This window comes from Canis aureus, chromosome 8 (assembly GCF_053574225.1).
Source record: "Canis aureus isolate CA01 chromosome 8, VMU_Caureus_v.1.0, whole genome shotgun sequence".
NCBI classification, from domain to species: Eukaryota; Metazoa; Chordata; class Mammalia; order Carnivora; family Canidae; genus Canis; species Canis aureus.
The window spans coordinates 40,711,062-40,824,953 of NC_135618.1; the positions used below are offsets into that span (position 1 = coordinate 40,711,062).

Genomic DNA, 113,892 nt, shown 5'->3' on the forward strand with positions numbered 1-113,892 from the left:
CCTTCCTCCAGCGCCAGGTGGACTTGGGAGGGAGGAGGGGCTCCAGAGGTAGGCCTGAGCCTGCAGACCCATGGCGGGGCCCACAGGCTTCTCCTTCCACCCAGCTCTCCTCTCCCTCCTGCCTCAACCCTCTGTCCTGTGTAGTCCTAACCCTGTCAGGAAGAAGCCAAATAATATAAATGCCTTGCAGGAGGGAAAGGGCCAGGCCTGCTGTGAGCACGCATGCACACACACACATACACACACGCACTACCCTTTCAGATGAATCACACAGAGCCTACATATAGAGAAGAGAAAGGGAACTAGTGAGCATTATGCCTCCTCTGGGCCAGGAAGGTGCCAAGGGATTTGCATGCACTGTCTCATTCAACCCTAAAAAGAATCCTGTGAGATTTCAAAGATGAAGAAAAGGAGCTTCTGAGAGCTTAAGGAACTTAGCCAGTGGGACACCCAGTAGGTAAAAGCCATACAGCTGAGCACAGGGCCCCAGAAGCTGGGCCTGCAGAAGCAGCTGAACAGAGTGGGGCGTGTGCTGTTTCTGCTCACCACCTGGCATTGCCTCCTCACTCCCACTTTCTCCATGCAGTTCTAGGGGTGTTGGCCCTGTACTGGGGCAAGTTCCTGAGCCAGTTCCAGTCCGTTCAGCATCTGGGATGAGCAGGCACCCAAGAAACTGAGGGGCTTGCTGGAGCCCCAGGGAGAGGCAAGCTGGGAATTCTCAGGCTTCCAGAAGCACTGGCAGGGAAAGCAGAGTAACACAGAGGACATTGCGCCAGGCGAGGAAGCCAGCGTCCTGGTGCCGTTGCTGAGCACTGGACCAGCCCAGCTCATGCGGTTATAGGAGCTGTTGAGTAACGGGTCTTTGAACCCAGGTCTGACTGCAGAACTCTCGCTTCCCTGCCCAGGCTGTTCCCATAGAGGATCTGGTCCTTTAGGGGCTGGGTCTCCCCTCTCCCAGAATCCTGGGGTGGGGCAGTGTTGGACGCTCTGGGCCTCCTCCTAAACCAGCTCCATCGCTTAGTTTGACCTTCAGAGTTGGCATCTGCTTGCAGGAATCTGTCTCTCTCCTCCTGGAATTCAGCCTCCAGATGTCAGATCCAAGGCGGCAGCAGAGGCTGCACATGGCTCCCCCCCACCCCGAGTGAATCAGCTGCATTCCAAAGGTGCAAACACAGACGCCACACCCTCGGCAGCCCCGGGGCTGCAGACTTCCTCCCCAGGCCCCCACTCCCGCGCCCCTCCCCTTCTCTGCCTCTTCCCAGCCAGACCAGGCGCTGGGCTTCCTTTCCAGAGACATTCTCCTGGAATTGCAACAGAGAGAAAAAGAAAGCCACTGGGGCCAAGAGATACTCTGCTCTGCTGCCTCTCTCTCTCTCCCTCCCCCTCTCTCTCGGGCAGGGAGCGTGGACCCCAGCCCAGACGTCCCCCAGGCTGGTCGCAGCATATCGGGGTCCATCCATTCAGCAGGTACTGCAGCACCTACAATGGGAGGAACAAGATGCTGACGAGCCCTGCTGTCCTGGAGCTCGGCCCAGGGAGAGTCGACACAATTGGGTCCATCCCCGGAGGGTGGAAAGAGCCATAAAGGAAAGAAGGACTGAGACAGCCGACCGGTGACAGAGGAGGGGTACTGGGTCAGGGCCTCTCTCCGGGATGACTCACAAGCTGAGCCTGGAATCTCCGCCACTGAGCACTTGTCAGCCATCACTTCACCAGAACTAGGGCAGTGCCTGGGGAACCCCAACCACGCAGTAAGTTCTCGAGGCCATTCCCTCAGGCTTCCTATCAGAACGAATGCAGGCAAGTCTGCCTGATATTGTTTGAATAAGAACTTTGTGAAGACAGAATTCACATTCCATACAATTACCATTTTAAAGTACACAATTCAACGGTTTCCAGGGTCTCCATCTCGTTGTGTAAGACTCAATTTAGATCACTTTCAACACCCCAAAAGGATGCCCGGCACCCGTTAGCATTTACTGTCCATCACCGGCGTCCCTGGCAGCTACTCCTTGCTTTCTGCCTCCATGGATTTGCCTATTCTGGATGTTTCATATCAAGGGCATCATGCGGTATGTGGCCTTCTGTGTCTGGCTTCTTGCACTCAGCACATTTTCAAGGCTTATGCAAGCTGTAAGGTGTCAGTGCTTTGTTCCTTTTTATGGCTGATGATACTTCGCCATGTGGATGGACCACATTGTATTTACCTTTTCATCAGCTGATGGATATTTGGGTTATTTCCACCTTTTGGCCATTATAACACTGCCGTGAATGCTCCTGTACAAGTTTTTGTATGGACCTATGTTTTCATTTCTCTTGGGTAGATACATAGGACTGGAATTGCTGGATCAAATGGTATCTCTAGGGCCCCTGGGTGGCTCAGTTGGTGAAGTGCCTGCCTTCGGTTCAGGTCATGATCTGGGGGTCCTGGGATAGAGCCCCATATCCTGCCTCCCCTTCCTTGCTCAGCAGGGGGTCTGCTTCTCCCTCTGCCTCTCCTGCCTACTCATCATGTGACCTCATGAGCACACTCTAATAAATAAATAAGTAAATAAATAAATAAATAAATAAATAAACAAAAATAAATAAATAAAATCTTAAAAAAAAAAAAAGATTGCCAGGGCTGCTCTCACAAATTTATTAAAAAACAAAACAAACAAAAAAACCCAAAACAAAACCACATGGTATCTCTATGTTGAATTGCTGCCAGATTGTTTCAAAGTGGCTGCACCATTTGACATTGCTCCAGCGTGTGCAAGGGCTCTAATTCCTCCCTATCCTCCCCAATACTTATTATTGTTCCTCTTTCTTTTGCTCTAGCCATCCTGGTGGGTGGAAGGTGGTATCTCACTCTGGGTTTGACTTGCAATTCCCTAGTCAAGCCTGCCCTGTGGCTCACAGTGCCTCTTGTACCCCCGTCCTTCTATGCCCACACCATCCCTACCCCTGAGGATCCCAGGCCCTCCACACCCCACGTCGGGTCCTGCTGTGATCCACTTCCTCTTTCACAAGGGCCAAATCTACATCTAGACCAATTCAGTCAATGTCTGCCACTTGAGGCCTTCAGGTACAAGAACAGTGGGAAGGTGAGATGGGGGTTCTGGACTGTGCCCCCAGGGCAGAGAGGGAGGAAAAGGGGTCTCTGGGAAGTTCCTATACATCTCTATCTGTGCCCCCACTAAAATGTAAGTTCTGTGAAGGCAGAGCTTCATCTGTTCACTCACTGCCACATCCGTAGTAGTAGGCATGCCAGAAATACTTGCTGAGTGAAGGAATGAACAGAAGATGGGGAAAGAAAACTGAGGTGGGGGGTTAGTGGTTAGCTCTGGCTGCTTTGAAATGAAATGCTTTCCACTGGAATCCCACTTCTGCTCTTTCATAGCTGTGTGCCCTTGGGTGAATCACTTGGCTTCTCTGGGCCTTCCTTTCCTCACCACAAAATGGGCCAAACAGTGACAATATGCCTCATAAGGGGGCAGCCCCAGTGGCTCAGCGGTTTAGCGCCGCCCTCAGCCCAGGGTGTGATCCTGGAGATCCAGGATCGAGTCCCACATCAGGCTCCCTGCATGGAGCCTGCTTCTCCCTCTGCCTGTGTCTCTGCTTCTCTCTCTCCTCTCTGTATATTCTCATGAATAAATAAATAAAATCCTTTAAAATAATATGCCTCATAGGGTGGTTTTGAGAATTAAATGTGACAATATAGATCAGGCAATATTAGGTGCCAAGGACTCTTAGAGATGAGGTCATGCATGTAATGTCAATCTTCACAAGAGCCTGATGAGACAGGATGATTATTACCAGCTTCAGTGTCATAGATGAGGAAACGGGAACTCCAAGGGCTCAAGTAATCTGTGGGGTCATAAGGCTGGTTAGGGAAAAACCAGGATCTGAACCAAGAACTCAACTCTTGTCAGGGGCACAGACCTGGCTGCATGGCCCCTAACATAGATGGAGGAATGCTGGGCTATCCCTGAGCAGGGGACAGATGAACTGGTCCAGAGCGGCACCTGCCCATTCAGCAGATGCTCCTAGGCACAGTGTTAGGCTCTCAGCAAAGGGGGCCAGTCCAGAGACCCTTGATGCAGGACTGGCGTGAGAGATGCTGCCAAAGCAGAAGTTGAACATGCAAAAGAGGGGCACCAGGCTGGCTCTGTCCATACAGCATGCAACTCTTGATCTCAGGGTCATGAATTCAAGCCCCACATTGAGCATGGAGCCTACGCAATTCAGGTCAGTGGTCGTGAAGATGAAAGGGTACTAATCATTTTATCAATAAGGGAGAGCATAAGCAGGTTCCTGGCAGGGAAGCCTGGCTACCAACAAGACTCCCTTAAACATGGCAGGCGCTCTTTCCTCCATCAGAATATGTAGCTTTGGGAAGGAGCCATATAGAACCCACGCCAGCTGGACCACATTGGGTGACAGGTGTGACCAGATTTCCCTCAAATCAAAGGGTTTATGCAGGAAGAGCCCCAGTGGCTTAGCGTAGGGAAGACATCAAGTTAGTCTCTAGAAAAACCACCCTGGAGGCTGAGTAGAAATACTGGGGAGAGGGATGGGCATTCCCCTCACTTTTGCCTCTTCAACTGAGGATGCACTTGGTCTTTTTTTTTTTTTTAAGATTTTTAAAATTTATTTATTCATGAGAGAGACAGAGAGAGAGAGGCAGAGACCCAGGCAGAGGGAGAAGCAGGCTCCATTCATGGAGCCCGATGTGGGACTCGATCCCGGGTCTCCAGGATCAGGCCCTGGGCTGAAGGCGGCCCTAAACCGCTGAGCCACCAGGGCTGCCCAGAAGCACTTGGTCTAAGGATGGAGACTTAAGGAACACCTGCCTTCAGAGGCCACAGGCACACAGGAAGACGGTATAGACCCTAAAGGGCTTTGGAGGTGCAGAACCATGGGCTGCTGGAGAAGCAGTGGAGAGGTGTCTATGCAAAGTGCTTTAGGGGCAGCTCAAGACAGGACAAGGAGCTCAGAAGTAAGCAGGTGATGTAGGGCAGACTGCTCTTCTGGGAAGCTTGGCAGGGGAGGGCTGGGGACAGGCCTATCACTTGAGACTCCATCATTTATTTTAAACAGGGGAGAAGCTCAGCTGATGACAGCGCTCCAAAGGAGACTGGAATGCGTTTAAATTCAGTCATGGAAAACCATTACACACACCAGGCTCTGGTCTGCTAGAAAGCTCCGGAAGGGGTTTCTCGTGGCTGCCTGGCTGGGGGGTCCAGGACAGAGGTTTTCCAGGTTGAGTTAGAGGACCACATGCATCACAACCATTTGGGAGCTTGTTAAACACACAGACCCCTGGGCTCTGCCCCAGACTTACGGGGTCAGCATATCGAGTTTAAAGGGGCTGCTGGGGCTCCAAGACTCAGAATGTTGCCAGAGAGGCAATGAGTCCGCAGGGAGGGAGGGACCAGCTCAATATGAAACAATGTACAGAAGGTGACTGTTCACCAGCCCTGGCCCACATGGGTTACTTGAGGGGTAAGTCTCAACTCTCATCTCCTTCTGGCATGCTACCCACCTAAGTCTCACGACCTAACTCCCTCTGCCTGGGCACCCCCACACTCAGAGCCCACCTGGTCAGTGGCCACAGCTCCAGTGGCCCCCTTGGTTCAAGGCCAGGACTCATGCATCCTATGGACTCAGCTCCAAGACCAAAGACCCAGACCTCATGAGGAGGAAGCCCCTGGCTGGATGACCCTGCCAGGGGTCCCAAGGTGCCTCTGGGCCCACCTACAGCAGTCCTGCCCTAAGGAAGGACTGACTTGATTTGGCCTAGATGCAAAAGCCTGGGGACAAAGCCAAAGTACTGTGCAGCACAGAAGAAAACAGCAGAAATAGAAGGTGTCTCTGTCCCCTTTGGTCATCATCCACAGAGTATGTGGAGGCGGGGAGGGGTCCCCAAAACAAAAGTATATCCCCTCTGCTGGGGCGAATCAGCTCTCTGAGGCACAGGGCTTGGGAGCCCAACCACTTGCACTTGGATCCCATCTCCTGCTACCTGACAACCATGTGCTCTCAAGCAAATCACTTAATCTGAGCCTCTTTGTCATCTTTTTTTTTTTTTTTTCTCATCTTTGAAATGCACCTGACAGTAAGCACCCCTGTGGTCCCCTTATCATCAGGACCTCGGACTGGTGACCTAAGGCTTGAACACAAAGCTGCGTCCCACTCCTAACCTCAGGGCTACGTTTCATGCCCCAGCCCAAAAGCCAAAACTGGAAGCCGTGTTAGGCAGAAGGGGTAAATTGCCTAAGATCCGCCATCCCTGCCCCTATTAGAGAAACCCACAGGCCTTCTTGGGATCAGAGGCACAGGCAGGTCTTCAGAGGAGCATAAAAACATTTCCCCGGCCCCACAGCAGAGAAGCAGTCAGCATAGCCAGCAGAACCTGGACTGGCAACCCTGAGGTCCTTTCCCACCCGTCTGGGCAGTGGTCAGAGAACCCGGGTGCTGGTGCAGACTTGGGTGGATTTCGTGTGTATGTTTTAATTGCTCCAGGCTCACGGGGATGTTTGAGTGATTCTGCTAGTCCTGCAGTCCCTGGCGGGTACACACACAGCCTGCCTGGCTGGCACCGCCTTTGTTACTGCTTGGGAGCATTCAGCCATAAGGGGCTCCCCCCTCCCCCCACTCCCAGAAGCAGCAGGCTCTGGGCCTTCCACCCTCCCTCCCTGAAGCCACTTGTACCTGCTCCAGAGCCTGGAGGGGTGACAAGTGCTTCCCAGACAATAAGAGACTCCCAGGAGAACAGACATCCTCAGAGCCTCCTGCTACACCCTTGTTCAGTGCACTGATTTAAGGCTCGGTTTCAGGGCCCCCATCTCTGGGTATGCATTACAGCAAGCTGGCTTTTAGGCCCATTAGGGGCATAAAGGGCCTTGCCTGCCCATCCTTCATTTCAGGAGGTCAGTCACCCCATGCCTTTCCCTTTAGGAAAGGAACTGAGGCCCGGGGTACAGGACCTGTCTTGGGCAAGATCACCCCACCCTGGGTCTCCTGGGTGTGTTTCAGGCAATGACATCAATCTCCTCCGGGCTCCAATGCTGTGTGACTTTGGGCAAGTTATTTAACCTCTCAGACAATGGTACTGTCCAGGCCAGGCTTGTCTGGAGCACTGATGGAAATTACACGCTCTTACACCTGACCCATTACTATCATTATTCCATCCTTCTCATCCTCTCCTCCCCCCACTCCAGCCAGGGCCCTGGGGCCCCTCAAATCTGCAGGCACAGGCCGGGGCCCCCCGCCCCCCACTCCCCGGCTTCTCCTCAGGGACCCTCCCAGGCCTCTTCCCTGCTTTTGTCCTCGCTTTCACGCTCAGACACGCGGGCCGTGCTACGGCTTCGCCGCGCCGGCCCAGTCGCCCTGGGACGACAGCCCTCTGAGGGCAGAGCTTCTGCAGCACCGTCCCCGCGGCTTGCGGGCGCTGGAGGGCACCAAGGGGCACGATGCAGGGAGCACGGCCCGGGGCCCCACGCCGTCCTCTGGGCAGCCAGCCGGAGCCGAGGCTGGAGGGGCGCCGCGCGCGGGGTGGGGCGGCTGGCGGCAGGACGCGGGCTCCGGGGGGCGGCGCCGGGGACAAAGAGTGGCCCTACCTGTGCGGGGGCGCGGGCACCACCCCCACCGCGGGTCCGGCGCGCGCCCGCGAGGTCACGTCCCGGGCGCGCCGGCCGGAAGGAGGCCCCCGCGCGGGGCGGGGCGGGGCGCGCGGGGCGCGCGGGGCGGGGCTTCCGCGGGCGACCACGCCCCTAGGACGCGGGGCCGCCTCGCACTTCCGCTCGCAGGGGTCGGCTCATTCATATTTATGAGGCGGGCGAGGGGCGGGCCCGGGCTCCCGCGGCGCCCCGCCCCCGGGCCGAGGATCCCTCCCCGGCGGAGGCTCCGGCCCCAGTGGGGCGCCCCCGGCTTCCGCCTCCGGGAGGGAGTTTCCACTTGGTCACAACTCAAAAATGTGTCGCTCCCGCTCCTCCGCCCCCTCGTCTCTGCCCTGGGCTGGGGGTCTCCTCCCTCGGAAGGCGAGGGGGCGGGGTCAGGGGAGGGGCGGCTCCTCCTTCCCGGGCAGGTCCACTAGGAGGGGTCGACCCTTCCCCTTCTCCATTCCTCCAATTTAGCGCTTGTAATAACTTCATTTTTTTTTTAATAACTTCATTTTTATTTATTTTTAATTTTTTAAAGATTTTATTTATTCGTGAGAGACACAGAGAGAGAGGGAGGCAGAGACATAGAGAGAGAAGCAGGCTCCATGCAGGGAGCCGGATGGGGGACTCGATCCCAGGATCCCAGGACACCGGATCACGCCCTGGGCTGAAGGCAGACAGACGCTTAACCGCTGAGCCCCCCAGGCGTCCCTAATCCTCATTTGTATTTATTATTTATTATTATTATTATTTTTAATCCTCATTTTTAAAGCAAAATAATAGTTCTACTTTATTGAGCGCTTACTCTGTGCCAGGTACTGTGGCACTGTGCCTCTTTTTTTTTTTTTTTTGGCACTGTGCCTTTTATATGAACTACCTTCTTTCAATCCTCTCAAGGGTCCAACTGAAGTTAAATACATTTATCGTGCCCAGAACTCGGAAAAGTTGAGTGACTTACCCACTATCACACTGCTGGCCCTGAGCTTTTTCGCAAAGGTTGGTACTGATGGGTTGTGGGAGGGGGCAGGAGCTAGCCCCCCCAGCGCATTTAGGAAATGAGCTTACCTAAGGCCCTCCTGGCTGACTGGGGGTGGCTGAGGGGTGTATCTGAACTCCCCATTGGAGAGAGAAGCAACCATTGGAAACCAAAGCATGATGGCAGGACAGGCTACAATTTGCCAGACCCGGTACAAAATGAAAAGGTGAGACCCTGTGTTCCAAAATCATTAAGAATTCCAAGAGGGTGACAGCAGAACATCCAACCAAGCACCCGCTCTGCTTAAGTACCAGGCTTGTGGGCCTGCACAGGTGAATGTCCATGAAGTTGCCTGACAAAGCAGTCAGGGGCTCTTCTTCTAGGTGCTGAAAAGCCAGCAGGGACACCCCCACCCCCAGTGTCACCTCACCCATGCCTGCCCCCCAGCCCAGGAGCCTCACCTCCATGCTAGCATCCAGAATGCTCCAAGAGCTGAGCATTTCAGGCCCTCTAGAACTGGATTCCTGGGGGTTATATGAGTCCTGTGAAGAGAGTGTGTCCTAAACCTGAATGACCCAGCTGGCCCTGTGGCTGTGCCTCCTGGACATTCTCAGCCCGGGCCACGTGGACAGGTGGGCTGGCTCATACTTGCCAGACCCAGCACAGGACTCAGTTCTGACTCGAAGCCCTCTTTTCTCACTGGAGCAGGGTGTGAGGAGCAGCCAGGGCTGTTTCCCAGAATAAACACCCCACCCATAGTCAGCCCCAGCCCTGCAGGCACAGCAAGCCAGCGCCAACGGGAGAGCTCACCAGGCCAGAGCTCAAGGTTAATAAGTCACCCTGATCTCACTCCCTCCATCACTCCATCCTTGTTCTTGGGCCCTGGCTCACAGTGGGCTGTAGGCTTCGTTTATAACAATAGCTACTATTTGTTGCATTCTTTCTCCCCACCAGACTTCAGGAAGGCCTCATGTGCCCTCTGCACTGAGGCTCACACAACCCCATAATAGGCATGAGGATCACCATTTCACAGATAGGGATAATAAAGCCCAGGGAAATTTCATGGCTTAGCTAAGATCAAGGGCTAGAGTTTAGAGTTTGCTGCTATCCATCCATCCCGGTTCCTGTTGTCTCCTACATCTACAATGTAGGTTATAGGGCTCACTTCTTTATGCCATCTTGTATTATTTACTTTCAGCTCCTTGAATAGATTAAAGGCTCTGGAAAAACAGGAACTGTGCTTTTACCTCTGAGTTTCTCTGGACCCAGCATTGTGCGCTAATTGAAGAGTCCTTTACTAAGTATCTATGTTGTGCAGGACACCCTCTTTGCAGTGTGCACATCTGTGAATGAGGGAGTTGCGTCCCCTCTGGGTACTGATAGGTGAGGGGTCCCCACCAGACTGGGAGATCTTTTCTTTCTTTCTTTCTTTCTTTCTTTCTTTCTTTCTTTCTTTCTTTCTTTCTTTCTTCTTTTTTTTTCTTTTTTTTAAGATTTTACTTATTTATTCAATCCCGATGTGGGACTCGATCCCTAAACTGGGATCACTCTCTGAGCCAACAGCAGATGCTCAACCACTGAGCCACCCAGGCGTCCCCAGACTGGGAGATCTTAAAGACATGGGTAGGGTTGCCTAGCCTAGTGCACATAGTAGGCCCTGAATAAATGTTGATGAATAAACACACAATAAGAGCTTAATAAGCATCTGTTGAATAAATTGGAACCTATGGGATATTTAATAAATTTTTATTGTTGAAGGTTTAGGAGACCAGATTCAGCCTCCCAAATATATCTGTCAGCAATTATCTTAGCTCAGGCTGCTATAACAAAATACCACAGATTGGGTAGCTCAAACAACCCACATTAATTCTCACAGCTCTGGAGGCTGAAGTCCAAGATCAAAGTGCTGGCAGATTAAGTTCCTGGTGAGGACTCTCTTCCTTGCTTGCAGATGGCTGCCTTCTTGCTGTGTCCTCAGGTGGCCAGGGGGGGCAGGGGAAGCTCTGATCTCTCTTCCTCTTCTTATAAGGGCATAGATCCCACCATGGAGACCCCACCCTTATGACCTCTATTAAACATAATTACCTACCAAAGGCCCCATCTACAAATAGTATCACATTGTGGAGGGTGGTTAGGGCTTCAAGTTATGAATTTGCGGGGACACAAATATAGAAGAAATATTTCTGAAGCATTTACTATGTGACAGGCTCTGCAGGGGGTGTGACAAAAAAAATGACCTTGTATCCTACTCTTTGGGGAACTTACAGTCTAGTAGGGGAGGCAGTTTGTAACACAAGGGAGGGGAGCAGGTACGGTGTCAAAGGTTGGGTGCTCAGAGTAAGGACTCTTTGAGGGAGGAAAGCCAGGGGAATGGTAGGGAGGAGGACATCTCTCCTTATACACCTTTCACTAAGGAGGAAGCCAAGCCTGGCCTGACTGCTATAGGAGGTGCTGTGTCTCAGAAAAGCACAACCCAGAAAAACCCCTTCAGAGCCTGGCCCTCTCCAATGTCCTATACCCCCCACTCCATAAGTTACCTGACGCCTTAGGGAGATAGTGGTTTATAACACAAGTTTTGGTATCAGATCAACCAAAACTGAAATCTGAATGATGCCTCCCACTAGCTTCTAAGACCTTGGCCAAGTTCCTTCTCTGAGCCTCAGTTTCCTTCTCTGTAAAATGGGGGAAATAATAGGACTCACTCTCAGGGTTATTGTAAATATAATGAAAGTAAATCATCTGGGGGTGCCTGGCTGGCTCAGTTGGTGGAGCATGTGACTCTTGATCTCCAGGTGGTGAGTTCAAGCCTCACGTTGGGCATGGAGCATACTTAAAAGAAAAGAAAAGAAAAAAAAAGAAAAAAAAAAAGACAAGACAAAAATAACTGGTCCAGCTGAGAATTGGGGGTTTCTGGTTGGGTCAACTCCACCAAGATTATATAGTTCTTCACTCTTGCTGGATTTGCAAAAGCCAAATTTAAGAGTTTATCTGCAGCTAAGGGGACTCCATCTGGGTCCTAGAATTGTGGATACCAGGTAGTGATGGCTAATATGTGTTAAGGATGTACCTTGTTGGGGCACCTGGGTGGCTCAGTGTTTGAGTGGTATCTCAACCTTTGGCTTGGGGTCGTGATCCCAGGTTTCTGGGCCAGAGCCCCACATCAGGTTCTCCACAGGGAGCCTGCTTCTCCCTCTCCCTGTGTCTCTGCCTCTCATGAATACATAACATTATTAAAAAAAAAAAAAAAAGAAAAAGAATGTATCTCATTTGGGGCGCTCGGGTGGCTCAATGGGTTAAGTCTCTGAGTTTGGCTCAGGTCATGATATCTGCCTCCTGGGATCAAGCCCCCACTAGCCCCCCTCTGGGCTCCCTACTCAGCAGGGAGTCTCCTTCTCCCTCTCCCTCTGCCCTTCCCCCTGCTTGTGCTGCCTCTCTCTCTCTCAAAAAAAAAAAAAAAAAAAAAAATAGGGCAGCCCCGGTGGCGCAGCAGTTTGGCGCTGCCTGCAGCCTAGGGCGTGATCCTGGAGATCCTGGATCGAGTCCCGCGTCGGGCTCTCTGCATGGAGCCTGCTTCTCCCTTTGCCTGTGTCTCTGCCTCACTCTCTCTCTGTGTCTCTATGAGTAAATAAATAAAATTCTTTAAAATATATATATATATTTTTTTTGTTTGTTTGTTTGTTTTTTTATATATATATATTTTTTAATGCATCTCATTTAATCTTCATAACAACCTTAGAAAGGTAGTATTAATTATCATCCTGAAGTCAGAATCCCAACTCAGAGTCCTCACTGGGAGCAACCTGCCTGTCTGTGAAAACAAGTGGGTGTAGAAAAACAATGAGAAAGGCTCTCCAGCTGTAAAGGTTTCTTACGGTCAAGTGCCCCTGGGAGCTCGGAGATCGTTGGATCTCCAACGATCCAATCCTGGAGATGGAGGTGCCACCGGACTGATTTTAGGACCCCTGAGGGCAAGGACAGCTGAGGTTGTTCACCTTTGTCTCCACTGTCGCACAGCGCCTGGCACCCTGCAGGCACGCCATAAGCGTTATTAACAGATGAAGAAATAGCCCCCTGTGCACCTATTTTTTCTTTCTTACCTTTTTTCAATATACCTAGATTCCCGGGGGGCCTGAGCCGGACCTGGCGAGCTTGAAGTACACTGAGCCTCCAGCTGCAGGGCCCCCGCAGCAGCCTGAATCGCCGCGATCCCGGGCGCCGGGAGGGGGCGCTCTGCGGCCCTCAGCCTCTTCCCCTCCCCACGCACCCGGAGGACTGGGAGAGTCGGCCCTTAACAGCCCCCTCCTGGAAGGTGCTGGGTCCCAAAGCTGGCCTGCCCCAGGCCCATCTGCCGGCTAATATTTAACCAGGTCTCACTCCACATTACCCACACGAGGGAAATCGGGGTGGGGTGGGGGCAGAGGAGGTCACCTCCAAATCGCTACTTTCGGGGCCTATAGGCCTTTCATGTATCACCCAACAGTTCATAAGCACCTATTCTGCGTCTGTTCCTGTAAGTCATGAAAACCTATTATGTGTGCATTCATGCAACCATCATAAGCTCCATCTATGTATCCATTTGCCCAAAATATCATAAGCATTTACTGTGTGTCCATGTAAGAGCAGGAACTCTGTGTCCATTTATGCAACAGCCAGGAGCACCTACTATATGTACATTCGCTTAACATGTAAGGAGCACCTACCCTGTATCCATCAGTGCAAAATGTCTTGAGCACCTACTAGGTGCAAAGCGCGGTGCCAGGAGCTGAGGATGCTGCATGATCAAGACCCGCCGGCTTCAGGCGCTGGCTGGGGACAGCGGCAGCAGATGCACCCGGAGTCAGATGCCTCACCTACCAGAGGATGCTCTTCCTCTCCTGCACTCCTCGAGGCCAACTGTGAACCAAGATCTGCCACCTGACCGCAGAGCGGCGAGAAGGTAACTGGGCAGGGGCTCCAGCTTGGCCCAAACGAGACACACCAGAACGCGAGTCTGGTTCAACGTCGGGAGGGAAAAGACAGCTTAGGGGGGTGCGGGGCTTTCGCCCTCGCCGGCACCCACTCCTTCCACGTCCTAACGGCGGGCGCCGCGCAGGGGCGCGGAGGGAGCGCGGAGGGTCGGGGCGCGATCGAGGATCCCCAGCGCTCGGGCTGGGGACGCAGGTAGTCCCAACCGCTAGGACCAAGACTAGGGCCGAGCGGAAGCCCGGACCGCTCCCGGCCGGACTTCGTCCTGCCCGTCCCGAGGGCACGGGGGGTGGGGGGGCGGGGGGACCAGCCCGGCTTGGGACGCGAGGGAGGGGCTCCCGTCCGGGCTCGAACCCCGGCTTGAGCCTCCCCGAATCCCGAGCCGGGGCCTCTGCCCGCCGGGCGCTGCCCGCGCGTTCCTGGAACTGGGCTGGGCGGAGAAATCAGGGCCTGCGGAGAGGCATTCCTGCCGCCCTCCCCGCCGCCCGGGGCCGCGGGGGGCCTGGCCAAGGTGACCCCGCGGGGGGGAGGCGAGGGGCCCCCCGCCCCCTCGGCCGCAGCGACCTCCTCCATCTTCCCCGTCTCCGGGGCTCTTCCTCTGGGCCCGCCCGCCCCCTCCCCGGGCTTCCCCGAGGGCGGGACATCCCTCCCCCGCGCCCCCGCCCCCCCCGCCCCCCAGGCCACCTCCGGGCCGTGTCCCAGCGCTGCCCTCGGGCCGGGGGCGGGGCCGCGCGGGGGTGGGGGGCGCGGGGATGGGGCCGCGGGGGACGCCCGCCGCTCGCCGCGGCCCCGCCGCCCTCGCTGCCTCCCTTCCCCCGGCCCCGCGCCGGCTCCCGGCCGCCCCCTCCCCCGACGCGCACGCCCCGCCTGGCAGCTGGCGCCCCGGGCCTGGGGCCGCCGCGGCGAGAGGGGTTTGCAGGGAGGGCGGGCGCGAGGGAGCCAGCGGGGGAGGGAGGAGGGAGCGAGGCCGCCCCCCGCGCCCCTCCTCCTCCCCCTCCTCCGAGGCTCGCCCGGCCCTCCTCCCGCCGCCTCCCTCCTCCCTCCTCCTCCCTCTCCAAGACATCCCCGCACGGCCCGGCCGCCGCGGCCACCTTCCCTGCCGGAGCTGCAGATGTGGCGGAGCGGCCGGGCGCCGGGCGGCCGAGCCAGGGGAGCCCGCGCCGCGTGAGCCTCGCGCCCCGGCGCCCGCCCGCCCCGGCCCCCCCCCGCTCGCGCCCCCGCCGCCCCCCGACCGCCGGAGCCCGCAGCCCGGAGCCCGCCGCCCCCGCCGCCGAGGTAGGAAGCTCCGGGGCGTCGCGCCGTGGGGCCGGGACCCGGCTGGCGGGGCGCGGGGGCGCGGGGGGCGCGGGGGGCCCGGGCCCCGAGGGTCGCCTCCGCCGCCCGCGTCCGCGCCTCGCCTCGCCCCGGGCCATTGTGAGCCCTCGCCGGGGCCCCCGCGCTCGCTCCCTCGCTCGCTGGGCTCGCGCGCTCCCTCCCTCGCCGGCTCCCGGCCCCGTCCCCTCCGCGTCTCCGTCTTTCTCCTCCCTCCTTCCCTCCCTCCGTCCGGAGGCCGGGCCGAGCCGCGGCCGGGCCCGGGGCGGGAGCAAACTTCGGCAGGGAAGTTGGGCGGCCGCGGAGGGGGCGCGCTGCGGGCCGGGGGGGCCCTGGAGCCTGGGCACGAAGTTGTCTGGGGCGCCGGGCAGCCGCCCCTTCCCACGGCTGCGCCGGGCTGTTTCCAGGACGGGGTTTGGAAGGTGTCTCCTCCCTCGTCCGGGAAAGTCTCCCCCCTGCTGCCCCGGGCTAGCCCGGGCCCTTCCTGGGCCGGGGGGAGGGAGGGGAGGCGTCCCTGGGGGTCGGGACCGGGGGTGCTGCGGGGTCAGGACCCGGAGCCGGAGGCCGGGCTGGCACTTGTCTGTCCACTGCTGTCTGCGTGGAAGCAGAAGAACCCGGCCAAGTGAAGGGGGCAGGGGACCCGGCGGCCCGCAGGAGGGTCTGGAGGAGTGGGGGAGGGGTGAGGCAGGTGCATCCCGAGGGAGGGAGATGCCGGCACCCCGCTTCCCGCAGGCCCCCTGGAACGGGGCTGGAATCTAGGCTGGCACCTGGAGGCCCTGGCACACTGCCCTGGCGGGTCAGGTCCTCGGGCCACAGCAGGGCAGCATGCTGCCCGTCTGCCTGTCCAGGAGGGCCCGCCTGGCCTGGCCCCCCGGGGCAGTGATGGTGGCAGGGATCCTGGCCCTGCCCTGGGGCCTGGGAAGCGGGAAGGGATCCTGGGAGGAGCCCTGGGCCCCCAGCCATCACAGCCCAGGATCTTGGCTCTAAAGGGAACGCTTGACACTGAGGGGGCAGCCAGGCGAGCCGGGGACCTGGCCAAGGCCTGGGCTCTCGTGGCTCTCGGTCTAGGCCAGGGCCAGGGCCTGAGCTGTGGGCTTTCGAGGCAGCCTTCCTGAGGGTCTTCCAGCCCCGAGGGAAGCTGGGGCCGAGCCGATGCTAGAGACCCGCAGGAGACACCCTGCCCCCCCAGGGGCTTCCTCAGTTCCCAAGCTCAGGGAAGGAGAAACTGGCCGCTTCCTTCTGCCCACCCACCCAGCCCTCTCCAAGCCCCACTCCCGGTGCCACAGCGCCACAGCTGTTCCAGCCCAGCCCACACATCCCTCCCCGTGACCTCGGAGCCTTCCCCCTCTGCTCCTCCTTCTCCCCTCTGGGCCTGGGCTGGGCCTCCCAGCTGGCCCTGGCCCACTCTGGGGGAGGGGCTGCACCTGGGGAGCTCTTCCGAGGACACCTCTTCCAAGCTCCAGCCCTGCCCGTTTTACAGCCCACCTCCAGTTCTCCTTGGCCCTGTCTGCAAGCAGCCAAGAATGAGGCAGTGCCAGGGCGTTGGGGCACAGTGTATGGGGGTTGGGGACCCCTTGGAAGCAGCCCTGTTTTCCGTAGCTCCTTACCCTCCCCCTCCTTTCCGGAGCTGCCATTAGCGCTGACCCTCTGACCCCCAGAGCCTGCCCGCCCTTCTCTGTCTGTGACCTTTGACCTTTGGTGTTAAATCCCTCCAGCTGGGGCTCTACGGCCCCTGAGTGACCCTGGCCTAGGTCCCCTGGGGGGCCTCTCCCTTCTCCTGGCTCTCTACACAGGGACACCTGCCAGTCCCTCCCTCACTGATGGGGAGGGGGTGCCCCAGGAAGCCAGACAGTGAGTCACCCCACTTCCAGGCACCACTGCTTTTAGAGTCCGTGGCTTTGGGGGATTCACAAGAGCCAGGCCACAGCCTGGAGGGTAACTGGGAAAAGCCCCTGGCCTGGGAATCTGATGTCTTAGATTTGAGTTTGAGCCAGGCCACCAACTCCCAGGGGTCCTTGGGCCGGCTCCCCACCCCTCCATCACCCCACCCCTTCCTGGGTCTCAGTTTCCTCTTCCATAAAACCAAGAGGTCAGACAAGGTGAGCTTTCCGAGCTGGAGTCCGTGAGAAGACTTGTTGTGGGGGGGATGCTGAGAAGTGGGGTCAGGCCAACAAATCCAACTCTCAATTATCCGTGGGTGGAGCCAGTATGAATAACTGGATGCCACAGACATCCCAAAACCTCATTTCAAACAATCGTGTGAACCGCGTCCCCCCAAAGCTTTTGTTGTTTCTAAAAAGCCAGCTGCGAATGGGTAGCCACAGCCATGTCTTGTGCCTGGGCTCCCCTTGCTGGGAGTGCCCTCGGAGGGCAGACTGGCCTGCGGGAACACAAAGCCCTGCCAGGGCCCCTCCTGGGGGCCTGGGCCAGCACCCCTCTCACCCCACCTTGCAGCCCCCACCCCCCCTTCCCTGGCCTGGCCTTGGCCCCAGGCGGTGGGAGTGTCTCCTGCCACCTAATCCTCCCGGGGTCTGAACTGCGGTACAGGAGGAAGAATGTGTTTTCCTGACAACATTTTCCCATGTGCATTTTCATCCACCCTGACTTGCCTGGAATCCCACTTGGGTGAGGGGGTGGGGACGGGTGCTGGGCAGAGTTGGGGGCAATCCCAGGATGAGGGAGGGTGGCGACGGCTGTGCCTGGGGGACCAGATGTTGGGGCTGGAGCCTGCAGTTGAGCTCTTTGGGAGGCGTCGGGGTGGGGCCCTGGTGCTGGGAGGCGCCCTGGGGTTTGGTGGGGGAGATGGCTGCTCCTGGCTCTCCCCTCGGGCACCGGATGACCCCCCCAGGTTATGTACCAGGGGAGTCTGTGGAAGCCCCTCACCCAAGCAGGGAGTTCGGCTTGTAATGGAGAGGCCCGAGCTGGGTGAAATAGGGGGGAGAAGGTCTTTTCGGGGTTGCAGAGAAGCCTCCCTCTATTCAGGATTATTATTGTCGTTTTATATTTCACACAGATGACCGAGGCCAGGGGGTGACTGGCGGAAGGTGCCGGCTGGTCCCCCCTTCACCCAGAGTTGGGGAGGATCCCTGGCTGGTGAGGTCAGGGCAGCCAGAAAGGTGTGTGGCCCAGACGTGTGCCGGGATGGCACCTCTCTGAGATGGGATCTGCACATCTGCCCCAGTGGCTTCTAAGGTGGCCTACTCAGCGCCACCCTGGTGCATTCAGGTGTGGCTGGGGGCGGGGATGCGGCATCGTGCACCTCCGGTAGGACCTCTGGCGCTTTGCTGACCAGCCAGGGTTGAAGCTTTGCTGCTGGGAAAGGAAAGGATGTACTGTGGGGGTTTCTGTGTAGGGGCGCAGCCTGAAGCACAGAGACCCTGGTCTCTCTCCTGCCTCCGGCTCAGCCCTGGAAACCCCTGCTGTCTCTCCAACTAATAAAAATGCCAGCTTAGGCCCCTAGGAAGGCAGGGATAGGGTGCCAACGTTGGTCAGGGGATGGAACAGCCTGGGGAACACCCTGATTTTTTCGACTCCCCGAAAAAATCAGCACACTGCCTTAAGTGGCCCAGGGAATTTTGCAGGTGTTGACATCTGTCACCTGAAATTGTCACATCAGCCCTGTGAGGAAGATCCATTGATCACTGTTGACAAATGAAGAAACTAAAGCCTGAGGATGAGGCAGGACCAGTGGGCATCTGGGCCCAAGTTCCTGGGTGTGCTCTGGCTGGGGGGCTGGGGGGTGCTCTCTGGTGGCCAGTTTCCCACCTGGTTTAAGAAGGGATCCTGCTCTTGAGGGGAACCCAAGGTGGCCCTAGCAGCTGTGTACACAGGGCCCCCAAGCCTCCACCCTTTCTGGTACTGATCCTTCTGGCCTTGGCTCCAGACTGCTCCACGGGGAGGTGAGGCCTGGCCCAGGTCTGCGGGGGTCCCTGGCCCTTCTTCTCATTGCAGCTGTGGTGCTGTGGGACCCTCCCAGGGGAACTCTGGGGGCCTCTACGGAGCCTGACCTGCCATCCTGGCCAGGACGCTTCTCTCCACACTCCCTCAGGCCTCAGGCCGTGCAGGGCAGAGGCCTGGAGCTCTGGCCTTCCTCTCCTCCTCTCCCTCCCAGATGGGATGGAGGGTTCTGGTGAACTCATGGTCAGGCTGGGAGGAGCCTGGGGGGCACAGAGATATGAAGTGATTCCAGTTTTGGGGGGGGGGGACTTTCTATCTGCTCCAGATGCCCCTGGTGGGGATTGGGCAGAGGGATTGAGAATCTTCTAGAGCTGTGACTGGGGGTCGGGGGAGAGGCTGGGGCTTCCTCAGGCCCTTTGTCTTCGAGGCCTGAGAAGCCAGGTAGTACCCGCCACAGGAAGGGCCCCGCTATGGAGCGTGCGACATGTGTGTGCACACGTACTCCTGCCTTGGCAGATGGCTGCCCGGGGAGGGGACTGACCCACCCCTGGGCCCCCTCCTCCAGTCACAGCCAAGGGCGGGTGGGAGGCTTCAGAGGCCCCAGGAGGCTGCAGACCTGCCTGAGTCAGCCCTGGGAAAGCAGTCCTGCCCAGCTGACAGAGGGTTGCGTCTCCTTTACACAGACGCACTCACAGGCTAGTGCCCCCTGGGACCCTAGAAGTAAGGAGGCGGCTGGTGGGGGCAAGCGGGGGGTGGGGGTGGCGGCGACACTGAAGCTTGGAGACTCAAGGGCTCGGCCTGGGGTCACTTGGGGTCAGGGAGGGACAGAGAGGGACCGGAGCCTAAGACAGTCTGGCCCTGGCCCCTGAAATGTCAGTTCAACCTGGGAATCCCCTCAGCTCCACTGTTGCCAGCCCTGCATCCACCGCAGGCACCCCCTCCACCCCAGGCCCTGCATCCACCTCAGGCCCCCCCATCCACCACAGGCCCTGTATCCATCCCAGGCCCGGCATCCACTGCAGGCCCCCCATCCACCGCAGGCCCTGCGTCCACCCCAAGCCCCCCATCCACCCCAGGCCCCCATCTGCACAGGTACCATATCCACCTCAGGCCCCCCCATCCACCCCAGGCCCCCCATCCACCCCAGGCCCCCCCATCTGCCCCAGGCCCCCCATCAGCCCCAGGCCCCCCATCAGCCCCAGGCCCCCCATCCACCACAGGCCCCCCATCCGCCCCAGGCCCCCCATCCACCCCAGGCCCCCCCATCCACCACAGGCCCTACATGCACTGCAGGGGCAGGGGGGCAGGATGCCCTGACACTGGGCCCTGACGTGGGGGCAGCTGCGTCTGGGGAAGCCTCTCTCTCTCCCTTCGCCCCATCGTCCAGCTGGATCTGGCTGGCAAGTTCCGGCCTGCCTGAGCCCTTTCTCCCCTGGGCCGCTGCCTCCTGCATCCAGAGCCCCCAGCCCCCAGCCCCACACTTTCAGGCTGACTGACCCTGAGCTGTGATATCTCTGCCCCTGGGCTGTGGGGCCCTCCATTGTCCTGCCTGTTCTAAAGCTCTGCCTGCAGCCTGCCCCCCAGCACCCGCCCGCCCCCCCCCCCCCCCCAGCACGGCTGGCTGTTTGCCTGCCAGCCCCACCCTCCTCCAGGCAGGGACCGCAGCACCACCTTAGGACACCTAGTGGTCACCCTGCTTGGTCCTTTGGACCATGGGCCCCAAGGGCCTGAAGCAGGCCGGGCCTGGCAGGGCCCTACCCAGTGGCTGTTTCCTTTTGGCTTTGGAGATTGCCCCCAGCTTCTAGATTTGCTTTGCTGCAGAATTGGAGAAGGAGGGGAGGGGCACGGGAGGGGCACGGGAAGGGGGGCAAGGAGAAAGGGCTGCAGGCAGGGGATAGTGGGGGGCTGGGGGTGGAGTCCAGAGTTCCTGGGCCTGGCTGCTGGCTCTTCTGGGGTGGGCTCTGCGCCACGCTGGGTGGGCATGGCAGGACAGAAGCTGGGGGAACTGGGCCCTGCCAGTCATCCCATCTGAACCAGGGCAACAGTGGCCACCTCGTCCTCGTCCAGGTCTCCTCCTGGGTCCTTTGCAGGGGAAGAGACCTCTGTGTCAAGGCCCAGGCCCTGCCTCTCACCTTGACCTTGGGCAAGCCACTTCTTTCTTTGGGCCTCAGCCCCTCCATACCTACCCACCTCACCTGGCTACTGGGTACCACAAATGGATTTATTCATTCAAGCAACACACACTGAGTGCCAGGTGTTCAGGAAAAGCAGAGAGGGCAGGTGCGATGGTGCTGTTTAGGGAGCGGTTAGGGTTCTCAAGCTCCAGGCTACTTTAGGCCAGTGCTTCCCTTTCCCGGGTGGGGAAACTGAGGCCCAGAGCTTGGCCCACATCAGATTGTGGTGGGCCAGGTTTCTGACTCGGAGCCCCCAGCACTTTGCATCACTGCACAGATCCTGCTAGTGGGAGGAGTTAGCACAGCGTGGGGCCGTGGGAAATAGTGCGTGGTCTGCTCCATGAGGCCTTCACCTGCTCCAGGACTCCCTTCTTGGAGTGAGGCTCTAAATGCCAGGTGCAGGGGTAAGTGCCAGGGCCAAAGACGGGTGTGGGGGCAGTGCGCATGGCACTCTGTGTGTAGGGCTGGGCACCCAAGGTACGTTCAGGAGCTGGTGACATGATGGTACAAGTGAGGACTTGGACCCGGGATGAGTGTGGCAGGCAGCACAGGCCCCTGCAGGGCTGGGAACACTGTCCTCGGCAGCCTGGGGACAGAAGCAGGTCCTCTGCTCGGCTGTCAGGCCCTGGAAGAACAGCCCACGCGTGGCTGCAAGAGGTCTGAGGCCCGGGAGGGTGAATCAGGGAAGACCTGCTGCGGGAAGGGGTAGGAGGGGAATGGCAGATGGAGGAGAATATGGGAATGTGGAAGGTTGTGCAGCGGGACCTGGCACCCATGAGTGAGCATCGGGCTCATGGGAGAAGGAGGATCCTGAGAAAGGAGGTGCCGCAGGGGAGCGCTTGAGGCCTGGAGCCTGTGGGCTGGAAAGGGAGAGGGTGCTTTCTGTGTAGAGCACTCCATGGCTCCCCAGTGCCCTCCAGGCCCTGGCCCAGCCTCTCTCTTGGGCCGCAGTCCAGGCCTCTACAGCATTGGGCCCAGAAAGAGTGTGGGCCTTAGAACCTGGTAGTGAACCCCAGACGTGCTACTTACAAAGCTCTGTGACCTTGGGGGTGACTGAACCTCTCTCAGCCTCCATCTCCCCCTCTGGAAAATGGAGAGGCTAGCACCTAATTTGCAGGGCTGTGAGGATGGATGGAGATGGTGAGCCCGAGGCAGACTGGCCTGTCTGGCCTGCAGAGCAAGTTAGGATCTAATGCCCCAGCACTTCACCCCATGTCTCCCTGCTTAGGAGCAGCCCCTCCCAGCCCTCCTGCTCTTGTTCCCCACCGAGGTCTGGGCGCCTTTCATCCTCATTCATCTGTGGGCCCCCAGGACGGAGTGGGGTGGAGGGCCTGCTGCTGGAATGCATAACTGAGCGATGGGGTAAATGAGGCGGAGGGAGGGAAGGGCCAAAGTCCAGAGCCCGCCTTGCCAGCCTCTGCTCAGAGTTGGCAGGTGCTGTCCAGGGCCTGCTGCTTGTCCCAGGGGCAGTGGGAGGGCTGGGCCGTGGCAAAAGCCCCCAGGACCCAGGAGGTACTCACAGGGTTGTCTTAGAGCCGGACTTGGTTGGGAAAGTGCAGTTTTCCTTCCCTTTGGGGCCCGGGCCTCATCCCTGCTGCTCCTCGTAACTGCTGGGTCCCAGAGCCTGATGCTGGTCACATGCTGTGTCCTGTGTGTATGCTGTTGGGGCACAGGTGTGACACACATGCATGTGCCCGTATGTCGGGCTGCTGTGAGTGCCCGCCTGCGTCCTGTGGGATACTGGCCATTGCCTGTGGCGGCCCCAGAGAGTTCTGGCACAGTGCCCAGCCCTGACTGTCCACCATGAGTGGCAGTGCTGCCTAGCAGGGCCCGGCCTGCTCCCGCCGAGGCCTCAGTGGGTGTGTGTCCCTGTCTGGCTCCCCACAGCCCTGCGCCAGCTCCTCCCGGGGATCTGGGCAGCCTGGGCCTGGCCCTTCCCTTCCCAGTCCGAGGGCGGGCGTGGGGGCTGCTTGGCGGGCTCGCCTCTGGCTAAGGCCCAGGTGCAGGCAGTGCTCAGAGCCCCACGCACCACCTCTCCCCCTGCACCCCCAAGAAGGCTGGGCAGACAGGAAAATACCAGACATAGTTGTGCAAAGGTGGCTGCAGGCAGGCAGGCAGCAGGGGGTGGAGGCCCTTGAGATGGGGGCCTGGAAGCCACCGGCCTGAGGGAGGCTTCTGTGCCAGGCTGGCCCTGCAGCCGGACAGACATGCACATCTGTGTGAGTGTGCATGTGTGGGCCGGGCCCATGAGTGAGTCGCTCCTCCCTACCTCACTGTCCCCCGCCCCAGCCTGGTGGCATTGGTGAAGCCAGGACTGGTGAGGGGGTGGGCACAGGGGCGGGGAAGCCAGCCTTGAGCCTCCCAGCTTCAGCACTGCTGAAGTATCTGGGTGACCTGGGGAGGCCAAGGGATTGCATGGGGCACCACCCCCCCACGGCCAGGAACCAGAACTCTCAGTCTACTAGTTGCCAGCATCTCCTGCATGCCAGGCACTGGCCCGCCTCTCCCTGCAGGATGTCCTGGGTCCCCACCTTGCCGGTGAGCTGACACCTGACACCTTATGTGGTACCTGTTTGTGACTAAGGCTCACCGGGGCCACAGGGACCCATCTGAGGCCCCACAGCCATGGGCCAGAGAGCAGGGGACTGGGAGCAGCTAGCCTGGCCCTGGCAGCGCTATCTAAACATGCCCGAGTGAGATTTGGCACCCACTGCTATTCAGGTGCTGCCCGGCTGAGGGCTTTCCTGAGGCCCCCACAGCTGAGCGCAGAGAGCTTGGCTCTGGCTGGGTCACCTGGGGTGCTGGCGCTCCCACCTGGGTGGGGTCTGCCCTCCCACGGGAATCTGGGGAGGCCCCCCAGGGCTGGCTGAGGGCCCATCTGGGATGGGGGAGGGAGGGGCCTGCCTGCTGAGAGGTTCCCAGGAAGGCGAACCCCTCGGGCTTCCAGGGCTTCCAGGAAATGCGGCCTGCCCTGGCCCCTCTCCTCTCTCCTGGGACCCGCTGGGGCTGGGCGAGGCCTCAGGATAAGCCCCTCCCCTGGGTCAGGGAGGAGGCCTGCTCCTCCCAGGGCTGCTCGGGCCTCCAGGGCCCCCCTCCTTCTCTTCGAGCAGTTGGGCCCTGGAAGGTGGCTTGGGTCAGCTGTGGCCACTGCACAGGACAGCTGATGCCTGAGGCTCTCTGAGGGGCACAAGCTTGTTTAGTTGTACCTTAAAATGAAGGCCGGGCACGCTCAGGTGACGGTGAGACTGTGTTGTCTGTGGACACGGGAGGCCAGTCACCCCACAGAGCTGTCCTCACAGCTCCAGACTAGCCAAGGCTGGACGGTTCAGTGATGGTGACAGTTAATTCAACAAGGGTGACCAGGACCTACTACGTGCCCAGCATTGTTTCAGTTGCTGAATATGACATAATAATGGGAAACATTAAGAAATCACTGGATGTGTGCGTCACTAGCCAAAACCCAAGGAGGGGTTCTCATTACTATTACCATCATCCCATTTTCGAGGTGAGGACAGTGAGGCAGGGAGGTGACTTGCCCTGTCACTTGGGCAGGAAGTAGCAGAGTGGAGCTGGAGACCCAGGTGGTCTGACCCGCACTTGGGCCTGCCCGCTCAGGGGGGTGGGGGGTGCTGAGAGGGTGAGGTCTCCCCTGCCCCAGCCCCTGCCGCTGGGCTGCCAGGAGGGTGGAGCCCTTGGCCAGAGCAGGGAGGGAGCCGCAGCAGTTCCCAGGAATGTGGGGCCGTTTGCTTTGGCAGCATATCTGCCCTCGGCTCTCCAAGCCTCCCTGTGGCCCCCCCCCACCGGCCATAGCTCGCCCCTCCAGCGCCCACCCACCGCCTGCCACCCCTCCTAGGCTCTGTACCTAACTCCCACAAACCCCTGGGAAGGGATGGGGTGCTAGGCGGGAGGGCTTTTGCCCTCCCTTCCGCACACATCCATGGGCACAGATGGTCTGGTGAACCTGGCTTCTGGACTCACCTGGGCTTGTGATCTAGGTCTGCCGCAGACAAGCTGCGTGACCCTGGACAGGTCACTTAACCTCCCTGAGCTGCAGTGATTACATCTGTAAGATGGGGGGCCCGGCACCTGCCTTCACAGGTGCTCGCTCTTCCCCTGGCTGTCAGCAACTGGCTGTTGGTCCTGTTGTGGGGTGATGTGCGCCCAGGGCTTCCAGTGGGCTTGCTGCCCGCCCGGCCCTCGGTGTCCCCAGCTTTGGGAAGTGCATGTTGATAGCCATGATCCCAAAGCAGCACAGGGGAGGCTGGGGATTTGCTTCCCTGCTCCGTGTGGGATCAGGAAGGCCACTGGGCTTCGAGAGGTGCATCCTGAGCCGTTGTCCCAGGGTCCTAGGCCAAAAGGGCCACGGCTGACCGAGAAAGGGCAGTTTGGGGACTACGGGGCAATCAGGGGTGTCCCTCCCCCCCCTTACAGGGCGCTGGCCTGCCTCTGGGGGTGGGTATGCCCAGGCGCCCCCTCTGCGCTCCGCAGAGCGGAGTCCAGCCCGCCGCGAGCCTGGTGAGCCCAAGCCTCAGTTTCCCCATGTGTACAGCCGTGGCAAGGGCGGGCTGCGCTCCCAGGAGGGCCCCGGGCAGCGGCGCCCCGACACCCCGACTCGGTGCGCACCGCGGGTGGGCTCCCAGGTGGGCGGGGCGGGGGCGCTCGTGGCGGCCGCACAATAGCGGCCATTGTCTGGGCCGGCGGCGGGGCGGCGGGGGGTGCGGCCCACCCTCGGGGTGACCCCCGCCCCCGGGAGGCCGCGGCCCGCCGGTGGTCCCCGCGCCGCCCCGCTTCCTCCCGCTCCCCGGGCTCTAATTAGTTCCTTTCGCAGCTGGAGCGGTGGCTGGCGACCACCTCGGCGCCGCCTCCGGCCCGCCCCCCCCCACCCCCCCTCCCGCCCGCCCCCCCCACCCCCCCGCGCCCCACGCCTGCCCCCCGCGCCCGCCCTCCGGGTCCCCCGCCCCGCCCCCCCGCCCCCCGCCTGGGCGCTGGCCCCCGGCCGCCTCCCGAGGGGGCCCCGCTGCGCCGCCAAGACCCGGACGGTGCCACCCTGGCGGTCGCCCGCCCCGCTCCTCGGCCCCAGAACAAAGAGCAGAGCCCCAGTTCAGAACCCGCGTCTACAGGCTGGGGGAGGGGGGAGGGGGGAGTGGAAGGAGCCACCTCGAGGTCCGCCAAGGTCAGGACAGGGGAGGTCACAGGGGGTCTTCCCCTTGCTGTGGGGCCACCTCTGGGAGGACGCCTGGGTGGGGCCGGCCTGGGGTTGGGGATGCTGAGAGCTGTGCGCCTTTGGGGTGGCTTTCCCGGGAGTGGGGGGCGGGCTGGGCCTCTGGACTGGGTTCTGGCTTCCATCCCAATGAAGCTCTGCCTCCCTGGGCAGAACCTAGTGACAGGAAGTGTGTGTGTGGGGGCTCTCTGGGGACTGGGCCTGCTGGTTAAGGGGGGTGCCGCAGTCCCCACTCCCACCTGGGCACTGTGCCTGCCCCACCCTGGTTAACACACTCCTTTTTTGCGGGGCCTCCCTAATTGTGGGTGGATGCAGGTCTCCTGCACATCTCCAGAACAAGATAACCAGGGTCTAGGGCTCCTCCCTGGACCCCTTCTGGCTTAGGGCAGAAGGGCAGATGCCAAAAAGGCTGTTACCTGGGCAGGGCTGCCAATCACAGGGTCAGTTTGAATTCCCAGTCCCCAAACCATCTTGCTACATGGTCCCCTCCTCTGGAAGGTCCGGTTGGGGGTGGGGGATGGAGGCTGTGGGGAGGCCTGTGGCCCTAGGCCAGCTGAAGGACCAGGCCACCAGCCCTTCCTGGCTCCTGAATTCTTAATCAGCATAAATATTTACTTCCTTCCTCCCCTTCCAGGCTCCCAGCACAGAGGAGCTTCAGGGAGGTTGGACTGGGCCTGTGTCTAAAAATAAACAGGTAGAGGGATAGGCAGACAGACAGACATAAGGGGAGGGGGGTCAGGCGGAGGGCAGCTCTCTGTCCAGCCAGAGGGAGAGTGGAAGGGCCCAAGGTCCATCCATCACTGTCACCCACCCACCTGCCCACCTTGGGTCTGGAGCTCCTAAAGGACCAGGTGGCAGCCTGATGGGCATCTCTGGCCCATGCATGGCCTGGGGGGCAAATCCAAACGGATCTGACTGCTCCTACCTAATGCAGTTTAACTGGGGCAAGTCGGGTCACAGATGGGGTCCCACGACCAAGTGTAGCTGCCCCTCCTTGGGCTCCGAGAGTTGCCATGTAGCTGGTAGGGTCTTGGAATGTCCTAGAAGCAGAGGGTCCTAATTTAGGTAGGGGACTGCCTTGTTGTGTCCCCGTGTGCTTGGAGGGTCTTGGCAGAAGTAGAGCTTTTCAGGGGAGATGGATGAGCCAGGACCTGGCACCAGAGAAAACTGTTTAAAGTTGCTGAGGTACGTGGCCGGGAAAAAAGATGAGTGGGGCCATAAAGGCTGTCCTGCTCCTTCCAGCTCCGTGAAGCAGCTCTGCACACGGGTGGGCATCTCTGGTTCCCACGGGGGGAGAGAGAGGTGTGCGTGTGTGCACACAGCTGAAATGTGTGGTCATGTACCATGTGGCGGTTACAGGATGTTCTATATTAAGTTATGAAAATGTGGAAAGAATGGTCAATGACGTGGAGTGTCTCATAGTTTTGGCTTGTTTAGCGGATAGATTTTTGGGGTATAATCACCCCAATTAGCAAACACAAGGATACACTTTGACCACATGTGGAAGGATTGCCCCTGGAAAAACTTTTTGAGTTTGGAATACAGCGTTGACCTTGCTTGCTCTCGTGTCATTTGTATGTGAAGAAAATCACACCATTGAGAAGTTCTAAGGGATGGTGAAAATACCAGTGTGAGAACTTCTAATAAAAGAGTATCATCACCACTAAAAAAAAAATGATGTATGGTATATATTTTATTAACCACCCAGCAGAGCTGGTTCACTTCCCTCCAACCCTGTCCCTGGCTGGCCTGGCTGCGCCACAGTCCCCAGCTGCCCCCTGGTGGCGGCTCAGAGCCCTCTGGCTCCGTGGGCCTATCAGCACCTCTCTTCAGCACCTCTCTTCAGCACAAGGGCACCTGTCTGCACCCCCATCCCTTGGGCCAGGCTCTGCACACCTTGCCTGAGACAGGCTCTCAGCTGCCTTCCCTTGGAGGTGACCACAGCTGCCCGGGAGCCCCGACACCAGCAGCACTTGTGATCAGTAGCTGAGAACCACTAGTGGCTTCCTTGGAGGACACCTGCTCTTGGCCTGGTTCTGGGCCCTCAGGCTCAAGCTGGGCATGTGATTCTGGGCACCACTTTCCACTCGGTCAGAAATGACCTTTGGGACTTCACTGACCAGCTCCAGGGAGGTCTGGCCTTCAATTGGTAGCTCTACCACTTCTTAGCTCTGTGACCTGAGGCAGTGTCTCTAAAAATCAGTTTTCATGGCAAAATGGACCCTCTGAGCTTTGCCTCCAGAACTGACTTGAGGGTAATGGAGATGGAAGCTCTCAGTAGGTGGCTGGCACTCATGCGACCTGGGGCCAGAGCCACTTGGAAGGTCCCCCTTCCCAGGGAGACAGCCTTCAGGCTGCTATACATCCACACCTCCCTCCCCTGGCGGCTTCAGGGGCTGCAGCAGGAGAAGCCTGAGGTCACGGTGTCACAGCACAGCTCCTGTCCTCCCCCAGGTTCCTGCCTGAATACCAGCTTGGGAACTCCCCACTGCCTGCAGCCACCTCCAACGCAGCCCCCCATCACCATGCACTCCTTGGACGAGCCGCTCGACCTGAAGCTGAGCATCACCAAGCTCCGGGCGGCGAGAGAAAAGCGGGAGAGGACGCTGAGTGTGGTCCGGCATCGAGCTCTGCACAGGGAGCTCGGCCTGGTGGATGACAGCCCCACGCCGGGCTCCCCAGGCTCTCCGCCCTCAGGTACAGCACCCCTGGTGGGGCTGGGGCTCCCAGGCCCCGATGGAGCCATGGCAATGGGAAGAACATCTGGGGTGTATCCCCCAGGATTTAACCAGGCCCTTCACGGCTTTCACCTTAGAGCTCTGTCCCTTTATTCTCCATCTCTGGAGGGGACATTGTCCCTGGGGGGAGGCAGCTGCCCAGTTCATGAAGCTGGCACAGCAGAGCCAGGATTCAAACCAGGCCTCTGAGAGGACATAGAGGAGCTAGTAAGGGGGAGCAGGCGGCTCACAAGCAGTGACAAAGGCCCTGTGACCCACCTCCTGGGCTTCAAGGCAGCATAGCCGGTCAGTCAGGTCCGGGGAGAGGGGACCAAGCCCAGCAAGTGCTTCTCAGGGGGTGCTTGGGGCTCAGGACATCTGCTCTGCTTCCTTGGACCCTGAAAACCAGACCTCTATGTCTGAGCTAGAGGGCTCTGGAAGCAGCCTGGTCCAAACCCCTCATGTTACACAGGGAGCAGTGAGGGCAGGAAGGGGCCCAGGAAGAGTCAGAAAGGTCCCTACCTGCCAGTGTGACAGCGAGCCAGGAGCCTGGCTTCCAATTCCTGCTCACTGGGTACTTTCCACTTCTGGTCTTAACCAACGGCTGATCTCTCATGGTGGCAAAAGTCACATTGGTCAGCTGTGCAGGTGGCTGCTCAGATGCTTGGGGTCCCAGGGTGGTTTGGAGTGTGGCTGGGGTCTGCTCCCAGGGTCATGGGAGGGTGGTTCAGAGGACTCAGCTCCAGCGTCCCTGAATAGTGCTTCTCCCTTAGGCTTCCTGCTGAACCCCAAGTTCCCTGAGAAGGTCGAGGGACGCTTTTCGGCAGCGCCTCTGGTGGACCTCAGCTTGTCACCGCCATCTGGGCTGGATTCTCCCAATGGCAGCAGCTCGCTGTCCCCCGAGCGCCAGGGCAATGGGGACCTGCCTGCAGTGCCCAGTGCCCCGGTAAGGAGGGCGTGCGGGTTCTGGAAGAGGTGGATTGGTTTTCTGGAAAGGACCACAAACTAGGTGGCTTAGGACAACAGAAAGGTATTATTCCATCAGTCCTGGGAGCTGAAGCCTGAAGCAAGGTTGTGCTCTGTCCCAAGGTTCTGGGCAAGATTATTCCCTCACTTCTTTCCAGCTTCTGTTGGCTCTCAGTGTTCCCTGACTTGTAGCTGTGTCACTTGAACCTCTGCCTCTGGTGTCACCTGCCTTCTTCCCTCTCTTGTGTGTCTCTGAGTTCAAATCTCCCTTTCTCTTATGAAGACATCCATCACTGGATTTAGTGCCCCCCAATCCAGTATGACCAGGGGTGGGGGGCAGAGGGAGAGGGAGAGAGAGAATCTTAAGCAGGATCTAGGCCCAGGGTGGAGCAGAAGCCGGGTTTGATCTCCCTACCCTGCCATCATGCCCTGAGCTGAAATCAAGGGTCAGACTCTTAACCGATGGAGCCACCCAGGTGCCCCGAGTATGACTTCTTAACTTGACTGCATCTGCAAAGACCCTATTTCCAACTAAGGTCACACCCACAGGTACAGGGACATATGACCCTGGGGGCCGACTCAACCTGCCACAGAAGGAGACACAGGGGGTCTGGGTGCGCTGGCCCGGGTGGGAGCACTGACAGCTCTGCCCTTCCCGTCTTCCCCAGGACTTCCAGCCACTGCGCTATCTGGATGGCGTCCCAAGTTCCTTCCAGTTCTTCCTGCCTCTGGGCTCCGGAGGGGCCCTGCACCTGCCTGCTTCCTCCTTCCTCACCGCCCCCAAGGACAAGTGCCTCTCGCCAGAGCTACCCCTGCCCAAACAGCTGGTGTGTCGCTGGGCCAAGGTGAGTGGGGGGGCGGAGGCTGGGGCTGGGGCCGAGGCCAGGGCCAGGGCGGCCCCATGTAGACCCAGAACTCTCCCCGGCCCCACAGTGTAACCAGCTCTTTGAGCTCCTGCAAGACCTGGTGGATCACGTCAACGATTACCACGTCAAGCCTGAGAAGGATGCAGGGTACTGCTGTCACTGGGAGGGCTGTGCCCGCCATGGCCGAGGCTTCAACGCCAGGTGAGGGAGGGTGAGAGGGGGGCGGGGGGAAGGGGCTCAGGTGTCGGGCGAGCTGAGCCAAGCTCCCCTGTGCCCTCCCTGGAGCAGGTACAAGATGCTCATCCATATCCGCACACACACCAATGAGAAGCCGCACCGGTGCCCCACCTGCAGCAAGAGCTTCTCACGCCTGGAAAATCTGAAGATCCACAACCGGTCGCACACAGGTGAGGAGCTGGGCTGGAGGGCGGGGGCTGGGCGGCTGGGCATCCTGCGCATCCAAGGAGGCGGCGGAGGGGAGGGGGGCAGTCTCATTGCTTAGCAGTCCTATTCCAAGTGCCACCCCTGGCTGAAGCCTCTCCTGTGGGTGCGACCCTCGACATCCACCCCTGGAGCACTCAGCATGTCGTGTGATCGTCCAAGTGCTGTCACCTGGGAGGCAGTGTGTGCTTGCTCCTCACCGGGCTCCAGCACACCGTGGGGCAGGCACTGGTGAACAGAGCCACACACCTAATTTTAAATTTACTAATCGCAAAAAAAAATTTTTTTAATTAAAAAAAATTCTAATTGCCACATTAAAAAAAAAAGGATAAAGGGATAGGTGAAATGAATTGTAATGAAATATTTTCTTGAATCCGATATATTAAAAAAAACTTATCAATGAGACGCTGGAATTAATTTTGTACAAAGTTGTGGAGTCACAACCCGGTGCGTATTTTTCCCCTTGCTCACAGCCCATCTCCGTTTGGGCCAGCCGCATTTCAAAGGCTCAGGGCCGCGAGTGGCCATTTCATGGACCCAGAGGTGTTCTGCTGAGCCAGGACCAAATACAGCACAGGGCGCCGTCTCGCGGGGGTGACCTGGGCCGCCTCCCAGTGGGTCTTCCCGGGAGTACACACGCAGATTTGTGGGACCACTGGTTGAAGTGGTCATGTCATCCGCAAATTAAAGCACAGGACGGAGGCCGGGGGCACACAGGGCTGGCTTCTGTGGCTGCGCCCCGCCGTCCCCACCTGGGATCAGATCTCGTGCCGGGTGCTGGGGACACCGTCCCCCACATCAGACAGTCCGCGCTCTCGGGGAGGTCTCGGTGTCAGGTGGGGGGCCTGGGGCTGCCCGACGTGTGGGTGGGGGTTAGGACACTGGGCTGGGGAGAGGCCCCTCATGCCGCCGCGCCCCGCAGGTGAGAAGCCCTACGTCTGCCCCTACGAGGGCTGCAACAAGCGCTACTCCAACTCCAGCGACCGCTTCAAGCATACGCGCACCCACTACGTGGACAAGCCCTACTACTGCAAGATGCCCGGCTGCCACAAGCGCTACACGGACCCCAGCTCGCTGCGCAAGCACATCAAGGCCCACGGCCACTTCGTGTCTCACGAGCAGCAAGAGCTCCTGCAACTGCGCCCGCCCCCCAAACCACCGCTGCCCACCCCTGATGGCAACCCCTATGTCAGCGGAGCCCAGATCATCATCCCCAACCCCGCTGCCCTTTTCGGAGGCCCGGGCCTGCCCGGCCTGCCCCTCCCCCTGGCCCCTGGCCCCCTTGACCTCAGTGCCCTGGCCTGTGGCAACGGTGGGGGCGGTGGGGGTGCAGGGGGCATGGGTCCCGGGCTGCCGGGCCCCGTCTTGCCCCTCAATCTGGCCAAGAACCCGCTGCTGCCCTCACCCTTTGGGGCTGGTGGACTGGGCCTGCCTGTGGTCTCCCTCCTCGCTGGCTCCGCTGGCGGCAAGGCTGAGGGGGAGAAGGGGCGTGGGGCAGTGCCCGCCAGGTCTCTGGGCATGGAGGGCCGCAAGACCCCCCTTGAGAGGACGGAGAGCAGCCGCTCCCGGCCAAGCCCCGACGGACTGTCCCTGCTGCCCGGCACCGTGCTGGACCTGTCCACGGGCGTCAACTCCGCGGCCAGCAGCCCAGAGGCGCTCACTCCTGGCTGGGTGGTCATCCCGCCAGGCTCCGTGCTGCTCAAGCCGGCCGTGGTGAACTGACCGCCCAGCGGACAGCTACCTGCGGCCCTGCCCCTGACGAACGGAAAGTCTTCTGCGAAATAGCAATAATGTCCTCCTGCCCCCGGGGCCTGGGTGGCTGTGTCCCCCCCGCCCCCCCGTGGACCCAGCCCCAGACAAAGCTGGGCAGCAAGGATGGTGCTAGAAGGTCATTGGTGGTGTCCCAGGCTCCGGAGGGGGAACTGGCCCTGCCAGCCAGGGAGGGCTGTGCTCCCGGGTGCTGAGGCCTTGCTCACCTCTGGCCCTCCCCCTGCCCTGCCCCCCGCCTCGGTCCCCCAGGCTGCCCACCCTGGTGCCTCCCTCATTCAGTCGCCAGCCTGGGTCAGTGACCCTCCCTCCCTGCCTTGCCCACCTGCTAGACCTGTCCCCGTCCTGCCTGGCCTCTCTGGGCCCCTGCTCTGGGGGCTTCTTGGACCCCTTTCCCTCTGGCCCACTCTCCAGAGGGAGAGCAAGACAGACGCAGGCAAAGCCACAGAAAGAAGCCACCATATCCCTATGACAAGGTGCCTCCAACCTCAGAGAGGGAGGCCCGCTCTGCCAGCTGCCCCTCACCACTAGCCCGTCCAAAACCAGCCAGCACTACCTGAGGGTCGGCCCCTTCTCTGGGCTGGGTGCTCTCCAAAGCGAGGGGATTGCTGACCACTCCCCTGCCCCTTCCCTGCTGGGCCTCCTCCCTCTGCTTTCAGGGAGCCCTGAGTGAGGAGGCTAGACGCCAGGACCCTGGGCCCTCATTCGGCTCAGGGAATGGTGGGGCAGGGCCTGGCCTGGGACTCTGGAGGCTCACAGGGTTTCACGGAGGTGGGAGGCTGGCTGGGGACAATCCCAGGCTGGGGCACAGCTCCCATTCTGGGGGTGCCAAGTCACAGCCGGCACATGGGGGAAGGTAGGGCTCCAGGTCAGTGCTGGGCTTGCGAGCTTTCCAGAGGCCACGAACTGAAAACCCTGGGCTTGGGGGTGGTGAAGCCATGGGAGGGCCCCTCTGTTGGGAAGGGAGAAGAGGAAGGAACCCAGGGTTTACGACATGGCTGTTTCCTTTGGCTTTTCCCAACTGAGCCTCTGTTCTAGAGGTGTCCCCACCCCCTACAGGGCATGGGCCGGAATAAGCTAAGGATGCTGGTGCTCCACTGCCCCATCCTGCCAGGCCCGGGGGGCCTCAGCATAGGCACACCCCCACCCTTGCTGTTCCCTCTGGAGGTGGCCTGGCGGTCAGGACTTTTGGCTCCACAGCCACATGACCAAGCACTCCATTTCCCCTGCTGTAGAACAGGGAGCTGCAGGCTAGCAGTGGTGGCGGCAGCAGCCCAGCAGTTCCAGGGTCTCCCAGCTGCTCCTCTGAGCAGCTCTGCAGACTCCACCCTTTCCTGGACCGCCCTTCTGTCCTAGAGGGGTCACCCTGACCGGCCTGCCCTGATAGGGCCTGGCAGTGCTGGCTCTGCCCCTTGAAGGGGCTGTGAGTGAAGCAGGAGGGAGCTGGTCTCCTTTCTTCGGGCCCCCCAGGACCCAGGCCTTAAGTCCCCAGTTGGGGGTGAGGGCTTTGAGACTCAAGCCCAGGGAGCAGAGGAACAGGGCACTGAAAGGTGACATTAGCTCAGCATGTGACTCGGTGACAGACCAGGCTCGAGAGGGCTGGTGTACGTGTTGTTGTTGTGGGTTTGTTGTTGCACATTCCAGGATATCAGTATTTTAACAGGTTCTAAGTGCCTTTCTATCGTAGCTTATGTTTTTCCTCCTCTTGGCTCCATTGCTGTTAGCATAGAGTTTAAAAAAAAAAAAGAGATAAGCTAATGACTATAACAATATATTCCTCCATGTGAGAGGAAGTTTATAAAGAAACAATAAAAGTGAGTTGCAAAGATGGTTTCTGTCTTGGCTGTGCCATGAGCGGAGCCACCCTTCTTGAGAACGCTGACTGCCCCGTGCCTGGTTTGGGTCAGCACGGGCCCTGTTCTGGGGCTTCCTTCCAACCCTGTGGATGCCACAACGGCCAGACCTGCTCCTGGGAGCTGGGAGGGAGCAGGTCCTGAGGGCACTGAGATGGAAGATTCTGGATGAAGCATCATGGGTCCGGGTCCTGATCCTGCCACCACCTGCTGTGACTTCGGTGAGCATCTCACTTCTGGGGGAGACACAACTCCCTGGCCTCAGTCCAACCAGAGTCTGGCAAAGGCTTCTCTTTCCCGGCGTCACTGGAACATTCCACCCAGATTCCAGAGATGCTGGACTGAAACACAGCTCAAGGAGAGGTGGCCTGTGACAGAGCCAGGGGCCCAGGGCTCTGTACCCAGAGGGAAGGGCAAGGGCAAGTCTGAGGATGGTGATGCTGGAGGGGCCTGGAGCTGGCACCCTGACAACAGAAGTGGCCACGTCTGGTACACGACAGCTCAACGGGCAGGGCTGGACTGGCTGGCTTCTGGCCAACCTCACCCACCCCAGCCCTGCAGGGTGTCAAAGGCATGTTAACAGGGATATAGTGTTGCTGCCTCCCCTCCCCACTGGCCGGAAGAGCAGCCTGCCTTCTGGAATCTGGATATGTGCATTGAAAAATGCGGAAAAGACATTTATTACCAAACTATAAATTAGAGGAGGTGGATGGGGTACAGTAGGAGGAGCTGAGTGGTCACGTTTTGGGCATCTGCTCCTTCTCTCTGTCCTCCTGGGCCTGGATCCTGAGCTCCTCCTGCAGGCGCTCCCAAGCTCGGACCACCTGGGGAGGGAGTTAGAACCGGGTAGGGCAGTGAGCGAGTGGGATGGGCCTCTGTCCTTTCCGGTTCCCGCAGAGCAGTGGGCATATCTGAGCTAACAGCTTGGGAAACACAAGTGCTGCCTCTGCCGGTGCGCAGCATTCCCCAGGCGACCAGGCCCAGGCACACCCTGCCGTCTGCCGGCTAGTGGTCCTGTTCCCTCACAGCCATGGCTGCTAGGAGGGCCACTCCACAGGGTGACAGAGGGCCCAGGCCAATTCAGCCCAATCGGCCAGGCCCTGTGGAGCTGAGATAGCCAGAGGGAATGGCAGTCGAGGAGGGCCTGCCTGAGGCTGGGGCATCAGGGAAGGACCTGGGGCCTTCCTGCCTGTCAGGCTCTGAACTGCCTGGAAATAAGGGACCCCCAGTAAGAACAGGCCCTTGGCTTAACCTCCTCCCAACCTCAAGAGCACTTACCTTGGATTGCAGGTAGAAGGAGCCACCCACGGATTTATCGTTCACCTTGAACAGGTGTTCGTAATTCTGGGGGGGCGGGGAGAGACACGGTGAGAGGGTGTGCGGTCTCTGGGTTACAGAGGCAGGGGAAGCTAGGAAATGACAAAGAAGGAAAGCCAAAGGGTTCAACCCTGCTGCCCCACGTGCCCTGCTATGCAACCCCAGAAGCCACCTGTCACTGCTAGGGGACAGAAAGGTGGACAGGTACCCACGGAGGGAAGGAACTCTGCCTTGGCCACTGCCTGCCTTGGGCCTAAAAACAAAGGAGAGACAGCAGCTCCCACAACGAGGGCGTCCACACTGGCTGCAGCCACAGCCTCCATATCTGCCCCTTTCCCTGGGCCACCTTCACTCTTCCTGATTCTGGTGGCCTGACCCTGCAGCCCCTGATCTGGTCTGCCGAGGCAAGGCCTGTCTCAGAACCAGTCTCACCTTTTGGATCTCCTCCGGGCTCAGCTTGGAGACATTGAGAATCTGCTGGGCCTCTTGGAGGCTGAGGCCAGACAGGTTGGAGGCAGCTGCAGACTGGTGTCCAGCACGTCCTCGAGCATCAGCTGCTGCCCGGCTGGCTGTGTGGACACATGGGTGAGTGCTCAACCTTTAGCAGCCCAGGGGTTCCCCTGGGCATTCCAAGTGGGCAGCTCAGCCTGCCAGGTGGCAGGGGAAAAGACACATGCAGGGACAGGGTGCATCCCTTCTCCAGGAGCGGTTGTATTTGGGGGAGTGGGTGGGGAGTATATGAAGTGAGGACAGATTTACCCCACTGGGACAGTGGGCAAGGGGTATGGTTCCAACCTAGAGCACGAGAGGTCCCTGTCCCACGTCTCTCCCTTATCCCTCATCCCAAGTGACAGCATGTTGGGGAGCTTTAGGCCATAATGGGAAGCAGAGTGAAGCTGCAGGTGGGAAGAGGCAGTAATAGCTCAGTTGAGACCTGGCTGCCCACCAGTTACCTAGGCCACCAAAGCAGGTAGCTCAGGTGACCTCTTCCCTTTCAGTGACCTTAGATTCAGTAGCCATTAAACTTTTTCTTAAAGGGTCAAAGAGTAAATATTCTAGGCTTTGCAAGCCAATTAAAGTCTGTGTTGCAATTACTGGACTGCCCTGTAAGCAGCCAGAGGGTATGGCTGTGTTCCAATAAAACTTTATTTACAAAAATAGGTAGCCAGGTGAACAAGCTTGCCAACTCCTACCTCAATGTTCAGGTCAACCAGGTTTCCCTTTTATGAGAATGCCCTAAAATCCCACAATGTCCTCCCGCACTGGGAAATGCCAGGTAGCCAGAACCCCAGCCTGCAGAGGGGTTCCCTGCATTCACCATAGGGCCACAATGAGGGGCCACAGATAGGAGGAAAATGTGACCTGGGCAGGAACTCCCAGGGCTCAGGCTTACCTGCAAACTCCTGCCGCAGGGCCCGGGCAAAGGCTCTGCCCACCACCTGCACCCCCATCACAATGATCTGGGCCAGGTATTTGGCCTGTGGGCAAAGCAGGTACCTGGTTAGCAGGTTACATTCTCCAGAGACAGGACCCTGGAAGTGGCTGCTGAATGTAAGGTCTCTGAGGTTGTGAAGCACAGAGCAGCAGCCACAGGCAACTTCTTCCAAAGTACCCTGATAAAAAGCCTCTGCTTTGGGTGGCTTCAGGTGCTCACTGGATAGACGGCTGGGGGGTGAACCTGAGGGAGTCTCCAGAGGCAGATGGGACCCCCCTGATCTTCAGACAGGAGGACAGGGACTAAGGCAATGGGGCTGCAGGGCACAGAGACTTCAGAAAAGCAACACTAGGGCACAGAGCAGAGCCAGGGGGCTCATCCCAGACCCACCACAGATTCATCGCTGCCAGGCCAGGCCTTCCATGCTTCTGGGATGGGCAGTTCCAATCTCTGTTCAACCAGTAGGAGACTCCGGGAGCCTGGTGCTACCTCCCTTCTCCCAAGACTATTCACCACTCTTCCAAACAACAGAACAAAAGAGAAAAACACTCCACCTTCAAGCAGCCAAGAGCCCACTAGGGAGGTACTTAGCCAAAGATACCGAGGACCAACTGGTGAGGGAGAGCAGGACTGGTCACCAGTTCCTCCACTGGTTCAAACACATGCAGCGTCAGCTAAGCTTGCTCAGCGCTCAGCCTACAAGGACACACAGGAGCCAGCTGTGCCCGCAGAGCTCCTGCACACTGCCTATTTCTACTGGGCTGGATTTTGAGGGCAGGGAGAATCACAATGGGAATATTGGGGCTTTCAAGGCAGAGGGACCGGGGTGAGCCCAACAGGAGAAAACGTAAAGGTTGTCCTTTACGTAAAGGGAGCAGGCAAGAGCATAGGGAACTTTTAAAGTCGTTCGAGACAAGACGAAAAAGGTGGCTGAGATGGGAAACCACCCAGACTTGATTGAGGACAGAGATTACATACAGACAGCACACTGGGAAATGGCCAGGTGTGGGAGACAGTGCAACACGGGTGTGCAGAGGTCCCGGAGCGCCCCCACTGCAGGTCGACACCACTCACGGGGGCACACCCCATGGTTCCCCTTCCTCTTCTCTGCACTTGTCTGCAGTCACATGTTCTGCGAGTCAACAAGTATCACCTCATCCTGGGTGCCAGTCACTGTGCCATTTAATCCAAAAACTCGACACGAGGACCAGAGGTTTAGTGGTCAGCCTGAGGACACGGCCAGGACCCCAAATCGGTGCTGTTAGCCATGGCCTCCACAGGCCGCCCACCACACACAGAGTCCTGCAGGGAGGGCAACTGAGCAACCTGACCAGGATCAAGGACCCAACCCAGAGGCCAAAGAAGAGCTCATCAGATTCCAGGGGGATCTGGACTCCAGAACTGCCCTTGTTTGGCTTCCAATGAACCTGCCCTTATGGGCGGGGTGAGATGGTAGTTCTGGGACGTTAGTAGTAAAAAATAAATGGAAGCGGTTTGGATTTCACAAGTAAGTTGAAATTTCATAAGCCCTGTATTTCACACCAGAAAGCAGAGCTCAGCAAAGGCTCCAGTGATCAAAGGGAGGGGGTGGTGCTGCAGACAGCTGCAGTGCAGGTGTCAAGACAAATAACGGATGCACTGCAGGTTGGGAAGTTGCCCAACTTCTCCCTCCGTGCCCAAAGCCCCTCTGAAGCGGGACAGGACAGTTCCCTGATGGACTTCTGGTCCCGTCTGAGTTACAAAGAGGCTGACAGGCCAGTAGGTGACTTCACAGGGTTCCCTCGGCCTACACACCCCTCGGGCCTCAGACCATACCTTTACCTGTTGCCATACACCCCAGTGCAACCTCACTTCTCTGCTCTGAGCAGTGGCTGTTGCTCAACAATGAACGTTAAGGACTGAGACTGTAACTGGGCAGCTTCCCCAGCTGGCGCTGCTGGCTTCAACCACAGTGGCCCCATCGTTCCTGCTGCCAGAGCTCCATGGCTGCAGAACAGGCTGGGGTAGCCTGCAGTTTCAGAGGCTACCCTGGCTGGCCAAGGGAGCAGCCTGGCTGGCCCACCAAGGCCACGAATGTTCCTGTGGGAGGCTTCTCCAGGGGATGAAGTGTGGTGTGTGGTCATACAGGCAAGCTCTGGGATCACCTGTGTGCAAATCCCAGCTGCATGCCCTGCACAAGCTCTTATGTTCCCTCGGCCTGTTTCCTCACCTGTGAAATGTGGTCAAAAACAGCACTGTCAGATGGATGTGATGAGACAATGTAAAGTGCCTGACACAGAGTCTGATGATACAGTAGCTACTCAATAAATGTCGCTTTAGGGATCCCTGGGTGGCGCAGCAGTTTGGCGCCTGCCTTTGGCCCAGGGCGCGATCCTGGAGATCCGGTATCGAATCCCACGTCAGGCTCCCGGTGCATGGAGCCTGCTTCTCCCTCTGCCTGTGTCTCTGCCTCTCTCTCTCTCACTGTGTGCCTATCATGAATAAATAAAAATTAAAAAAAAAAATTAAAAAAAAAATAAATGTCGCTTTACATTTATTACACTGATTTCACAAAACCGGACAATGGTCAGATACTATGGAGTAGCAAAGCCTTTCCCAATAAGGCAACTCATTTGATATAGCCACTGATTCCTCAGGGGAGAAGGCTGCAAAAAGCCAGGCTCCGTGCCAAGAGCACTGAGAAGCGGTGTGGAAGAGGAGGGAGAGGACTGCTTTGGAGCTTAAACCTGGACTCCCAGCTTGTCTTCGCTAGCTGTGTGGCCCTGCATAAATTACTCAACCTCTCTGAACCTGTTTTCTTATCTGCAAAACGGAGAGAATCATACCTTCCTTACAGGAGGGCTGCAAGGTCCTCAGAAGGCAATCCACATAAACCCAACCAGTCAGTGGCAGGTTCAAAGCAGCCCAACAGCTGCCTTTGCTTCTGGACTAGACCCTGCTTGGTGCTGGACGGTCCAGACATCAGGCAGTATGGCCAAGCTTCTCATCCATCTATTCAGTACCCAGTGCCAGCTGTGGGTCAGCCAGATCATTGTTCTGCCAGTTACAAGAGGAGATGATGGCAGCCACTGGCTGAGGTCTCTCCTAGAAAGTCCCCAAACATCCCATAGTCCACTGACTGACACTTGGGCCTGAAGACCCTGGACAAGAACAGTCAGCTGACATGGCATCCAACTCAGGCCAAGCTGCCAGTCGAGGAGCAGAGGTCAGAGACACAGGTCGCCGAGCCTGGGAGCCACTGTGGATGACACATCTGCTTTCTCATCTGAGGAACGACATAGCCCAATGCAGAACCACAGCTCTGCAGCTGGGACAGAAGACCACAGGCAAGCGTTGGGGGACACGGAGGAATGTGGCGCATCTCAGGTGAGGTGCATTACGAAGGGAACCTGGTTTTCAGACAGCTCGGATGTGCAATGTTCCCTTCAAAGCTTAGTTCTCAGCCCCTGGGCTGCTGGGCAGACACTGCCACTGAGACTCACCCCCTTCTTGAGGATGTTCACCCCAAAGCCCCTGCAAACAGCTGCTGGCATCACGACTAGGTGGGAGGGCAGTCAGGACCACAGTAAACCTGGCGCCCCCGCCTATGGCTGGCATGGCAGCCCAATCGATCGTATTTGAATGAATGTGACACTTAACCAGGCCATCATCAGCAAAACTATGTCCCCAGACAGGGTTTCCAAATGCCTACCGCTCCCTCTGCTGGAGGACTCAGGCCATCCTCCAATACACACAACTCCGCGGCCAGGGCCTGCAAATTCAGCCCACTTCTCAGCTGGGCAATCTCACCTTGGACAGCTACAACGGCTCTGGTTTTCTCTCCCCTCACCTCTCGGCCCTGCAGCCACACCATCTACTTCTAGATCAGCTCTTACTTCTTTTACCCCCATGTCTCCCAACACACACACACCATACAAGTCACTCAAGTATTCAGTGATTTTAGGGTATTCACATACCTCTGTAAACACACTAAAAAGTACAGAATATTACTAGTCCTGGAACATTTTCATCACCCCCCCAAAAAAAACCCCCAATACCCATTAACCTTGACTACATCGTCCCTACTACTCTGATACTCCATCAAAACCCAACATCCTTCAAGACTTAACAGGAGGGATGCCTGGGTGGCTGCCTTTGGCCCAGGGCGTGACCCCAGGGTCCTGAGATCGAGTTCCACATTGGGCTCCCTGCATGGAGCCTGCTTCTCCCGCTGCCTGTGTGTCTGCCTCTCTTTGCGTCGCTCATGAATAAATAAAATCTTAAAAAAAAAAAAAAAGACAACACAATACTCCCATATTCCCTCTAAGCCAAACCTTCCCAGAGCACTATCTGTTCTGTCCTATTTTACAGACTTGCCTGATTCCTCCTTTAGGATACAGACTGGTCCAGAGCAACATTTTACGTGGCTCTTGAGGGGGGCTCAGAGTTACAGGCAGGAATGCGTGAGCAGGCCGCGGTCCAAGGGTTGGGCATGACCCGGCTCAACACCCGCCTCTGGCACGGCTGGATGAAACGACCCTGGAGGAATCCAACTCTGAGATTCAGGCTCCTACTCTGTGAAATGGGGACCATGGCCCTATGCATTTCACAAGCATTAAATGAGAGAATCCACGTGAGGCTTCCAGTGCAAGGGCCTGGGGGCCTTGCAAGCTCTTGTGTTATCCTTCTTATTGGTTAATAAGGGGCTCCCCAAACCGGCTGCCTCCGAGGACAGAGCTCAGGATGCTGCGTGTTTAAAGGGTCCCCAGGGGACTCGTCTCCGCCAGCGTGGCCCGGGTCTGCGGACTGGCTGCGGGTGCCACAGGAAACGCGGAGACGCTCAGCTTTCGGGGTCGCGGGGCCCGCTCGAGTCCCAGGCCAGCCACTTCCTTGGCAAAGTCTCGGCGCCCGTTTCGTCCGTTTCCAAAGGGCGACACCGCCAACGGGCCGCGCGGCCGCGCAGGGCTCCCGGGCTGGACCCGACCTCCGGCGCGGCAGGGGGCACGCGGCGGCCGCCTGTGCTGGGCATTTTCCGGCCAGCCAGGCCCGCGCCGCCTTCTGGGCGAGAGGCCTCCGTGGCCCCGGGCCGCCGGCCCCCGCCGCGGTCCTCCCGGTGCGACGCTCCCGGCCCCGGCCCCGGCCCCGGCCCCAGCCCGGCCTCCCTCACCGCCCGGCAGCGCCCGCTCGTGCCTCACCATGCTGGCCGCTCCGCCTCAGGGTTGCGGGGTCCGGCTTCCTGGCCCCGCGGCCCCAGCTCAAAGGCGGCCGGCAGGTCAGAGGTCAAGGGAGAGAGAGCGCGTGCGTGACGCCGCGCTGGGCATGCGCGTTGCTCCCTCCGGGGGGGCGGGACGGGACCCGTGACGTCACGGCGGTAGGCGGAGCCGCGCTCAGGTGATGGGCGGTCCTAGGACCCGCGGTGGCCCTCGCGTTCGCCCTGCTGCGCGACGTGCCCCAGGATAGACACATCTGTCAAATGAGGGGCAAGCAACCTCTTCCCTGGATTTTGCCAAGATATTTGGTACTAAAGGACATGAAGTAAACATACAACACCCCACGAAGAGGAGGATGCCAAAGGCTCACAAATATGTAAGAAAACAGGAAACCTGGGATCCCTGGGTGGCGCAGCGGTTTGGCACCTGCCTTTGGCCCAGGGCGCGATCCTGGAGACCCGGGATCGAATCCCACGTCGGGCTCCCGGTGCATGGAGCCGGCTTCTCCCTCTGCCTGTGTCTCTGCCTCTCTCTCTCTCTCTCTCTGTGTGACTATCATAGATAAATAAAAATTAAAAAAAAAAAAAAAGAAAACAGGAAACCTCAAAACGGGCTTCCTTCTAGTTTCCTTCTATCTGGGAAAGAGATCTCTCTCTCTCCCCCTTCAAGTGCTTGCTCGATGTCACCTTCCCAAGGAGGCTCACCCCAACCTGCTACCAATGCTGCAACTTGCCCCGCATTCTTTTGTGCTTTAGTAACCCTTTGGGATAAAGTTCACACACCATCCGGTTCACTAAAGTGCATAATTCAGTCAGCGCTTCTTAGTGTATCCACAGAGTTGTGCAACCATCACCACCAGAACACCAGAACATTTTCATCACCGCCCCCCAAACTCCCTTCGCATCAGCACTGGCCACCGCCCCCCCAGGCCCTGACCACTAAGCTTGGGCCCGTCTATGGTTTGTCCCCTGTGAACAGCTCTTGGAAGTGGAATCATCCTGTCTGTGGCTTCTGTGTCTGGCTCTCAGTCCCCTCTATTTTTACCCCCAAAGTTCTTACTCATCGCCTTCTGCCATATTATAGAATTCATTTATTTTATGTGCGCTGCTTATAATCTGTTCTTTCCCCCAGAAGGTGGATCCCTGGTGGGCAGGACTTTCCTCTTTTCTCCACTCTTGGATGGGTGGCCGGCACGTGGGAGGCACTCAGCACACCATCACTGAATGAACATAAATTGGGCTGCCCTGGATTGTTTTGGACCACCGCCCTCTCCTCCAACTCTCCAAATTTTCTTCCCTCAGTGCAGTGGCTGCCCTTCCTTTTGTCTGAAGTGTTCTCTCAGCTCTGTGGCTCAGTTGCCTTCAGGTCTTGCCTCTCTTGACTTTGCACACCCTGCTCTCCCTGCATCTCCGCAGCTCCCTTTCACATAATTTTTTTGTGTGTGTGAATTAAGCAATCTCTATGCCCAACTCACTACCCTGAGGTCAAGAGTTGCACGCTCTACCAACTGAACCAGCCAGGTGCCCCTATTTTGTCTTCCTTACAGGTCTCCTTACAGTTTGCTTCTTTGCACACAGTCTGGCTGGCCTGCACAGGAAGACTCTAACAAGTACCTTGAGAGGCCCGTTCATCACCATCCAGAGCAGTATCCATGTGCTAGATGAGTGAACTAACTTGTAGCAGCTGAAAAGGCTTCAAGAACAAAGTGAGGCCCGGGGCAAGGGGGAACCCAGAGCCAAAATGCCCTCACACATACTCCTGTCCCCTTCCCCTTCCAGTCAGCCAAGAGACCACAGCAGCACAAGAGGTGGCCAGTTTAAAAAGTTTAATTGCTGAAAACATCCAGGGTATATTCAGGCCAGTACCTGAGGGGTTCACCCCCCCCTTAATTGGGCCATCAGCTCTGTAATGCTCCCTTTCTCCTGGTTTCAAACCTGAGGAAGAAGGCAGCTGGTCCCTGGCCCCTGAGACTGGTGCTGCTCCAAATGGCCTGGCAGGGGGCCAGCCCCCAAGGCTCTTGACTAGAGGTGGAACAGCAGGCAAGACGGCATGGCACATAATGACTGAAGGTGCTGGGCAAAGTCAGCTCAGGCTGGGACCAGCCCAGGAATGTGCTACAGACCCCCCACTCCCTTCCCACCCCACTCCCATGCCCCTGGCTCCACATGCTAGCAGGCAGCTGAGGAAAAGCAGCCAGTCCCATAGAAAGCAGAGGTGCAGACAATCCACAGGAGTTGCAGCAGGGCCCAGAGGCCATAGAAGTGCCCAAGGCCCAAAGGAAGCCAGGGCTTTTGGGACAAGGTGTGCCAAGGCCAAGGGCCATCTTCCAGTTGAAGGGTGACATGTGAGGTGTGCGGGGGGGGGGGGGCACACCAGGTGCTTCTAAGAGGTGGCAGCGGCAGGTGAGGCTAGAGGTAGCTGGTGAGCTGGTGGGCAGGCTAGTCCTGCGGAGATAAACCAAAGGGGAGGGGTTTAGAGGTGGAAAAAGGAGGGTGGTGCCTGCTGCAGGGTGAGGGAGGGAGGGAGGACGGAGGTGCCAGGGCCCTCTCATCCACTCACCCACTCGTCCTCGTCCACACCTTCAAAGGAGTCCTGGGGGAGCGGATCCTCCCGGTTCCCCAGCTTTGCCACCATAGCATTTAGCAGCTAGGAGAGTAGACAGGAGAAGTGGTAAGAAGGAAACAGAATAGGACTTCTAACCCCAGGAACACAGGACCCTATACTTCAAATCCCATCCATCAAGGTTGTGAAAAAAGCCATTTTCATCAGAGCCATGACAAAGTGGATGCTTTTCACAGAAAAGCCATCTCAGCAGAGCTAGAGGCAGGCTGACTCGCAGCACTGGAGTCCCAGGGCAGCCGTCTCTGCACACTGCCTCAGACGCTCAAATATGTGCCAGGGTCCCAAAGGCACTTGGCTCTGTTTGGATTGAGCCAGGCCGGAGGAAGCTTCTTCTGCCCTTCCCTGGCTTCCTGCATCCTGTACCCCATGGGTCAGCTTCAGGGCTCTGGAAGATCTCCCCAACGAGCTGCCAAACCGAGAGAAGTGGGACACCGGCTCATGCCCCAGCCTGGGTTGTACTAGAGAACTGAAGGCAATCACCAGGTGCAGCCAGGACCCCGTGCATGCCCACATTGGCCAACCCTCTCCTGGGCCTACCTCTTCCTTTTTTTGCTGGTCTGACTTCTCTTCCAGGTAGATTGCTGAGGATGGGACCCGTCGGGCAGGGGCTTCACGGGGAGCCTGGCTCACTGGGGCGGGCAGGCACAGGGATCAGACATCAGAGACCCCTCCTGCCACAAGGACTCCTCCCAACCCTTTGGCACCATTCCCTAGGGAATCCTGTGGCAGAGACCCCAGAGGAACAATAACAGCTATTCCACCTTCTGTTCACAAGGTCTGCTGTGGGCACCAGGCAGTGTGCACATGCACACATGTTCATGTTGCAGTGGGAAATGTGGAAACACAGACCCTGGACCCTGCCCTCAAAAGGCTCCAAGTCTGAGCCTGGAAATGGAAGCACCCCACTCTCAGGAGTGCTGGAGGTTTCTGTGTGCCAGCAGGGACAGAGGGATCCTGGACTTGGCTCCCTGCCCTTTTCCCCCATCCCCACCCACCGCCCTGCTTCCTACTCACCACCCGCCAGGTCCTTGTCCTACCTGGGCTCATGCCAGGGGGCTGCAGGCTGATAAGCCGGGGCTGCCCATTAGCACCTCCCAGCCAGGCCTTGGCACTGAGCACTGGCTCCCAGCTCACAGTTGTGTCTGGGAACACATCATCTTGGAAGAACTCTTTCTGTAGGGAGAGGAAGGGGCTACCCTGCAGCACCTGTCACAGGCCCAGGGCACACCAGCATCCCTTGGGAAGGGGGTAAGGAAAGACCCAGGACCCCGGTCTGGGGTTTCTGCCAGTTTTAGAATCTTAGCAAAGTAGCTGTATCCGTTACTGGCCCAAAGAGCAGTGAAACAGGACAGTTTGGTGATAGGGCCAAAGCCCCTGATAGAGGCTGAGAAGGGAGATCCAGTGTTGGGGTGCTGGACCCCTAACCTCACCCTGACTCGGGGAAGCCGAAAAGCGACAGGCTCCAGGGAGGTCTGGCGAAGCCGCAGGCACCGGGCAAACTCTACTTCCCGCACGTCACACTCTGTCTTGGGCAGGAGGATGAAGCCCTGAGGAAGCAGGGGACTCTGAGCTGACACCTGGGCCCTCACGGAGTGCCAACGCCCCTACTGAGGACCCCCGGAATGATGGCCTGTCCCTGAACGGTGGTGTGCTGGCGGAGGCCCAACAACTAGCTCTCTGGAGGAAAAATGCTCTGATCTATAGCCCTGATTAGCCTCTTTCTATGGTGTAAAAACCCCCACCATGTCGATCTCACACCACCAACACAGCTTGTTCAATGCAGAGTTGGGAGGACGTGTGGGAGTACATATGACACCTCTACTGATGGCTCCCACACGTACAAAAAAGCCGGACAGCACAAATAGCAGTAAAATCGGCTAAAATAAGTAAGCAATACACTGAATGTTTACTGCCCTGGCTTTTAATATAATTTATTTGTAGGTTCCCATAACTTAAGATTTTATGGTTTAATTTCTAATAATGGTGGAGTTTAACAACCAGCTCCTGAGAGCTGCCGGGCACACCCTGGCCCAGTGACCTGCTGACCCCACAGGCCTCTGCACTTCCCTATCTGACCGGGAGAGGGCGGGGGAGCCCTGTGTCCCACAGATAGGGGAGGACCCGGAGGCCCACAGGCTCACCTTGTGGGGGTCTGTCGAGGTGAAGCTATTGCACTCCAGGAAGAAAGGAGCCTCAGGGAGCAGCTCGTACAGGAACACACGGGTGTCACCCTGGGTTGGGGGTTGGTGAGAGTGAGGCAGCCAGCTAAAGCTGCCTTCCTCTCCACCTCTCCCCCACCCACCACCCCTGCTTGCACCCCAGCCCACCTTGCCCGTGAGTAGCACCAGGCTGGTGTCAGGGTCATAGCTGGGAAGCAGGGTCGAGGGAGCCACGTCCAGCCCCAGCACTGCCAAAGGACCACCGGCCAGGGCCTCGGCGGGGTATAGGAGCAGCTGGCGCTCACTTCGGCTGCAAGGAGACCCAGGGAGCAGAAGCAGGTCCTTAGAGCTGCAGGGGCCTAGGTCAGGGCAAGGACTCCACTCCAGCAAGCATCCTGACCTTGTCAGGCCAGGGGTCCTGCAGAGTGCCTCTGTCCATTCTCTTTCCTTTTTTTTTTTTTTTTTTTAAGATTTTATTTATTCATAGAGACACAGAGAGAGAGAGAGAGAGAGAGAGAGAGAGAGAGAGAGAGAGGCAGAGACACAGGCAGGGGGAGAAGCAGGCTCCATGCAGGGAGCCCGACATGGGACTCGATCCAGGGTTTCCAGGATCACGCCCTCGGCTGCAGGCGGCGCTAAACCGCTGCGCCACCGGGGCTGCCCCATTCTCTTTCCTGATCCAGCTCTCAGAACCACTGGCCTGGTGTCATGCAACAGTGGCCTAACCTGCTGACCTCATAGCAGACTACTGCTCCCCCTGCTGCCCTCCGACCCTCCTCAGCACAGTCTAACACCAGCACTGGTCTCGTGGCCACCACACTCTGCTTCTCATCCTTTGCCCTAGCCATGTGGTCAGCTTCCTGGCCTTTCCATCTAGACTTAAATGCCCTCTTCTCTGGGTTTCTGGTTATTAGTTTCTTTGTGACTCAGTTCAGATGACATCTCCCTTAGGAAGCCCTCTGTGATCCCTCCTCCAAAGTGCCAAATACTCATCCCTGGGACCTCTCCAGTAGGCTTGGTTGTTTCACATTCTTTACTTGGTCCCCACCAGGCATGGGCTCCAGGCAGCAGGGAGTGGCTCTTATCCCTCTGGGTCCCCAGTTGACTCATTCTTCCTCCCCACCTCCCTCCTTCCCTCCCATCCACCCACCCACTCATCCATCATCCACCCACCCATCCACCCATTCATTCATTCATCCATCCATCCATCCATCCATCCATCCATCCATCCATCCATCCTACTAGTGAGTAGGAGGAATAGCTTCTGATGCCTTAGAGATGTATATGTGCCCAGGGAAGCAGCACACAATTAGCTGCTTAAGTCTCAGGATGGGGATGGTGGTCCCAGAGTCCTTACCTGTCAAAACCAGACACCAGCAGACACTGACCATCACACACCCAGACCACACGGGCTCCGCGGGCGCCCTCAGGCCCTGGGCCTTCCTGTGGGGATACAGCACATGAGGCCCAACAGCAGTTCCTCAGGCAGTTCTGAAGGTTGCATCCAGTGCATCTCGCTCACCTGCAGGGGCTCGGGGCCACCCCGGGGCTCATAGACCCGCAAGTACCCATCCTTGCAGACAGTGGCCAGATGCTGTCCGCTGGGACTCCAGGCCAGGCTAAAAATCTGGAGGCAGGTGCAGACAAAGATGTGAGAGGTAGCCTCTAGGCCTCTGGGTGGGTCCTTGCCCCCACAGATGTCCTACCTGGTCCCGGTGGCCCTGAAGCCTCAGCTGCTCGGCTCTAGCCTGCAGGTCCCAGATCCGAATGGTAAGGTCATAGGAAGAGGAGGCCAGCAGGTCGGCTGCCAGTGGATGGAAGCGCAGAGAGTAGATCTTCTCTGTGTGACCTTGGGGTGAGGTATGGAATAATGCTGAGCCCCTCAGGAGTCACCACCTGTCTCCCAGCCCCCACCCTGGGCCCAACTGACCTGTGAGCACAGCCTCAGGTGTCGTAAGCACTTCCTGCAGGCCCTCTGGGGGCACCCGCCATAGTCGGATCCTGGCATCCTCCCCGCCTGCAGGGAGTGCAGGCTCATCTCTGCTGTGCCCAAGACCTCCAGGCTCCCCCTACCCTCCTTCAGATCCCTGGACCCTCCCTTGAACCTAGTGCCCAGCTTCCTTACCCACAGCAAGACGGTAGGGGTCAAAGGGGTCCCAAGCCAGATCAGTCACAGCTGCCCCATTCTGCAGTGTGGGCAGTGCTGTGTCGGGCAGGCGGCCAGGCTTCTGCAGCTGTGGGAGGTATCCCCACCCAGAGGCCCATCAGTAACAGGCCGGAGAGCTCAGTCCCCAGGGGCTGCAGGGCAAGCAACATGCCTGGGCCCCCACCCTCTGCAGCTGATGCTCCACTGCTGGGTGGCTCAAGCTCTCTGCTTTGGCCATCTTGTGCTTTGAGCCCCAAGTGCCCACTGTAAGGTCCCAGAAAGCAAGGGGGGCAGCGTGGAGTGGTGGAAAGAGCTCAGGCTTGGGGCCCAGGCAATTTGGGTTCGAATCCCAGCTCCACCACTTACACAGCTGTGTGACCCAACAGGTCACAAACCTCTCTGTGCCTCACTGTGCTCTTCCATCTGTAAAATGGGGATAAGATGGTATCCCTGCGGGACAGCTGACAGGACTAAAGGGGATGCTCAGAGAGTGTGAGCCAGTGTGGATACCCAATGCTCTTAGCTTCCTACAGGGCCTAGAGGGGGGCACTGTGGTGGGTGGTGTCCCTCACCTCAAGCACAGCCACCTGCCCACCACTGCTGAGCAAAGGCACGGCCACACGCAGCCGGTTGGCACAGAATCCATCACTCTCGCCAGGCGTGGTGAGGTTGAGCCCCTTGAGATTGGTGATGTGGCTGTCTCGGTGCAAGACAGTGCCCTGAGCATGGCGGAACTTGGAACTGGGACCTGGCAGGCGGCAGGGACAGAGGCCCATGAGGATGCCCTGCCTGCCTGCCCGCACACCTGCAGGGGGCACGGCCTATGTCCCAGCCTCTGCCAACACAACTCGTGCCCTGGGAACAAGGCTTGAGAGCCCAGGACTCGAGAGAACATCCAGGCTGCCCTCTTCCTTGACACTCGTTTCATCCCACAAGGACAGGTGACCCCACCAGGAGGGGAGGAGGATGTAGACAGGGTTAGCTCCTGCCCTGACACACTTACCCAGCAGACTCTGTAGGGACCTCTGGCTGGGGCTGGTGCCGATGCCACTGGTGCTAGAGAGTGAGGGCCCCAGGCTGGAGGGCGTGGAGGGCGAGGCAAGAGAGCTGAGTGGGGAGGAGAAGCCCTCCTGGGGAGAAGCATACTGGGTCAGCCAGTAGGCCCCCGGAAGTGTTGGCCAAACCAAGAGCAAGACAGGGCCCCTCCTCCCGGGCTGTGGGACACCATGGGGGCATGAAGCCCACTGTGGGGTGCCAGGTGCCAACACCAACGCCGACGAGGGCCGGAGGTAGCACAGGGCAAGCTAAGCTTCAGACTGTGGGGAAAGAGGGTGGCAGCTGCCAGCTTTAAGCTCTGTAGAAGGACAGGCCCAGTGCGGCTAAGATCTGCCTGCATTTCAAGAGAAGCCAAAAATCTGGATTTTTCTGTGAAAGTCTTGCTTTTCATGTGGTTGCTCAATTTAGAGAAGAGTGCGAAGTTCTTTATTTATGCTTCACGAGTTCCTCTCTGTTGCGCTTAACAGCTAAAAAAGGCTCAAAGACCAGCAGGCGTGCACACACACTTGCCAGCTTTGACTCAGGGCACCACTGCGGCCGCGTGATGGGGAGGACAGGCAGACAGCCCAAGCACTCACGCTGGGGTCCGTGTCACCCACAGGTGTCTCTGCAGGCTGGGCTGCATCCAGGGAGGGCTCCATGGGGGGCACCAGGCAGGAAGTGAAGCTGGGGTGGGGCCGGTGAGCTGGGTGGAGGCTAACCTTCTGCACCTGTGGGAAGAGGCTGGCATTTGAGGGAGGGAGGAGGTAAGGGATGGGGGGACACGGGGCAGCTGAGTTAGCAGAGAGCTGGACTGCAAAGCCGTGCATGGGGCTGTTGGAGGCCAGGAGGGGCCAGCCAGGCCGTAGCCCTACCTGCTGGTTGCTCCCAGCCCACCAGGCATGGGGGTCGGAGGCGGGCACGCAGCCTGCAGTGTCTGGGAACAGGTCCTCGTGGAACTCCACAGCCTGGTGGCAGATAGGTACGTGGCCCGTGAGGTCCAGGCCTCCCAGGCCCTCCGAGGCCCTCACCCTGGGCCCCCTCACCTTGCGAGGCACGTGGTAGCTGACAGGCACGATGGCTGTGTTGCTCAACTGCAAGACGCGGAGCACCTCACAGTTCATGATAGCCAGCGCCCGCCGGGGTACAAGAGCTGCCCCCCGCAGCACGCTTTCCAGGAGGCACTGGGTCACTGTGGGGGACACCGCAGAAAGGCAGTCAGCGAGGCTGGGAGGGCGGAGGGGGAGGGCGGAGGAGAACAGGGCTCACCTGGGCTCAGTGCTGGCTGCTGGGGCAACACCTCATAGCAGGACAACCGACTCTCACCCTGAAACAAGTCCAGCCTGAGTGCTGTTCGCTGCTCACACCCTGATGGCCCGGCGCATGCTCCGGGTCTAACACCAGCTCCTACCGCCTGTGCTCTGGACTGCGTCCTTGGTGGACTTCACATGCATGCAGTAAGGACAGGGCACATTGAGGATTTATAAAGTGCCTGCTGTGTGCTGACACTGCTTGATTGCTGGCCCTATCCACAAAGCTGACATTCGTGGGACTTATAGTCATGCCCACCTGAAGGCCACTCAGCCTTCCAGGGGTGGAGCATGGGTAGCACTACTTTGGCTTCTCTCTGGGGGCAGATGGCATCCCGGCATCCCACCATCCCATCTCCCAGCTGGCTGGCCAGGTCAGACTGGGATGGACCTGGCAAGTGAGGGCGCCACCCTGGGGGGCTGATGTGGACAGCCACTCCAGCTTCTTGCTCACCTTTCCTGCCAGGATCAGGAGCCCGGAGTCTGGGTCCAGCAGGAGCATCAGAGACCTGAGTGGGAGAGGGCTAGTTGGTGGGATGGGCAGCTGGAAGCTGTCAGCCTCATGACTCCAACCAGGGGCTCGAGCCAAGCACCACACTGGCCAGGAGTGGCTGTACCCAGCCTGTCTGCTGGGACCCTCCACCTTCTCTCCCTGTGCTACCAACACACTGACGCCCAGCACACCCCCATGTCCCAGCCTTTCTTGCCCTGGGTCCTCCATCCGCTCACCTGCTTTGCTCCAGGACCTGCATGCGTCCTGGGCATAGGTGAGCTGGCCCCTCTTTCTACACCTCAGTCCTGAGCTCCATCCCAGGCTCAGCAGCTCCAGAAACACCCTACGTACGCTCTGTCCCTGGTCCCACCTTGGCCAGCCACGGTACCAGGCCAGAGTTACCTGGGAAGATGAGTGGGCATGCCAGAACCAGGGACTCCCTCTAGCCCTGCCCAATGTAGTCATCCTGGTTTGGGGACACCCCCTCAGATACCCCCAGGCTCCTGATGAAATCTTAGAGACTCAGAACCCCCCTCAGGATGACTTCAAGCCTCTGAGCCCAAGCCTAAGGCAGGGGCTTAGACCAGGGCCTCCTTCACCACAGTGCTCCCCTGCCCTCCCCATTCTCCGTCGTCACTCTGTTCCCCAGGTGGGGCTTTGGGTGGCAGGCAGGGGCTGGGAACACAGGGGCAGGCTGGAAGCCCCCAGCACCCCTGCTGCTCTATGTCAGGCTCCTCTAGGCCAATGGCCTATCACTGTCCAGGAGAACTTTGACAGGTGCCTTCATCTGTTTGTTTCTTCTCCTGGTCTTAGTTTCATGTCCCTGGGAACCCAAGGGCCTGGGCACTGACCCTCAGACAGAACCCCTTCCTCACTGTGGTCCCAGCAGTCAGAGGTCACCCAGCTGTGGCAGCTGCATCCAGCCCTCACCCAGGCAACAAAAGGCACTTTCCCCCCTACCCCTGCCTGTCCATCCCCTTCTGGCCAGCTGCCCAAAGCCGGCCTGCTGCCCACCTTCCGCCCCCCACCCCCACCTTACTGGGAGCCACAGTGTGGGCTGGGAAGCTGGGTGGGGCCCTGGGTGTCTCCACAGCTTCCTGAAGTGCTCTGGGCCAGTCACCTGTCTGTGAGTAACAAGGTCTTTAATTACCTTGGGCGGGCAGGATGAGCTGGCCTCAGAACTGCCCTTCTTGACCTGGTCTGACTGTTGCCTTCTGTGGGGGAGCAGAGGGACAAGGTGGGTGCCTGACCTGAGGTGCCCCCCCACACTGATGCTGGCTCCATTGGGGTTGGAAGCAAGTCCTTTCAGTGACTTTAACAAGACTTGCATTCGCTCATTCATTCATTCCCTATCATTCATTCCTCTGCTGGGCTGCTCTGCATCCAACTCCCTGGCTCAGCCTGCAGCTGTGACCAGAAGTGAGTGCAACAGACCCTACCTCTGTCCTCAAATTGCTCAAGGCTTGGTCTGAAAGGCAGACACAGCCCCACCCCCAATACACACACACATAAACACACACAAAGGAAAAGTTCCCTGAGGCTACAGGGCAGGGGGCAGGGGGACCTGACTTGGCTGGCCACAGGGGAGGGGCATGTTCCCTGCACCCCAAGGGTTGAGGAGGCATCAACCAAGTGGGGAGAGTACCAGGCAGAAAGAGCAGAAAGGACCTGCAGGTGTGGCAGGGTGATGCATGGTCCATCTGAGAAATAGGGTGAAGGATGATGTGGCTAGTGGCCTGGGCAGCAATGGTGAGAGGCTGAGCCTCAGGATGGCATGGGTAGAGGCCAGACAGAAAGGGGCCTGGCACATAAGTCGGGGAACTCTGCCTCCATCCATCGGACAAGCAACAAGAAGTGGAAGACACATCTTAAATGAAAGGGGACAAGATCAGACGTGTGCCGAATGGAGATCACCATGTGGAGATACACAGGAGAATGTGAAAATGAGGTGATGAGCTCAGGGCAGCATCTGAGAGCAAGTGGAGTGCCTCTTGAGGCCCCGCTGTCACCTTGGCAAGAACTGGGGAATGGGCCTGTGGGTGGCGTTGACAGCTCATCTGTGCTCTAAACCACCCTCCTCAAGATGCTCCACCTGGCCTCCCTGCACTCCCACTTCATCAACCCCAACTGGCCAGCCCACTGACTCAGGAGCTGGGGGGGGGGGTGCGGGGCAGGGGCAGGAAGTCACGGAGGGCAGGGCTGGCTCCTCCAACAGGTCAGGCCAGTCTTCCAGGCCTCAGTCAGAGCCATCCACGGCACAGACCAGGAAATGGGGTCATGGCACCCAGCCCCCAGGGTTGGCCAACAGCTGGCATGGGCCTGACCCCGGGCTTGTAAAGAGAGCCAAGCCAGGTCTGGGTCTGGAATGCAGAACATAGTTCTGGCTTGGCAGAGGACCAGACGTGGTAAGAGCTGGCACTGGCACCCTCCTGCTGCCATGGTGTGGGGTAGGGCTGGCATCTAGGCCTGTCACTAGAAAGGACTCTGACCCAGGTCCAGGGGTCTGCCCTAGACCCAGTCATAGAAGGTCTAGAGCCCAGATTGGGACCCTTTAAGTCCAAGTCACAGAAGATGCTGGACAATGGTGGTGCTTGGTCACATGAAGGAGTCAGCACCTGATAATCCCATCAGCTTTCCCAATATTCCTGAATTAGCCCAGGAAGTACTATCTGTCAGGAAAAACAGCTTTAAGAGTTTTCCGGTTCTATGTGCCAGCCCATCTCTCCTCTTCATTTTTAAAAAAATATTTTATTTATTCATTCGTGAGAGACACAGAGAGAGACAGAGGCAGAGACATGGAGATGCAGAAGCAGGCTCCCTTGTGGGGAACCCTATGCGGGACTCGATCCCAGGACTGCGGGACCACACCCTGAGCCAAACACAGATGCTCAACCACTGAGGGGCCCAGGCGTCGCCCATCTCTCCTCTTCAGACCCACCAACCCAGACATCCTAGCATTGCCACTGGTCAAAGCAGTCCAGATCCCTTGGATCTGTCCCTGTCACCCAGGCTGTGCAGTTGGGACCCCGCCCATACTGGACTAAGCTCACACTCCCTTGCCTCCTTAAGAACCAGGTTCTTTTTTTTTTTTTTTTTTAAGATTTTATTTATTCATGAGAGACAGGGGGGGGGGGCAGAGACACAGGCAGAGGGAGAAGCAGGCTCCATGCAGGGAGCCTGACGTGGGACTCGATCCCAGGTCTTCAGGAGCACAACCAGGGCTGAAGGCAGGCGCTAAACCACTGAGCCACCCAGGGATCCCCAAGAACCAGGTTTTAAGGGCAGGTGGTGGGGTGCCTTGATCCCCTATGAGAAGAGAATGGGAAACTAGGGAGGGAGGTCCCCTAGACACTACCCTTGCATCTCTGGGTGAGTAGGAACATGGCATGTGTGAGTCCTAGCTCAGACCTGGAGTGAGGGAGAGACCCTTTAGTCAGGTGGGGTCTATCAGCAAGAACTGGACACAGAGGCAAGAAGTTTTGGGGCCTGTCAGGAAGTCCTATTCTTTGGGGAAAGTCAGGTGGGGTTGCTCAGAGCACCACCCCCCGGGGGCATCTGTGGACCTTCCTGAGAGCTTTAGGGGACACAGGGCCATCTGACCAAAACCACACAGTACTGACCATAAACTGAAATGTTTCAGGAATGTGAGTGAATAAAGTAGCTGTTGGGAGACACCTGGGAGTGGTGGGGACTGGGGCAGCCAGTGCCTCCATCAGAGGGGGCAGCTACCACTCAGTCCTTGCCCAGAGTTCCTATTCAAGGCAAGCTGGGAAGTCCCGTTTTAATGTGAAACCACCGGATTTTTCAATGTTGGCAATGGCTTCAAAGTTTTAAAAAGTCCCAGACAGGCCAAATGAAATACACCCGAGAGCCAGCACTGGCCCAAGAGCAAAGGTTCACAAGCCATGCCCCACATCTACATATACCAAGAAAAGCATGTAGTGCAGGCTGGCTGGAGGGGATAGCAGGTATCCCAAGGCCCTCTGAAAGGGGGAGTTGAACAGGTCCCTAAAGGCTCTGACCCATCACTCTGACCACAAACATGGAGGAGGGCAGAGCATTTTCCTAGAATATTCCAAGGCAGGGGATTTTTCTGGACTAGTCTACCCCCTGGCACTGCCTCCCAACCCTCCTCCCCCCAGGGCCACCTTCAGCAACACCCAGGCCCCACCCACTGATGGTGAGGCCCAGCCTCCCACCCCATCCCACCCTCTCCAGCACTCAGGTCATTTCCCCTTCCTGTGTCTCAATCTTTTCACCTAAAATGTGGAGAGGGTGGTCCAGGAATACTCACCTCCCTGAAGGCCCTCATTGCTAAAAGGACCCCAGATCTCAGATTTAGCATTAGAAATTGTATTTAGGAAGCTCTCGGAGGACTCTGTGTGGCCTGCCCAAAAGTTTTTGAAATTGGGATTAGCTACCAACAATAACACATTGAGAGATTTCACCTAAAAAAAACCCAGATTTCCAGTTTATCTTGAAAAACCTCAAACTCTGGCAGACTGGGGCAGGTCACAGGGGCTGAGCCCTTACACTGACTGACCCCCAGTTTCCCTACCCACCCATCCCCACCTCTCCAGGTGTCCGTAACCCAAGGGGTCCGCCTGCCTGGTGTGTCATAGGTATGTGGGCTTGGGACTCTTGGCGTCGATATTCTCTTTCTTTTACAAAAAACAGGGACCCGCCCAGGGTCACACGGCAAACCGCTGGCAGAGCAGCCGGGCGCGCGGCCCCCCGCCTACCCCCCGCGGGCCCGAGGCGGAGCAGCGAGCCTCCCGCACCGGCGACAGGACCCTTGTGCCGAGCGAGGAGGCGGGTCTCCGGAGGCCCCGCCCCCGCCCGAGGCCCCGCCCCCGGCCCTTAAAGCGCGACCCGCCTCCCGCGGGCAGACTCCGCAGCCCAAGCCCGGGGCGGGGAGACGCGGACCCGGCCGCCTCGGGACCCCGGAACCCAGGACTCCTCCGGGCCGCCGGCCCGCCCCGCCCGGCTCCCGCCGCCGCCGCCGCCCGGTGAGTGTCTGCCGGGCCGGGGCGCCGCGGGGCGGGCTGTGCGGCCGCCGATCCCGCGCGCGGACCCCCCCGCCGCGCGCACACGCACCCCCGGCACGGACACGCGACCCCCAGCCCCGCGCGGTCACCCGGGCCCACGGGGCCCCGGGGCGGGGGGCCCCCTGCACCTCTGCCCGCGCTCGACCCGCTCCCGCCCCCTCCTCCTGCGGTCCCGGGCAGCCCCACGGCCGCGCGCGTGTAAGACTCACCGGCCAGTAGCCGGCAGGGCTGCGAGCAGACAAAATAAACACCCCCTCCCTCGCTTCCTCCTCCCACGGCTGGGCCCTCCAGCACGACCAGTTTTATGAATCAAACCCCTTTGAGGGGACAGCCAAGCCATAGTCTTGGGTTACTTTTACCTCCTGGAGTGGGACAGTCTGGTTCTGGGCCTGGAGCCCTCAGTGCCCCTGTCCAGATCTGTGCAGACTGGCCGCCTGCGAGTATTCAGGGCCCTTGTCGTTTAGCACAGAGCCGGGGGGCCAACAGCATGCAGCCTTGGGGAGGAGTAGGGGTGGCTAGGAGGTATTTGATGCTCTGTGGGGGGGCAGGGGACAGACCTTGGCTGGCTGGGGCCCTTCATTTTCCAGATATTAGGGTGCCCCATCTCGGCCTGTGCCAGGGACAGGGCTTTGCTTGGGCTATGAACCCAATGGCCTGGAGCCAGCTTAGTCCTTTGTGTCCCTGGGCTGGCAGCTCTGGGGCCTGAGGGCTGCTGAGGTCCCCTGTGGTCACTGGCAGGCCAGGCGCTCGGTGCCAACCATTCTGCTTTGCCCCCATTCGTTAAAGATTACCACACCAGGGTCACTGACTGCCTCTCCTGCTGGGGCCCAGGGGTGGAGTCTACAAGGTAGGAAGGAGGAAAAGGCCCTGAGGGTCCCAGCGTCCCCCTGCTTGCCTTTTGTACCTAGGACAGGTGAGGTTCTGGAAGAGGCACCAGGACCCAGAGCCCTCCTCTCCAGGCTAAGAGCTCATGGGGCTGGGAAGCTGTACTAAATCTATTTCTTTCCTGCTAGGCTGCACTTTGGGTGTTGGGGACATAGAAGAGTAACTGGGTGGGCGCCCTCTAAGTGAGGTCCATTTGAGCGGGCCCAGAGGGCGGTGAAGTCCAGTATGGGCCCAGCTGTTGGCAAGGCCCAGCAGGGATAAGGCAGGCGTGTAGGGGGATGGGAGAGCAGTCCCCTGAGTTGGCTGTCTTCTCCCAGGGGAATCAGCCCCCGGAGCTTCTGTAAACAGAGTGTCAGAGGCAGGAAGAGGGCTCTGGTAATGAGCAGCCCAGCTGGATTCCCTCCAGACCATTATCTGGCCCAGGGAGGGAGGATGAGCACACACGTGCCAGACTAGGGGCCTGGGCACTGCCTGTCCCCACCTCCCCCAGCTGCAGACTCAAACAGCTACCTGGGGACCTGTGGGTCCAGAGAGTCAGATGCAGCTGGTGGGGGACTGGTGTCCCAGGCCGTTTGCTGGGATGGCACCACTTTCTCCAGACTCTGGAAAGTGGGGCGCTGAACACGAGAAGCCCCTCAGACACTGCCCAGACCTGTGCTCTCCCAAGGAAGCCTCTTAGGGCAGGCAGGGAGAGGCCCTAGGCAGGAGATGGGTCCACTATTTCAGGCTCCCATTCCTGACATCCCTACTACTGCCCTGGGGAAGCTGGAACAAGTCCCAAATAAAGATGGTTGAGTCCTCACGGGGTCTTACAAGTGGACCCCACCCCTGAGCTGTGCAGCTCCTGGGAAAAGGAAAGTAGGGTCTCAGCTGGTCCCAGGAGGCAGCTCCCACCTCAGAAAGCCAGCCAGCACCCCCTTGGTCACCAGAAAGAAGGCTGGGTGAGCCTGTCCCACAGAAGCATCCCTAATCATCTACAGGCCCTGGACTCTTGGGAAGGGCAGCAGTACCCCCTAGCTCAGTTAGTGACCCCTCCTGGAGCCCCCCTCAGTTCCCTTTAGAGTCCCTCCCTGAGCCAGGGAGCCCAAGGCTCTGTGCTGCCAAGAAAACCAGCTCCCCTCACTGCTGTGGAATTTGCAAGAGTTCTTGGAGAAGGGGGAGGGAGGGTGTGTGTGTGTGTGTGTGTGTGTGTGTGTCAGAGCACAGCCCAGTGGGCGTGTGTCTGGCGTGGGCATGTGTCTACGCGCGCGTGACTGGAACAGGGTTATGTTTGGGGGCGGGCAGGGGTGCTGCAGGAGTCTGAGTGCACCGCAGGCGGACAGGGGCTCAGCCTTCTTCCTTTTATCGGTTTCCACATTCCAGAGTCAGCCGGATTGCTTTCCCTCTGCTGGCTGGGCCGCCTGGCTGGCCAGGCCCTCAGGCCTCCCCCACTTTTCCTCATTCCAGCCGCCCGGGTATGAGGAGGCTGAAGCAAGATCCCTTGAGCCACCTTGGTTTTTGGGGGTAGAGGCCGGTGAAGGGCCAGTTCCCCAGGTTGGGGATGGTCCCCCCAGCCAGTCTCCTCCGGGGGGAATGCAATAAGGCTCTGACATTCCTCTGCGGCTGCCTGAGAGATTTAATTAAAGAGGGAGAAGAGGGAGGGCTTGCACTGAGAAGGGGCTGGGGCTCAGGCGGTCATTGGGGCCCCTACTGGCCCTGGGCCTGGATGGGCAGCAGTAAGAATTGAAAGACCCAGATGGGGGAGCCGGGTCGTGACTCCCCAATCAGCTCACAGACCCCAGGGTGACCCAGGGGAACCAAGAACCCCGGACGTGGCAAGACTGAGAAGGGCAAAGACACCTCTGGAGCCACTTCCTGTTCCGTCCCTGCCTAGGACTCAGACAGCCTTGGCCCAACTGGCTTGGGCTGGTGGCCTCCCTTGGTGACTAAGGTCCTCCTCTGGCAAATCTAGGGTTAATTGCAGGTTAGGGCCTTACTTGATGGATGCCTGGCCCTGGGTGGGGACAGGCCAGCCAGGAGGCCCGGCATCTGAGCCCAGCCCCTATGGCATCATACTTGCACACGTGCAGATGGTGGCATCTGGTGGCATTCCTAGCTGGGCTGCAGCCACCAAATAGCTCCCAGGGCAGCAGGTGTCCTCTCCCAATAGAGTGGCACCTCTCCAGACTGAGATGATATATCTTGCAGCCCTGAGGGGCCACTTGAGCAGAATGGCTTTAGTCACTGGTCTCCCGGCCCTGGGCTGACAGGTCTGGTGGCTGCCAAGTCACCCATGGTGCCACAGAAGGCACCCATTTGGGGCCAGGAGGAGTGGGGGCAGTGGAGAGGAGTGGCCCAGCATTGCCAGCCAGCCACACCTGCTGGGGATCCAGATCCCTCCCGGGACCAGGAGACAAGGCTGATATCCAGACTGTGCCCCGCTCTGGCCCAGGGTCTGAGCCCTGTTGGGGAGACTCACCCCAAGAGCTTCTCCAAAATACCACTCTGTCTGGGCCTTACCCCAGAAATTCTTACTTAATTGGCAAGGAGGCAGGAGGGCACCGGGAACTTTCTAAAGCTTCCCAGGTGATTCTGATGTGCAGCAGGAGTTGAGAAACCCCTGGGGTTACAGGTGGGAGACAGACCCAGAAAAGGAAGGGAACTGGATGAGGTCATGAAGTGGTGTCTTGGGCCTCATCTGTAATAAGGCAGAGAAGCCAAGACCAGTAGGGACTCCTGGCTTCATCACGGGGTAAGACTGCAGCCCCCACCCTCACCTTGGCCCCTTCCCCCGAGGGCATAAGACAGAGACCCTGACCCCCCCCCACTCTGCTGTGCCCCGGGGGACGGGGAGATGAGCAGACCCAGGCTAGGCTCCGAGCCTCCTCAGACACGTCAGCGAAACTGGAGCCAGCCATCCTGGCCGCCGGCATGGTCCCGCCTGCCTGGGGGGTTGGCAGACTCCTGGGCTGGGCTGCTGCCAGGCCTGGCCGAGGTGCTTAGCCCCGGGGGAGGGCGGGGGAGGGGGACACTGGGAGCCGGAGGCCCAGAGCCTCACGGTCAGACCCCGCAGCACCTGACCCCTGCACCCACTCAGCGGTGTCTGGCTCAGAACAGGGCTGTGCTGGCCTTGTCTGTCTGTCTGTCTAACCCTATCCCCCACCAGCCAGGCTGTGGCTTTCCCCAGGAGCTGGGAGATACGCAGCCACAGGTCAGATGCTGTCACCCGAACTCCTGGGTTCTGGCCACTCGCTACTACCTGACTAAGCCAGAGCCTGCATGTGAGTGGGTGCCTCCAGATGTCCCCCTGAGAGCTGAGAAGCATGTCCTTCCTTGTAGAGCCCTGCCCCCTCTGCTCCCAGGTCAGACGGCAGGGGGGCTGGCCAGAGGAGAGCTCACTCCCCCACCCTCTTCCAGAACTAAATATGCCCCTCTCCCCAGGCTGCTCTCTCCAGCTCCCACTCTCCCACACTGAAGGATGGAGGATGGAGGGCAACCCCTACACGGAGGGCTCACTCTGCCCAGGGGGCCTCTGTCTGTGCTGCAAGTGGCATGGAGCCCCGCCCACACCATGGCATCCTGACCCCATATGCGTAGAAGGCAGGGCTCAGGTTTTATGGGTAACGCCTTCAGTAGCTAATGTTTACTGACCACTTAGCATGCACTCCAAGTACAAACTAAACAGCCCTGACAATCAGGCTCAGGATTGTCAACAGGATCCCCCCTGTTCCCCCCCAGGCCCTTCACAGACGGGAACTGAGGTGAAGGAACATGGCCAGACTGTCATGCAGCCAGGCTGGGATGGCAGGCAGTGGGACCTTAAAGCCCCATCCTAGCAAGTGTCCCCTGGAGGGCAGCAGGGCCACCAGCAAGAGCCTGGGCCTCTGTGTCCTGCCTCTTCCCACCACATCATGGTGGAGCCAGGCCAAAGTGAGGCTGCAGAGTCCAGATGGAAGAGCAAGGACCTGGGTCCTTTGCCCTCTTGCTCCCACCATCCCCCATGCCGGGCTGCCTCCAGAAGTCTCTCCACACCCTTTGCACAGAGAAAGGTCCCTGCCTTGGGTCAGCAGATCAGATATCAAAGCCCAGGCCCCTCGTCCTTCAAGGCTGCTGGAATTGCGATGGCCAGGGCAGCCATGACCTCCCATGAGACACCCCACCCCCAATGCGGGTGGATGCGTGCTCCTGCACACACGCACGCATGCACACACACATGCGCACATACACCAGAATGAGCCCAGACTGGCGGGATTGCTCCCAGAACTTGGTAAAAGAACTTCCCCAGTTAAAAACAAACAGAACAAAGAACTAGAACCCTAGGTGTTCAGAACAACTCCAAGGACGGAGGCAGGGCTGGTGAGAAACTGAGGCCCAGAGCTGAAAGGGGACTGGGGAAGCTACTGAGGGACCAAACTTGGGCTCTGTCTTCTGTTGCCCTGCTGCCCACCACCTCCACGGCCAGCCTTCACCTGCTAGGTCCCTTCTGGGGGCTCTGTGATCATTTGGTGCCACGAGGGCCCCTGGCAGGGCCCCTGGCAAAGCCCCCAGAGCTGCTGGCACCCAGCACCCATCTTCCAAAGCCCCACTGCCAACTCCTTGCTGGGTGGGTGCAGCAGGCACAGGTGCTTACCCCTGCACCCTGGCGGGTGGGAAGCAGGTTAGCTGCTGCCTGCTGCGGTCTCCCCAGCCCAGAATGCCAGTTCTGACCCAGCCCCTGCTCCCCACCAACTCAGCCAGATTGCCACTCTGTGGTTAGATGGACCCACAGCTCCCCCATGATGACTTTGTGGATTCAAGGGCCAGCAGATTATGGAACGAAGCTGATGCCCCTACCTGATGCACAGTGGGGGAATACCCTCCAGCACACACGAGAGGCCCCCAAGAGCCAAACCAGGCTGTTCAGTGTTTAAGCACTCCCAGTCCTAGGAGGTGTCAACTCTGAAACGCCAAAGTAGTGAAGAAAGCAAGGCTCTGAGAGAAAGCGGCTGTCTATAGCCCAGGCTGCCTGACTGGAGTATGAGCTCTTAACCATGACCTTATACATAGCCCAGGGGGAGCCGAAGCCGCAGGGGTGGCCACGTGTAGGGTCCCCTCCCACCCTGGAGCCTGGCTGCTCCCTTCGTGACCCTGCCCGCCCCGCTGGGAGGGCTGATTCAGGGGGAGGCGGCTCACCCCACACGTGGACGTAGGGGGTGGGGGGCGCTCACAGCCCACATCTGGAGGCCAGGCCACACCCGCTGCCTTCTGAGTCACTGAGGGTGGAGTGGGTCCACTTGGGGGAGGAGGCCGGGTGTGGTGCACGCAGCCCCCTTGGGATGGTGCCGGCAGGGCCAGGGGTGCACAAGGCCTTCCAGGTTCTGCTCCTAGCTTCATCTGCGGTTCAGTACAAGGCCCTGCCCCACCATTCACTCAGCAAAGATGAGCTAAGCATGCTCTGGGACACACGAGAGCAGCCAGGGCCTCCCCCCAGAGAGGGAACGGTATAGCCAGAAGGCTAGAGAGCAGGGGGAAGGGGCACCAGCGAGGGGTTAGGGAAGGCCTCCCTGGCTGGCCTCTGAAAGGGCAGTGTTAGCTAGTGAGGGGCAGAGGCTGACAGTCCCACTTCTCTGGCAGAGGGGACCCTGCAGGCGGGTGGGGCCTAGGCAGGTGCGACCTGGGTCACAGGCCTTTACCTAGAGCCGGTCTCCCCAGGGACTTGTCTAGTCTGGCCTGGGACCACCTGGCCCCCCTCTGGCTCACTCTGCAGGAGCCTGTGTTCCTGGGGGAAGGAGCCCGGCGGATGGCACTGGGGCAGAACACAGGCTCAGTTGAGGGGGCCCTGTTACCTGCCGTGGCCTGATGGCTGGCAGGGTGGGGGAAGGGGAGGCTGAGCCCCAGCACAAAAGGCCCTTGTGTGAGCAGAAGGCGCCTGGAGAGGAGGGGTGCCGGCCTCCTGGGGACGCTAGGGGCCCAAAGGGTGGTGGCCCCTGGGCTCCCCTAGAAGCCTGAGTGAAGGGGGGCCCACACTGTGGCCCCCTTCTATCTTGAGCAGTTCCAGCTACAGGCTGGAGCCCAGAGCAGCTGAGGGAGCCACCCCCACATCAGCAGGCAGGACCATCACAGGCTGCAGGCCCAGCTGCACCTGGACGTGGTTAAGGACCTAGGCTCCAGCTCAGATTTCCTGGCAGTGGGACGGCAGCAAGTCACTACACCACCTAGAGCTCCCCTGATCCCCCCTCTCCTGCTTCTGTCATCTAGGAGCAATGAGAATAGTTTCCACCTGCCCTGGCTGCTGGGAGGCGGGGGGGGGGGGGGGGGGGGGGCGAGGGGGGGGCACCACATGACCACATGAGGGGGCTATAAATGCTCGGTGTGCCAGCACGGAGGAAGAGCTGCCACTCCTTATTCCCAGTGGTCAGGCCAGAGTGGACCCGAAGAAATGACAGATGAATCAGTCTGCAGGACGTTTCCAGGCCTGGCAATGCTTCAGGGACCACCCCGCAACCAGTGTCCCTTGACCTGTCCCCTGGGTGAGCCCAGAGAGGCCAGAACTCCCACCTCTAGATCTGTCATTCACACCTCAGAGATGGGGGATCTGAAGACCAGGGCTCCCTGCCTCCCTGTCCTCACCCACATGGGGACACCTGCCAATGGCTCAGGCCCTCCTCTACCCCCCTCAGGAACATTCCCCCTGGCCACATCCTGTAGGGCCCTCAGCTCCCGTACTGGGCAGGTCTGACTTCACAAGTGGAAAAACACCGATCCCATAGTTTCCATGTGAAGTCTTCCCGCTGTGGTCTCCTCCTCACTTGGAGGACACAGAGCGTGGCGGCAGGGGCCAGCGGCACGGGGCAGTCAGCTTCTCTGCTTACGCGCTGGCTGCCAGCCCCTTCTCTCTCAGATGCTGCAGGGAGGGGCTGCTCTAGGACCCGTGGTGCTCCCTCCTTGCCTGTCTACCTCAGCAGAGATTTGGGGGGGTGGGGATGGGACATGAAGGGAAGGCACAGAGCCTGATGCGTTCTGACGTGTTCTCTCTGAGCCTCAGAGGTGAGAGGGCTGGGGTTTAGGAGACAGGAGCTTTTGTGGTCACTGAGCGTTTGGGGCCGGCCTCTCTGCATGCATCAGCCCACTGAACCCTGGTGACAGCGCAGGAAGTAGCAACTGATAGCATAACGAAGTCACATGACTGCTCCAAGTCACTCAGTGAGGGAGCTGGTGGGGCTGGGCAGGAATGGGGCCAGGGCACTGGGGACCTGACTCATAACTACTGTGCGCTGTTGGATTTGGGGGTAGGGAGTGAAGGGGGCTGGGAATTCCCTTCTTGGTCCTTCCTGGCGTGGCTGTCCCCTGGGCCCCTGACTCATGGTCTCCTGTCTCTCTCTCTCTCTCCTATGCTCCCAGGAACCAGAAGATGTGCTCCAGAATCCCCCTGTCCCTGGTGCTGCTGCTGCTGGCCCTAGAGCCCGGGGTACAGGGCTGCCCATCTGGCTGCCAGTGCAACCAGCCACAGACGGTCTTCTGCACTGCCCGTCAGGGTACCACGGTGCCCCGTGACGTGCCACCCGACACGGCAGGCCTGTACATCTTCGAGAACGGCATCACCACACTGGACGCGGGCAGCTTTGCCAGCCTGCTGGGGCTGCAGCTCCTGGACCTGTCGCAGAACCAGATCGCCAGCCTGCCCGGCGGGGTCTTCCAGCCACTCGCCAACCTCAGCAACCTGGACCTGACTGCCAACAGGCTTCGCGAGATCACCAACGAGACCTTCCGTGGCCTGCGGCGCCTGGAGCGCCTCTACCTGGGCAAGAACCGCATCCGCCACATCCAGCCCGGAGCCTTTGACACGCTCGACTGCCTCCTGGAGCTCAAGCTGCAGGACAATGAACTGCGGGCCCTGCCCCCGCTGCACCTGCCACGCCTGCTGCTGCTTGACCTCAGCCACAACAGCCTGCCGGCCCTGGAGCCTGGCACCCTGGACACTGCCAACGTGGAGGCGCTGCGGCTGGCCGGCCTGGGGCTGCGGCGGCTGGACGAAGGGCTCTTCAGCCGCTTACGCAACCTCCACGACCTGGACGTGTCTGACAACCAGCTGGAGCGCGTGCCGCCTGCCATCCAGGGCCTGCGGGGCCTGACGCGCCTGCGGCTGGCTGGCAACACCCGCATTGCCCAGCTGCGGCCCGAGGGCCTGGCCGGCCTGGTGGCCCTGCAGGAGCTGGACCTGAGCAACCTGAGCCTTCAGGCCCTCCCGCATGAGCTCTCGGGCCTCTTCCCCCGCCTGCGGCTCCTGGCAGCCGCCCGCAACCCCTTCAACTGTGTGTGTCCCCTAAGCTGGTTTGGGCCTTGGGTACGGGAGAGCCGCGTGGCGCTGGCCAGCCCGGAGGAGACACGCTGCCACTTCCCACCCAAGAACGCTGGCCGCCTGCTCCTCAACCTCGAGTATGCTGACTTCGGCTGCCCGGCCACCACCACCACGGCCACGGTACCCACCACGAAGCCCGCGGTACGGGGACCCACGTTCTCACCTTCCAGTCCAGCTCCCACCTGGCTCGCCCCCACAGAGCCGGCCACTGAGGCCCCCAGCCTGCCCCCTGCCGCCCCGCCCACTGTGGGGCCTCCCCCCCGGCCCCAGGACTGCCCGGCGTCCATTTGCCTCAACGGGGGCACCTGTCACCTGGGGGTGCAGGGCCACCTGGAGTGCCTGTGCCCTGAGTTCTTCGTGGGCCTCTACTGCGAAAGCCGGGTGAGGCAGGGGCCCCAACCCAGCCCGGCCCCGGGCACCCTGGAACCGCCCCCACCCCTGCCCCTGGGCATCGAGCCGGCGAGCCCCACCTCCCTGCGTGTGGGGCTGCAGCGCTACCTGCAGGGCGGCACCGTGCAGCTCAGAAGCCTCCGCCTCACTTACCGCAACCTGTCAGGGCCCGACAAGCGGCCGGTGACGCTGCGCCTGCCCGCTTCACTTGCTGAGTACACGGTCACCCAGCTGCGGCCCAATGCCACCTATTCCATCTGTGTCAGGCCTCTCGGGGTCGGGCGGGTGCCCGAGGGCGAAGAGGCCTGTGGGGAGGCCCGCACACCACCAGCCATCCGCTCCAACCACGCCCCGGTCACACAGGCGCGAGAGGGCAACCTGCCGCTGCTCATTGCACCTGCCCTGGCTGCCGTGCTCCTGGCCGCACTGGCTGCTGTGGGGGCGGCCTACTGCGTGCGGCGGGGGCGGGCGGCAGCGGCCATAGCTCATGGCAAAGGACAGGTGGGGCCCGGGACTGGGCCCCTGGAGCTGGAAGGAGTGAAGGCCCCCTTGGAGCCAGGCCCCAAGGCGACTGAGGGTGGTGGGGAGGTTGCACCCAGCGGGCCTGAGTGTGAGGTGCCACTCATGGGCTACCCAGGGCCGGGTCCCCAAGGGCCCCTCCCCACCAAGCCCTACATCTAAGCCAGGAGCAACACGCTGCTAGGCTGGGCTCTCAGCCAGGCCGGCGACCCACCAGCGCCCTCCTGCTGCCAGACCAAGGAAGTTCTCAGATCCCTACAAAGAGGACACATCAGGGTGGGGGCTGTGTGACCACAGGAAGACCCCACCCCTCCATTTCCTCATCTATGAGATCCTAGGACCCAGGTGGCCACCTCTAAGGTGCCCCGAGCCTGAGTGCCTACGAGGATGGCGTCTGCCCTGTCCTCTGCCGAGTACAGCCCCTGGGGAAAGGTGGGGCGGGCCCTGCTGTGTGCTGGTAACACAGGCCCAGGGCTCCCGGGCCCCCATCCCAAGGAGACTCTGAGGGCCAGTGAAGGAAGCCCCCAGAAAGACGGCAGAGGGAGAGTGGGACTGGGGATGGGGCATGTAGGTCAGCCCCGGCCCCAAGGAGCAAAGGAACAAAAGAAACTGGAAAGACAGACGCTTTAGGAACATGTTTTGCTTTGGTTTTTAAAAATATATTTATAAGAGATTCTTTCCCATTTATTCTGGGAAAATGTTTTTCAAACTCAGAGACAAGGACTTTGGTTTTTGTAAAACAAACAATGATATGAAGGCCTTTTGTAAGAAAAATAAAAGATAAAATGTGTGTGTTTCTCTGGTGTGGCCCAGGGTACCTAGGCTGGGTGGAGAGGTGGGGGTGCAGGATGGGCATAAAAAGATAGGTCTCTTTGTGGGGACTAGGAACCCCCTCCCTGATGGGCACCAGGTCCTGGTCAGCAATCCTTGGGCTTTGGAGGGCTGCTGCTAAAGACCATGCCAGGAAGGGTGGCCCTTCCAGGTACCCTGCCCTGGGCACTGTCTGCCCAGCCTCACCCTACTCAGGCCCAGTGGTCTGCCAGCAAGAACCGTAGTGTTCCTGTGAAGCTGGGGAAGGTTCAGGCAGATAAAGGCCAAGGGGGTACCCAGGGTACCCTCCTTTACCTTCCTCTGTGGAGGGGGTCCCTAGAGCTGTGTTCTGCAGCCCCCACAGTTGGTCCTGGGCCAGGCAGAGCAAACAGCCCAGTCCTCCCCACAGTCCCGATGCCCTTCTGCATGGGCTCAGGTTGGGAAACCTTGCTCCTGGCCACCTGCTCCAGCTGCACAGAGAGGTCTTGGTGGAGGAGCAACACAGATCCTGAATGACAGGAACCGTCTGGTGAATGGGGAGGATGGGCCACACTGGGGCTGTTAGGGGCAGGTGCCCCAGGGACAGGACCAAAGGTCTGAGCCTGGTTTGTGAAGGCCTGATGGCTCTGTGATACCCTTTTACTCTCTGCACTTGGGATGTGCCCAGGCTTTCCAGAAACCCCGGAAGTGGGAGTGTTTTCCAGGAAGGCCACAGGCTGTGTGGGGGCAGGGCCAGGGATGCAGAGTGGAGCTCTGGCCTGGACTGGGTACTGGGAGCTGGGGAACAAGGATGGATTCACAGCACCTTCTCCCATGACCCTGAGACGGGAGGCAAAGTGGGCCCTGGGGCTGCAGAGAGGTGCTGCAAGCACTGAGCCAGCCTCCCCAAGGCTCTATGCCCGTGTCCCTTCTACGGGTCATAGCCCCTGGGCCCCCTCCCAGCCTCACCCTGGATGGAAGCAGGCAGCCCAGCCAGGCCTGGGGAGCAGGCCCTGTGGCTCAGGGCGTTGATGTCAGCGCCGAGTCAGGCCCAGCCACGCGAGGCTCTGGATTCAATTAGTGGCTGCTGAGGGTTCTGGCATGGGAAGGGAGGAGGTGGGCGGTGGGTCGTGGCGGGCAGAGGATGGTGGCAGCGAGCCTGGGTGGGGCCCCTTCTTCCTGAGCCAGCGGCGGCCCAGGTGGATTTCCTGTGAGCCTGGGTCCCATTAGGGGAGCGGCTATGGTGAGGCCTGCCCTCCCCCTCGGCAGCCCTGTCAAAGGAGCCATTGTGGGCCTGTGGGCTGCTGCTGAACACAGCGTGGCTGCTGAATAAATGTTTTCACTGCAAAGCCAAACCTGGTTTAGTGGGATGGCAGGGGGTGGGGTGGGGAGGCAGGACCCAAAGACAGGGGGCTAAACACTCACTCCAGCCCTCCCAGAAAAGGTATTCGGGATATCCCATCAGATACCCCGGAGGAACAGGGGCGGTGAAGGGAGGCCCAGGGGCAGAGTGGGAGACCAGGCCAAGATGCAACCCTTACCCAGGGCAATCTCAATGGTTCCAGGGCAGGGTCCAGGGATGGATGTGGGGAGATGCCAGTCTGATTGTTGGGACCTTGCTGCCACAGGCCCTGTGCCATCCACACAGGCTATACATGTTCCCGTTAGTGCCCAGCCAACACTCTACAGAAGACAAGCACTGACTAGGAGAGGTGAGCCAGCAGCTAGCTCAAGGCAGGCAGGGACAGGATGTCAACACATGCTCCATGGCCCAGCACAGGGTTGCTAGCCATGTGGGCCTCCAGGAGACAGTGGGGCCTCTGTGAGGAACAGAAGCTCCCTGGTGTGAAGCAGTGAAGATCAAACCCCAGCCTCTATCTCCCATGGACTGGCTGCTGGGGTGACCTCCACAAACAATCAACTTCTCTGGCCTCAGCTGCCAGAGGAGATATGTCCCCAGCTGCCCGTGGCCTCTACGACAGGTACAGCTGATCATTTACCCACCCAGAAGCATCGCGCCGAGAGAGTGTTTGTGCACCTCCTTGTCTAGAACGTGAGCTGGTCCTTCAGTGCCAGGCCCTACCACTTACCCTCCCACCTCCACCTTGTACAGAGTATAGCACCTGGCACACCTGCTGGACCTGCTGCCTGAGCCTGGGTTTACAGATAGGCCCCTGATGCCCTGTTCCTCCAACCACAGCATGTCTCCTCTTAGTGAGGAGCACCCCACAAATGATGAGGATGAGAAGGTGGGAGGACCCAGGTGGAAGCTGTGACAGAAGCCTTTGGGAGGGTGGGGCCCTAGGTTCTCTATGGGAGATGACAGGGAGAGAGGCCTGTGCCTGACCCCTGGCCCCCTCTAGCTTTAAAAGAACACTCACTGTTTTGCTCAAATTGAGATGGAAAATCCATAAAATAGTGGAGAAACTGAGGGAACACAGTGGAAACCCACAGCTGTCCCCACATTCAACACCCTCTACACTTCTCATCTCTGGTCCACTCAGCCGGACTGACACCCCAGGGAGCCTCAGGGGACAGGGGATCCACCGCCATTCCCCAGGTCCACCAGATTTACAGAGGGCTGGAGAGTCCCCACTCCTCTGCCAAGGGTGTGGCCTGGCAGGGCAGGGGCCAGGACTGGAGGATGGAGGGGCGGGACACTGGTCTGGCCACCCATCTGGGAGTGATTTGAGAAATTCCAGGCCCTGCTAGCCCTGCGAAGCTATTCTTAACTGCTGTAATTACAGGGTCAGCCTTGGCCAGTGGCACCGTGGGGTCTGGGCATCGTTAACTCCTCCAGGGGCCAAGCTGGGGATGGGCGGGGGCTGCTCTGTGGTGGGGGGGAGACCCATCAGGGGTCAGGGGTGGAGCCTGGAAGACAGGAAGCAGTGGGTGGAAGAGCAATGGATGGCTAGCCTTGGGTCCCCTTTCCAGGCTGGGCCAGCTGCCTCCTTCTGCTAGAGAGCCCTGTAGGGAAGGAGTTGTCTGGCCTGGGGAGGTACCAATGCAGCATCAGGCCTAGGAGCTCTTACTCTTTCAGCAAATGGGGTCCCAGGGAGTGCCCCCCTCCTAATCCCCAGGGCCCAGAGTAAGCAGACGCGCTGGATTTCATTCAGCTTTGCCATCCTCATCTGCAAAATGGGCCTCCCCAGCTCCCTAGCCTCTCTCTAGGTTGTAAGAGGGGATGGGAGCAGAGGTTCACTGACACTGTTACCCCTTCTCTGGGAGCTCTCAGCTGAGGCATGCTCTGGCAAGAGTTCTTATGGCAGTCAGACTTCCCCACCCCCAAGCATGGTCTATGCTACTCCCAGAGCTTGGACAGGTCACTGTGACTGAAGTCACACTTCTGTGACAAGAAGTCATACTTCTGTGACTCACTTTTCCCAGTCATGAAATGGAAAAGGAAGGGGCTTGATGGATAGCCAAGGATCAAGACCCTCTCCTAGCTCTGACCTTCACAGATCCCTGCCTGGGGATCATGTGGAGGTCCGAGTAAGCTGCTCCAAGACTCATCGCTGAGCAGGGCTGAGGCTTCTGAAAGGGTAACAGGCCCCCACCTCCTCATACCCCAGCCAGGCTGATCCCCCAATCACCTGCACCTGTTTGCTCAGCTGTGATATGGGAATCATTGCTGAGAGCCTCTGGTGCCTAAGCCACAGTAAGCCCAGGGCCCCTTCATAGAGCCGGCTTGGTGAGTCCCCACAGCACAACCACAAACCCTCCCATACGGATGGAAAGATGAGGTGTACCTATAGTCCCCAGCTGATGGGGCACAACCACCCCCACCCCATCCCAAACCACCAGAGACAGGAGTGTGGCTGGGTCTGAGGAGGTTTCATAGAGCCTGTGAGGCCAAGGCCTGCCTCCGAGCCTGCCAGCCTGTCTGTCCCCACATCACCCCACCCTGTGTCACCCATGCCCATCCTGTTATCTACCAAAGCTTCGGTCTCTTTGACCCCCAGCACCACCAAAATGGTCACAGCAAAATCAAGTACATTCCCACGTTTCCTGCCAATGCCTCTGCTGGGTCAGTCCCTCCCCCAAATGCCAAAACACACCAAGGTGAGAGCCCTTAGGCTGAAAACCTGCATGACCAAGGGCCCACTGTTGTTAGGGACCGTGTGGGATGGGGTCAGTGGGCTCATCCACTCATGTAGAGCTGCCTCACCACCCTCTGCTGGTAAAGCTCCATGGAGGTTCCTGTAGGGCCAGGACCAGGTTTCTTTTGCAAAGCCTCAGAGACCAGCTCGAGCACCCCTGACCACTTTGGTGATCAGCCTCTCCCTGACAAGCTCTGAGCCAGGTGAGGCTCTTCTACGTGGACTGGGCCCTTCACTCCACAGGTGGCCCTGCCACAGCACATCAGAGGCCCTCACCAAGAGTGTCCATTATAGACTCAAAACATCATCTAGGCCCTTGACCCTCTCCACCAACCCATCCCAACATGCCAGCTGCTCCTACCCAGGTGAGGTGTCCAGGGTGAGGGAGGCAAGGGCGCTGGAGAAGTGCCGGGTGTCCCAGACCTTCACTTCATGCTCACGCATCTGCAGGGAGGGAGCAAAAAGGGGCTCAGAGGGGGCCATCCCTCAGCCCCCTGGACTCCCTGGAAACCCAGTGCCTGAGGACACAGCCTGGTTCAAGGGCACTTGCTGCAAAGCAGAGCTGGGAGCGGGAGAGGTGAGTCATGCTAGGGAGGGAGAATTTGGGTTTTCTTGTCCTGTCCCTTTAAGAACCCCTAGGTGACAAGGGACAAGAGGCGGTTCCCTCCATGGACTCTGGTTGGGGGGGTGGCGGTGGCTACCACAGTTCCCAGGGTCAGGGTTAGCTATTGCAAATGGAATCTGCCAGTTTTCAGCAGCTGGAGGTCCCCTGGGGCTCCGAGACCCAGCTGAACACAGGGCCGTATATGGACAGGCCGAGAGCTGGCTGGCCTTCCCCACCTCCCAGTGGGCCTCATCCCTACCCTCTTGGTATGGGTGCCCTACCCATCTGGGAAGAGCCCTACCTGGTTGAATCCAGTGGACACAAGGTGCTCCTGGATTCCCGTCCACGCCAGCCGGCCATCCTTGCCATTCTTGTGGGCCTCTGTGCTCTACAGGAGACAAAAGATGGCACTGAGCCACTGGGTCCTCCTGGGGTGGGCCACCTGCCTGAGAGCCCCCCAGAGGGCAGAAGGGGCCAGGATAGGGACCTCCAGAGGCTAGCTGGGGACAGAAGAGGCCTCCTACCGTACAGGATGGACCCCAGCCTCACCTTGGCTGAGGACAGCTCTGCACCCAGAGGGCTGACCTGGTCATCAAGCTTGGGCTGTCTCCCTCCTCCAAAAGGGACTGTCCGGCTGCCCTGCTACAGCATTGGGGCTCAGGGCAGCAGCACATGCTTGTCCTTGCCGGTATCCTAGAGGAGACGCTCAGCAGCCAGCAGCTATCTCCAGCCTCTGGGGAATCCCCATGCTCTCTGAGACCCTCATTTTTCTCACTTCCAGGTGGGGCTCACGTTTCCAGGGCTTTCCAAGGACCAACTGACACTACATGTGAGAGGGACTAGTCTACTGCAGATCAACAGATTACCAGCATCACGGCTGCTTCCTGACTGCCAGGGCCTGGGGAGAGGGCCTGGTGCCAAGCTCTAGGGAACAGTCCCCAGAGAGGGCAGATAAGTGTCCCTCCTCGCCTTCCTGCAGTGCTGGAGCTTGGCCAGCAGGAAGGCTTCCTGGGCCCAGGGAGTAGAGGCAAGTTCATACCACAGGCGCCTTGTCCCCAGGGCCCAGGCAGGGGGGAGTAGAGGGGGCCAGAGGAAATGCAAACAGCTCCCTCCCAGTCACCTCGGCCCCTGGAGCCTGAGACCAAAGACCCTGTTACCAAAAATAGCTCACCCCAAACTGTGGCCAGCTTCCTCCAAGCTTCCCACGATCTCCTTGGGAATGAATGAGGGAGGTAGCCTGGGAGGAGCTGGCCCAGCGCCCCCTCCTCAGCCTGCAGAGGAGGACCCCAGCGTGGGAGACCCTGGAACGACCCATGTTGTTCAAGGGGCTTTTCTCACTGCTCCCTTCCTCACTCAGCAGCCGGCACAGGAAGTAAGGGCTGGAGCCTGAGAACCAGCGCCCCACACCCCTCTCCACACACGAGGGGCTGTGGGGCCAGGTCCAGGTCAGCCTTGCCCTGACACCCCGGGGTCAGTGGAAGTGTCACATGCGCCCTCCCTCACACTGGTGTGCAAATATCCCGTGTCTGCAGCAAACCAGATGGCTGGCAGAGCATTGGGCATCACTCATTCATTCAGCAGACATGTGAAGCTTCCCCAGGCCAAGCACCCTGCTAGGAGCTGGCGGTGCGGCCAGAGGGTTCTCAGATGGTTCTCCAGGGGATGTTAACGGAGTTCGGTGAAGCAGGGCTGCTCATTCATTTGCTCTTTCATAATATGAATGTTTGAGCCGCATATTCCACTAGGCACTGGGGACATGGTGGAAACAGAAAGGGTCCCCCAACTCACTGAATGTACAAGTTAGGAGACAGAGCTGAACCAAACAGAAATAACTATGTCACTACACGTTATTTTAAGTGCAAGGAAGGAGCAAAGTGGAGGTTAAAGGCACAATCTCTGGAGTGTGGGTGACACCTGTCCTCCCATGAACTGCCTCATCTCAGCACGAATACCTACACCTATACCTATACCACCAACCCTGTTCCCTCACTGGCAGAAAGAATACTGTAATGGGTCCTACTTCGCAGGACTCTTGCGGGAAGTGTTAACACCAGTGAGTGCTCAATACCCAATATGCATTTTCTTAAAAAGCATGACAATGGAGTACAATAAAAGTATAATAGAAGGAAGTAGATTTTCGGTAACACTTGAGACTTGAGCTAAGGTAGGAAGGATCAGCAGGTGCGAGCCTGTGCAGAGTAGGGGCCTGGGAGAGCAGAGGCTGGCGCAGAGGCAGGGGGCAGGGGGTGAGGGAGAGGAGACGTCCTGAGCCTGCAGGGTGCATGCGCTGTGATGGAGGGCATAGGCGGGGGACAGGATTGGCCTGTCTCCCATTTTCCTTCTTCTCTTCTTTTTTTTAAAAGATTTTATTTATTTATGAGAGACACAGAGAGAGAGGCAGAGACACAGGCAGAGGGAGAAGCAGGCTCCATGCAGGGAGCCTGACATGGGACTCGATCCCGGGACTCCAGGATCAAGCCCTGGGCCGAAGGCAGATGCTCAGCCACTGGGCCCCCCAGGTGCCCCCCATCTTCCTATTTCATAGAGAAACCAGAGGCTCAGGCAGAAGCAGCCACCGGCCTCAAGTCACCCAGCAAGACAGCTGTCGGCTCCCTGAGCCTCCTCCCTGTGGGCTGGGTGACTGTTCTGTCTGTGTGAGAGGGGCCTGGGAGATGAGGAGACAGAGCAGTGGGCAGAAGGCAGCAGAGTCGGGACCAAGAGGGGTCCCAGGTCCCAGCTGCAACCCCAGAACCGTCCCTGCATGAGCTCACACCAGGGGACCCAGGCTGTCCACAGGGTGGTGATGGGCAGGGCACTGGTCTCTCAGGACACCGAAGGCACCAAGGTCGCTGGGATGAGGTAGGAGCTTACGCCAGGCCTGCATGCCCACTGTGGGCTTAGGCGTCCAGGGGCCACAGGAACCCCCCCCCCGGGGGGGCACCAACCCCACCCCTGCCTCTGTCCCCGATCCCTAGACTGATCTTCATTTTCAAAACTGGCAAATTCTTCTTCCCTGACCTTACCGGCACTTAGGGAGGAGGAGTCCCCTCTCCAGATCCCCAAATTCTCATTCGCCAGAGCAGAGGGGAGGTTCAGCTGGAACTCGGGCAGCCGGCCACCCTGAAGTCCCACACTGTCACAGGAGGCTCAAGGGGAAACCACTGGTGGTAATCCCCAGCCTGCAGGCCAGGCCTTGGGCTTTCCCTCTCATAGGGGTGGCCTCTGTCCCAATAGGCAGTAGGGCACTCTTTTCATGGACAAGGCCCTCGGCTCCCTCAGGTCTCCCCCCACACCTGGCCCCAAGGAGAGAACAGGAGGGGCTGGCTGCCCAGCTCAGGGGCACCAGCAGCAGGCACATACCCAGCATTCCAGCTGTGGTCCTGCCAAATCCCCCCCTGTTGCCACGGCAACGCTTCCTGTACAGGGTAGGGTGGCTGGAGGCGCAGCCCTGGGCTCCTGGGCTCCTTCCTCAGGTGAGGGGACCTTCTCTGGTGTAAGACCCCCACCACCCACTGGTCCCCTCGGCCAGGCTCAGTCCTGGGCTCCCGATGCCAGCCCCCCAGGCCTGCTTGACACACACCCAGTACACAGGTCTCCCAGCCCACACCAGAGCTCAGAGGGCTCCTTCCAGGCCCCTCCTGCCCAGGAGGACGGAGGACCGGTGCTAAAGCCTCACCACTCCCTGGATGCCCCGCAGCAGCAGGCTGCTACTTCCCTGGTGCACCCATGGCTTCAGGCATTGGCTAACCCCACCCAGATGGCAAAGGGGCTTCGGAGTCAAATACACAGAGCCTGCCTGGGCCACTCTGCTGTGACCCTAGGACAGAATGACCAAAGGGCCAACTTTACAGGACAATCATGAGGATGGAAAAAGACTGTGTGTGCCAAGGGCTCAGGACATAATAAATGGTCATAAATGCAATCTAGAAACAAAGTAGGAGATGCGACTCAAGCTCAGGTCGAGCAGGGTCCAAGAAAGACAGCAGAAGGAGGATTCCCCAGGGCCCCCCTGCCCTCCACCCAGGTTCCAAGCTCTAGTGACAGCCCCTGGGACAGGGAGTGCATGCAGCCCCTCCGGCCCCCCTCCAACAACGCCCCCCTCTAGTGGGGAAGGAGGATCTCAAAAGAAGGCAGTCCCAGAAGGCCTCTCCCCCGAGCTGGCCCCTCAGCTCACACCAACCCTGGCCGCCAGCAGTGGTTTTCCTAATAGAAGCCAGGTGTGGGCCAGATGCCCTGGGCGGAAGTGGGGGGCAGGGCCACGAGGAGGGCAGCATTCCAGCCCCTGCTGCCCCCGCACCAGTGCACCAGTGCAGAGCACAGGCACCATCCCAGCAGCTGGGAGGGGGTAGGAACCACCCACGCTCTTCCCAGGTCTCCTTGGCCCAGAAGGCCCATTCAGGGGGGCTCCCTCCAGAACCAAATCCTCCCTCCCTTCTAGGAACTTGGAACAGTTTGGACAGCAGCCACTCTGTCTCCACCTCGGCACCATCACGATCCCCCCCACCCCCTGCTTGCCGAAGAAGGAGGAGGCAAGGAAGGAAGAAAATGTTCACGCCAGGGGAGCCGGCCCCACACAGTGCCCAGTGGAGGCAAGAATGGGGGTACCATGCACAGTGCCCTGGGACCCTGAGGAAGCTGGAGGTAGATGGCCTCAGCCTCCCTCCTTCAACCTGGGACCTCCTTTCCGGGCAGAGCCTTGGAGGTCAATCATAGAAAGCTCCAGGGAGGCTCACTGCTCATACCCACCTTGCTACCACTGCCAGCCACAGAGCCAACTGGGACCAAAAGCCAACCTCCTGGGGAAGTATGGCCACTGTGGAATGGGGGGTGGGCTAAAACCTCCTATCTGGCTTGGTTCACCTGTCAGTACAGGACCTCCTTTGGGTCTTCAGCCAGTCAGAAACAGAAGTGACTGGTCTATCTTGGGCAAAAAACTGCTGTGGCCTCCATGAAGGGGATCCTGTGTGTGCGTGTACACATGTGCATGCTACAAGTATGCGGGGAAGCCCCCCCATACCCACACAGCTACTGCTGATCACATTTAGGCTGGTGAATTACCCCTGACCCCAGGTAGGGAACAAGCCCTAGAGATGGAGACAGGATATCTGTGATGGGCCTGGGTTTCACTGGAGAGCTCTTTCCCTGAACTGGCAGCAGGACTCTGATCTTTACCTTCCTCAGGAAATAAGCCTCCTCACCTTCTAGGAAAGGTACAGGGTTGGTGGCTCTGTCCTTCTGGCTCCTTTGAGGCTGGCCTCTGCCAACTGTGCCAGAAAGGGTAGAGGGATGAGGGTTTCAAAGAAGGAGCAGAAGGTGGAATCTTGAATTAGCTTCCAAAAGCCACAGGATGCCTCCACTGAAAGTCTGTGGACAGCCTGTCTGCACTCCACCCTGTGATCAAAGACAGGTCCTCCCAGGGCTCAAAACATGTTTCCCAGAAAGAGCTTCTGACAGCAGAAGCCCACTCCCAGGTGACCCTACACACCTACTCGGTCTTGGCCAGGGACATAGGGTGTAGCAGAATCTCTGCCAAGAGGTGGAACCTGCCCTCACCTGCACCTGCTGGAGCCATTAGGGCCTCAATTCGGGCCCCTGCCCACACAACTCACCTGGGAGGCCCCTGGCTTGGTTCTGGGGTCAAAGATCCGTAGCTGCTTGTCCTAAAAAGAAGAGAGGAGTAAACAGAGTGCACTTAGGACAGGCAGGATCCTTAGGGGTCAGCTTGTCTCCTCCACCCGTAGGCTCTGATGGCCCCGCTTCCTAGTACACAGGGCTGGCATCACACACCAGGGAATCCCTCCCCAGCCTGGTTCCTTCTCACAGCAGGGGGCAGGCCCCCTTTCCTGCCCCAGTCACCCGCAACAGAGAACTTGGTGACAGGTGTTCACATTTCCTAAACACCTACTATGTGCCAGGCCTGCTACACACATGATCTCTCCCCATCTCTCCAACCACCTTATGAAGTAGTGGCTATCACCATGAGCCCTTCACAGATAGAGAAACTGAGGCTCAGAACCAATCTCTAGGCTGCCAGCTGGTAAATGCCTGGCCCTGTGTTCAGCCCAGCCCAGAGGAGCACAAAAGATGATGTCATTTCTACACATAAAGAACTTGGTGTCTAACCAGGACAGCAAGCTTACACATCCTAACCATCACTCAGCATACGTTACTGACTCAGATCACCTAAGGGTGTAGATGGGAATAGATCAAAAGATAGATAGATAACGTCAAAATAAAATGCCCATAGGTGGAGATGGGAATAGATCAAAAGAAAGATAACGTCAAAATAAAATGCCCATACCTTGAATAAGGACTTTATTCTTGTGGAATAATCAATGTGTGTGCACAAATGTACACGCATAAAGAACTGGGGAGAGGTGCATCTGGGTGGCTCAGTGGTTGAGTTTCTGCCTTTGGCTCAGGTCGTGATCCCAAGGTCTGGGGATCGAGTCACACATCGAGTTCTCTGTGGAGAGCCTGCTTCTCCCTCTGTCTGTGTCTCTCCCTTTTTCCCTGTGTCTCTCATGAATGAATAAATAAAATATAAAAAAATAAAATCCTGCTTCTCCGTCTGCCTGTGTCTCTCCCTTTCTCCCTGTCTCTCTCATGAATGAATAAAAAAAAATTTAAAAAAAATCCCACTTCTCTCTCTGTGTCTCTGCCTCTCTGTGTGTGTGTTTCTTGTGAATAAATAAATAAAATCTTAAAAAAAAAAAAAAAGAACTGGGGAGAGAGGGGCAGAATTTGCATTGGTTGACTACTTACAGTCTTGGCCATGATGAATTGTTAAGCGTTACAAGGAAGGTGCAGAGTAACATGGATGGTGTGATTTTGCTGTGGTAAAAATAAACAAAGATCCCTATTTGACCACATTTCTGTAGCTTCTGCAAATCTGCTGAGCAAGGAGAAAGGTCTTGAACAGCATGGGCTGTGCATTAATGCTGAGTACTGGGGAGGGTGAAGGTAGGGGGTGATTAGCTTTTCCTTTTTTCATCTTAATACAGTTCCACTTTGTTCCAATCAGCATGGATTCATATTTCCATATTTTGAAAAACAACGAAAAATAAATAAAAATCAAAAAACCCCACTGAACCAGCAATGAACAACTGGAATTTGAAATGAAAAACACAATACCATTTACATCAGCACCAAAAAACCTGAAACTCTTAGCTATAAATCTAACAAAATACAGGGATCCCTGGGTGGCGCAGCAGTTTGGCGCCTGCCTTTGGCCTAGGGCGCGATCCTGGAGACCCAGGATCGATTCCCACGTCGGGCTCCCGGTGCATGGAGCCTGCTTCTCTCTGCCTGTGTCTCTGCCTCTCTTTCTCTCTCTGTGACTATCATAAATAAATAAAAATTAAAAAATATATATTTTTTAAAAATCTAACAAAATACATACAAGATCTACGGGAAGGATACTATAAAACTCTGATGAAAAGAATCAAATGACCAAATAAATAAGACATACTCCATGTTCATGGATAGGAATACTCAATACTGTCAAGATGTCAGTTCTTCCCAAGCTGATCTACAGATTCAACAAAACCCCAATGAAAATTCCAGCAAGTTATATCATGGTTATCAACAAACTGATTCTTAAGTTTATATGAACAGGCAAGAGCTTCCTAAGGGTCAACACAATACTGAAGGGGAAGACCAGTCAGAGGACAGACAGTGCCCAACTCTATTCTAAAGCTACAATAAGCAAGACACTGTGTTATTGGCATAAGGACAGACAAATAGATGGAAGAGAACAGAAACAGAATCCCATAAATACAGTCAACTGATCCTGACAAAGGAATAAAGGCAAGATAGTCTTTTCAACAAGTGGTACTGGAATACATGTACATCCACATGCAAAAAGATGAATCTACACACAGACTTTACATCTTTTTTTTTTTTTAAAGATTTATTTATTTATTTATTCATGAAAGACACAGAGAGAGAGAGGCAGAGACACAGGCAGAGGGAGAAGCAGGCTCCATGCCGGGAGCCTGATGTGGGCCTCGATCCCGGGACTCCAGGATCACGCCCTGGGCTGAAGGCAGGCGCTAAACCGCTGAGCCACCTAGGGATCCCCCTTTTTTTTTTTTTTTTTTAAGATTTTATTTATTCATTCATGAGAGACACAGAGAGGCAGAGACGGAGGGAGAAGCAGGCTCCTCACAGGGAGCCTGATGTGAGACTTGATCCCAGGATTCCAGGATCACGCCCTGAGTCAAAGGCAGATGCTCAACCATTGAGCCACCCAGGCCTTTACACCTTTTACAAAAATCGATTAAAAGGGATCACAGACAGAAAAAAAAAAAAAAAAAAAAAAAAAGGGATCACAGACCTAAACATAAAATACAAATCTACAAAAGCTCTAGGAGGTAATACAGGAGAAAATCTCAGTTACCCTGAATTTGGCAATGACTATTCATTTATTTATTTTTAATTCACTTTCTCTTTAAGATTTAATGAAATTTATTTATTTGAGAGAGAGAAAGAAAGGGCACACGTAAGGTGAGGGAGAAGCAGAGGGAAAAGGAGGTAGAAAGAATCTCAAGTAGACTCCCCACTGAGAAAGGAGCCCAACATGGGGCTCAATCTGATGGCTTTGAGATCATAACCTGAGCTGAAATCAAGAGTCGGATGCTCAACTGACTGAGCCACCCAGGGAGCCCTGGAAAAGACTTTTTATTTATTTTTATTTTTTTTAAGTTTTTATGTATTTATTCATGAGAGATACAGAGAGAGAGAGAGGCAGAGACATAGGCAGAGGGAGAAGCAGGCTCCCTCTGGGGAGCCCGATGCAGGACTCGATCCCAGGACCCCAAGATCACAACCTGAAGTGAAAGCAAACACTCACCCACTGAGCTACCCCAGCGATGATGTTTTAGATACATTAAAAGTATGACCTATGAAAGAAAAAACTGGATTTCATTAAAATCAAACTTCTGGTCTACAGAGACACTGTTAAGAAAATGAAAAGACAGGCCACAGACTGGGAGAAAATATTTGCACAGCACGTATCTGAGAAAGGACTTGTATCCCAAATATACAAAGAACACTTCAAACTCAAAAAATAAGAAAACAACTCAATTTTAAAAGTGGGCAAAAGACCTGAATGAACACCCAACCAAAAAAGATACACAAGATGAAAAGTGAATACATGAAAAGAGGTTTTTAATACCATATCTCAGGGAATTAAAAACTAAAACAATTAGCACTACACACCTATTAAAATAGCTAAAACTTTAAAAAAATGATAACACCACATGCTGGCAAGATTGTGGAGTAACAAACTCTTATTTGCTGATGGGAATGCAAATGGAACAGCAACTTTAGAAGACAATCTGGAAGCTTCTTACAAAGCCAAAAATGCTCTTAGTATATGATCCAGCAATTATGCTCCTAAGTATTCATCCAAATGAGTTAGGAACTTATGCCCAGGGTGTCTGGGTAGCTCAGTCAGGGTGAAGCGTCTGCCTTCAGCTCAGGTCATGATCTCAGGGTCCTGAGATAAAGCCTTACGTGAAGACCCACGTTAAGCTCTGCCTCAGGTTCCATGCTCAGTGGAGGAGTCTGCTTGTCCCTCTCCTGCTTATGTGCATGCGTGTGTGCTCTCTCAAATAAATAAAATCTTTAAAAAAAATTATGCCCATATAAACGTTTATGGCACCTTTAAAGTTGCAAAAAACTGGAAACAATCAACATGTCTCTCAACAGCTGAACAGATAAACTGTGGTACATTCCCACAACAGAATATCATTCAGTGAGGGAAAGAAAGAGTAAGAAGCCAAACCATAAAACTCATAGAAGAAAACTTAGAAGAAAAGCTTCATGACATTGGATCTGGTAATGATTTCTTGCATAGGTCACTGAAGCAAAGACACATAAATGGGACTACATCAAACAACTTGTGTTCTGCAAAGGCTGCAATCAATGGAGTCAAAAGGCTGGGATGGGAGATGATGCTTGCAAATCATATATCTGATAAGGGTTTAAGATCCAGAATATATGAAGAATTCATAAAACAACAAACAAAATCAAATAACTCTAAAAAATGGGCAAAGGACCTGAACAAATATTTCTCCCAAAGTATACAAATGGCTAGCAAACATACAAAAAGATGTTCGTCATCCAAGGAATGCAAATTATTATTATTATTTTTTTTAATTTACGATAGTCACAGAGAGAGAGAGAGAGGCAGAGACACAGGCAGAGGGAGAAGCAGGCTCCATGCACCGGGAGCCCGACGTGGGATTCGATCCCGGGTCTCCAGGATCGCGCCCTGGGCCAAAGGCAGGCGCCAAACCGCTGCGCCACCCAGGGATCCCAAGGAATGCAAATTAAAACCAAGATGAGGTATCATCTCACATCCATTAGGATGGCTACTATTGGGATCCCTGGGTGGCGCAGCAGTTTGGCGCCTGCCTTTGGCCCAGGGCGTGATCCTGGAGACCCGGGATCGAATCCCACGTCGGGCTCCCGGTGCATGGAGCCTGCTTCTCCCTCTGCCTGTGTCTCTGCCTCTCTCTCTCTCTGTAACTATCATAAATAAATAAAAATTAAAAAAAAATAAAAAAAAAAAGGATGGCTACTATTAAAAACTCGGGGAACAAGCGTTGGCGAGGGTATGGAAAAGTTGGAGCCCTCCTGTACTGTTGGTGGGAATGTAAAATGGTGCGGCTGCTGTGGAAAACAGGCTGGCAGTTCCTCAAAAAAGTAAAAATAGAATTACCTTATGATCCAGCAATTCCACTTCTGAGTACATACCCAAAAGAAGCAAGAAGAGGGTCACAACTAGCACATCAATGTGCATTATTCTCATTAGTATCCACAGCACTCACAGCAGCATCATGCACAAGAGCCAGAGGTGGGGGCAACCCAAGTATCCGCTGACAGAGGAGCGGGTACACAGAATGTGGTATACACACACGATGGATTCAGCCTGAAAACAGAAATCCTGTCACATGCTACAACACAGATGAACCTTGAGGACATTATGGTAAATGAAATAAGCCATCAGGGCAGCCCTGGTGGCTCAGTGGTTTAGCGCTGCCTGCAGCCCAGGGTGTGATCCTGGAGACCCTGGATCGAGTCCCACATCGGGCTCTCAGAATGGAGCCTGCTTCTCCCTCTGCCTGTGTCTCTGCCTCTCTCTCTCTCCTCTCTGTGTATTCTCATGAATAAATAAATAAAAATCTTAAAAAAAATAATAAATGAAATAAGGCATCACAAAAGGACAAAGAGTCCATGATTCCACCTACACGAGCTATATAAGGTAGTCAAAACCACAGATATGGAAGGTAGAATGGTGTTGACTGAGGGCAGGGGAAAGGGGAAAAGGGAGTTGTTGTTTAATGGGTAGGGGGTCTCAGTTCAGGAGATCTGTTTCACAATGACCTAAGTAAATTTAACATCCCTGTATACATAAAAACAGTTAAGACGGCAAATGTTATGATGCGTTTTTAACCACCATAACGAAATAGCTGTCAGTCCACAATAAGACAGAAGACCCATAAATGCACATTACTAAGTGAAAGAGGCCAATCTGGAAAGGCTACATATTGTAGGATTCCAACTATATGACATTAGGGAAAAGGCAAATCTCATGGAGACAGCAAAAAGTCAGCGGTTGCCAGTGGTCTGGGAGAGGGAGGAAGGAATGGAGGGGTGAAATACAGGGCACTTTTAGGGCGGAGAGGTTATTCTGCACAATGCTGTAATGTGGGTACATGATGTGGTGCATTTGTTAAAACCCCTACAATGCAGCCCCAAAGGTGAAGCCTAATGTAAACTCTGGCCTTTAGTTACTGTAGCAATATTGGTCTAACTATAACAAATGCACCACACCAACCAGCAGGGCACCAGATGGGGAGGAGGGACATGGGAACTCCTGGTACCACCTGCTCAGTATCTGCCTGGTTCCTGCCCAGGTGCTTGGGATGCAGAGCTAGCAAACAGTCCCTGCTGAGTACTGGACTCCGCAATGTACAGGCAGTCACAGGGAACTTCAGGGAGAAACTCAGGCCCGAGATGAATCTCCAAGGACAAGCAGAGCCTGCACCGGGAAGAGAAAGGTATTCAAAGGAAGTGAAAATGCATGAACAAAGATGTGGAAACAGGAACTTGCTGACACGTGACATGAAGGGGAAGGCAAGGCCATGCAAGAAGCCTAGATGGTGGGAATGGAGGGGGCAGTGGGCGAGTGCACAACTGGACAAGAGGGGGGCCTCCCTTGGCAGATCAGTCCCAGGTCTTCCTGACACACCTGGTGGGGTCCCAGGGTTCTTGGGTCACTCCTGACAAAGTCTTCCCTGGCGGCAGCTTACTGAGCACCTGCTATGTGCCAGGTGGGAAGCAGGCACAGTCTGGAACTAGCCATGCAGCAGCACCATTCCACGCCACTGCACAGCTGGGTTCAGGAGGATGCTGTTTTGAGACAGAAGAGGACAGTGAGGCACACAGGACAGAAACAGACAGAAAGAACAGTGAAACACAGAGAGAGGTGGAGAGGAATGGAGAGAAACATGGGACAGAGAGAGGACAACCAGAGATCGAGGACAGAGACAAGGAAGTGAGAGGCAGAGAACAGGGAAAGACAGCAGATCTTGAGAGATGATGAGGTAAGAGAGAATGCCTCCGGGGGTGCCTAGCCGGCTCAGTCAGTGAGTGTTGATCTCGGAGTCGTGAGTGCAAGCCCCACACTGGGTGTAGGAGTACGTGGAAATAAAGTATTGAAAGACAGAGAAAGAGAGACTACCTCCTGGCAGGGAGGGCCACTTTCACATAAGTGACGGAGTCAGTAGAGAGCCAAATGGCCTGGGTTTAGATTCCAACTCCATCACTCATGAGCTCCGTGACCCGGGCAAACCCCTGAGCCCTCAGTAGGAAGAGGACAACTGATGGCAGCACCTTTTACAGGTCAAAGTCCCAATTCTTGCCACATGGGTACAGCCTGAAAGCAGCCGGGCCAGCATATGCAGAAGTTCAACACTGGATCCACACCAGGGGTCACGCTGGGCACCAGAGGCTGGGCCATGGCAGGGGGAGTGGCCCTGGGCTGCGGAGGTGCACGCACTCCCGGGCTCACAGGCACAAGCACACCAGCAGAGTGGGAGCTTAGCGGGCTGCCATCTGTGAGGTCGGGGCGCCCCCTAGCAGCTGCCTGCACCTTCCCGTAGCTGGAGGAGCTGAGAGGGAAGTGCCAAGGGGCTTCTGCGGGGCCAGAGGGGGGCTTCAGGGGTCCTGGGAGGCAGATCCAGAGAGCCAGGTGGGAGATGGTGTGAAGAGGGGGAGGCCCTGAGAGGAAGCAGAGAGTTGCCACACCCCTACTCAACCCAGGCAGCCCTGTGTGGAACCCCAGAGCCCAGCTTTCAATCCCTGGCAGAGCAGAGCTCAGGCTCCCTGCTGCCAAGGGCAGGCCCACTCCCTGGCTCCCCCAACAAGCTCAGGACAAACCCATGGGCACCTTCTCCTGAGCTTCAGTCATGAGGGTGGCCTCTCCTTCTGCACCATTCTTCAAAGGTTAGGAGTGTGGCACCTATCTAGCCAGCGCTGACAGGTCAGAGTGGAGGTCACACCCTGCTGGGACAGTGTCCCCTAAAGGATGTCACCCCCAGACAACAGCCTTGTAAGGTCCTCTGTCCCCACAGGTAGAGCACCTGCCCCTCCTGTGAGGATGCTGCTGTCATCCACTTGGGGCTGCTCTACCATTGGGGAACCTAGCTCCAGGAACAGCACAGGTGGGGGGCAAGGGAGGGCTCCACTCCACAGACCCACTCAGGAAATCCGTGTTTCCTCCCTACGACTTTGGCTTCTCTGGGTCTAGAGGGGATGAGAGAGCTCCACTGGACTGACCTGTGGCCTCATCACATTTATTCTTCCTCAGGGGACCCCTGCAGGCAAGAAGCTGAGCCATCACATCAACAGGAGGTGGCAGACAGAACGGGGCATTGCGCACCTGGGTAACTGGGTGGTAAACGGGGCTCAGCTCCCTGGGGAGGAGGGGCTGGACAGCTCCCGCACACGCCCTCAGTAGACCCTCTGCATGAAGTCCCCAGACCTGACACCCTCTTCCCCACGCTCTAGGTCCTCTTCCCTGGTCCACATACCCTCCTGGGAAGTCACTCCCACCTCCTCCCTGTCCACGCTGTTACCTAGTCACCACGGCCTGATGCCTGCACTGCCCTTTCTCCTGGGGGCTGCAACACTCCTCACAGTCTCCCCATGTCCCCTCCTGTCCCACCCCACAGCACCATTCAGCCACCCACCCCCATGCTGTGCCCCCCACACCATGCCCACTGCTTTCTTTTGGCCTTGTACTTGCCCTCAGTCCACCCACCTCCCTCTCTGCCTGCAGTTGCCTGCAGCTGCTTTTGCTGACACTCCTCACCTGGCTGCCTAACTGGTAGAAACCCAGGGCAACATCCCTATATCCTAATCCATCTCTTTGTAGCTGCATCAAAACCAGAATCAACTATGCTAGGCCATGAGCTCTGTGGAAGGATGGTGCCTCTCTACTCCACGGGAAGGGATCCATGTCAAGCCTCTAGACATCTGACCTCAGACATCCTACCTGGTTCTGGGGTGAGGGACAGGGAACAGAAAATACAAGACCCAGAGGAGCCACATCTCTCCAGGCTACAGCCTGGACTGGAGCTGGAAGCTGCAGCTCTTAGGTGAAGGGCCATCCAGGTCATACCTGCAGGCCAGAGGTAGGCAGTTGCTGGGAACCCCCCTTCACCGGTCAGCAGTCTGGCCTTGCAGCTAGAGAGAGCTCTAACAGAGGTGGCCCCAGCTTGCCCTGAGCCCCACAGCTAGCTTCCTTCCTCCCTCTCCAGGGCCATGCCCCACACAGGCTGGCCCGTACAAGGGCCACTAAGGCCACCAGTCCCCGCTCAGAACATTCATACAGAACATTCATACACCTGCCCCTCCTGTGAGGATGCTGCCGTCATCCACTTGGGGCTGCTCTCCCATTGGGGAAACCAATGCACCTTCCTTCCACCCCCCTACCACAGCCACCCAGCTATCATGGGGCTGCAGATCTGATCCCTTCAGGTACCTACCAGGGCTGTAAGGCCAGAGAAGGACAGGCAGCTCAGAGCTTGGGCCCTGCCTCAATGGCCAGGACTTTCACCTCTGGAACCAATACTCCTACTGCCCTTATTTTTCAGGGGAGGAGCAGCAGGCTAGGACCAGACTGCTCATCTACACACAAACCTCCTCCCAAAGCCCAGCCTAGAAACCACAACCTCCAGGGGAGCTGCCATTACTCCTCCAGAAAACAGCTGCTAAAATCTATCAACCACCTTACAAACCTTCAAACCTAGAAGCTAGCAACATCCCTTGTAAAAATCTAGATCAGGGTTGAGCAAGCTAAAGCCCACAGGCCAAATCAGCCAAATTCAACTTGAGACATGATTCAGCAAATATAGTTTTACTGCCACGTGGACACACCCACCCACTTACATTTTGTCTGTGGCTGCTTCCTTGTTACAAGGTGGCACCGACAGAGACAGTGTGGCCTGCAAAACCCAAAGTATTTACTATCTTACTATCTCGTCCTTTATGGAAGTTGCTCTAAGCTAAGTCACATTGACAACAAAAAACAAAAAGCAAAACAAAACAAAAAAAGAAACAAAATCTGTATACAAATATATTCAGTTGTTACAAGTTATCTAAAAAGTACACTGGTGGGCAGCCCGGGTGGCTCAGCGGTTTGGTGCTGCCTTCAGCCCAGGGCCTGATCCTGGAAACCCGGGATAGTTCCGCATCCGGCTCCCTACGTGGAGCCTGCTTCTCCCTCTGCCTGTGTCTCTGCCTCTCTCATGAATAAATAAATAAACTCTTTTTTTAAAAATTACACTGGTAAATTTATATGATAAAATATTCTGTACATTGTTCAGTTACTGATAAACTGGAAAAAATATTTATCGTGCTGAATAGAAAATGGAGAGTAGAATAACCTGGAAAGCATGATCTCCACATACAGAGAAAGAGAGAAGAAAGAAAGAAAGGAAAAGCTCAGAGAGAAAGATGTCAAAATAGTGACTGGTATGGTCCCTGGGTGGGAGGATCACAGGTGATTTTTTTTCTTTACTTTTCTACTGCTTTCCCAAATTTTTAAAACAAGCACAAACTACTATACCTTGATCACCATAAAGTAAGAACTTCCCGTGAGCATCTCCTTCCACCTTCCTCCTTCCCTCCCTCCATGTCTCCTCCTCTGCACCTCCTCATACAGCAGCGAAGGGTGTGGAAATGAAGGGCACAGAGGGCTTCTCATTGGAGGGGGAGGTCACAGCCCAGAACGCTGTCCAGCTGGTGCTTCAGCCAAGAATGCCTGTCCCCTTCTCCTCAGTGAGGGGAGGCCTGACCTCACTGTCCCTAGGAAGCCGTGCTCACCAGCGTGGAGCCCCAGCAAGTGAACTACACTGCACTACGTGACCACCTTGCCCTCCACCAGGGGCTCCTTGGAGGTTGGCAGCCCCGTGGACCCCGGAGCACATGCCAATGGCTGGAACCAACTGTTTGATGAACCAAATGGGGAAAAAAGGCTGATTTATTTATTTTTTTTTTTTTTTAAAGATTTTATTTATTTATTCATGATAGTCACAGAGAGAGAGAGAGAGAGAGGCAGAGACACAGGCAGAGGGAGAAGCAGGCTCCATGCACCGGGAGCCCGACATGGGATTCGATCCCGGGTCTCCAGGATCGCGCCCTGGGCCAAAGGCAGGCGCCAAACCGCTGCGCCACCCAGGGATCCCAAAAGGCTGATTTAAAACATTGGAGTTGGGGGGAGCCTGGGTGGCTCAGTTGGTTGAGTGTCCAACTCTTTTTTTTTTAAGATTTTATTTATTTATTCATGAGAGACAGAGAGAGAGAGAGAGAGAGAGGGAGAGAGAGGGAGGCAGAGACACAAGCAGAGGGAGAACCAGGCTCCCTGTGGGGAGCCCGATGTGGGACTCGATCCCAGGTCTCCAGGATCATGCCCTGGGCTGAAGGCAGAGCTAAACCGCTGAGCCACCTGGCCTGCCCTAAAATAAATCTTTAAAAAATTCTGGGAGGGATTCCTGGATGGCTCAGCAGTTGGGCGCCTGGCTTCAGCCCAGGGCATGATCCTAGAGTCCCGGGATCGAGTCCCGCATTGGGCTCCCTGCATGGAGCCTGTTTCTCCCTCTGCCTGTGTCTCTGCCTCTCTCTCTCTCTCTCTCTGTGTGTGTGTCTTTCATGAATAAATTGTAAAAAATCTTTTAAAAACAAAACAAAAAAATCTGGGAAGTGGGGCTTCTAAGAAAGCAGAGAAGAGAAATTTGGAAAGAGGATCCTCAAAGTATGCAGACCCCATGTTTTCTCCCTCAGAGAAGCCCTTGGTGCCCTCTGACTCCCCCAGCCAGCTCCCAAAGGAGTCCTTGCAGGCTCCCATGGCCTCCCATCCTGCAGGTGTGGCTCCAGGAGGCAGCACATCCCTACAGATCCCGAAGCTCATGGATCTCCCCAAATCCAACAGATAAGAGTTATTCACTGCTCAGCAGATTGTTTCTGGTGTTCCCAGCCACTTCCCTCGGGGACCCTGTCACCCTGGGCTCAGGGCATAGACCTCCAGCCCTGTCTCGGCTTCCTTTCTGCCACAGAGTGGCTCCTTTTGTCTCCTGCACAGGTTCCGAGCTCACTCTACTACTCTCCCCTCATTCCCTTCTCTCCCACTTGGGGTCACCCCTATTTCTCCCAGCAGGTACCCTGTAACACAGATGGCACCTACACTTCTACCCAGCTCAGACTCAGGCCCAGACCTTCTGTCCACGGACTCAACTGATGCCTCCACTGGACAAAGGCCCAGGTCCCTCCAGTCCAACAGGCCTAGAATTATCCTTAGAAGCACCCTGTCTGCACGGCAGGCTTCCCCTCCAACCAACAACCCAGGAACCAGCCTCCTGAACCCCTAAACCTCACCCTAGCCCACCACCAACGCCCTGCTCTCCCCTCCCCATCCCTCAAGCCTCTCAGTATCACCCCTGGCTGAGGATGATCCTATCTCCCCCAAGAGGTGTCTTACCCTCCCTTCTAGATACAGCCCATCCCCGCAATGCTTTTGTCCACACTGCAACTGGGGAGCTTTCAAAATACAAATCTGCTCACCTCATGCCACAGCCTGCCCCTCCCTGGCTTTAGAGACCCCAGGACTCCTGCCACTTCTAAGGTAACAAGCATAACCCTGTGCATGTGACTCCAGCCTTGCACCACTGCTCTCTGCATCCAGCCCCTTCTGGGTCCACATCTGTTGCTACTCTGCCCTGTTCTCCCTACCCAACCCCATTAACTCGCCCTTCAGAGCCCCTGCCTGAGGCCAAGCCTCCTGGCCTCTCAACCAGCTCAGAGCTCCTCATGTTCCTCTCAGAACCCGTGTCACAGCTCATACTTAATCTTTTCATCTGTAAGATCCCTTGGCCCATGTTGGCTACTCTCACCAGCAAGAGACCAGGTGAGCATAGGGCCTGGCATTAGGGAGGACCTGAGGCCTGCCAACTGAATGTAGGGGCAGCACAATGCCCCGTGTAAGGGGCGTTGCTCAACACAACCTCCAGAAAGGACAGTAGTATGAACGAAGCACAAAGGATGAGGCTGGCTGAGGACGGAGGGGAGCTGAATACACAAACCGGAGCCCAGGGGTGCTAGCATGGGGCTTAACTTGAAGCCCTAATAGGGTCCCAATACCCTGGTACTCAGGGGGTGTAGGGGCTTCCAGATGCAGGTGTGAAGCAGAAAGTGTGAGGACAGCCAGGGCCATGCGCTCCTCAGCACCAGAGCCCTGCACAGAGCCGGGCACATCTCAGTCCCTACTGTAGGCACTTACCCAAGGCTCAGGGCCCAGCTGCTTACCTTGCATATTGTGCCCAGCAGAGCTCCGTCCCGGCTCCAGACGGCAGCCTGCACTAGGTCCCCATGGGCCGCCAGCTCTGTAGAGAAGCAGCCAAGGTCAGGAGGGGGTCCAGGGTCTCCCCACCCTATCCTGGGCAGTGGGGGCACCAGGGAAATGGGCGCAGGAAGGCCCGGCTTGGGGTAATGCCCAGGACAGTGGCAGTAGCTGCAAGTGTCTGTCTCTGGCAGGAGGACCAAGGGCAGCGTCTCCTTCCAGACATGCTGCACTACAGCCGGACTCCTTCCTTTAGCCCTGCCTTCATCAGGCCATGCTTCTACTCAAGTCTTCTGAGGCTCCCTGCTTCTTGCTCAGCCTGGCTCACTTCCCACCCAGGCTTACCCCCAGTCACTCACCAACACACTCCAACTGAGTCACACCAGCCCATGGCTGAGCCACACACATTCCCACCATAGGCCTCTGCAAGGGCCATCCCTGCTCCTCCCCACAGTGTGACAGTTTTAAAACATGTCCACGGGGCACCTGGATGGCTCAGTCTGTGAAGCATCTGCCTTTGGCTCAGGTCATGATCCCAGGGTGCTGGGATTGAGTCTCACGTCAGGTTCCCTGCTCAGCGGGGAACCTGCTTCCCCCTCTGCCTCTAACTCTTTTTCTCTCATGAGTTAAAAAACAAACAAAAATTAAAAAAAAAAAAAAAACACGTTCACAAATTATTTGATGCTCATCCTATTATAGGTTGAATTGTCTCTCTGCAAAAAAAAAAAAAAAAAAATTGTCTCTCTGCAAAAAAGATGCTGGGATGCGTGGCCGGCAATGTCGGAAAAGCATGTGACTTCTTGATCTTGGGGTCATGAGTTTGAGCCCCACAACGGGAATAGAGATTACTTAAAAATAAATAAACTTAAAAACAAAAAGATGCTGTCACCCTAATCCTCAGCACCCGTTCTATAACATTATTTGGAAATAGGGTCTTCGTAGATCAACTTAACCTGATACAGTTAGGGTGGGTCCTAGCCAAGTAGGACTAGTCCTTATGAAAAGGGAAGTTCGGACACAGAGTCAGATGTGCAAAGAAAATAGATGATGTGAAGACACGAAGAAGACACCATGTACAAGCCAAGGGACGCCTGGGGCTTCAGGAGTGAGGAGCGAGGCCTGGAACAGGCTCCCTCAAGTCCCTCAGAAGGTGCCAGCTCCATCCCAACACCTGGTTTCAGACTTCTGATCTCCAGGCTGTGAGACAGCAAGTTTCTGTTATTTGAAGCCATGGAGCTTGTGGTGCTTCATTACAGCAGCCCTAGGGATCTAATGCACAGAATGCAGAGCCTAACTCACCTCCTCTTGAGTGTGAGAACTGAGTAACTTGTTTCTAACAGAGTCTGGTGTAAGTGGGGGCATGTGACTTCCAACGTTGGGCCAGAAAAGTCACTGCCCTTCTTCCCTGCTCCTTCCCCTGTGGATGGTCCAGGGAGGCAGACAGAGGCCAAGCTGTGGGGAGATGGGGGATAAGGGGGGCACTCAGGCAGAGGCCCCATGCAGGGACTGAGGCATGTCTGTGTCTGCCAACCCTTTGAGAAGTTGAGCCTCCTGCCCCAGTCAATTCTTCAGGTGAGGAAGCAGCCTCACAACACTGAGCCAGAACCACCCAGCAAAGCAGCTCCCAAATCTCTGACCCTCAGAAGTGATGATGTGATAAATGCTCATAATTGTTTTAAGCCTCTACGTTCTGTAATAATCTGCTCCACAGCAGCAGATGACCACTTTGCCCAGGCTTACAAGCCTAGGATTCACCCCAGCCCTGTGCCCACCTGCTCTGCAGCCAGGGCCCAATGGTTTAACCTCATCTGTGACAGGAGAATGGCAGTGCTGCCCGGTGGAACTGGTATGCTGAGGGGAGCAGCATGCCCTCAGCACAGTGCCAGGCCTGAGAGGGCTTGAGACACAGCAGTTACAGCTGGGTGACCACCTAATGACAGGTGACCCTCACCTCTGCTGGAAAGCTCAGGCCAGTCTCCTTGAAGGCACCAGGAGCTCTCTGTGGGTAGCTCACACTACTGAAGGCCCTCGGTTGTCCTCTTGGTCCCAGCCCCAGAGGTGGGGACCTCACTTCGGTGAGCCTGGCCCACCCTGGATGTTCTGGATGGCCCTATGAGATAAGGTCATGCTTCAACTCTCGGAGCCTCGTGTTTTAGCCCTAAAAATCAGGTGAACGTGTCAGGGCCTTGGTAGAAAAGACCCTGTGACGTCACCACAGAACATCAGGGCTCCACGTGGGTCACAGGGTCATAACCATTCACTGAGGAATCTGACCCAAAGCTGTCACCAACTATGTGTGGTCTGAATGTCTGTGCCCCCCACATGTTGAAGTCTCACTCCCACTGTGATGGTGTCTAGAGGCGGGGCCTCTGGGAGGTGATTAGGTCATGAGGTTGAAGCCTCAGGATGCTGATCAGGCCCAGAGAGCTCCTTTGTCCCTCCTGCCACGTGAGGACACAGCTCCAGGACAGCCATCTGTGACCCGGGAAAGAGGCTGTCACCAAGCACTAAATCTGCCAGCACCCTGACCTTGGAGGTCCAGGCTTCCGAACCACGAGCAATGAATTCCTGTTGTTTCTAAGCCGCCCAGATGTGGGTGTGGGTTGGAGCAGCCAGACTTGGAACACACTAAGACAGACTCAGTCATGAAAATGACAGGAGAAGCCTGGGGGAGGGGCTGCAAGAGAGCAAAATCCTCGTCTGGCAGAAAGGCAGCCAGAAGTTTGTTTTCAAAACCGAAGTGACATACAACTCAAGAAATAACAGTATAAGGAAGGTACTTAGACATACGGAGGAAAAACAACTTCACGAAACGACAACAGATGCCTACAGGAAGTGGGCAGGGATGCAGCGTCTGTAGTCAGTTAAGCTAGAATCTTACAACCTTTCATACCACGTACACGTAAGACTTGAACGCGTGTTTTAAAATTCACGTTATGGAAAACACAAAGAAAAGGAGCGCCGTCCAGACGGGGGCTGCCCAGGGAGGGGTGGCCAGTGCAGCCTGTACCTGTGAGGGCCTGATGCTTGGCTACATCCCAGACCTTCACAGCCATGCCCGCTGCACTCGCCAGGACACCGTCCGCAGTGGGATGGAAGTGCAGCACCTCCACCTGGACCGGCTCAGGGCCCAGCACCAGCCCGGGCACCGAGGGCAGTGCCTGGCCAGAGGCGGGCAGTCGCCACAGTTTCACCTATGGGGAAAAAGCAAGGCCGTGAGCCCTGGGCTGCCCCAGCCCCAGGTGTTGTACTTGGGCATGGGGGCTGTGTATTCCACGTGAGGAAAGGCAGGGTAACGCAGCCCAGGATTGAGGGGTGTAATTAGGGGGGAGGGGAGCGCAGCCACAGGATGGGAGCTCTGCTCCATCTCCTCCAGCATCCCACACCACCCCAGCCCTGCTCTCCGCAGGTAGCCAAACAGTAGAACAGCAAGTCTGGACCACAGGGGAGCCAGTGTGGGCCGAGGAACAGAGAATCTGGGCTAGCCTGGCTCTGGAGGCCTGGGGTGGAGGGCAGTGGGAGGGACATTGAGCAGCTCGTCCAGCAGCTCCACTCACCGTCCTGTCGGCTGAGCCCGTGGCCAGGAGGAAGTCATCAAAGGGAGAGAAGTCCAAGTCCGTGACCAGGTCTGTGGGAGAGGAACAGCTGACACAGGCCTGGCAAGAACTCACCAGAACTTTGTTTTCCAGCCCAATATCCTATCTCCCCAAGGTGCAGAACCACAGCCCAGGATTTCAGAGGTGGGGATAACTGCCTACACAGTGGCAGGCTGAAAGTCCACAAGGAAAGGCACTTCTGGAAATCCCTGCCTGTGACACACAAAGGCCCTGGCATCGGGAAGTCAGCACAGTGAGAGGCAGAAAGCTCCTCAAATTACCAAGCACCTGAATTTGCCCAAAATCCAGAGCCCAATGCAGGACCTGGCATGCAAATGTGTGAATGAATGCAAGTGCCAGGCCTGCTCTGGACCCACGAAGGATTCACAAACTGGACAAATGCCACCCAGCCCTAACAGACCCTCAGCACCCACATAAGGAGACACACACACACACAGACATCTCTGCAGATGTGTTAAGAGGTAGGCCGACCATGAGGACTCCAAGGTCAGGGCTCAGGGCAGCTTCATAGAGGAAGCACGGTGAGCCCTGGGGAGTATGAAGCACTAGAACAGGTTAGGACAACAGGGAAGCAGGCGTTTGGGTGACACAGCCAAGCTAGGAGTTCTCCCCCTCAAATCCCCACCAGGGCTGACACTCAGGCCTAAGTGTACCTGACCCCTGCCTTAGAGGGAATTCTCTCTTAGGGGAATTAAAGCAGGAATTGGAAGTGCCTAGTGACACGGCGCCTCAGGGACTGGCCTGGGTGGAGGGCAGCCAGCTGGGAGGAAGCCGTCAGCTCCCATGCCAGGACCTTCCTAAGGCCTGCATGTCCAGCTGCTCCTTTGGATTTGGAAACTCCCCAGGCCTTCAGCTCTGGAAGCTCTCCTATAAATCCCCTTTTGGCTAAAGACATCTGGACTTGGTCTCAGTTCTTCACAACCCAAGAATCTGAACTGCTCAGCTCTGGAAGGCCAGGAGAGGGAGACAAGGGCACACAGAGTGAGCCACAGCCTAGAGAAAGAGGAAACCTGTTTCCTGAAACCACCAGGGGGTGAAGGAGGTCAGGGCTCAGTGTGTGTGTGGGGGGTGGCAGGGAGTTGTGAGCATGATGGCCAGGCTTACATCACCAGAGCAAGGAGCACAGTGATTATCCCTGCTGCCTGCCTCCTCGGAGGGGGTCAAGCAGGTATATTTTCCTCTCAGGGCAGAACCAGACTCTGGCCATCCTGGAGGAAAGGGGAGGGGAGGGGAGGGGAGGGGAGGGGAGGGGAGGGGAGGGGAGGGGAAGGGAAGGGAAGGGAAGGGAAGGGAAGGGAAGGGAAGGGAAGGGGCAGATGAAGACAGGCACGCCCTGGGACAGCCCTGACCTGGACTCCTGGAGCTCCTGCCACCCTGCCTGTGGGCTGTACATGGGACTAAATCTCAAACCATTATGGTAAGTGAAAGATGCCAGATTTGAAAGACTATGTGTAGTATAATTCCATTTCTGCAAAATGTCCAGAAATGGCCAGGCAATGGATCAGAAGCTGGCAAACATTTTCTGTGAAGAGTGAGACAGTAAGTACTTTAGGGTTTAATGGCCATACGGTTTCTGTCACTACTCTTTGACTGTAGTTGCTGGGAGAAAGCAGTCACGGGCTGAATGTCAATGAAGAAGCGTGGCTGTGCCTCCAAAATGCCATTTACAAAGACAGGCAGCAGGCCAGATTTGGCCATGACAGTAGCTTGCAGACCCTGGCAGCAGAGGCAGAAAGTAGATCAACGGGTGCCTGAGGCTTTGGTGCCAGAGGTGGAAATGGATTAACTGCAAAGGGGCACAAGGATCCTCTGAGGAAACGTTCTAAAATTGGGTTGTGGATACCCAACTCTGTAGCTTCCCTAAGAGTCATCAAATTCTTCACTTAAAACAAGTCCGCTAATGGTTCATAAGCGATGCCTCAATAAGCTTGTAAAAGGCTTTAAGAAAGAATTAGATGAGAAAACACAGACAACATTCTCAGCACATGGAGAGCTCCTGCCCGATGTTCACCACTGTTCCTTTATCAGCTGCTGTTCGCATCACCTGGACCCCAACACTGAGCTGCACACCCAGACCGGGGACCAAGACTCAGCCCCTTCCCTCACCCAAGGCCGCTCAAGAGGCGGCCAGGAATGCAAGCCAGAGGGGCTGGCCCACAGCCACAGCAGCTGGACACGAAGACAGGAGGCAGCTGGGTCCGTGCTGCCACGGCCCAGGGAGAGCGAGCTGTTCCCAAAGAGTGGGCAGGCTGCCAGGCAGGCTGCCGGGCGCCCCCAGAAGCAGCTGCAGCACACAAAAGCTCTCTTTGTGAGGGCCCGTCTCCAGCCCCAAAGCCCAGCCAGGCCTCCCCTTGAAGACACTAAGCAGCCTGGCTGGAGAGGGGGCCTGGTGGGTGAGGGGTGGTCTGCTGGGGTCTGCAGGGCTGAGAACCGCATAAGGTTGGGTCCTCCACAGTGACAGGGAGCCAGCATCAGCCTGGAACCTGGTGCTGGCCAGCACACATCCCCTTCCTCTCACCTGGACAACCTGAAGCACTCAACTTCCCCTCTCTTTGCCCCAGCGGAATTCTCAACCAGGACCCAGCCTTCCAATATGGACACCATCTGCACGAATGCACAGTGAGGACAGCAGGAGGAACCTGGCAAACCATGGGGCTGTGGCACCAGATGCGTACGAATCCCTGCACCCGGGGAGGGAGGAGCAAGTTCTAGACTTCCTCGGTCCAGTCTCCACTCACCCGAATGGCAGCCGAGATAGGTCACATGTCTCTTGTCCTCTCCTTGGCTCTCCAGAGGCACAATGCCCAGCACACCTGTCAAGCAAACACAGGGGCTCTGACTTCAGTCCTAATGGGAACCGTCTGTTGCCCAGGGCTCCCAGAGGACACAAGACCCAAAAGCTCAGTCTTGGACCTCCCCAGAGTCTCCACCGATCACATAGTGATTGGTCCAAGATTATTTTCTTAACCCATATGAGAATCTTCTGTGACAGAAGATGTATGGAAGATATTAGAGAAAAAGGTGGTCTCTTTTTGGCATAGTGGGTCATATGAGGTCAGCCTAGGACCACCAATTACCATTTTTCCCATTTCTCTTACTTGAGAAAGGACAGCAGAGCTGAAGGACAGCACACAGCTCAAGGCTGATGGCACATGTGAGTGTCCGGATACAGCTCTGCCTAAAGCTTTTGGACTTCTTACTTATACCAGCCAAAGAAGTATCTGAGTTTTGTTTAAGTCAGTTTAAGGCCTGATTTATCACTAGCAACCAAAAAAGTCCCAACACACACAGGATGCTTTTCAAATCTTGGTGTTCCTGTGGACCCCAGCCAATCCAGACTCCCAGATGAGGACAGCTGAAAACAAAGGGGGCAGTCCTATCCTTGTGTCCTGGCCTCCTCTAAAAACCATAGCCAGGGGTGCCTGGGTGGCTATCAGTTAAGCGTCTGACTCTCGATATCAGCTCAGGTCATGAGCTCAGGGACCTGGGATTGAGCCCCATGTCAGGCTCCACGCTCAGTGTGGAGCCTTGCTGGAGAGTCTCCCTCTCCCTCTGCCCTTCCCACTCATGTGGTCTCTCTCTCTCAAGTAAATAAGTACAATCTTTTTTTTTTTTTTAAGATTTTATTTATTTATTCATGAGAGACACAGAGAGAGAGAGGCAGAGACACATGCAGAGGGAGAAGCAGGCTCCATGCAGGGAGCCCAACGTGGGACTCGATCCCAGGTCTCCAGGATCACGCCCTGGGCTGTAGGCAGTGCTAAATCGCTGAGCCACCCAGGCTGCCCAAATAAGTAAAATCTTAAAAAAAAACAAAAACAAACAAACAAAAAACACAGCTAGCGTGGTTTTTTTTTTTTTTTTTTTTTACCGTGGTTTATATAAAGTTTACACACATGCTCGAATTAAAATCAATCTGATTACTGTACAATGATGCCGACCTCTAAGCCCCACGAGGATGCTCCAAGCCTCTGGCCTGCAATGAGCCTGCCCTTCTCCCTTATCCAAATTAGGGTGACAATTTCTGAATCTCCACATCCATGTCCACCTCCCTACCTGGACGGTCAGAGTTAAATGCAATCAAGTGGCAGCTGGATTTGATATGGTTCCCACATGAGGCTGTTGTTCCTGCTCGAATGTCACTGATCCAGGCCTGAAAATAAAGAATAAGAATTGTGACAGCCAGGTCTCTGCCCATAACTAAACCAGGGGCTGCGTTATAATCCAAAGAACTTTACCTTAAGGCTGCACCATTAGAAATCCATTTTTTTTTTTTGGATCTGACCCTGTCTCCACTTATGTACTCCCTCAGAATATGCAAAATATTATTGAAATAACCTAAGTCATAAGGGGGGGTAATATGGCCTTTTAATCAGTTCTCTGATTTAATAAGGAAGAGATGACTGTCAGAAGAAGCTCAGGATAAATGAAGTCAAGAGACCACAGGGTGATTCTGTTAAGAGGGAAAGAGAGAAGCAGAGAAAGCAGAAGTGAGCACGTAAGAGAGAAGACAGATTCAGCTTCCTCCAGGGCCTTGCTGAAGCCTCCACCAAATACAGGGGCGTCCTGTAAGCCCCAGAAAAAAACATTCAACTTCAAATCAAGGACTCTCCACAGAGTCCCACAGAAAGGTAAATGATGCACCCCTGAGAAAAGGCAATAATGTTAACATCCCCACATACTGAGAGGCAAGGGGCCACTTTTTTGAAACTAAGATCAGCAAGGTCCAAATGTTTTCTGTTGGTATCAAAGCACTGTGTGACACTCCTCCCTGTGGCATGACAACTGAACACCCTTGTTTCCTGGCCCATGCAACCGGGCACTGGAAACCGCCCACCACGTGCAAGTTTCTATTTAAGTGTTCACCTGTGGAGGGTAGAACAATATTATCTTGCATTATTTCGTGTTTACTGTACAAATAGAGTGACAGGAAATATCTTTGAAAAGGAGAACAGGGACGCCTGGGTGGCTCAGTGGTTGGGCGTCTGCGTTCGGCTCAGGGCATGACCCCGGGGTCCTGGGATCGAGTCCCACATTGAGCTCCCCACAGGGAGCCTGCTTCTCCCTCTGCCTATGTCTCTCATGAATGGATAAATAAAATCTTAAAAAAAAAAAAAAAGAGGGATCCCTGGGTGGCGCAGCGGTTTGGCGCCTGCCTTTGGCCCAGGGCGCGATCCTGGAGACCCGGGATCGAATCCCACGTCGGGCTCCCGGTGCATGGAGCCTGCTTCTCCCTCTGCCTGTGTCTCTGCCTCTCTCTCTCTCTCTGTGACTGACTATCATAAATAAATAAAAAAAAAAAAAGAAAAAAAAGAAAGAAGAAAGAAAGCAAGAAAGAAAGAAAAGGAGAACAGATCACCTGTGTGTCATTCCCCGCCCCCCTCCCATCTCACTGACCTAAACTGTCTAAAGCTCTATCTGTAATCTCTGGTCTCATGCTTATCTGTTTACTTTGCTGGACTAAGACCCACCTGGGACAAGCCCCAATGCCCATTGAGTATACCCCAGATCCATTCCAGGAGTGCTTACTACACTCAGAAAGACAGTATTAATGTGAATCTGAGCACCTTCTCCACCCCTTGCTTTGCTTTCAACCTTTTTTTTTTTTTTTTTTTAAGATTTATTTAGTTATTCATGAGAGACACAGACTGAAAGAGAGAGACAGAGACATAGGCAGAGGGAGAAGCAGGCTCCATGCAGGAAGCCCGATGTGGGACTCCATCTTGGGTCCCGGGATCATGACCCAAGCTGGAGGCAGGTGCCCAACCGCTGAGCCACCCAGGCCGCCCTGCTTTCAACCTTTTATTTATTTATTTTTTAATTTTTATTTATTTATGATAGTCACAGAGAGAGAGAGAGAGAGAGGCAGAGACATAGGCAGAGGGAGAAGCAGGCTCCAGGCACCGGGAGCCCGACATGGGATTCGATCCCGGGTCTCCAGGATCGCGCCCTGGGCCAAAGGCAGGCGCCAAACTGCTGCGCCACCCAGGGATCCCTGCTTTCAACCTTTTAATGGTTCCCCACTGCACTCAAAAAATAACCCAACTTCTTCCTGTGGCCCTCAGGCTCTGCAGCACTGCTCTGGACTCATCTGACACCCCGCTTCCCCATCTTTGCCCTCCATCCACTCTGGCCCACTTTCTATTCCCCCACCAGGCTCTTTACCACCCCACTTTTCTTGTAGTTGGCTGCTTCTCACTCTTCTGGCCTCGGCTTAAATATCACCTCCTTCCTACAGCCTTCCCTGACCACTCTATCAAGATTAACTTCCACGTGGCCATTTACCTCCATCTCCAGCCCAGCCCTTCTTGCGCATTCTTCAGTGCATTTACTAAAACTTGTCATGCCCTTGCAGGCCTGTCTGCCTGCTGGATGTCTCCCTCACAAGACTGTAAGCAGCCCAGAGGAAAGAAAGCGCTGCGGTGTCCACAGCTGTGGTTCCCGGAGCACACGGAAGTACGGAGGAAATACCGTCCAGAGTATGAAAACAGGGTTTCTGCCCCAGGCTACCCTGCTTGCTGTGCGTTTGCTCCTGATGGGGCTACTGGAGGTCAGTTCCTACGCCTGCCCAATAACATTGGGAGCAGCAGAACAGGACTGGCAGCATCTCTGAAGCGCACCCGTCCTCAGGCCGGCTGCCCTTGCAGGGGCCCGAGGGGTCCCCCCCACACCTGGCTCAGCTCTAACTCTGGGCCCCGCCTCCTCGGGCTTCCGCAGACCCCACCCGGCCGCAGGCAGCATCACCCCAGTAAGAGAAGAGCAGCTCTTGCGCCAGCCGCGCGAGAAGGAAGCGCCGGCGGAAACCCGGGGGAGGGGCGCGCCTCTTTCTGAGGGGCTCTGGCTCTTGGGCTGACACATCCGGACTCGCCAAGGCCAGGGGAGACGGAGGCATCTCTCCCGCAGCCCAGCCTCGGGCAGGGCCGATCCGGGCGGAGCGGGGGCCCGCAGCGCCCGAGCCCCGGCTCCGCGGCGAGGCCGACCGGAAGCCGGGAAGGCAGGCAGCCTCGCAGGCCGCAGGCCTCGGCCGGGCGGCTGCACCGCTTCGGGGGTCCCGGGGCGAGACGGGCGAGCGCGCGGGCGGCAGCGCTCACGGAGCGGCCAGAGAGAGCCCGGCCGCGGGAGCCCCGGACTCTGCCCTCCGGGTGCGCCGAACAGCCGGGCCGCCGGGCCGGGCCTGAAGGGGGCGCCCCGGGGCAGGCGGGCTCCGGGGTACCCGCGCCGGGCCCGGCGGGGAGGGGCGGGGGCGCAGGGACCCGCGGGCAGGGCTCACCTCGCGACGGGACGGCCGCGCCTCCGTGTGCCGGAACTTGGACACCTTGAAGCGGCTCATGGCGACGGGAACGACGATGGGTGCAGCTTCGAGGGCCCGGGCGTCGGCTCTCAGGTGCACCGACAGCAGCCGCGACTCCCGCCGCCTCCGGCCCCACCCGCCCGCGGCCGCCCGCGGCCACGCCCAGCCACGCCCCCGGCCAATCGCAGCCCGCTCCGGCCCACCAGGCCCCGCCCCCCGACCAATCGCCGCGGGGCCGCCCTGCGAGGCCACGCCCCGAAGCCGGCGAGCTGGCCGTGCGGGCGGGGAGGTCACGTGCGGCGCGCTGTCTGCCCCCGACCCCGTGGGGCGCGCGCGGGCGCTGGGGGCACAGTCCCGGTTTTGGAGTCAGGCGTTTTCCTGGGGAGGCTCTCCGGCGTGCGAGGCGTGGCCTCTTCCGGGCGGAGAGGGAGGCAGAAGTGGACGCGGACCGTGCTCCGGACAGAGGAGCCGCTGGCCGCTGTCACACACACAGCGGGCGGCCCCGGGGGAAAGAAGGGGAGAGGGGAGCTCAGGCCTGATGCGCATCCCTGCGGCGGTGCCCCGTCCCCCTCACCCCTCCTGCTTAGGCCAGGTGGGCTCGATGACCGATGACCGCAGTGGGGCCTGCAGCATCCCCGCATTAGGGCATGTCTTGGCTGCAGGCCTTGGGCGCCTTGGGGTAGGAGTGACACCTGCCAGGAAACTAAGGATGATTTACAGATGAATGGAAAGGGAGAAAAGTGAGGGAAATGGAAGATACCTTTATTTTTATTTTTGTTTAAATTTTTATTTATTTATTCATGAGACACAGAGGCAGAGACATAGGCAGAGGGAGACGCAGGCTCCCCACAGGAGCCTGATGTGGGGACTCGATCCCACAACCCGGGGAAGACAACCTGAGCCAAAGGCAGCCGCTCAACCACTAAGCCACCCAGGTGCCCGTGGAGGATACCTTTAATAGCACTTGTGCCTCACTGTCCGCTGACTTAGGCCCCAAGCAACTCAGGAAGAAGAAACTACAGCTTCATTCCATCTGGGGCCATTCATTCCACAAGCACTTCTCTTCACTTTGAAAATGTACTCCGTGATTCCAGAATAAGCTCTCTGCTTGAGAACAGGCAGCTGAACACCTGCTCAGGCGTGTCTGGAAAAGGGACTTTGATCTGAGGAATGCAAATGACTGCTGCGAAAGTTTCAGAAGCCTGTAGCAGAGGGTAGCCTGGCCCAAGGTACCTGCCCACAGGGTGATTCCGAAGGCTTGCAGTGGTGGAGGGCACCAACGGACCCTCAAATGCAAGTTCTTTTTTTCAGTTTCCACAAGTAAACTGTGAGGTCTGAAAGGCCTCTTCCTATCTGTACCCTACCAAGTGAGTTAAGAGCAATTTTGATCTTCATAAACTAAAAATAGGATGCCAGTGGAGTTGGCTGAGGCTGGGGATTTGGAATTCTAAGCAGTCCGGCAGCCACTGGATACAGAGTTCCCAGGGAGCCTACCCTTCAGACCTTGGAATTCCAGGAGCTTTGGAAAAGGCACCATCAGGGCAGGATTGTGTTGGTCAGAGTGTTCAATTACTGCTAATATTGATTGATTCTTTTAAAAAAATGTGGTTAAAAAAACATACAATGTTTATCACTTTTAAGTGTGTAGTTCAGTAGTGTTAGGGATATTGGCAGTGTTGGACAGCAGATATCCAGAACCTTTTCATGAGATACTGAGACTCTATACCCATCAAACAACAGCTCGTTTCTCCTTCCCACCAGCCCCTGGTAACCACCACTCTACTTCCTGTTAGACTTTTTAAGATTTTATTTTTAAGTACTCTCTATACTCAATGTGGGACTCGAACTCACAATGCCAAGATCAAGAGTGGCCTGCTCCTCTGACTGAGCCAGCCAGGTGCCCCTAGTTTGATTACTTTAGTTATCTCATGTAAGTGGAGTCGTGCACTATTTGTCCTTTGTTTAACATAATGTCCTTAGGTTCATCCATTTCTAGCATGCGACAGTATTTCCCTCCCCCCCCCTTTTTTTTTTCTAAAGTAAGCTCTACACCGATTGTGGGGCTTGAACTCACAACTGCGAGATCAAGAGTTGCATGCTCTACTGACTGAGCCAGGTGCCCCCTTTATTATTATTATTATTTTTTTTTAGGATGTCTTTCCCTAAGTCTAATTATTATACTACCATATGTACCACATAATATACACCACTAATACATCACATTTTTTTATCCATCGACAGGCATTGGGTTCTCCTGCATCTTGGCTATAGTGAATAATTTGTGGATATGCCACTATCTCTTTAAGGCCCTGCTTTCAATTCTTTAGGATATATACCCAGAAGTGGGATTACTGGATCATGTAATACTTATATTTTTTTGAGGTTCCTCCATACCAGATATTGCTCTTAAAATTACAATTATTAGCAGTTTAATGCCATCTATTACTATAGATTGTTTAACTCTACGGTGTGCAGTAATCTCTTTTTGCATCAACAGTATTTGACTTATAACCTCCCAGGAGGGGACACTCAGGCATTTTGCATTGTGGTTCAAATGTAAATCAACTCTAGATTTAAAACTATAAAAATCTGGGACGCCTGGGTGGCTCAGTGGTTGAGCATCTGCCTTTGGCTCTGGGCATGATCCTCGAATCCTGGGATCGAGTCCTGCATCAGGTTCTCCAAAGAGCCTGCTTCTCCCTCTGCCTGTGTCTCTGTGTCTCTCATGAATAACTAAAAAAGATATTTTAAAAATAGTTTGCATATTTGTTTAAAAAATAAATAAAACTAGGGGCAGCCCCCGTGATGAAGCGGTTTAGCTCCACCTGCAGCCTGGAGTGTGACCCTGGAGACCAGGGATCGAATCCCACGTCGGGCTCCCTGCATGGAGCCTGCTTCTCCCTCTGCCTGTGTCTCTGCGCCTCTCTCTCTCTCTCTCTCTATGAATAAATAAAATCTTTAAAATTAAATAAATAAATAAATAAATAAATAAAATCTTAGAGGAAAATATAGGGCAAAAGCTTCACAACAGGGGGATCCCTGGGTGGCTCAGTGGTTTAGCGCTGCCTTCAGCCCGGGGCGTGATCCTGGAGACCTGAGATCGAGTCCCACGTTGGGCTCCCTGCTTGGAGCCTGCTTCTCCCTCTGCCTGTGTCTCTGCCTCTGTCTCTCATTCTCTCTCTGTGTCTTCCATGAATAAATAAATAAAAATCTTTTTTTAAAAAAAGCTTCACAGGGGATCCCTGGGTGGCTCAGCGGTTTAGCGCCTGCCTTTGGCCCAGGGCGCGATCCTGGAGTCCCGGGATCGAGTCCCGCGTCGGGCTCCCATCATGGAGCCTGCTTCTCCCTCCTCCTGTGTTTCTGCCTCTCTCTCTCTCTCTTTCTCTATCATGAATAAATAAATAAATCTTTAAAAAAAAAAAGCTTCACAACACTGGGTTAGGAAATTATTATTTTTTTTGGGGGGGGGGTATGACACCAAAAGATCCAGGCAAAAAAGAAAAAAGTAAATAATGAAAAATTTAAAAACCTGTTCCTCAAAAGACATCATCAACAGAGTAAAAAAGTAGTCTACAAAATGGGAGAAAATATTTACAAACCATGTATGTGAAAGATATGGGATTCATATCCAGAATATAATAGAGAATTCGTAAAACTCAACCACAAAAAGAATCACTTAATTTAAAATTAGCAAAGACCAGGGGTGCTGGGGTGGCTCAGTTGGTTAAGTGTCTGTCTTTGGCTCAAGTCATGATCTCAGAGTTCTGGAATTGAGCCCTACATTGGGCTCCATGCTCAGTGGGGAGTCTGCTTCTCCCTCTGCTCCTTACCCTGCTTGCACCTTCCCTGTCTCTCTCACGCACACACACTCACATACACACACAAATATATTTTTAAAAATATTTTTTTAATTGGCAAAAGTCTTGGATGGACATTGCTCCAGAGAAGACATACCAATGGTCACTAAGGGTATGAAAAGGATCTCAGATCACTATCCATTAGGGAAATGCAAATCAAAACTATTATGATACTACTTCACACCCAATAGGATGGCTAGTCCTAACAAACAAAACCCCAGAAAATAACAGATATTGGTGAGGATGTAGAGTAATTGGAACCTTTGTGCATTGTTGATGGGAATGTAAAATGATGCAGCTGCTGTGGAAAACAGTGTGGTAGTTCCTAAAAAAATTCAAAATAGAATTATCATAGGATCCAACAATTCCACTTCTGAGTATATACCCAAAATAACTGGAAACAGGGTCAGGAAGACATATGTGTACATCCCTGTTCATAGCAACCTTATTCACAAGCCCTATTCCAGCCTTAAAACGTGGAAACAACCCATGTCCATTGACAGATGAATGGATAAGCACAATGTGGTCTACATATTCCATGGAATTTTATTCAGTTTTAAAAAGAAAAGAAATTCTGACCCCTGCTACAACATGGATGAATCTTAAGGATGTTGTGCCGAGTGAAATAAGCCAGTTACAAAAGAACAAATGGTGTATGATTCCACTTATATGAAGTAGTTAGACTAGGAAAAATCATGGAGACAGAAAGTAGAATGGTGATTGCAGGGGCCCAGGGGGATTTTATGTTGTGTGCATTTTCCCACAATATACTTTTTAAAATATTTATCCATTTATTTGAGAAATAGAGAGCATGAACAGGGGCAAGAGACTCTCCCCTGAGTGTGGAGCCCAACACGGGGCTTGATGTAGGAGCTCCTCTCAGGACTCGATCCCAGGATCCTGAGATCATGACCTGAGCTGAAGTCAGATGCTTAACCAACTGAGCCACCCAGATGTTCCTAAATTTTTTAAAAATATAAATCAACTATACATCTACACCAAAGGTTCATGTAAGCCTTCCAAATTTGCTTGGTGCCACCTCCTGCTATCCCTGGGTTTGTTTTTGTTTTGCTTTGTTTTAATTTATATTATGTCAGATGGGCCTAAACAGGCAAGTTAGAAAAGTGAGAAAGCCTTTAACCCCCAGAGGTAACAAATGGACATGTCATGGGCCAAATCTGGTTCACAGATACATTTTAGTTGGTTTATATGATGTTTTAAAAATTGGAAATTTCCCTAAAAGTTTGGATTTCAGCCTCTCCGGAAAAATGGAAAGATTTGCAATGCTTGGTCCACATCCCTACATGGCTAAAATGGGCTAGTACCATCTGCCACTATTAATGCATGTTTTCCCATTCACCACAATCCCACTGATCCCTGTTAACTTAGGTGCCACTTCTATTTCACTTGTCCTTTATGTGCCTGGCCCTAGCACCTAGGCTTGTGACTCTGACCTTCTCTCCCAGGAGAGAGATCAACCATGACCCTCGCTGTGTTGAGTCATATGACTGTACCTCCATAAACTGGAGGTTGATGGAAACAGAGCAGAATGTCAGCTTTCCCATTCCCACCGCCACCAGCCCAAGCTCCACAGCAAGGAGAAGGAAGAGACAGAAGAACATGAAGGCCCAGGGACTGACTGTCTCATTCATTCATTCACGGATCCATTCTAAGTGGAGAGAAAAACTTGAGTAGAAAGCTCAGAGCTGGGCAGCCCCGGTGGTGCAGCGGTTTAGCGCCACCTGCGACCCAGGGCATGATCCTGGAGATTCTGGATCAAGTCCCACGTCAGGCTCTCTGCATGGAGCCTGCTTCTCCCTCTGCCTGTGTCTCTGCCTCTCATTCTCTCTCTGTGTTTCTATGAATAAATAGATAAAATCTTAAAAAAAAAAAGAAGAAAGCTCAGAGCTCTATGGCTGCTGCAAACTTGAGCAGAATAAATTTTGAATTGTAAGGTTTTATGAACTGATAGGCTCCAAGATCCCTTGTAGTCCCATGAGCCTATAAATTACCAGCTTTGTTTTATGCTCCTAGTGACCCCACTTTGCTTTTTGTCTACAAGAACACTGGAAAACCTCTCTCTCTCTAAAGGACAGTTTATCAAAAGGTAGGTCAAATTCTAGTAAAACAAGGATATCTGGTTGACTTGGGGACTGGCAAGATGATTCAGATTTCACAGGTGCTGTTTCCAAGAATAATTACTAGCAAACAAGATTTTAGGAAACCATTGTAGTGAAGAAAATATAGAAAAGAAAAAGAAAAAAAAAAAAAAAAAAAGAAAAGAAAAAGAAGGGGATCCCTGGGTGGCTCAGTGGTTTAGTGCCTGCCTTCGGCCCAGGGCGTGATCCTGGAGTTCCGGGGATCAAGTCCCACATCAGGCTCCCTGCATTGAGCCTGTTCCTCCCTCTGCCTGTGTCTCTGCCTCTTTCTCTGTGTGTGTCTCTCATGAATAAATAAAATCTTAAAAAAAAAGAAAGAAAAGAAAAGAAGCAGAAAAGAGAATACTTTATGTACCTAAAGGGATATTAGCAGGGAGAAGAGGGCAGCAAGGAAAAAATAGAGAAGAAAAAAAAAGGCACAAAAAACCTAAAAAGAGCTTCAGGCTGCATCTTTATTTTAAACTGATGGCAAAGAAAAGAAGTTTCGATCTTTTTTTTTTAAGACTTTATTTATTTATTTATTTATTTATTTGAGAGAGAGAGAGAGAGCAGCGAGCACAAGTGAGGAGGAGTGGCAGGAGGGGCAGAAAGAGAGGGAGAAGCAGACTTCCCGCTGAGCAGGGGGCTCCATCCCAAGACCCTGGGATCATGACCTGAGCAGAAAGCAGATTCTTAACTGACTGAGCCACCTAGGCACCCCAAGAAGTTTCCATCTTGATGTTCCCTTAATCTTCAGTGAAGTTAGTGGCTTCCATAAATCAGAATTTTTGCAACAGAGCCATGGGTGCATTCAGTGCCAACAACAAATTCCTTAGGTCTAGTTATCCGTTCCTGAAATGACTGTTTAAGATGCACTTTGAAAACATTAAAAAAAAATTCATACCTTAAGCCCTGCCTTGTTCATTTCAGGAACTGGTGCAGAAAGGTACTTGTAGTTCTCAGCACAGAAAACAATTTTGCAACAAAATACATTTCAAAAATTGGGGAAAACACTCTATATCCCATTCTAACCTGACAATGCACCTCACATTATTATTTTGTTGTTTCTCAAATTGAGGTGTACTCACAGGTTCCTAGGGTTCTGAGGTTTTACTACACCTAGTGATTTGTTTCAATTTTTTTACAGTAATGGGAAATATGTTAGCAGACACAAAATTTAACTTTTGTGGTGATACTTTACAACTAAAGGGCATTTTCACAGAAAAGACTGTCATTTTCTAACATGATGTTTTCCATCCTGGAGCCTACTGATTGCTAGAGGATCCAGAACTTTATTCTCAGTGTCAGTGATTTTTTCCCCCTTTAAAAGAATTCCTTTGGGCAGCCCAGGTGGGTCAGTGGTTTAGCGCCACCGTCAGCCCAGGACATGATCCTGGAGACTTGGGATCAAGTCCCATGTTGGGCTCCCTGCATGGAGCCTGCTTCTCCCTCCTCCTGTGTCTCTGCCTCTCTCTCTTTCTGTGTCTCTCATGAATAAATAAGTAAAATCTAAAAAAAAAAAAAATTCCTTTCATTTCTCAGGTTTGTGAAACATTAGTTAAATTTAAGCCTCCTTTGGACAGAAGAATATTTAGTTGCGAGCAAGACACACCTGCAATATATTTAAAGGGCCATTTAGGGAAGTATTAGCCTGGAGGGCCGAATGGAGAACACACAGGTGACCAAGTCGAGGATAGTTTGTCTCCTTGTTCTGTAGGGAACTGCTCTCATGGCAGATGTCATTCAAGCCTGGGAATATCTGGGTCACACATCCCACACCCCCTTCGAATTGTCCTATACTCTCAAGGGGAGGGAAGAAAATGCTACAACTAGAGAAATAGCTGCTTTTTATTTCCTCTGAAAAGACTGGCTCAGGACCTTTGTCTTCCCTGGAAGGGATCTTCACTCACTTGCGGAGAGGAACAGATATCACATTGGGTACCATAGACTTGGCTAGTCCCCTGTGGCTTGGATGGTCAGTGTCTGCAGGAAATCACGGACTAGACCATACTTAAAACTCCCTACTAGGGGTGCCTGGCTGGCTCAGTCTGAAGAGCATGCGACTCTTGACCTTGGGATCAGGAGTTTCATCCCCACGTTGAGTGTTGAGATTGCTTAAATAAAGAAATAAACTTAAAAACAAAATACAACCAAACTTCCCTACTAGCTCTCACTGACCTCACTGCCTCAGGAGACAGGGAAAGGGACTAGAGGAACAGCAAAATGACAAGTGTGGGGCGGGGTTGGGGAGAAGCTTGTGAGCCTTGTGTGCCTTTGCAAAACATATTTGTTTCTCCTTAAAGCTAAAGTTTTTGGCTTTAGACTGGAGAAGGGGGAGAGTGGGTGATGGACACATGAGGCATTCCACCTTGGGGGGAGAATATAGGTAGATGTGGCCCAGGTGCTCATCCCAGTTTTTGGCAACAAGCCTGGGATGAGTCATTTTGTGTCCTGTCACAGCTGAAGTCCTTGAGGCAGTGAAATATTCTGTAGGTGGAGTGGTAATAGATACTTGCCCTGCCTCCCCTTTTTTGTGTGTGAGAAGCAGAGGAGATTCAGCATGAGAAAGTATTTTGTAAATTGGTAAGGCCTGTCTGACTAGGACTTACTGATCACAATGACATGGAGGTGCATGGTTTAAAGGGAAGGGCTGTGGGTTTTGTTAGGGGGTCTTGGCTCACTCACACACTAGCTCTGTGACTCTGGATGAGTTTTTTTATCTTCCAGAGTTTATTTAATTGTGTGTAGGGGGTGTGGGGAGAAAGGAGTCCATTTGTAAATACAGGAATAGCCTTTGCCTTACCTTGCACAATTATGATCAAAATAGAAAATATGGCAAAGCTCTTTGTGAACTGGAAAGAGAATGTTCTTAACACAGTGGGCTTTTTCAGATCTCTCCATAGCCACTAAGTGCCTGAAATTGGTCCCACAGACATATCAAGCATGATAAGTCCAAACTACAAGTCATCATCCTTCGCCCTTAAACAACTTCTTCCCTGGGTTTTTCAGCTTGGCGTTAGGGAAATATAAATAAGCTTATTCATTGTCCTTCAACCAACTATCCAATAAAGGCAATTCAGGTACCATGGACCAAGGACCTCTGTCGTGAAGATTTCCAGAGCTTTGTAGCTTACCTATGTTTCCTAACTGTATCATCTCCTGCTTCCCTGTAGTGACCAGCAGTGAAAGGGATCTTGCATAGGCCGAGGCTGCTCTCATCAGAGAGTCTTTCTGGTGGTTTCCCCAAAATCCATCTTTCTCTCCTTCAGTAGCCACCGGCACCCACTCCATTTCCTGGGGAGTTCTCTGCTTTCTGAGATGGAACACAGGCTCTCCAGCAATCAGCCTTCCTGCTATCCCCTAAAACAAGTACACACACCCCATTTCAGTGTGGATTTTTTTTATTTGTGATAGTCACACACACACACACAGAGAGAGAGAGAGAGGCAGAGACGCAGGCAGAGGGAGAAGCAGGCTCCATGCACCAGGAGCCCTACGCGGGATTCGATCCTGGGTCCCCAGGATCGCGCCCTGGGCCAAAGGCAGGCGCCAAACTGCTACGCCACCCAGGGATCCCTCAGTGTGGATTTTTACTGTTAATCACTATGGGGAAATGGATGGGGGGAAAACTAAAATACCAAAAATATGAGGAAGTTACAAAACTGACCAAGTTTTCATATTAGTGAGCCCTCCATTAGTTCCTAACTCACTCTAAGGTGGTAAATGAAAGTCCCTTTGCCTCTTGTCGACATTTATTCCTGAGAGTTGTACTTCTCATCCAGCACCCACCCCCACTCCTACCCCTTGGGCTCCCTGTGGGCAAGTAACTATGCCTGAGTTCTGCTTGGTATCCTCGGTGCTTAGCACAGGGCCTGGCACATAGGACAACATTTGTTGATGACTTACTATGTGCCAAATACCGCATGGAGCCTTTGCATGGATTATCTCATTCTTTCTTTAGATGATCCTTTGAGGGAGTTACCATTCTGTCTCTGTTTTAGAGAAAGGAAACCAAGGCAGAGAGAGGTAAAGTCAGTTGCCCAAGGACACACAGCTGTAAGTGGCAAGGCTGGGATTCAATCCCAGGAGATCTGATTCCAGGGCCCATACTCTTAATCATGATGCTGAAGACATTTAAATATTAAACATATTAAGTAAACTCTTTTCTCCACTTCCCATGTCATGACATCTCTGCCTTGTTTCTCTAAAAGGCCTCAGCTCTAGGTTCACTAGCCCAAACTCTCAACTACTCCTTACACTTAACAGCCTTGAATTTTTTTCACTATATTAGTGGTTTTTATCTTTCATTTTGTTTTATTTTTATATTTTTTAAGATTTTATTTATTTATTCATGAGGGACACACAGAGAGAGACAGAGACATATGCACAGGGAGAAGCAGGTCCCCTACGGGGAGCCTGATATGGGACTCGATCCCAGGACCCTGAGACTGCAACCGGAACTGAAGGCAGACGCTCAACCACTGAGCCACCCAGGTGCCCCTTCATTTTATTATTTATTTTTTTAAGGTTTTATTTATTTATTCATGAGAGAGAGAGAGAGAGGCAGGCAGAGACACAGGCAGAAGGAGAAGCAGGCTCCATGCCAGGAGCCCAACGTGGGACTGATCCTGGGACTCCAGGATTGCACCCTGGGCCAAAGCCAGGCACCAAACCGCTGAGCCACCCAGGGATCCCCCATTTTATTTTATTTTAATATTTTTATTTATTTATGATAGTCACACACACACACACACACAGAGAGAGAGAGAGGCAGAGACACAGGCAGAGGGAGAAGCAGGCTCCATGCACCGGGAGCCCGATGTGGGATTCGATCCCGGGTCTCCAAGATCTCACCCTGGGCCAAAGGCAGGCACCAAACCGCTGCGCCACCCAGGGATCCCTCCCCATTTTATTTTTTAAA

At 56.1% G+C, this 113,892-nt stretch overlaps 4 protein-coding genes and 1 long non-coding RNA gene across 11 annotated transcripts; 2 read left to right on the forward strand and 3 right to left on the reverse strand.

The window, feature by feature from the left end:
* The first annotated feature begins 13,409 nt into the window (after positions 1–13,409).
* Positions 13,410–34,777, forward strand: GLIS2 (GLIS family zinc finger 2). Of its 3 annotated transcripts, none has more exons than XM_077906423.1 (7): positions 13,410–13,558; positions 28,645–28,887; positions 29,681–29,853; positions 30,542–30,718; positions 30,807–30,940; positions 31,028–31,146; positions 32,103–34,777. In XM_077906423.1, the coding sequence occupies exons 2-7, from the start codon at positions 28,716–28,718 to the stop codon at positions 32,900–32,902; spliced, it is 1,575 nt and encodes a 524-aa protein (XP_077762549.1). In that variant the 5' UTR covers positions 13,410–13,558; positions 28,645–28,715; the 3' UTR covers positions 32,903–34,777. The 3 variants fall into 3 exon arrangements, with proteins under 3 accessions (XP_077762549.1, XP_077762547.1, XP_077762548.1); XM_077906421.1 differs by lacking the exon at positions 13,410–13,558 and adding an exon at positions 14,797–14,862; XM_077906422.1 differs by lacking the exon at positions 13,410–13,558 and adding an exon at positions 24,406–24,474.
* LOC144318925 (uncharacterized) lies at positions 21,843–25,496 on the reverse strand. Its single transcript, XR_013384877.1, has 4 exons — positions 24,948–25,496; positions 24,176–24,364; positions 22,490–22,628; positions 21,843–22,088 (listed from the first exon to the last, which is right to left on the reverse strand). It is a non-coding gene; the product is annotated as an uncharacterized LOC144318925 (long non-coding RNA).
* A 687-nt stretch (positions 34,778–35,464) lies between the features above and the next one.
* On the reverse strand, positions 35,465–42,884 carry PAM16 (presequence translocase associated motor 16). Of its 2 annotated transcripts, none has more exons than XM_077906424.1 (5): positions 42,727–42,884; positions 37,511–37,595; positions 36,550–36,686; positions 36,079–36,144; positions 35,465–35,624 (listed from the first exon to the last, which is right to left on the reverse strand). In XM_077906424.1, exons 1-5 carry the CDS (start codon positions 42,727–42,729, stop codon positions 35,538–35,540), a joined length of 378 nt encoding a protein of 125 aa, XP_077762550.1. In that variant the 5' UTR covers positions 42,730–42,884; the 3' UTR covers positions 35,465–35,537. The 2 variants fall into 2 exon arrangements, with proteins under 2 accessions (XP_077762550.1, XP_077762551.1); XM_077906425.1 differs by lacking the exon at positions 42,727–42,884 and adding an exon at positions 41,909–42,387.
* A 1,667-nt stretch (positions 42,885–44,551) lies between these two features.
* On the reverse strand, positions 44,552–103,123 carry CORO7 (coronin 7). 4 transcript variants are annotated; one of them, XM_077906415.1, is made up of 28 exons: positions 102,956–103,123; positions 99,742–99,838; positions 98,424–98,498; positions 95,626–95,696; positions 95,079–95,262; positions 92,035–92,111; positions 78,768–78,818; positions 73,460–73,546; positions 72,916–72,998; positions 52,468–52,522; positions 51,973–52,030; positions 51,750–51,895; positions 51,579–51,671; positions 51,303–51,434; positions 50,672–50,798; positions 50,241–50,416; positions 49,648–49,756; positions 49,453–49,539; positions 49,229–49,371; positions 49,045–49,149; positions 48,880–48,965; positions 47,691–47,832; positions 47,505–47,594; positions 46,794–46,910; positions 46,401–46,536; positions 45,901–45,992; positions 45,321–45,387; positions 44,552–45,185 (listed from the first exon to the last, which is right to left on the reverse strand). In XM_077906415.1, exons 1-28 carry the CDS (start codon positions 103,013–103,015, stop codon positions 45,124–45,126), a joined length of 2,808 nt encoding a protein of 935 aa, XP_077762541.1. In that variant the 5' UTR covers positions 103,016–103,123; the 3' UTR covers positions 44,552–45,123. The 4 variants fall into 4 exon arrangements, with proteins under 4 accessions (XP_077762541.1, XP_077762542.1, XP_077762544.1 ...); XM_077906416.1 differs by having other exon boundaries at positions 45,301–45,387; XM_077906418.1 differs by lacking the exon at positions 78,768–78,818.
* Positions 57,396–68,455, forward strand: VASN (vasorin). The gene is made up of 2 exons (XM_077906420.1): positions 57,396–57,515; positions 65,799–68,455. The coding sequence occupies exon 2, from the start codon at positions 65,809–65,811 to the stop codon at positions 67,825–67,827; it is 2,019 nt and encodes a 672-aa protein (XP_077762546.1). The 5' UTR covers positions 57,396–57,515; positions 65,799–65,808; the 3' UTR covers positions 67,828–68,455.
* Positions 103,124–113,892: the final 10,769 nt, after the last annotated feature.

Excerpts from the sequence above, each read along its gene's own strand:
- CORO7 (XM_077906415.1), bottom strand. The coding sequence starts at position 103,015 with ATGAGCCGCTTCAAGGTGTCCAAGTTCCGGCACACGGAGGCGCGGCCG. Across the intron at positions 72,999-73,459 it reads TGTCCACTGGATTCAACCAG|ATGCGTGAGCATGAAGTGAA; the intron begins GTAGGGCTCTTC and ends CCCTCCCTGCAG. Across the intron at positions 51,435-51,578 it reads GGGCTGGGAGCAACCAGCAG|GTGCAGAAGGTTAGCCTCCA; the intron begins GTAGGGCTACGG and ends CTCTTCCCACAG.
- GLIS2 (XM_077906423.1), top strand. The coding sequence starts at position 28,716 with ATGCACTCCTTGGACGAGCCGCTCGACCTGAAGCTGAGCATCACCAAG. Across the intron at positions 28,888-29,680 it reads CCCAGGCTCTCCGCCCTCAG|GCTTCCTGCTGAACCCCAAG; the intron begins GTACAGCACCCC and ends CTTCTCCCTTAG. Across the intron at positions 29,854-30,541 it reads CTGCAGTGCCCAGTGCCCCG|GACTTCCAGCCACTGCGCTA; the intron begins GTAAGGAGGGCG and ends CGTCTTCCCCAG.
- VASN (XM_077906420.1), top strand. The coding sequence starts at position 65,809 with ATGTGCTCCAGAATCCCCCTGTCCCTGGTGCTGCTGCTGCTGGCCCTA.
- PAM16 (XM_077906424.1), bottom strand. Across the intron at positions 36,687-37,510 it reads CCTGCGGCAGGAGTTTGCAG|CCAGCCGGGCAGCAGCTGAT; the intron begins GTAAGCCTGAGC and ends GTGTCCACACAG. Across the intron at positions 35,625-36,078 it reads CCTTCTACCTGCAATCCAAG|GTGGTCCGAGCTTGGGAGCG; the intron begins GTAAGTGCTCTT and ends CTCCCTCCCCAG.